At 29.9% G+C, this 144179-nt stretch overlaps 2 protein-coding genes across 4 annotated transcripts; both read left to right on the top strand.

Moving 5' to 3' along the window:
* Nucleotides 1–29509: 29509 nt before the first annotated feature.
* On the top strand, nt 29510–123061 carry LManII (Lysosomal alpha-mannosidase II). Of its 3 annotated transcripts, none has more exons than XM_075360557.1 (17): nt 29510–29737; nt 52046–52148; nt 55195–55276; nt 60808–60993; nt 64116–64324; nt 67805–67941; nt 79550–79683; nt 83618–83837; nt 91019–91209; nt 97387–97604; nt 103018–103235; nt 104304–104517; nt 107640–107757; nt 109781–110054; nt 110740–110976; nt 114811–114960; nt 122744–123061. In XM_075360557.1, the coding sequence occupies exons 1-17, from the start codon at nt 29624–29626 to the stop codon at nt 122966–122968; spliced, it is 3030 nt and encodes a 1009-aa protein (XP_075216672.1). In that variant the 5' UTR covers nt 29510–29623; the 3' UTR covers nt 122969–123061. The 3 variants fall into 3 exon arrangements, with proteins under 3 accessions (XP_075216672.1, XP_075216675.1, XP_075216674.1); XM_075360560.1 differs by lacking the exon at nt 79550–79683 and adding an exon at nt 77143–77276; XM_075360559.1 differs by lacking the exon at nt 79550–79683 and adding an exon at nt 74839–74972.
* A 10413-nt stretch (nt 123062–133474) lies between these two features.
* LOC142321990 (mitochondrial import inner membrane translocase subunit Tim13) lies at nt 133475–139577 on the top strand. Its single transcript, XM_075360556.1, has 3 exons — nt 133475–133673; nt 134833–134901; nt 139025–139577. Exons 1-3 carry the CDS (start codon nt 133572–133574, stop codon nt 139121–139123), a joined length of 270 nt encoding a protein of 89 aa, XP_075216671.1. The 5' UTR covers nt 133475–133571; the 3' UTR covers nt 139124–139577.
* The last annotated feature ends 4602 nt before the right edge of the window (nt 139578–144179 follow it).

The following is a 144179-nucleotide window of genomic DNA, read 5'->3' as shown; positions in this document are numbered from 1 at the left end:
ACATACAATTTCGTAAAAAATTATTTAGAGAATATTTATAAACTACACTAACAATTTTAAACACATTAGAATTATACTGCACTAAATATATTAGATTAAAATGCACAGATAATTTTAATGCATTAAATCTGTACTCTTTTATTTAACATTTCAGAATTTACCATTAGGTAGATTCTGATATATATAGGTATATAACTATTAAGTTATATACTCTGTTATAGAAAAACAATTATTTATTCATTTAAAAATAACTTCGTGTCAGTATACAAAAAATATATCTCATGTAGATATATGACGAGAGTATAGAAATATACTGTGCAACAATATTATTATTATGAATAATCATTATTATTAATATTTAAATATTATACAAATTGATAATTGAAAAATATCATTTAAATCATAAACCAATACTTAATTAGCCACACCTTCTTGCTTGCTTTCTTCATGAGTGCTAAAACAGAGAAAAAGTGTTTTACATGAATGTGCGCGAGCCAGGAAATTAAGTTCTCTTAATTATTTTATCATATAAACTATTAATTATTTTATTAGATTTTTTATTTCTATTAAAAAATAATAAATAAATGATCAGTGATTTTTTTTAATTGTATTTTATTTTTATTAACTTGCTGAAAAAATTAATAAATTTTCAATACATTCTGCACGAATTTAGGCTCAGGCTTCCGTATTAAATACTCTCACTCATTTCTTCTAAATTACCTACTGCAGTATCTGATTAAGCCAAATAAAAATCAGTCAGCTATAGAAGGTATGCTTCACATATTTACTGTAAAATTTCACGATCAAATTGGGTATCTTTGCCGTTCAGCTGATCAGCGTTTCGTTCATGCGGCAGGATCCACGATCAAATATAATTAAATGCTGATGTAACACGACACAAATTATTGACATTCGTTAACATTACACTGTTATCTTTTAAAATCAAAAAAAAATTGTAGCCAGAAGACTTTTTACCTTAATTTTTAATAAAACCTTTTTTTTACTTAAATAAATTCAAAACTGTTTAATTTTTTTACAGCTAATGAATAAGCTAATAATAGGTAATTGAAAATACTGGTGTAAAGTACGTTTAAGAACAGCAACGCTGAATAAAATGACTGAATTCAATTTATTTTTTATTGAGATTAATGTTACTGCCATAATTTTTGTTTGATATTCAGCAGTTCTATTTATTTCTTCTAATAATAACAAAGTTACAGAACTTATTTTTTTCAAAAAAATATGGTGTGAGACAAGAAAGTGTGTATTGAATAGAAGTTAATTGATCAATTCCGGGTCTTCCTTGAAATTAAGGCAGGCTAAAAAGGCATCATGGGCAAATTTGTTGTGTAAATATATGCTCCCGCTCTTTCAGTACAAAGATATTGGAATACGAGGGACGAAGAACAACGTGAAGTGTTACATAAGAGTATACTTCCTGGGCAAAGGATCCCTTCGTACCAGGCGCAGTGCTGCCATGGGTACTGAAGAGCCTAAATCAGAGAACCTGCTGATAAAGGTTATGACTATTTACGCCGACCTATAACAGTCAGTCAAATCTGGTGTATCCGCGACCGGAACTACAACGGAGGTCCTATCCATTTGAAGGGCTACTAATAATAATCTCGAAACCAGGATCCGCGAATGCAAGGGGAGAGGATAGTTTTAGGAAGGCCATCGCGGTGACCCTTAAAGATGCTACGGTTTCGCCCAGAATGAGGCTATCAGCCTTAAGGACTCGCAACCTCCAAATGGATAAGAAATTGCTCTGGGAGCACTCCGTAAACTAAAATAGTAAAACCGTGTTGGCGTGATCTCATCGAGAAAATTAACAGAGAGATCCAAGAGGCAAACCATACTAACTGATTGTTAAAAGGACATCAAAGGGCGTTGCATACCATCTGCTAGGTGCTGTTGAGATGATACAGATAGTGGACAATCTTTATCCTGAAGGAAATTAAAATAAAAAGTAAGAATGCTATTTTTACCACCGCTGATTATCACTATTGTCACCATTCGTGATAAAGTAGTTTAGTATTAAAATGAATTTTTCCTCTTCATATAATCAGTAACTTTTTTTGGGGGTTATTATATTTTTGGGGGTTATTAATAGTTTGGGGGTTATTCATATCTTAACAGAAATGGCTAAACAGAAAAAAAATTAATTCATTAAAACAGGTAAACGTAAAGCCTGTTTGTCCAGCTACTTCATTATAATTTTGTTTATAGGTTCTTGTGAAGAAATATATCTACCCTTGAAGAAAACCTTCTCCTTTATCTTTTAACATAATTCATTGAACTGTCTTGAAGATTAAAAAAATACACAACTAATTTTTTAAACAGAAAAATAAGTAATTTTTCTCACTATCTGTAATTTTAACTGTCATTTAAGCTTTCATAGATTAGAGGTTCCGAACAGTTTCACTGGATGCTGTATTGGTATTGCGGATTTTCCGCCGCTGATTCTCCTAGTTCAGAAGAGAAAAGAAATTGCGGAAGGCAGAACGAAAGAGGAGGCGAGGAGTTACCACTTAAACACGTAGCAGAAGAGGTGGGACCGGTCGCCAAAAGGTAGATAGACTCACCGTCTCATACCAAATGTTAGAGAGCGGGTGCTAAGACGGCATGGAGAGGTGAATTTCTGGACGACCCAGTGGCTTGCGGAACATGGGTCGTTTAGGGGTCTATTTCCAGGCGATAGGAAAGAGGCCCTCACAGGATTGTATCTACCGTGGACAGATTGACACGGTGAATCATACCTATTTTGAATGTAGTAGGTATGAAGATTGTAGGCCATTGGATGGGAATCTAAACGCCCTGAAAATGTAGTAAAAGCCATGTTGCAGATCGTGGGACGTGGAGTCGGTGTTGCGTGGAGTGAGTGTTACGTAGAAGGGTGTTCAAGAACAAGACCTTAGAGGAGCGATTCTCGCCGAGGATGGGAAAGGAATAATCCTTACATGGAGGAAGTGGGGGCTCTCTGATCGCCATTGGTAGATGAAGTGTGGGGGACTTCTGGATCTGTCTTTACCGGCAGGTGAGAATAGGAGGACTCGACTATAGGTGGCTGTAGATGAAGACGAATTGGTGTGTGATGGTGTGGCATCACAGATTGCTTGAGTATCAGCATCTGCCAGCCTGTGCATGAAGATGCGGCGGTGTAAAGTGGTGTGGCGACTCAAGTAGTTTTGTCAGCATCTTCCAGTATGTGCGATCAGGGCCGTAATATGTGTGGACGGCTGGGAAGGGATAGCTTGCATATGTGGGCGGGAGAGGCCCTCAGGTAGTTGTTGATTATATGTGTGAGACTTTCGACCCAATCCTCAAGAGACCGTGTGGTGAGCGGCGCGTCTCGAGTAATACCGCATAGGCGGGGTTGGGCCTGTCGGCTCTGGGAGAGGTTTTGTAGTGGGTCGCTGCTACGGCAGGAAACCCCACACACCCCGAAGTATTAGAGGTCTGTATTAATTAGCAGTTAATCGCACAATTGCAAAAATCGAGTATTAAGAAGTGAAAAATACTGAAAACTTATATTTTATTTTAAAAGAAACAAAAATTCTTAGAGGTTAAAACTTATACGTCTAAGAAATTTTAGTTTTGATTATTGAAATCTATCTATTGTATATCCTTTTAAAATTATCGTTTGGTTACGCTAAGTTTGATTTAATACTATTACTTTACTTAAAATATGATCCCAATCGTATGATATCTTTACTGTTTCGTTGTGATTTTGGCTTACTTGGTAACATTGAGTTTAATCAATAAATATTAATACTGACAAGGACTCCAGTAAGTAGCACAATTTAATCTGAAACATGTTTTAACTAAATTAAAGCAGCCTTTTCTTATTTTGTGTGCTTCGATTACATGATGATTAAACATATATTTTGTTATTAAAACCAACAACTATACTTTTAATTTATTATTGCGTCCCCATAATAATCTATTAGTCAGTTTAACGAAGATTAATTTAAAAATAAAACACAAAATTTAAATTAAAATAAAAACCACTCATAAAATTAAAAATATAATAAAATCTATACTGTAATGGTATGGTAAAAAACAATTTAGCATGGTTATAACATTTAAAAAAATAAATAAGCAGGTTGCCGTCAGGTTAATTACTCTACAACATGAATTAAATCATTGATAATTGAATAAAAAGTATGTAATTCTTAACAAAAAGATAAAATAATTAGATCAGAGTTCGTCCGAAATCAATAATAACGTGACGTAATTCTAAAAATAGTCTAAATACTATATTTTTCATGAATCTAGGCAGGTATTGTTTTTCCCTGAAAATTATTATAAAAAAGAGAGAATTAATATTTTAACAAATACCTCTACAGGGTGATAGAATAAAATTAACATTATTACTATTATTTATTAATTTAATTGGTTGTAGATGGATTAAAATAATTTCATTTAGATAACAATATTCAGCGTGACCCCAATCCATTATTTAACTGTACTGCGATATTTAAATACATTTACAGAACATTCAGATTTTCAAAAAAACAAAAACTAAAATTAAAATAAAATAAAAATCACTCAAACTTAAAAATGTAATAAAAACCAAAAACATAGTACTGTAGTAGTAGTAACTAAAAATATAATTATAATTATTATATAATAATATAATTGTTTTTTAATTGTTACTAACAATTTTTTAAAAAATAAGCAAAGAAAGCAATCATTTTAATTACTTTGTAACATGAATTAAATCAATTAAGTTAATTTAACGCCATATACAACCACATAATAATAACAATAATAATAATAATAATTTATTTATTTTTTTTTACAACAGAATAGCAAAACCTTGGTATATCACACAATATAGAAAAGTGATACAAATTATATTAATTAAATAATAATTTCAATTATAACAATAATGGTTTTTAAACAAAATCCATTATATGTAGCTAGCTGATTGTTAACCTTCTTAACAAAGCTGACAACAAAAATATCAGTTCACGCTTAAAAAAAGCGTGGACTGATAAAAAAGCGTGACTAAAAAAAGCGTGCAAGTTATCAATATCTCTAGCCAAAGAAAGAAAGACGCGATCTCTGACTCAAGCATAGGAGACAATCATTCCTTACACTTAATCTCAGCATTCTAAGCACAACGTTCGTAACATCAAACTCTATCTTGGCATTAAGAGCCTTATAAACAAATATGTCACCCTGCAGTGTCCTGTTTTTTTAGTCAGGATAAGCCCCAATACCTACAATGCTACTGGAAAATAACGTTATGTCAGTACACACCGTTTTATAATTTCAAACTATCGTGAACTATTCCGAAATTGATCTAAAGTTAGTTCAGTATAACCTTATGATTGACTCAACGTTAATAATATGACGGCGCACCCACAGCATCAATCCTAAGGTCCTCCTAGCTTTTGATACCATGGCATCTACAATCTGTGTGAACAATAATTTCTCGTCAAATTTTATGCCTAAATCAACTGTTCTGCCTTTACCCTCCTAACACTAGAATTGTCGATTTTATACGCATACTTGATAGCAATCGTTTTCCTTGTTACAGTCAGTAATCATGGAAGTTTTCTAAAGGTTCAAGGACAACCTGTTCCTTACCTATCATTCATGGACTCTGTTAATATCATTCTGTAATACCATCAAGCTTCCATAATTGTCAATTTTTTATTAAATTTTCAAGTCATTAGCACATACCAGGACTCTATAAAGAGTACTCTTAAATAAATCATTGACGAAACAAAATAAATAATGAAGGGCCCATAGATCCTTATGGCACGCCAGACATTGCCGTAAATATCTTAGACAGTCTACTAGCAACTCTTATCCTGAATGGTGTTCGATACAGATAACATATAATCCAATCAAGCATTGCTCCCTGTACACCATACATTGTCAGACATCAGATATGTACATATCGTTATTAAATCCAAGATGGCGACAAAAATTTTAAACACACTATAAAGTAGTAATTTTGTAACTATGTAGTAGATTCATACTTATTTTTACCTCCTATAATCCCTCACTTTTGAAATATGAAGCAGTTTCCATACTTTAGTGAGTGAGTGACTGGGTGAGTTGGTGTTTGTGTGTGTGTGTCTCTCTCGCTCTCGCTCTCTCTCTCGCTCTCTCTCTCTCTCTCTCTCTCTCTCTCTCTCTCTCTCTCTCTCTCTCTGTGTGTGTGTGTGTGTGTGTGCGTGTGTGTGTGTGCGTGTTGAAGACATGTTGGAAATATTTTTTATTTTTCTACTGCATATACTAAAGCAGAAACTCATTGACCTCGAGTTTTAAATTGTTGGATGTTTAACTATAAATAGAACTAATTTAATTCTCCTGTAATCGATTGTAGTTTGATAATACCAGTTGCCGTTTATTGTAAAAGGATGTAATTTATAACATTTTTTTAAAAATAGGTTGACCAAATATATTAGTGGAACAAATAAAATAATTACCGTTATATAACTTATATTCCTTATGTACAGTCGCCGCCAAGTCATGGTGAGCTTGGAGAGGCGATGATTACTACCAAACGTAAGTTGCATCATGTTTATGCTACTAAGAGATGCCCAATCATTGTATGCCAATGTTTCAGAAAACAATGGTACAGCAGTGACATGCGAGCTGATCATCTAAGCTCGCCGTTACGTGGCGGCTAATGCATACACACAATAAACATAGGTTAATAATAATGGTGTATATTTCTAAATAAATTTGAATAACAATACTCATTTCGTAGTGACTTAAGAGATCAAATAATCTTACTTTATTGTCGAATAATTAATTTATTAAACTTCCTAATTACAGATCATTTGTGAAAAAAAAGAAATTTTAAAGACAGCTTCACAGTACTTTTTGTTCTAATTTACATTACACCAGTATGAAAAGCGTAAAAACTTATTATTTTTTTTTTTTTTACTTCGCCTACGTTGGATGTTTTATACAACAGTTTTCCAGTAAACAGGAAATAACAGGTATATCAGTTAAGAATTATTGGTCTAATTTTAAAATTAGAAAACCGGTGTGTTCGTTTTGATAACTTAAGTAAATAAATTCTATATAATTCACTATTGAAAACAGTTACTAATAAGATCGATATGGTGTGATATTCGAAAATTAAGATCTGGTTAAATATTCTACGTCATTACGGGTGATAATCAGTAAAGTTCAAACAAAAATGATTGCAAAGTAGAGAATTAAAATTTTATTATTATAAACTTAATTAAAACATAAATGTATTTTGAGAATAGAGTAATTTGTACGATTGTAAGGTTAGGTAAAAAATTAATAAGAAAAAAGGAACGTTTCATTAAAATTGAAAATAATTTAAAAGAAAAAAATAAATGAAGTAACTTAGATTGGAGAAGAATTGGTTGAGAAATAATAAAAAACACGATATTTTAGAGTAATTATGAAGTTACTTATTAAGCTTCAAACCTCATTGTCAGAGTTACAGCATTATTATTATTGTTGTTGTTATTATTATTAATGTTTTTATTAATATGTCTTCGTAGCGGGATTACGAACATAGATACTTTGGTCATTAGTCTTTTCGCGAGGGAAAAAAAGAGAGAAAAACTTCCCCTTCCTGATAATAAAAACTAATAACTATTTAAAACACTTCTGAAAATAGAATACATTAGAATAAAAAACTAAAATAAATAAATAAACTAGCATGACATTTAAATACATTACTATAATTCATGCATAAAAGTAATGTAATTCTCCACTAAAAAATAAAGAATAAACTTTGCAACTTTTCTTAAAATACGCGTAGATAAAATAAGGTTAAATTTTAATTTATTTTCTTTTTTAATTAGTAATCAAGCTATTTTTCTCATGTGTTTCTTTCTTTTTGTTGATCTATACGGGACTATTAATATCATTGAATACATTTAAAAGAGGTAAGAGAAATTTGATGATAAAAAACGATAGTATTAAGAATAAAAAAATGATGAACAAAGGATAAGCCTATAAAGAAAAGAAAGAAAACGAACACTTCAACGGGAACGTATCGATAAAAACATTTTCAATTTTAATTTTGTTTATCCATCTAGTATTAATTTTTATCAATAATTATAAGCCACTAAATATATTTACTTCTAAGTATGTACAGACTTTTTTTGTTTAAGCTACTTAACCTAATTAACAGAGTAAACATGAATTGTTTTAATTAAAAACATTCATAAAAAAACCTTATCTTAGTGAAAAGTATAAAAAAAAAAATGTTAATGATATTGTTTTCCCAAAACATTATCATCTTATTGAAACAAATACCATTAATTCTATAAGGTATATTTAAATATTTACAATTGTGATTGTTGACATTTATCGATTAGGCCTGAAACTACTGGAAATAAAAAAGAAAAAAATTATGTCGGGTTAATCTCTTCTAATAAAAGTAGTTTTTACTTTTTTGAACTGTACGCACTTCACAGTCTTATCGGATCAAACCTCCTGTTGAGAAAGGTAAATACTAAAATGTTGAAAATATGAAATAACAATTTTCTATTCATTATATTACATTTGTGTATATGGTAATTTCTAGTGCACTAAAATAGACACCAACTTGAAAGTATTTATATTATTAGACAATTACATTATACGTTGCCAGTACAATCAAAATAACTGTTTGTACTCGTTTCTTCTAGACAACCAGTAGTTTTTTTTATAATCTCTTAATATATTATTTTTATTAAATCAAATACTGATATTAAAGGCTTGAAAAGTGAGCTTTTAAGTAAATTAATCCTAGATACTTCAAAGAAAATTAAGCATGATCTGGAAAATTAAGACTAACAATTAATCACAAAAATCCTAAAGTAGTAAATTACTGATAAAAAGTTTACTGTTTAGAATAAAGTCATCAAATACTAACATTGCTAATAAAGTTTGTACAAGGTATTTCAAAAACTTACATTTGAAAATTTTTATTACAATAAGGCTCGGTAATCTGAACTAATTAGAACTTATGCTTGTTTAGATTAAACTGGTTTTTCGTATTAAGGGGATTTATTTTATATGTCAAAATAAATAGAATTTTTATATATTACATTTAAAAACTACGTACTTACTTATTCTTATGAGTATTACAATTTTCAACTTAGCTATATCGTTGGCAATTATAACCTGACAACACAGTACATGTAATACTAGTAACTTCTTGAATTTATTTTTACAATACTTAATTATTTTACGATTTTAGGAAAACGTGAAACAAGTTAATGCTAACTACAAACAAAATGGCATTCACCGAGTTTCAAATCTTGGAGCAATGGGAAATGAAATATAATTTTTTTTAAATTATGACTGGAAGTTATAAAATGTATCCATACGAAAAATAGGATAAAAATGTGATCGTCCTAATAAAACAACAATATATGAATGTTTAGAAAAGAACAATATAAGTCAATTCTCGATAGGTAATAATTACTATGGTCACAAAAATTATACCGTAAGCGAAATTATTTCTATGATTGACGTCAGGCCAATTATTTCATGTATTGAAGAAATGGATCGCTTGAAATAACTCTGAAATACGAGGTCCAACATAAAAAGTGACGCTATGTTTATGAAGCGTTGGAGAAAAATTGAGGGTTAGTTTGGGCATTTTCACCCTTTGACATAAGTATTTGACTTGTCACATTAAAAAGAAATTATTTAATAATTAAGTACGGACTGTAACTAAAATTTATTTTATAGTGTAATGAGGTTCATTATGGCTATATGAATCAAAAGCCATAATTTAAATAGTAACAGCATTTTCATTTGTTTAATGAGAATATTAATTACATTCAAAAGAAGATTGGAGATTTTTTCTTGTGAGAATTGTTGAATTGGGTATACTGGATGATTACCATGCAGCTTCTGTTCACATATAAATTTATATTTAAATTTTTTTAAATTAAAGATATTTTAAAGTATTGATAAGCACACCAATTTGTTTCTCTTTCTTAGGGCACCTCGCATTAGATTTAAATTATATTTTAATTAGTGAATCTTTACGTAGAATATCTTGTTTTTGAATCAATTACTGTTTGATCAATTACTGTTTTTAACCAAGTAACTGAACATTTTTATGTCTGATTTTTGTTATTTTTAAAGGATTACTTTCTTAATATTCCTTCCTTGTCTTCTGGTAGGTTATTGCCACACATTAAGATTATTTCTTCCGTTTTTCTTTATTTTCTTTAGTTACGTGTCTCCTATTCCCTTTTACATTAGATACCTTCAAGGAGGTTGGGGGTAGAAATTCAGGTGAAAAGGAGAGCATGGAAACGTATTGTTATTGCTATTACTTTTTTTTGGTGTAACAGGCATCAACTGCTAGGTTATTAACCCTTTTCATAAACAAAAGAACGAAAACTTTCCTACTCTGATAAAAAAAAACTAGAAATTATTAATAAAAACATCCTTAAAAATAAATGAATTAGAAATTTTAAAATTACAAAACATACAAAAAAAATAAAACTATAAAAATAGTCGTACTGATTTATGACTTATCTCTTTTGTTTAACGCCTAGGTTTACCCTTGGCCATCATCTTTTACTTCTTTTTTCTTACGGCCTCTACCTCTGAATATAGGGTATCTGAAACGTTAGAGATGGAATATTATTTTATATTAATATCCTTTATTATTATTATTATTATTATTATTATTATTATTATTATTATTATTATTATTATTATTATTATTATTATTATTATTATTATTATTATTATTATTATTATTATTATTATTATTATTATTATTATTATTATTATTATCGTTGTTGTTACAGACTCAGGCATGTTTCTACACATTTTTAACGAGAAAAATTGGGATATAAAAGAGATAACAAGAAGAAAAATAGCAAATTCTTGACAAATCCAAAGAGAATTGAATGCGAAAGATATATCAAAAATCTTTCTGAAAAATTAAAGAAAAAAGATAAACGTAATAAACTTTTAGATATATATATATATATATATATATATATATATATATATATATAAATAAATAATATATAAATTTTTATTCTTATCTAAATGAAAAGATACGTTATATACATCACGTCAGCATAACATAAATTAAAAATATAAAAACAAATTAGAAGATAAAAAATAGATATTTGAAGTTAATATTAATTGTTTAAATACAAATATGAAGTAATGTTAAAGCAAATATATTAAATAAAAATAATGACTACAATATAATTGACAAGTTAGAAGTCACTATTAAAAATTATTTTGAGCTTATAATTATGTACACATTAAAAACGATTCAGATACGAGATATTTTTTACGATTTATATAAAGAGATAATTTTTTACGATTATAATTCACCATAAAGTGAGATTTTACCGACTTTTCGAAGAAAGGAACGGTGTTATTTTCGATCTCACGGTAGAAAAGTGGAATTTTCCTTATGTTTTGAGATATGAGGAGTACAAAAATACCATTCGCCTAAAATGCAATTTCCTTGTATATATATGTGTCTTTGAATAAAATTTGTGGCTCGAAAATCTCCAAAACTACTAGATCAATTTCATTGAAATTTATATACGCTGTAGTAGTCTATCTGAAATTGTATATGTGAATATTTGATGAAGATTGGTAAAATCGTTACACTCAATCTAAGGTCTAAGGTTAACATCAGACAACATAATCTCAATTTGAAGTCTGATTTTTTCATAAGGCTTATGCTGTGAGTCACAGTGGTAAGCGAGTTTAAACTTGATTGTGCGTAGGATCTACTAGTTGTTTTTAATTATTTCATCAAATTACAGTTATATTTTAATTTTCTTATAAACAGGTAATATATTTAAATATTAAATAAAATTTATACCTTTTTAGTTTAATAAGTAAATTTATGTTTTGCATATTTTTTGCGCAAAAAATTATATAAAATAAAATAACGGTCTTCTTACGCAGAACTGTGCAAGAACGTTTTTGTTTGTTTGTAGTTACTACCAAAAATTCATGAACAGAATAAAATAACTCGTGGAAGAAAATTTTTTAATTGCATTTTAAATAATTGGTGGGAAAATTTGTCAGATAGTTCGGCAATATATTAAAAATGGCAACGGAAGCATAACAAGACCCTTTCTCCTAAGTCGAAGAATTGTGTTGAGTTTTAAAAAAACAGTTCTGTTGTCTGGTTTGGTAAAAGTGAATATTGTTATTCTTAAGAATAAATGGCCTTTCTTTTTGAAAAGATTATAGTAACGGTTTAAGTACAACAATCTGGGTACACATCAATTCCAAAAAAAATGTTTATGATCTTAGTTAATTTTGTTTGTTTTCATAATACGATAAGATAATGCTCATAAGATAATTGACGTTGAAGATTTTTTTAACATGATATTAATCGTGAAAGTTAATTTTTTTATTTGTAGTATCGTACTCTTGTAGTTCAATAATTTAGCCTGAAATATTCAAATAATATTCATTTTAATTATTCGTAGTTCATGAAAATGATTAGAAAAACATAAAATTGAAAAATTATTTATATTCTTCTACTCAAAAAGCTTTAGCTCATACTAGACATATCTATTTGTAGAGTGTTTCTACATAATTTTTATCAAGATTATTTCATATCCTTGCAGTACTTATAGATGGATTTTCTTCTTATGGGCACCGTAAGTCGTATTGAAGAAGGAATAAAACTAAAAAATAAAATGTACTTAAAAACAAAATCGACGTCAAAGATTCATTCAAAGAGGTAAAAAAAAATATATTTTCCAATTATTTTTTTGAATTTGAGCTTTTTTTAAGTCTATGGCAAATTACAAAACCATTCACTATTTTTTTAATTTGGTATTACAAGGTACGATCAGAAAGTAAGTTACACCCCGTCTATGAAAAAACTCATTATTTTTTTGAATTTGAGCTTTTTTTAAGTCTATGGCAAATTACAAAACCATTCACTATTTTTTTAATTTTGTATTACAAGGTACGATCAGAAAGTAAGTTACACCCCCTCTATGAAACAAACTCATACCTTTAAGACAACATTTTTTTTAATAGAACAAAAAACTACGTATTTTTGTCTATTTTTCGCCATAATCACCAAGTTTTCTGAACACTTTTCATACCTTGTAACAAGTTTTTCAATTCCATTCTCATGAAAATTTCATCCAATTTCCTTCAACCATTTAAGGACCGCTTCCTTCAGTTCATCATCATTAGCGTAACGCTCCCAGGTGTCGCTTGAGAGAACCAAACAGGTGGTAGTCGCAGAGTGATAGGTCAGGGCTATAAGACGGATGAAACCACACTTCCCACTTGAATTTTTGCAGTAACTCATTTGTCTCATGAGATAAATGAGGAGTAGCGCTGTCGGGAAGAAAAACGACCCCTTCCAGGTCTTCGATCATTAATGGCTTTAGGCAAATTTGTTAAGTCTCGCAGTAAGATTCGGCATTGGTTGTTCTTCCTCAGGGCATAAATTCACTGTAAACAACACCCTCAGAATCGAGAAAGACTGTGAGCATAACCTTTCGAACATTTGGGGATGTTTTCCCTTTTTTTAGCTGCGGCGAATTTTTGTGTTTCCATTAATGTGATGCTCGTTTAGTCTCAGGAGTGTTGTGAAGCTCACAGCTCATCCCATGTCATGGTTCGTTTCAAAAACTGGTGGTCAGTCCTGGAATAACATTGAAGAAAAGAAAGAGTAGATGCAAAACGTTGATGTTTGTGATTGTCGGTCAACACGTGTGGCACCATCGTGCACACATCTTACGGTAACCAAGCTGATTGTGAGTAATCACAAACACACTACAATAACTGATGTTAAGTTCACTTGCAATCTCTCTATTTTAATAAGTCGGTTAATCAAGATCATTTCAATCACGCGTTCCGCGTTACCCGTCGTGTTTGCAGTTGAAGGAAGCCCAACACGCAGTTCGTCACCATTTTGCGATCATGGGACCTGACATTGCATTCTCACCGTGTACCTCAACAATTTGGAGATGAATTTCACAATTGTAACTTTTTCCATTTTTTTTTTTTTTAAATCGGACTACTGAAAGCACTTCTATGCTGGACGAAACCTCTAGAGGATACGCCATATTGACAACGACACATGTACTGAATGACTTACAGAATTGCTGCTGGGGGGGCGTTAACACAACCAGTGCTGCCACCGCAAGAAATTAATACATCCCTTTCAGTTCAAGACCACGGGAAGGATGTAACTTATTTTTTGATCCATCTCTCATAATTTCAAAATGCCGAAATTTAAAGAAGTTTTGAAAAATCATTACTTTTTTTCATTTGGATTGTATTTTTTTAAAAAAAGCTCGATTTGAAGTCGGTTTTTATGGCACATTTTCATCCCCTTGTAGCCATCTCTGGTTTAGAAAATCCTACAATCAAACATCAAAAGATTTCTTCTTAATCTTATTTCATGATCATTTTATGTAATACATTTTATGATGTTATCGTGGTTCAGTAAAGATTATATGTAATAGGTGATTTTTTGAAGTTATTGTTAATTTTAACACATTTTTTACATAACGCTTTTTGTTACGTAATTATTTTATAAATTTTTTTAATAATTTTTGAAAAGATAAATTACTCTGCAGGAAGAGTAATTGAAAAAAAAATCACTTGTTAGATTATTTCATAACAGAGATCGAATAAAAATTAATTATTTTCAATGTTATTGTATTTATATAAGATCGTAAGCGAAACAAAGTTTTAATATTTATTAATGTTGAAAAATCTTTTTTATTACAACAAACTTTATTATAATCTGTAACAAAAAAAATTTCGATTCCATTTTATAACGTTAAATAAAAAATGTATCGTTTAAATTAAAAAAGTATCTCTGATTCGTATATCATGATATAAGACATTTATATAATAGATAGTAAGAAAGTAATTTAATTGCTTGAAGTCGTAGTATTTGATTTGTGTTTTATTTAACTTTACTTTTTTAGATAAAGTATTTTTATAACCTCTATTTCCCACTCGTTGTCTTCTATTTCTTCTTTCCAGCAATTTTCCTCTTCAGTGATTTTTTTATAGGATATTTTCATTTCCTTTAAAATTTATGTCTATTATTCCTCCTTGTTTTGTTACTGTTAGGATAATGCTACCCTGGATCTCACACGCCTGCGCGTTTACACGCACACTGTGTATTTGTGTTTATGTATCTGAGACAGTTATATTCATGGTAGGAGAATAAACAAACCCATTAATACAATAAAATAAACACATTTTATTCTAAAAATTACAGAGTTTTAATTTTTTTTAATGGAAATCTTTTATCAAGGTAAAATAATATAAATTAAAATAGTTTGAAATAGATTTTCTTTTTAAATGTCAAAATTATACATTAAATACTCTTTCTACATATGTACATGATTGCGATTAATTTTTATCTTCATAAAAATAATTACATAAATAAGATTCCAATAAATTAATAATATTATTAAACACTTTTAGGGTTTCTTTTTATAATATAAACCAAATTATAAAAATGTTTAATTAGTTATTATTACGGTATGTAACAAATTTTAATGCAAAATACGATAATAATCAGGGAAAAGGCTTTTTGATAAAAAGGTTAACAAACAAATTTATAGATTTCATCAAAATATCATTGACCTGTACAATGAAACTTTAATAATATTCATAATAAAATTTAATAATAAAGAATATTATAATCTAAAAAAACGAAAGAATTATTCAAAAGAAACTTATTAAAAGAAAAGAAAATACAATATAAAAATTAAAGTAAAATCTGAAGACTCAAAAAATAAGAATTATGACTGGCAACATGTCTTGACAACAGCAGAACAATGAAACCTAATAACAAAGAGTCGAGGTATTGTCTTAAAAATCCGCAAGACTTTACTGAAACTAATTGAAAGGCGAATTGTGCTGAGATGAATGAATAAGTTACTACGTTAAATCATTACAAAAAAATGATGCAAAATATTAACGATTATAAAGAAGCAGTGTTGTATAAAAAATAACAGCGTTACAAATTTAAAAATATCTGAATTTTTTGGTTAAATTTTATCGTCTTCCTGCATCATTTATTATTTATTTTAAGTCCCCCAATTAAAACTCTGAGAATTTATCCTTTCTATTTCCATTTTAAGTTACAAAACTCCCTGAAATATTTATTTTTCATTCCATTATATAATATTTGAGGGTATGAAGTTAGTGTAGTTAGTTTTCTTTAAGCAGTCGGTCTAAGATTTTATTGCTGCAATAAACAGCTTCATTCCGTACATTGGAATTTCCTTCAGATGTTTTATATCTAAAATTATTATCATCAGTTTTCTTCTCTGAATTAAATTTCTTTTAACAAGGGGTATAAAATGCATTTTATCTTTATTTCTTGCACGTAGTTCGAACTGATGTAGATCAAAATATTTTCTTCATAAGTACACTCCACTAATACTTTTTAACGTCAAAGTGGCCAAAGACACCGTTTTTCCTAAGATATTTTCGTTTTAGCTAAATAAACGTTTTACCGTTAATTAACGAAGCGTTTATGATGAAGTTGTATAAAAGATGTTCGATATATTAGAACAGAAGAGATTAAATTTTATTTTGTTAAAACTATTTTAACATTACGTCACTGGTATGTAGATCTTTGACCTTAGCACATTACATGATACCTTGCATATCTATCATCTATCTTTGTGTACCAGCTTCTTGTTGTAAGAAATAATGAATGGATCGTATCCGTATCATTTATTATGAAAATTATAAAATATAAACGTTGAAGTACCTTAACTTGATTTACACAAATTTCTCTTATGCTTTTGGCTACAACAAAAAATTAATCTAAAGTTTTCATATTTTTGTAACTTTAACTTAATTATTTATTTATACTCAATCTAGAACTGTTGAAATTATTTTATCTCTTGGTTTAAATACAAACAAAACGCAGCGTTTTCTTAGAAATTACTAAGAAATGAATCATTTGTAAAGTCTTGTTTTTGTTGTTAATATTGTTGTTCTTCTTAGAATTCCTTCATTCCTAATAGACTACTATTACAATGTTGGGAAGAAAAGTTAACATATATTTTCTCATTTCTGCTTTCTTGTAGTCGTTATCTCGTACATAAAAACATTTCTATCACGAAGCATTGATGAAGTTCTTCTCTCTACTTACAATATCAGTTCCTTTTTCTCCTCTTTAATTTAACTTCGTAGTAATGTAGTTCATAAATTTAAATTTCATTTCATTAATTTTTCAGTTCACTTCATTCCAATTTCAAGAAAATTTTCAATTTTTCTATTTTTTTTTTTTTTTTTGTATCTCCCAAGTAATCAATTTTTTTTTTTAATTTTTCATTAATTCTTCTGAAGGTGTGATAATTACACCACTTTCTTTCTTTCTTTCTTTCTTTTTTCCTGTTTAGCCTCCGGTAACTACCGTTTAGATAATTCTTCAGAGGATGAATGAGGATGATATGTATGAGTGTAGATGAAGTGTAGTCTTATACATTCTCAGTTCGACCATTCCTGAGATGTGTGGTTAATTGAAATCCAACCACCAAAGAACACCGGTATCCACGATCTAGTATTCAAATCCATGTAAAAATAACTGGCTTTACTAGGACTTGAACGGTGTAACTCTCGACTTCCAAATCAGCTGATTTGGGAAGACGCGTTAACCACTAGACCAACCCGGTGGGATAATTACACCACTGGAATAACGCAATCGCACATTTTTTAACAGTATTATACTTAACTTTATTATAATTAAGATGCACATCAAGGACGTGAATTTAGGCGGGATGCATTAAGGTCATGCTCGAGGTTAATTTTTTATTTAAAGCATTTTATTAAATTTTGTCGAATTTTCTTGAATTTTACTGGTCCAGTTCTGCAAAAAAAAAAAACAATTTTTTACACTTCTTGAATTTATTACTTGTTACTAGAAATGTGTTACAGGAATATTGCTTCGGGAATATTCCTGGAAATAAAACCATTATTGGAAATATTCCCCAAAAAATAAATTTCCAGAAAAAATTGGGAATTTTTCTTTGGTAAATTTTAGCCTAGACGTGCATTGATGTTGATTTCAATAGAATTACTAAGCTACATTCGCATACCTAAGTCTTCCATTTATGATATTCAGTCGTACTAACCCACACATAAAGAATACGGCCCTGACCATCTAGCCCGTCTAAACAAATGAATGAAAAAGAATTACGTTGAAAATAGGGTAGAATTATTGTTTTGAGCCAGTAACCAATCCAGATAACATCCCGTTAGCTATACACGTAAATAAGTATTATTGCCAGAAGCTTCCATCTGGCAGTGTCAACCGCAACCTATTGTATCAGTGTAATACGGTACTGGTAATCAACGCTGTGACCGTGTACCCACACCGGTTCAGTCTTTCATTCGCTATTTCATATCCATTAGTAATGAATGATAAATTTTCATCAATAAATGAGATTCTCAAAAAAGGAACAGCACTCATCAAAACGCGATGTTAGTATCTTTGCCGGTTAGCGCTACTTTGTACCGTGAAAACTTGTATGTTTAACTACGTGCGCGATTGCTTCGTGTAAATCATTGTGTCTTTAAATCTGCGCTCAACTGTTCTTCCTTCACATTTTTTGAAGCTGGTTTAAAAGTTGAAATAAAAATAAACATTATGGGAGCACTTCAAAACCATAGTAAAGAACAAAAAGTGAGGTGTACGTATGTAGATAAAAACTATATATCATTATTAATGGTTGATTTTACCCAACGATGTTGGACAAAGCACAAATATAGTGAGAATTCCTAAATTTTTAATTGAAGTAATTGGCTGTCCGCCATAATTCACAAAGAATTCGGTTTAAATATAATCTTGTTAAAATAACTTTCTGAATAATCGTTAGAATTAGAGTGTAGTATAAACTTTCTTTATTAAAATAATCGCCAACGTTAAAATAGTTAATAAAATTATAATAGTTAATGTTTAAACATTGATCTGTTGATGTGTACCATTTGACTAATTTATTAAAACAAATCATATTTATATATATATACATTTTTCTCATCTGTCATATGGCGTTGCCTACATAAACAAACACAAATCTTCCAAACACTAGATATGATTAATTTATTACATATTCAACACCCTACATAAATTTGTATTTGCTTTTTTTTTCTTTCTAAAATCCAATTTTACATCAACAGCTTTTTTTATCTTTTGCCTTTTCAACTAGTTTTCAAGTTTTATTCTTATTTATTTAAGATTTCTATTTCTCTATTCACAGTTTTTTTTCTAATTTTCAGCTTTATTGCTTAGCATTGCCTTTTCATATCATGCCTTCTTTTATCATTTCCTCTTATCATTGTGTTACATCACAAAAAATTAACATATAAATAATTAGTTACAAAACCATCATTTACATACCTACTATCTGGCTTCTCACTGACCGTCTAGGTTCAATCTCATTATTTTCATTTCTAGTTTTATTTTCTTCAGACTCGCTACTTAAAAAATGACTTTTTACTTTGGTTTGATTCTTTTTTATTATTGTCTCTAAAATCAGTACACGATTTATTCTTTTCTAATACTTGAACATGTTTTGGATATTAATTTGTTGTTTACTAGAATTCGGTAGCCTAGTTTCCTAACAATATTTCTAATTTTCTTAATTGATCTGTTATCTCACAAAAACTCAACTTTCATACAATTTTAAAAGCTTGGTACTAGGTTTTTCACCGAAAAATATTTCATAAGGTGTTTTACGTTCAATAGTGCCGTAATTCAATCTGCTACTTTAATCACTTCTGGCCAATAAATATTAACTTTTTCTTCTGCCAACAAACGCCTAGTCATATCCATAATTGATCTGATGTATATTTCTGCTACACCATTTAACGCATAAAGTGGGCATGAAATCATGCGTATTCCGTTCTTTCTAACTAATATAAATTTCCATTCAAATATTCTTTACTATTACCACACATTAGATTTTTTATTCTTTTACCACTCAAATTTCCTAATATATTGACGTAATCTATGACACAATTATAAAGTTCAGACTTAGGTTTAATACTATAAACTTTTGTAAGTTTATTGTAATCATCTGTGAATGATCAAAGAAAGCTTTTAACATCGTCTACTGATGCATGATGCCTATTTAAATCAGTATGAACAATTTCTAAAATTACTTTGATTCGTTTTAAATTATTTTCAAAAGGTAATTTATGCACTTTAATTTTTATGTACATTGCACATTTCATATATTCTGATCCTCTTTCTTTTGGTACACCAATTATTAATTCATTTTTTCATAAAATAATAATTAAGTAATTAAGATTTATCAATGTACGATGCCATTTTCTTTTGAAGCCATTTAACTTTAGTTTGATTATTTATTAAACTTACATCTATTCTTTTAATCAGTTTATAAATCACATAACTCATGATACGATATAAATTACCTTCCTTAATAACGATAGCTATTAAATCTTTATTTTGATTATAAATTTTAGAAACATTGCCATGTGATACTATTTATTTTTCATTATTACTTTAAAATTGCTTATTAGATTTTATTTTGTTTCTTGTAATAAAAAGTATTAAACAAATCACTTCACTATTATTTTCATAGACTTTAAAATACTGCGTTTATTTTGTCTATTTTTGTAGCAGTTAACTTACTACTACCTCCTAAGTTTACATCGATTGTTTTTTCCAAAACAATATATTCATCCAAAAATATATCATCGTTTACAATATGATCAGTGCAACCATTATCGAATTTCCACCAGGGAATCCTGAATCCCTGAGAATCCACTCCGGGATTCCATCAGTGCGGCTGCGTGCATCGATGCTACGGTGGATTTATCTTGGTACGACTAAGATCGAAACTAAGAACATACTTCTGGCCGAGTGGCAGGAGGTCTGGTACACCTCACCTAATGGTGGGTGAACACGTAAATTAGTTCCAAGAATAGATGTTTGGGTGCAGAGAGGATTGGATGAGGTAGATTTCTATATCACGCAACTCCTTTCTGGGCATGGCGAGTTTGAAGCCTACCTGCGTCGATCTTCCGCTTGGCCTTCTGGCGCAAGCGGGCTTTGTGTAGGCCCAGCCAGGCCTGTTGCTCCAGCAGAGATGCTGCATCCACCGAGAAATCCCACATTGGGCCAGGGAACTTCTTCCTTCTTCTTCTTCTTCTTGGTCTTTGCCTGTTGGTGGTCCGAGAATGAATGATTTCACATTAGCGTTTTGTTGCTTATAAAGCTATTGGTGCGGGGGGAGTGTTGCGGACTCAGCTGGCTTTGTGGGAGAACGCATACGCAGTGGGTGTTGGAATTGCAAGCTCCCTCGAAATCTTGCTGGCTAGCGTCAAACTCTCCAATTGAAAACTCAGCATGCGGCAGCAATATATACGAATGTTCCGTGGACTATTAGCCTTTATGGGTGCCACACACTTTACATTCCGTACTTTTGCGGTCGCCTGCAAAATTCCGGGTTACTTGGTTCTTATATCAAGTTACAATTCAGCTTTCTAAAAATCACATTCAAATACAGAACATTGGAATAAATTGTTGTTTGGTTTTACCGACAAGTACTCAAACCACGTGATTCATGTTTGTATCACATTCTGAACTTTGTTACTCTCCTATTGCGGTAAACTTGATTTCACGTACTATTCCGATTAAAGCACCTCCTGTTTTTCCGGTATTCCTTCGTACAACATAACAAAAATTCTATTTGGTTTATCTACAGAGAATTTATCTAAGTATTTCTTATTACAGATACGTACGTTCTATGTCATTTTCGGGATATGACTGTTTCATAGGAGTATTGGCACATCAACTTTTTCAGTCAATTAAATTATTCTACAGAAACATGATAAACATTATTATTTAAAAGTATATAAATTATTTTTACCCAAATAATTCTGTTGTCTGAAGGTAATTGTAAATAATGCAAAAAATCTTTCCCGCATACAACAAAAAACTGTCGACAGTGTTTTGTTGAAGTATACTAATTACAGCAAGTGTACTTGAATTATCTACCTTTTTTCAACTAGAAAAAAATGAAATTTATCTTCCACCTAGGTTTCGATGTGCAGTCGAATACATTTAACACAACTATATAATTACCGACATTTCTACTTACTTTTGTATCATAAACTGCACGCAGTCTTTCTTGAAATTTTTTCTTTATGTAATCATGTGAGTTTTTATAAAAAACTAAACTGAAAAATTAAATTTTGAAATTAAACTGAAATAAACTCCTCCTCTGCTGGTGTCATACATACGTGATTTTGTATATATATATATATGTGTGTGTATGTGTGTGGGTGTGTGTGTGGGCGCGTATGTGTGCGTGTGTATGTATGATGTGTATGTGTGTGTGTTCACACACACACACCAGACCAACTGAGTGAGCGCGGCATGTGTGTTAAAGAAATATATAGTGAGTGCTGCGAGAAGAACATTGACTGGGTTTTGTTCCCATCTGCGCTTCCATCCCCTCAAACCACTACTTCAGACTTTTCTTTCGCTTAACCAAGTGATACACAGTCCTTGTTTTTTGTTTTTTATACAAGATGTTCAAATTGGAAAGAGTATTGTAATAAAATTTATAAACTAATTTTACGATGAACTAATCTCCAGGGCAATAAATGAACAATGAAATGTACGTTTAAAAAAATTAAAAGCAACAACCACAAGTATCAGAAGTTTAATAATAAAAATTTGAGATCTCCGGAAACTAAAAGAAAAGACCTAGGATATGTAATTAAGTAGAGATTAAATAGTTTCACGGTCATAATAAAAGAAGTTTTCGAAGAATTTAGAGCGTTCCGTACAAACTACTTTATTTCTTTTCCACTAGTATTGGCTGTGAGACTTTCTTCGATGTTATTAGGTGCATTCTAAACATCTTCTAATTCAATCTGAGAATGTCAATAAAGAAACAAAACTATCTAAAACATTACAAAGTTTTACGGATGTACGAAAGATCGTATTTTTGTTAACTTAAGAAAGTTTGTCACCAATATCTCCTCATCTTAAATAGGAAATTACTTATTGATTTACGGTACCACCTTCTTTTATATTAAATTTACAGCGTAATGCAGTAGCTCCGCGTCACTGCTTGGGTAGCAAAGACTTAAGTTCATGAACTGGTCCCCATTACAGTAATTAGTAGACTAAGTAATCCATCCTGCTTTGTTACAATCTAGATATATCTAATCAAACCACACTCTCTTTGGTTCTTTAACTTAAATAATTATTACAAAATAGCAATTATTTTAATACTACTATATATATAGTAGTATTAAAATAATTGTGTATATATATATATATATATATATATTGATTTATAAGATACCTATTTAATCCTGTAGATAAAAAAATTAAAAAGACTACTGTGTGTGTTATATACTTTTATGTATAAAGCTAGTTCATAAATCCTATAATTCTAATTTAGTTAAATATTTCAAACAGAAATCTTTGTTTTGACAGAACAACGATCTTGTAGATCAAAGTCAAAACCTTTTCATCAAATATGATAATTATTTTATCTTTGTGGAAAACATCCTTTAATGCACTAAAACAGGAATAAAATATTTAATGAAATTCTTTAATAGTAATAAGAATCCTTATAAATCTTAAAGACAGTGTTTCTCAATTTTTGAGGCGCACCCCCTACCTAGGGGGACGTGTTATTACTAAATGGGGGGCGCAAACATATAAACAAATAAAAATAAATTATTTTTAAAACAAAAATTATAAAGGAAAGCAAAACAAAATACATTATGACATAATAAATAATAAAATGCACATTTACACTGATATAATAGACTTATAGATAGGATTTTACTGCACAATGTATTTAATAATTAACTTATCAATACTAAATTAGAAACAAGTTTAATAATCATTAGTGACTCATTTCTTTGGAAGCCAGAGCTTTTTTGTGGATCATGAAATGTGTCCAGACACAATGTGAAGCTTTTTGTTTCGCAAGTGCTTGTATACTTTTGAATCTTCCAGACATTGAACGAGCACCATCGGTGTATATTCCGTGGCGATTTTTCCACTCTATGTTTACCTCGTTTATAAAATCATTTAAGATAGCAAATAATGCGAGTACTGTTGCTTTGAGTTCTATTGGTTTGCAGGAAAGTTTGATGTTTCACTATCATCAAATGCTCGCTTACTCCCACTTAAAAATTTATCCATGATTCTGTTTAAATCTACTGCCGCGAATATTTAATACCGTGAATTGCAATTAAGACGCAGTTATAACAAACACATTCACGATAGATTCGATAGCGATAGAAGGATCGATTCGACTGAGATTGCCAAGAATTGAAGGAGGTGTAGAATTTATACGCGTTTGCGCATAGATTCAAGAATGATCAAGACAAATCGGAACTTCTCGCGAAGCCGCGAGAATGTTAGATATGTGGACGTGAGACAGAGATCAGTAAAAAGGCATCAATTTTGGTTTTGTCAATGCAGCGAATCGGTGTTGCCAAACATGAATAAATTTACTTATTCTTGGTAATTTGTAAGGTTAGTAATTAAGGTCGTAGTGTAGCTTATCGTCAAAATACTCAAAATATATTATTATTATTGTAAACATTTTTATAGTATAAGAGGGGGACGCGATGAAAATTGGGTCGTAAATTCTGAAAAGTTGAGAAACGCTGTCTTACGATGTCTCATAAATATATGACATAAATATGATACATCATAAATATAAAACGATATAATCATGCAGTGATTATAAAGATAGTAATTTTTTATTGAAGTTACAAAAAGCTGTTGAATTTACAATTTTAACGTCATTCCATTTCAATTTAATGCGTTTTGTATTATATTTATTATTAATAAATAGGCTCTAGTTTGTCTACAACCTGTTTACTTCATCCGAGGCAGATAAAAAAAATCTTGCCTTTTTGCTCGCTTATTTTTGAAATAGGTTTTACATGTTCAGTTCTATGAAATAAAAGATTGAATAAGAATTAGAAAATTGAATTAAAATAAAATTTAATTTAATTTAATTGAATTGAATTTATATATAAAATTGAATAATTGAACAATAATCTGTTGTTTCGTACAGTTCTACAGTAAACGTCCTTTTTTCCTGACATGTAAACGTTTTATTTGTTGTTTAATCCCTAAAATGTACGTACAAATGATCTGCGATCAACAACGACTGTTGATACAGAAAATCAGTCAAAATAACAACCCAAAATAATCTGCTCACTAATCTAACTTAGTTAATTTATTCTCTTGTTTTCTAAGAGAAGAGATCTACGGTAAAATAAGACTAACTCTTAATTACTTTAATTAAGTTAAAGCTTTTCATAAAGTTAAAGCGTAAACTCATTAATTCTTTAATTATATCTTTAATATTTTACAATTTTAATTCACTGATCTTGGTTCTTTTTTTTTTCTCATGTATATTATTAATGAAATATTTAATGGTTTTCTGCTACCGCTTGCGGTCTAGGTTTCTTCAATTTTTTTTTTGCGTTCACTGCCAAATTATTTATTTTTTATCTAATTGCTGTAATTTATTCGATGATTATATTTCCTTTTGTATTTTGAGTTATTTCTATTTCTTTTTTTATATTATTGAATCTTTACCTGTATGTCTTTATGAAAGTTTTTTTAATTAGATAAGTAAATGCATAATATAGAATAATATCAAAATATAATGATATTTTTAAATATATATATATATTTCAATGAAAATAATAAACGAGAAACTGATACGAATATATATGTATCCCTAAAATACTGAAACATAGAAAGGCCTTCATCTCTGTGAAGCAAATTGGGATACCATTACGTTTTTCCAAAACGGACGTTTACGTAGAGAGATCAACATAAAGAAAGGTTATTGAAGCTGATTCGGTAGAAGCTAAAAGCGTCAATTAATAATTATTTAGCAGAATTAATTTACATCTTTGAATTTAACGGAAAATTACAGGTGTAGTTTCTGAGAAAATCTTACATCATTATTATTCTTCCTTAAAATTATGTCAACGACCATTTGGGGATTATATTTTGAAGGCAAAATAGTCCTTCTATCGGTTCTTGATGAAACTATTCAAAAGGAAGCGACAATGTAGAACCATATAATTCTTCGGATTGAAGAATTAGAATGTTAATATTTTTTTCAAGAATGATAAATTAGACTAATTCCAAAGAAAATGTGAAGGTTACGTTTACATATTTTGAATTTGTGATGTAAAGTGAAAAGATGAATAGAATTTTTGCTCAGGGAATCACAGCATTTTTAAGATAAAATCAAATAATGGAAACGCAACCTTAGGAGTAGTAATTACTAATAGCATAGAATAATGAGCTTTAATCTTTACACGTTAATCGTTCAAAATATTTTTTCACGAGGAAAAATAATTTTTTTGTGTTTTAGAAGATATTAAGAGCCCCATAGCCGTCAAATAAGTTTATCATATTGTGTAGTCTACCAGTGTTTCTTCCACATCTTTTTTTTTCCTGTTTATCCTCCGGAAATCACCGTCAGGTACTATTTCAGAAGATGAATGAGGATGATATGTATGAGTGTAAGTGAAGTGTACTCTTGTACAGTGTCAGGTCGACCGTTTCTGAGATTTGTGGTTAATTGAAACCCAACCATCAAAGAACACAAATATCCACGATCCAGTATTCAAATCCGTTTAAAAGTAACTAGCTGCTTTTAGTAGAATTTTAAAGTTGGAACTCTCGACTTCGAAATCAGCTGATTTGCGAAGAAGCGTTTACCACTAGATCAACCCGGTGGGTTGTTTCTTCCTCACCTGCCACAAAATTCGTTTACCATTAAGAATTAAGAAATTATTAAGAAATAATAATAAATAATAAATAATAAATAATAAATAATAAATAATAAATAATAAATAATAAATAATAAATAATAAATAATAAATAATAAATAATAAATAATAAATAATAAATAATAAATAATAAATAATAAATAATAAATAATAAATAATAAATAATAAATAATAAATAATAAATAATAATTATTAAGAAATTATTCGTTTACCATTAAGAAATTCGTTTAAACCATTAAGAACTCTAACAAATTCTAATCTTATTATTTATAAATACACGGTGACACAAATAAACGGGAACTTTTTAAACGCGTAGTGGCAGCCATGTACAGTTAACAGCACTGCTTTTTGTAGAAGCAACCTTGCCACGCAACCCACCCAGTTGGTCTAGTGGTGAACGCGTTTCCCAAAATCAGCTGATTTGGAAGTCGAGATTTCCAGCGTTCAAGTCCTAGTAAAGTCAGTTATTTTACACGGATTTGAATACTATATCGTGGATACACCGGTGTTCTTTGGTGGTTGGGTTTCAATTAACCACACATCTCAGGAATGGTCGAACTGATACTGTGCAAGACTTCACTTCATTTACACTCATACATAACATCCTTATTCATCCTCTGAAGTATTATCTGAAATGTAATTACCGGAGGCTAAACAGGAAAAAGTAAAAGAACCTTGCCACTCGGTCATCATGGAGCAGTGGAACAGTCAACAGTTTGCTTTCACCATAAAAATGTTTTGCAAAACCAACAACAGTTTGGAAGGTACACAGAGGGAGTTCAAAAGTTCCCGTTTTTATTTTGCCATTCACAGTGAAGTATTCAATTTGGTTTAATTTAGGTTCGACACCTGTCTCTTTAATTTAAGTAAATTAAAGCAGTTTTGACACCTCTTTTTAGTTTAATTTTTTTTTACACCTCTTTCAAATGAAAAACTTAATTACTACAGTACAAAGCTCATTATCATAATTTTTCTAATACTTACAGTTTATCATTTTTTGATGAGAAATACAACATTAAACAAACTTCCCAAGATATAAAGTAGATCCGCACTTCTAGATGTAGAACACGTGACACCACAGGAATTATTCTAGCTCCTTTGCTCTTTTTATTATTTAATAATGCTTTTCCTTAAGATTTCATTCTCGCTCTATCTACAAATAATCATTAATATAATCCGAAAATAATTATTTAATAAAAATAGAAATTCTACGTAAGCAGTTCAATAAACAATTCACTGGGTAAATTGCAACTAACTTTAAATATCGATAAAACCATTGCACAGTGATTTTTTTATAAAAGTAACATTGGTAATTGGATGGATGGTGTTCAAAATAATGATAATAGAGCATTTTTGTTACCCAAAGTGTAAAATTTCTGGTTGTTTTGATAAATGAGAATTCTCAACAGACGTTAGTATTGACTTCACTGGAACGAATCAAAACCCTATTATTTCACTTCAGAGCGTCTAAGCGAAACATTATACTGATCTTCAGTACTAAATATTTGTTGTCTACAAAGGCTATATTTTCACCTGAAATATATCATATCTTGGGCACCTTCCCGAAGTCAGAATGAGTTTTTTCAAGTTACAAAAATGGGCCATCTCATCATTGTTTACACCCTTTAATATGAATCATGCAAACCGATATTAATTAAATAAAATATTCTTATTTATGCATGTGTTTATTTATATTCACGTATAAATGTGCTTGCTACCTTTGAAAAAAAACGATGAACGAAAAAGATTCTTAATACGCTTCTGTGATAAAATAAGATTATATTTTATTTATTTATAATTTAACATCAATTCTGTGACGCTCCTCTGATTAACGTTTTACCATGATTTTCCACAATTTTTGGTGGTAGTTTCGCTACTTTTATCCATAGAGTAGCCTAACCATTTATTCCTGATTAAAATGATCAATAAAATACAGAATAATACTACTACAGTTATGTGCATCCGAATAAAATATTTATTTACCTAATTTCAACCGTTAAAAAATTGTTATAAAACTTTATTCAAAAAGAATCTTGTGTAAATAGGGTAAGATAACAGAATGATAATTAAGAACTCCAGTTTCTTAATGAAAATTAAGAAAGGATGTGAAAAAACCACTACTTCTTGTAGCGTGTAGTTTCGAAGATTACTTATTTAAATTCATCTACATACAATAAAAAGTTATTAGCTATTAATATCTATATGAATTTTATTAGTTCAATATTAAGGTAAAGCAGGAGATTCTTTAGTTGCCTTATTTGTTCATTTAACAAAAAGAATAATACTAATATATGTATTCTCTATCTGCCTACCATTAAAATATTTATTGTCGTTGACAATTAGTTTAATTTATTTGTTATATAACTTAACACTAAATTTGATTCTCAAGCGTGAACATTTGATCTAATTTATTTGTTATATAACTTAATATTAAATATGTTTTTTAGGTATGAACATTTGTGTAATTAAATGAGATGGTGTAACGAATAATCTTTTATTGGTATAATAAATATTCTTTATCGTTTTCTTTTTAATATCATATGGTCCATTACGTTAATTTATTTTAACATCATTATATGAATAGTTTTTAATTAATTAAACTACATGGAAAAATAATAAATTTAAGAAAACCGTTACATAAAAATAAAAAGGGATGTTAGGTTTTATGAGGTTGGTAGCAATTGCGGCAATACAATAAACGAGTTGAAAATATGATTACGCTCTGTAACGCTGTCCAGTCTATTACTAGCAAGTAGTTGATTATCTTGAGAGAGTTAAACAGCATTGAACCGTCAACACAGTGTTATTTACAGTTTTTAAGAAGAACAACGCGATGAGAAAAATATTTTTATTTATATTCTTATTTTGCCTTTATTCTGGAGTTGCAAATACTCCAATTTCGCCTGATACAGTTACTGATGAAACGGTTATTAGTTGTGGATATGAGGTATGTTATAAGTATATGTACGGAGAATTGTTTTAATTTAAATAGTTTATTATTCCAGTTCTATTTTATGATTTACAACATTTAATTTTCTTTAATTAATTATTTAATTTTGTGAGAATGGATGACTTAATTTTAGCAAAGCGTTAATTTCCTATCTTTTCATACTTTATAACTGGTTTTGTTGTACCTTTTTCCTTATTTTTTGTTATTTTGTTTTTCTTTCCACATTAATCAAATTAGAGAGATCCTGTGACCCATTATTTAAGGAATTGTGTTGAACTATTTTAATTTCAGAGTGTAATCTTTAGTTGACGCATTTTTTTAGTAATCATAAAAAAAAGGATTAGAATTGAACTTAAAAATTACATTCAAATTGTTAATCAATCAATTATGTAGCTTACAGTTTGCTCCCGAAATTTATATATAAGACATTATCGTATTTACACTGAAATTCCGGGAACATAACCTTGATGTCATTAAGGTTATGAAATCGTTATTTAACAATTTACACGAGTGATACTACTCGTATGCGTTGTATTTATATTAGTCACGCTGTCATCTCTACTGAATTTAAAACTTATTAAATTAATATTAATAATAAAAAATAAAGGATGATTTTACTTTAATCTCTACTATCTTTTCAGTTCACCTACACAATTTAATTTTATTATTGGAAAATATTTTTCAAGAAATTGGAGAAAACCAAAATAAAGATACCCTTTACTGATAACTTATATATTTATCTTAAATAGAGTGAATTGATTTTACGTCAAACAAATAATAATACTTCTACAAGTAAAAATAACGAGTAATAATAAAAATAATTCTAAAAAAATGTAATTAATAATTCTAAAAGTACGGCCTATTTCCAAATAACTAATCTTTTCACATAACCCTTATCAAGTTTGGAATTTTTTTTTACCAATAGGTTTTCGGTTAGCCAATTTTCTAATTAATATCAATTTCTGTAAACAATGGTTGTTTTAAAACTTATGTAAATTGATAATTTTATTAAGATGAATAAAAAAATGTGTATAGTAATTAAAGTATAAACAAATTATCATTACGTCTTAAATGGATTGATATTTATTAATAAAAATAGAATTAAATATTGCGCGCCACTGAGTGTGACGTGCCGTAATAACAGCAGACGCCTTGTTTATGCTGTTATGTGGTCGTTGTAGAAGAGTTCTTTCTCTAGTAATTTTAAAAGAATTGTTTTGTTTTTCTTTTTATTAATAAATAGCATTTGTTATAGTAATGGTTACTTTTATTTACTATAGGATGATTTTCTAATTCATCCTATCAAAACAGTTGTGTAGCAAAATTACTACTATTTTAATTTTTTTTATTTAAGTAGATAATCCTGAGTGAAAAGTTGTGCTTAAAAAAATGGTGACTGATAACCGGTAATCCATTAATCAAAAAACGCAAAATTTAGGCATGGGCAATAATAAAATAAAATTTTTTTGACAGTCACGTTAGTGAGCCAATTATTAATTTCTTTGCAGGGCATAATTTGGTTGGTTAAAAGTAATAAAAACAAGATTGTTTTATTTAATTTTTATGAAGAATTTTAATAATGAAATGAAATTGTTTCGGTTAACAGAAAATTAATGGAGGGGGGGAATAAATTTAGATCACATCGATATTTTACCACCATTATGAATTAAAGCCAGTTACTAAGCTTCAAAAGATGTAATTGATATAGTAACTTTTATAGTAATATAATTTATGGAAATAGTATAACTTATCGTATAATTGTTTTTATAATTTTATTTATTTACTACTATTTCAAATAAAAATTTTTAACGACGAGATTTTTTTACGTTAAAATGATGAAAATAAATATCGTATCAATGTCATTTTAATTATTTTTCTGAGAAGGATATTTACTTTTCGTCAGAAGCGTTTACCGGAGCAACTTACATTGGATCTCTTTTTTTATAAAAGTAAATTATTCAATTTTTTTTCCTTTTATTGTGATATTCTGAAAAATAGTTCTTATTAAAACTATCAATCAGTGAAAATAAATACATAAATGCCACTCAATATTATCAGTAAATAATATAAGTTTGTTTGTCAAACAGCTTATTCAATGTATCCTCTGTCAGATATTTGCAGAATTATATTAACCTCTGCAAGATAACACTTTCAACAGTAATAACATTATGTAACAAAAAATATTGGCACAAGTTTTAAAACTATTCTCGAAATAGACGTTACTTATCGGGCCAGGTTTTACAATTGGTGGGTTTGCCATGGTGTTGTATATTCATCTCAATGAAACCTGTAGTAGTAAAGAATTATAATTTTCAGTATGACCCTACTCTGAGCCCTATCCCAGGAAACTGAATTCATGACCATACAACTGGGTTGTACGACCAGCCAATGATCCATGAGGATGACCGAGTAGACTTTCTAGCTGATGTTATCCCCTTTTACCTTTTTATTTTTCTTTGGAACCACCGTAAAGTATTATTGCAGAGGATGAATGCGAATGATATGTATGAATGTCAATGAAGTGTAGTGTTGTACAATTCTCAGGTCGACCATTCTTGAGATGTATGGTTAATTCAAAGTCAACTGCCAACTAACACGGTATCCACGATCTAGTATTCAAATCCGTATAAAACTGACTCCTTTTGCTAGGATTTGAACCTTAGGATTCTCGACTTCGAAATCAGCTGATTTGCGATGACGAGTTCACCACTAGAAATCAACACTAAAATATGGCGGGTTTGATGTTAAGCCCTGAGTGAAGTCAAACGTCCACTGTTTCAATTATTTGCAGTGATTTAAGCCTAACTCAATCGCGTAGTAGATCATATAATTCTGGCAGCAAGGCGTGGTTTCATTCAACATGCATTCATCCTTTGCCTTGCACTTCCATAGGTCAAATTTTGGGTTCTCACACTGTGTTGGGGGTAATCACTGGCTGACTGTCAGATACTTACGATTCTCTTCTACGCAGTGAGTTGCTTAGAAACTAAACTAAAATGAGGTAGTACATTTCCCAAAAGCTGTGGTAAGCTCAAACCGGGCCCCGCCCCGACGAAAATCCATTGCTTTTAACAGTCCTTCAACGATATGAAGATGCTGGCTGGAATGAATGTTTTATGAAGATTGATTTGGTGTAGCACTGAAAAATCAATAAAGCTGATTTAGTGATTGGCATAACTCTTATGCTGAACAGTTATAGCTCGTCGGGCATTCTTACCTTCCCCAGTAAGCCGGTTAAGGGATACTTTTACTGTTAAGTATGGTAAAGCCACTTTTGGTTATACTTTGTGTTTGACCTTAGGCCTCTTACAGTTATTACGCTTTATTATATATTTATGGTTTAATGATTTACAGTCATACATTAACAGAGAAATAATATTAAAATAATGGTAAGTTCTTCTGTCTGAATTTGTTGGTCACTTTTGCAGTCGATAGGATATATATTAAAATGTATATGTGACTTAATTTTTGTATGTGAACATCCTGACGGAAATCTCATCAGTACTGTGTAAATCGACAATATGCTATAATTTCATTTTAGTATAATCTTATGTATTTGTAATACTGTAATGTTGGTTCTGTTTTCTTCAGAGATAATTATTAAATACAGTTTTTTAAATTATCATACAAATACTTTAAAATATCAATGAACTCAATAAATATCGTAAAATAAGTAATGCTATTATAAATTCTCGCTGTAATAATTTTTTTAACGAGAATTTACGAAAAAATAAAAACATTATTCCACAAATGAAAATAATTCATTTGATTTTTAATTTTATTAACCTGTACATAGTAGTTTAATGTTTCCATACATTATAACAATTAACAAAAATAATATAATAAAAGTAGTTTTGTAAAATAAATAAGAAAATACATGCTTGTACCCTTAACCTTTGGTCGGTCAATAACACTCTTCGTTAAATATTCTAACAAGTGAATAAATACAATTTCTTTTGATCTGTTCTGAAGAAAATGAATAAATATTAATGAATAAAGAAACAGATACTGTAACATACAACACTTCAATAATTAAGTATGATTCTTCATTTTAAAATAAAGCTACCTGTAAAAAAATATTCTATGGTTAAATTTAAAAGTACTCCTCTCATCGAGCATACAAAAGTATTAATCCCAAAATTTCTTTCTACCATCAAACTATGCACTGATACTTAACAATAACAAAGCAAGATATATTCACGTATATTTACTATTTTCGTAATCAGTTATAATTTGAAATTATTTTAACCTGTCAGAACTTCAAATGTAAATCAGTAGAAGGTATTAAAGTTGATCGACCCATTACACAAGCTTGCGATGGTTGTGTTTTTTTTTTTAGTTTTTAATAAGTTGTTCTTATGTATTTTTTAGTGCTGAATTGGAAAATAACCCTCATTTTTTCCATCACCACGTCAGGATTTTTTGCAAATCGAAAATTTAAAAATTTGTAAAAAGTTGAAAAATTGCGAAAATGTGTTAATAAAATAGATATAAAACGGTTTTGTTTCTAAATAAATTAATGTAACATGTTCACTTTTTGGCTTATATTATGCATTCTTATAGCTAAACAATTGAGTGGTTTGAAGACGTGGGCGGGGGTTATTGACCCTTAATTTCTAATGAAAATTGCCACAAATTAAGCCTAATTTCTATTATAATGCATTTTTAAATTAATTTATTTTTATGCCATCCAAGCGTAAAGCGGATGACATATTTGGATAGACGATCCTTTATTTGTTCTTCAAATTGAAATCGTGAACACCAGTCGAACAATGAAACAATTATTATATGTGATTTCGTGGCTCTCTCCATACCATTGGAACTCCAAATCTGAACGCTTTTTGTTCACCACATTCAGTTGTTTGACCATAGTCTATGTCCTTTAACACATGTGTAGCAAACGTAGTGGTGTGTCCAATTTTGTTTTCTATCTTCACTCCGAATACGTGAGGTACACTTTTCATACGAAACTTGTTAATATTTGTTATGTTCCACTTCTAGCCGTCGGATGCTGCTATCTAGTGGGTACTAGAACTCACCGGCAAGCTAGGATCATACGATAGTCCTACGTATGAATACCGCGAGGAGCAGTTTTGATAGTCTAGGTGACCTTCATTCGAAGTTAGAATCCCGTACAGTACGGTCATATTTTTCGTTTCAGTCCGGATGGACGCTTAGGCTTAGTGTTACTTGATAATGTTCAAGTATATATATTAGTTGTAATTCTTGATAACTTTCAAGTAAATTTATATGTAAAAAGAAATTAAACACAACGATTCATCAAGAACAACAAAGCGTTGTTTTATTTTATCATCATCACCTAAAGACAAAAATACAGTTCACTGTAAAATCGCTCTAAAATCTACCGAATTTGTCCATTTCATGACATGTGACATGTTATGTCTTGTCATAACCTGTCGGCCAGCTCTCCCACCTTCATTCATTTTAAACCCAAACACACACCCGCCCCCCTCTTCAGACCACCAACTGCTTAGCTATAAGAATGCATAGTATAAACCAAAACGTGAATATATTATATTAATCTACTAGCTGACTCGACAGTGCTTCGCCATTGCTAGATTTGAGTACGTATATATAGATTAAATAAACACAAATGAGTTTGATAAAACATTAAAAAACTGAATATTCGGAATTTACAAAATTTATCCTTTCACTTTATCCCTTTTCACCCTTTTCCCTTTTTCTCCATCTCCATATTCCTCTATTTCCCCCTTTTCCCTATTTCCTTTCTCCTTGGTATTTTTCCCATTTTTCATTTTCCCTTCCCCCTTTTTTCTTATTTTTTATTTTTCCTTTTCCCTTCCTCCTTTTCCCCTATTTCCCTCTTCATTTTTTCGTTTTCCTTTCCCCCTATTTTCCTTTCCCATTTTTCATTTTCCCTTCCCTCTTTTCCCTTTTTTATTTTTCCGTGTTTACTTGTTCTTTTTTTCGCTTTGTCCTTTTTTCCCGCGCGAAAATCGGTCCATATATATATATATAATATAAAAGAAAGTCTGTTTGTACATATATTTTTTTTTTGTTTCGTAAATATCTCGACACCGGCGCCATCTAGCGGTCCATTTTTTACAGAGGTATTTCTTTCTATGTAAGTAACACATATTCTGAGTATGAGCCAAATACAACCATGAATACCGCAGTATATAATTTTTCGAAATATCTCGACCCTTAGCGCTACCTAGCGGGTCCAAACTAATTCTGAAACTTTTGCGGGTGTGCGCACAACAATTCTTCAGTTTCATCGCAATCGGAGAATGGTGCAGGAACGCATTTTTTTTACGGGGCAAACAAACAAATATTCAATTATATATATATATATATATATATATATATATATACGAGGTGCGACAATAAAGTAATGAGACTGATTGTTCTTTGCAAGATGTGGCAACCCTGCAGCTTGCGTAGGCACACCATCTTTGACCTTGGTCTATAAGCTACTTCTAGTCCAAGCGGCACATTGATGCAACTGCTCAGTCGTGAGTTGTGCTGTAATAAGTGAACACGTGTTTGTGTCTCTCGTTATAGAAATGAAACCGCAAAATATTGCGCAACGGTATGCCATTTCTTTTTACGTTAAATTGGATGAAAACGCGACGACAACTTATGGTAAGCTTCAGAAGGCTTTTGGAGAGGAGGTTATGTCAAGAGCTCAAGTTTTTCGGTGGCATAAAATTTTTAGTGAAGGCAGAACGAATGTTGAAGATGAAGACCGCAGTGGACGACCATCAACCTCACGGACAGATGTCAACTTGACCAGGGTGCGTGAAATCGTACGATCTGATAGAAGATTATCCGTGAAAATGATTGCAGAAGAACTCAACATCAATCGAGAAACGGTTCGTCTAATATTAACTTAAGATCTTGGTATGATTTGTGCAAAAATGGTCCCCGAAAATCTCACACAACATCAGCGAGAAACAAGGAAAAATGTGGCAGCCGATCTGTTCGGGCAAACGGAAATCAATCCAGATTTGTTGAGCCGTGTTATCACTGGTGATGAAGGTTGGTTTTTTCAATATACGATCCAGAGACAAAACGCCAAAGTTCGCAATGGTGCTCAAAGGGATCACCCAGACCAAAAAAAGCTCGCATGTCAAAGTCAAAAGTGAAATGCATGCTTGTGTGCTTCTTCGATTCCAAGGGAATTGTTCATAAAGAGTGGGTGCCTCCTGGGCAAACAGTTAACCAATATTTCTACAAAGAAATTTTAGAAAGACTTCGTAAACGAGTTCTTCGTGTCCGTGCCAACATTGGTGATAATTGGATTCTGCATCACGATAATGCGCCATCCCATACTGCTCTGTCAGTACAGTAATTTTTAACCCCAAAACAAATGTCATTACTACCACAGCCACCTTATTCACCAGATATCGCTCCGTGCAACTTTTTTCTATTTCCAAGAGTCAAAATGGCGGTCAAGGGACACCATTTTCAAACAACACAAGATGTCCAAAAAGCTGTGACGAAGGTCTTGGAGGATATTACAGAAGATGAGTTCCAGAAATGTTACCATCAATGGCAGAAGCGCTGGAATAAGTGTGTGCGATCAGAGGGGAACTACTTTGAAGGAGACAGCACTAAACATGACTAAAACGGTGAGCAACATTTTTTTTCACATCAGTCTCATTACTTTATTGTCGCACCTCGTATATATGTATACATATAAATAAGATATGTATAAAAATGAATGATTGTTTGTTTGTTTGCCCCGTATGCGTCCTACACCATTCAACCGATTGCGATGAAACTTTGGTGAGTTGCTGTGCGCCCGCCCGCAAAAGTTTCTGAATTAGTTTGAACCCACTAGGTGGCGTTGGGATCGAGATATTTCGAAAAATTGTATTTATGGTCGGATTTGGCTCATATTCAGAATATATATTAGTTAGTGAAAAAGGTTTTTGCAAAAACTATATCTGCTAGATGGCGCCCGTGTCCAGATGTTTACGAAATAAATATGCAAACAGACTTTCTTCTTCTATATATATTTAAAAGGCAATGTTCGAATGTGTGTCCGCTAAAGACTAAAAAACTACTAGATCGATTTACGCGCGGGGTTTTGCAAAATGGTCCGCGTTGTCCGGAGAAGGTTTAAATCCAGGATCTGACCAGTAGAAAGAAAGTTAGGGGTATTTTGAACCGACTACTGTGTTGAGAGAGTAGTTTGAAATAAATCTCATAGATAGTACTGTTTTGACAATTGGTTTTATGTACGTTCTGACTTTTAAAGTGAAAGGTTAAATTTTGTGAAGTTTCGTAATGTTTTGTAAGTTTCTTAGTGTTCAGTATTAATTGTGACGATTTTTCAGCCATATCTCTTTCCGGTAAAACGTTATTTTCAAGGGACTACTGTGTTTAGGAAGTGGTTTGAATTAAATCCGATGCCAGTTGAATTAATTTTCATTCTGCCTTTTATAAAGTGACATGTTAAATTTTGTGAAATTCCGTAATGTTCAGTTTTTAATGTTTTAACAAACTTTCAATTGTGTGTTCATTTAATCTCCATATATATATATATATATATATACACTGAGTGTATAATATACACTCAGTAATATGCACTCAAATCTAGCTATATCTAGCAGATCTATAAACTAGCATCTATATATATCTAGCATGAATAATACTTATTTAAGTCTAAGGGATAAAGATTAAAGACTAAAACTATGAAATACCAGTTACAAACAACTACTTTTATTTTATCTTTGAATTGCCATGGTTTATTTATTAGAATTAATTACTATTATCATTTTTAAATAACTAGCGATAACTATACTTTTAATCAGTCTATAAGCAAATTTTTAATAGAAACTTGAATCACGCGTTGCATTTGTATTTGTTGACATCTTCTTCATCCAGGGGTATCCCCTTTGTAAGGCCATGTGGACTTTTTTCCATAACTTTTTGTATAGTGTGTTTGAATAAGAACCGCCTTGGTGCCATGACTTGGTTACATGTATTTATTCTGTCTATTAACCTTGCTGGCTCATATTAGGTAGTAAATAAAATACACTGTTCACACAAGAACAGAAAAACTGTTACTATCTCTGTATACTTTTAAAGATTTTTTGATCAGTTTCGGCAGTTTAATTATCTACCATTAATCATTAACTCTAATCTAAAATCTACAATTATTTAATCTTCTTTTAATATAGTCAAAGAATCTTTAACATGATCACCATCGTTCTTGTTTTTGTATTTTCTGATGTAGTTGTATAAGTTTTAGAAGCACTGAAAGAATTGACACTCAGGTAGTTGGTCAAAATTAAGAAAGCTATTAAGAAAATTTAAATTTATAGACAAGTCTTGAGTGAACTGTACAGAAGTGCTGTAATTTATGATGGTATATAAATGCTGTATGATGGTATTTAAAAAAATGGTTTTTCTTTTATGTTATTTATAGATGTCATGATATTTTTATGAACAAACAAACAACTGATGTAAGATTTCTTGAATATTTCTAATAAGCCTGAACCATCACAAAACCATTTTGTCTTGTGATAATTGTTACAATTACATTAAGAAATCCTTTGATAACATTTATTACAACAGGACGACTTTCAGTGTATTATAATTGCCAATAACAGCAAATGATATAGCATTAAGAAACTGTTTATGTTCATTAAACTGTAACTGGATCTTTTTGGTAATTAATTCTATTACATCTGGTCCAAACAGTTTAAATTGATTGATGTAATCACTCAGACTGTGGTTTTTAAACCAATCAAAATATTAAGCTAATAGTTTTATTAATAATTTCAGTTCGTTTGTTGATGATGGTTTGTTTATTTATCCTGCTTATGCTACCGACAAATCTATTTGAGTACTAACATTAAAAATGTTGTACAAATGATTAATATATAAATCCAACCTGATGTTTCTACTGCATTATTTTTGTAATTCAACTTATGTTTTTCATTCCTATTATTATCAGCCGTACTATTATAATTCTCCCAAAGAGATTCCGTATAATTAATTTCACAAGTTTTTTTTTTTTTTATTATGAATAACACAATAATTTTTTTTTGTTATTAATTAAATATGATCTATCTACTCAATTTAAATATGATTATGTCAAATTAGGTGACCAATTCCCATCTCTGATAACTAATGATGCATTTGGATTTTTATTTTTACTGGTATTTGAAATAAAATGACCATTTTCTTTTAGATCAAAATAATTTTGTGTCTTTTATAATCAACTTCATGTATATTATTGACAGTTCCAAAATCATAACCTTTATTTATTACTATCAATTTCTTTTGAGTATTACACTTACCCGATTAATAGATGGACAAATAATTTTTATAAATTTAAATATATTATCTTGTATATTTTTATTGGTATTATTAACAACTGCTTTGTTTGTTCTAACTTCATCCATTTTTCATCTAATAGTGTGTTATTTGTTTCAAAATAAAGGATTGGTTTTGGAGCTGTTGTTTTAATGTTTAACTCATTTAAACTCCTATTTGGGATTGATTTAATGTTCAATATTTTTCCTGAAAATCATTAAACTGCAATTCAAGCTGTATTTGAACAATGTCATTTCTTCAAACACATTATCTATTTCAAATTGTAAATCTTAGATTTATGTAAACATCTACTTTACCTTTTCATAGTCATTTGAAATAGTTTCAATAAACTATTATAAATCTCTGTTGAATACTGAAAATAACCTGACAAAGATCTTTTAGTTTAAACCAAATCTGTTTAAAGGTGCCGTTAGTCCTCTAAACATTGCTTAAAGTTTTTGTCTGAAACAATTTTTGATATGACCAACCCTTTCAGCAAGGGATGACCAAAATGTTGCTGGAATTGTAAGAAGATGGGGCTTGTCATAAACTAAACATGTGAAACCTTTTTTCACATGCAACCATTGTCATATTGAGTAAATTTGAAGTTTTTCTTAACATTAAGGTGGAAATATTTTTTATCCCATACTTAACACTGGTTAAATCTACCTCCGCCTTCTGGCTTGGCAAAAGGGATTTTTTTTTTATAATCTTCTAAAAATGCTTACTCTGAATCCGAAATCAAAATCAAAATCTGAGATAAAAAGTGTTCACACACATACACATATTGAATTCAATAACGAACTGTTCGTTGAAAATTATAAATTAAGGCTAATTATTAACTAAGTTTAAAAATAGATGAAAAATACAAATTTGGGATATTAGATTTTGTCCTAAACCGAAATTTATAAGTCGATGCAAGTGAGACAAACTGTTAAAAATATGACTGCGACTGATGGAGAGTGAAATTGGCTTAGATTTTCTTTTCTTAAGATTACTTCTGTATTTAACTGGTCTCTTTATCTCATTAACTGGTTACTTATATTTTTCAAATACAGTTGTTCAGTACTGAACACCACCATGGTTAATAAATCCAGAACATATGTACGGATTTTGGATAAAATGTGTTTCAGTTCTTTGTGTAGTAATCAAAGTAGGGTCAAATATAGATTTTTATCTAATATATAATCATTATTTTTTGCGTATTAAGTTGAATTTATTGTTAATATCTTGTGAGTGTCATCCAAAAGAAACTTGAAGTGTTGTCAGAAAAGCTTGATTTCGGTACTTAGGATAGTTATTAGAGTGGAATCCTTGACACTAAATGTAGGACTTGTTACTTAATGTTTCCATAGTAATGGAACTTATAACTAATTCTGTTCAGGATTCTTTATGACCTTTGATATTGAAATTTTTTAACAAATAAGCTTCATCACTAGTCACTTGTAGTCATCAATATCCCTACTGCATCTTACTCATGTCTTTCCATTTAGTTTTACATATTTGTCAGGTTTATTCATTGCATAGAAACATTATGACGAGAGAGAACATTAAAATATATCCCAAAATTCATTATTAAAATTTCAAATTGATGTAAGGATTTCCAGTCATTGAACGAAACCAAAAGTTATCATTACATGCACAGGGACATTAATTGTAGAAAATTACAAAAGAATATTAAAACTACATAACATATCTAACAAAGAAAATTACTGATATTTTACCACTTAATTACTTTTTTTATTTTGCTACGGCATGATTTAGTTACTCCTATGGATTTAATATCCTAATTTAAATTTTTTAAATTCATTTTCCCTTCACTTTATAATCCTGTTTTTATTTAACAAAGTCATAGTACTGTTGGGATTTGTCAATTTTCCATTGCCAACCATCTTTAGAGCATTACAGTAATTAGCAGTTTACTGCAGCCAGTTTCCCCACGTTAGGTAAATAAATTTCTATTTTATTAACTGGCAATTAAAGTTTTCTCAAAACTTGTAAAACAAGTTTTATTCTATTAACCGTTTACTTTAAAAAAAAAAAAGTATGTTGCTATTCATCTTTGTACTGCTGATCACGTAAATTACTTGCCTGCTATAACACAAAAATGTTTACAATGAAGTTGCTGTTTACTACATTTTGTACTTAGAGTAATAATAATAATAATAATAATAATAATAATAATATATCATATAAAATGATTTATAATTCATTCATTGAATGATTTGAATCAAAGTATTTATTCTTTACAAGAATTTATTATATAAGTTGCTGTATTCCCAACAGGCTTCATCAAGAAGAGCATCTAGCTGTTGAACGCCACTAAATTCCTCCAACTTAATCCCACGAAAATGAAGAAAAATAGGCATAAAAAAGAAAATATCTTCTATTATTATCATAGAATCAATTAATACTAAAAATATTACTAATGAAAATAATAGCGCTTGTTTAAACTCCCTTAGTTGAAAGATTACAATGCAAGTTTCTTAACAACAGATAACAGCTTCTTAAAATAGATAATTGTTTAATTTAAGGTGTTTGAATTAAACTACTGTAGATTCATCAATTTAAATTATGATAAGCAATAATAGTAATGAAAAAATGATTATATACGAATAAGTAAACAAAAAAAAATTAAAAGAAAGAGAATATATTATGTAATAAGTTGGACTATTGTACCCAGATAAGTCTGTTCTATTTGAAGTCTCTTTTTATGATTATGTTTGTAATTTACACACACTATTGCTGTTGGCTTGGGTCAGCTCTAGTTGTTTATTACATTCCACAAAAGCACTTCTTTCAATTGATTACATAAAAAGTAAAAACCATTACCTGCTATTAAATTGTGTATTTTAATGTATAAAAATATTTTGGGAAAATGAGCTTCTAAATTGTAAATAAGTCTTTATATGTACTTGAATTAATAATATATTACTAGAGATGCCTATTCAGATACAAGGGAAACTGTAGACCTCCCAAACTGCAAAACGCTTTGCATATTTTACACTTTTATTCTCCGACAGCAAGAGTGGGTGTGCGTAAATCTAATCTATGAAAATTAATTTATACAAAAAAACTACATCAAATTTTAAAATAAACTAATTAATACTATAACATAAATGTTTATTAAGAAAGATTTAATATTAATATTACTATGTTCATAAACAATAGGGCCATTACAATTATCCTCTGCCCTATACATTTATTAATAATATTTTTGTATCATTTGTCCTTTACTGGCAAGATTAATTTTAGATAAACAACAATAATAATAATAAATTCAGGCACTTATTTGTCAAAGTTGTCTCAAATATAATAAACAACTCTAAATTTATTATTTAAACAACAATAATGTATTTATTACAAAAAAAATCAAACCAAGAAGAACTGCAATTGAATTAAGAATATTGTTAAATATTCTGAATGAAAAGTGGTGTCACGTGCATGTAAATTGTGGATGGTCTGAAAAAATTAAAAGAAATAACTTACTTGGTAAGTTTGGAATATGATTGCTGAGAAGAATAGAAAAAGTTAAATGAATGACCAAAATAAGAAAGTATTGACAGGAATTGGGGAAAAGTAGAACACGAAAAAAGTGATAAGGAATAAAAAATTTAAATGAAAAGGGTAGCATTACAAAACATAATTTTAAAGGGTATTGAAAAACCAAAAATTTTTACATTGAAAAACTTCAGGTTACAACTCTAACCAAAATGGGCGGCCATTTATGGTTTTTCACAGCTAGTTTCAGAAATGGTCCACAGTACTTCTTAAGTCATATATCTACAGTTAAACACTAAAAAGGATTAATATAGAAAATGTACTTACCATATAGAGTTTGATTACTTTGTTTATCTATTCAAAATGGAAATTAAACTTCAGAACCCAAAATCTTGTGATTTTGGTTCCTGAAGACTGTTTCATTGGTTAAAGACGTATGGTTTAAAGTGTTCCAATAATACGTTCATTGAAATCAATATAACTGAGTTTTTGATCTTTAAATGAGTACGCAGCATCGTAAAACTCCTGTTACGAACAAAAACTTCTAAGTATAATGACCAGATAATTTTAACTTGCTCTTTTATTATTTTGGTACTAAAATACTTTAAAAACTTGTACCTTAGGAAAAATAATGTTTAATGTTATTATGGAATAAGGTTTAGTAAGAATCAAAAGATTGCTTTAAAAGTAAGGGGTTAAGTAAGATCTTCAGTTTATCATTTTCAATTTGTGATTACTTAATTTCCAAAGTTTAGTTTTAATTGAAAAACTTCCTTAATGCTTAATATGTAATCGCTTTATAAACCTTTACCTGGTGCAACAACCCTTCTTCATGCTGACGCAAAGACTTATTAGGGTAAGTGTAATTTCCGCAATTATCAGGCCACCGATCAAAAATGAATCTATCTTTCAATAAGGTTCACACAATATTAGATAATTATTCTGCAGATTTTGTTTTAATAAACAGAATTTTCAAAGGTTTTAGAGTAGTTAGATTTTTTGGAGCTGTAATTTTATGTTTTAGTAAATCCCATCCAACATTAGATAATATATTATTGAAAATTTGGGTAGATTTATCTTAAAATTCGTGATATGAAATTTGTTTTCAAGTTATCTTCTATGTCACAAATCTTTCTCTTAAAAAACTTTACTCTAAAAAATTTAATAATATTATTTTAATTTTTACGGAATATTACAGAATTTTTTTCACCTTTAGTTACAAGTCGGCCATGTTATTTCAGTTTTAAAAGAAATATAAAGGACTTCGATAATTTTATAGCTTGTTTGTTTTTATATTGCGTTGAACTTTTCCATAGTTCAGTAAATATAAAAATTTGCTTAAGGCATTCCATTCATTTATACTCGTATATTGAATACGTATGTGTACTGAAAACAGTAAATCAATTTTATAGATTGGTTTTTTTATGTCGGTGAGAAACAAAAAAATCGTTTTTTAAATGATGATTACATTTTTAGGTCAATACAATTACTACATTGTGTTACATGCATTTTTTTTTTTTTTGTAATATATTTCCTAACGAAGTTATCTTCACAATATATGATAAATGTTATTTTATCTTTATTTTTTAACTAAATTATGTGTTTCTGTAAATTATACATAATGAAAGATAAGGAAAGGGAGAGAGAAAGAGTGAGAGAGAGAGAGAGAGAGAGAGAAAAACTTTCTTTTGTAATTCTGTTGAAATGTTCCTGATCTTTCCTTTTCTAGAATTTTTTTTAAATTTTTATTTGATTAAAATTCGTATTTTAAATTGTTTCATTTTTGAATCGCTTAATTCTTTAAACCCATAAAATTATTAGGTACTATTATTCTTAAAGTAGAGTTGAATTTTTAAGTAATAAAGTTATTAAAATATTCCCGTATTTTTTTCCATAAAATATACATTTTTCTAAATTAAGCTATTTAAAAATTAGGCTGCGCCTAACAAATAAACGCGAAGTTTGTTACAACAGAATATAAAAAAACTAGAACTCGTTGGAAAATAAAAGGAAATGATGATAAGAGTAAATAATACGTAAGTTTCACTAGAATATTTTTCTTGGAAAATATTGCTTCACCTTAACGTAACAAGTCCCTTGGCGTTTTAGTTTCAACCGTCAGTCTCTGACATATCTAACTTCAAAGATGAAAAAAAATGTAATTAGGTAAAGCAGAATGTACTGGCAATGCGGTTTTATGTAGTGCAAAAAGTACAGATTAATTTTTTTAATTTTTGAATAAAATAATTGCTGTACCATTTATAGCTGTTGGGACTATTGCGCATAGTGACAACAGTCACTGTCCGACGTATAATAGTTGAACAATAGAGCAAGACTTTGGCCTTTCTTATATCTGCGTATATACAAATCTGTTGCGGATGGAATTATCACAAATATTACCATATGCGGATTGTCAATGTATACAATTGTCGCATGACCATTTACTATCCTCCGGCCACTATGTCTTCCTTTTCCGTGCTCTGTGCAAAGTTAAGCGTTTTATATAATATTTATATATAAAATCGAAAACTCTTTTAAAATCAACTCTTATTTGTGTTTAAAAGCCGCCATTGATCTGTAGAACTATCCCAAGTTTCAGAATTGCAGTATAGCCTTCTACCAGTTCTCATTAGCAGGAATTAATACTCTATTTTCTTGTGTTTATGGAACATTACCAATTCCTTTATTTTAAAAATAAAAACTTATTCTCAATGTTCTTTTCTTTTATGTAGATTTCATGAATTTTTTTATTCATTATTGACAAATTATTTTCAAATTAAAATTTGACAAATTTTTACAAATTATCTAACTAAATATATGAGGAAATAATTTTTTACGTATCAAAATTAATTTATCCATTAAGCGATTACAGATGATATTTTCCTTTTTTTATATTTTGAAAGTATATTATTTTTACGAATGTAAGTACCAAATTTTATTCATTCACGATTAAATCCACTAATGTTTACTCTTATTGTTAAAATCTTATCTTATTGTACGGGGGTTTTGGTTTTTAATAGATTTGGTAGTGGGGGGTTACTGGTGTTTTTTGTCATTTGTGGTTTGTCGTGATAAAAACCTACATCTGGGACAAAACGTCGTGGTTTTCTGCTTTTGTTTTTGTTTTTTTGTTTCTTTGGTTGTTGACCTAATGAGTTGCATTAGAAAATTTTCTATTAATTTGGATAATTTTTTTTAGTTTTTTTTTATATTTGTCTAACCAAGGAATAGAGTTTAGTTATTATTTTATACATATATGTATATATATTTTTTTCGGGAATAAACGGAATCTAATTCTGTTTTTAAATTAACGTTCTTTTAAAAATAAAATAATCAAAATATCGTGTAGACATAATTTTACCGAACATTCAAAATTTTGAAATTCTCCGCTCCATTAAGCAGATTTTGTTTTTAAAAATCAGTTGGTCGTGTCATGCACAACTTTCATGTAAAATTTGACGAGAAAAATTGTAGTGAAATCCGTTTTTTAATAACAAGTTTTTGAGATATCAGCACAGCAACCAAAATTGTAAAAATCTTAAATTGCACGAAAATTAAATGAAAACGTAATGTAAGAAATTTTTATTAAATTTCTTCTTTAGATTACATTGAATAATGTACTTTTATAACAGTTACTGTTATAAAAGTATAACAGTAACAGTTACTGTTATAAATCAAAGATAATAAGTTTTAAATTTTTTGTATGAATTTAGTTAGTTCATCAAATGATGTAACTATTCTAATAACGATTCCTTCATCCAGTTCAACACTAATTTATTTATATTTTGGTCAATTTTACTACAAGTTAATTATTTTAACTAGTATTCAAAGGATCTGACACAAATAATGGAGATAAAATTATGATTAACACAATTTTTCAATAGAAAATTTTTTTTTAATTTTTCAAAATTTTATTTAAATATATTGTGGAATGTACAGAATTGTCCTATTCATCTTTTAAGAATTTTTTTTAAGTTGTTTAAAGTTAGTTAAACTAAGTTAATTAGTTAATTAAAATAGAACAGATAATAAACATTTTTACAAACTGGGGTCAGAGAACTAAATTTTAGTGAAACATTGTTTATTTTCCCCTCAGTAATTTTATATAACGATAATAATGGAATAAAAACTGTGTCCAGCTACAAGAGTTCCTTTCAACAATCTGAAATGAAAGAAAAATTAATATATAATTAAAAAGAAGGACATAAAGATTTAAAATATTCATAAAGAGTTACGAGAAATAAATTTTACACAAAAATACAGTTTTTAAACAAATATGTTTTAATTTGAGAACTAAAATATTATTAAACAAAAAATAAAAAAAAGAGCAATTCAACACCCTCCACACATTTTTTGTTTAAACTGATATTAGTTTGTAATACAAATCCAATTAAACTTCAGATTTATTAAACTTAATTTTTTTTTACAATATTAGGTTCAAACACAGATAAAATATCTTCTCCAACATTTTATTTGAATTGATTTTTCACAAAACTAAATATTCATCATTTTACACTGTGACAATAAATTTCAAAATTCATCATTAAATTTTTGTTGCTTAAATGGTTTTTTGATTTTTATTTAAGAGAACAATGATTGAGATAAAATTTTGAAAATAAATGAAGGTTTTAAAATATTTTTTGTAGTGATAGATTAATTCTATGTCCCCAACTAATAGGATATCAATTTAAAATATTACTTAACTGAATTTTTTATTCTACTTTGTCTTTTTCTGAAGTCTCACAGTGCAAAAGGTAATTTAATTGGTAATTTTTTTTTATTCTAAAGAACATATATTAAAAAAAGTTCTATTAAATAAAATATCAAATGTACACAATAGCAGAAGGATCTCAAAAAATAATATGATCTGGCATCAGAATAATAGAGTTACGTGACATTTTACTGAACGTATTAGATACATTGTTTTTTTTTTAATTGTAACAACAAATAAAACTTGTGTAATTATGAATACATAATTATAATTATGAATATATACAAGTTCTATTGCCCACAGTATAGAAATAAACTCTGTGCGACAATTCTTCACAGTAAAAATGTCTCTCATAATTATGTTTGTGACAATTACAAACACATATCTGGTTTGAGCATTCACAAATATGAGAGAGGATTAAACATGTTCTAACATTCAGTTTCATAAAATATAGTATTTCCTTAAAAGTGTATTATTATACAAATATAAGATAACTAATGAAAAATGAAAACTCCATAAATAGAGACTCAAATATAAACTATATAAGCCTACTAAGAAACACTGGAGCCTACTAGACAATTATTGTGGAATTTTTATTGTGCAAAAAATTATCACTATTCAATAACAGAGCTGATTGTAACACTACAAACTGTAAATTATTTACATACAGATGAAATATACAAGTATGCTAAAGATGCAGTTATGTAACAAAAAACTGAAAATATTTTATTATCTAGAAATAAAGCCAGACTGATGTCAAATGCTTAAATAAATAATCACTTATGCTGGATGAAAACTTTTTCTGAAAAATTCCAAGGAAGTTTTAGGCTAGAGAATTTATTTCATTAATACATATATATCAATATTTAAGAAGCTCATTAGCAAGATTACATTCAGGCAAATAATAAGGATAATAGATCAAACAGGAGATCCCCTACAAGAACGTCAAGGATATCCTTTTCACAAGAAAGAGTAGTAACGATAAACTGGAGATCCTTGTAAAAAGTAGAAGTAGTGTCACAGAGTCTCCATGAGACCATCACAAAAAAGATTGAGGGAGCGAACGTGATCTCTGAAGGAAGTCCGACAAGTAGTCCTTCCTCCATATGAAGGACCTAAACCAAGACGTCTCGTAATGTAGGGGAGAGCATCAAGATGGCCCTCATGGACCTCTGTGACGATCTCATTTCTCAGACAACAGACTTTCGGAATTCTCAGAAGGTGACCATGGATATTGCTCACAAGCTCCACGTCATGAACAGGATCCGTATCAGGTGTCATTGCCGTTTTGCCAGATAGAAGAGGAAAGGAAGTGCTTCCAATGCTGGAAGTCGGGCCACCATACTTCTAAGAACAAGGGACCCAACAGCTCAATCATTGCGAGGCCCGTAACAAAAAGTGTATGGACAAAGATGTGTCTGTGAATCTACCAGCCACATTACTGTAGTAAAGAGTGCTCCCATGGAAAATGAGGATTTTACAATTGAACAGGAGCCTAAGATATACAACTTGGTCTTAAAGATCACTAGGCGGAAAATCAGCGACTTCATACTGTGCAGCCGAGCCAAATAAAGCATTGCCCGCCGACAGCCTGCGATGTTTACAGCAATGCCATCGTGATTGATGACCCAGATGCCATGCCGATGATTCACTCCGGCAACGACTCAGGCCATGCTTGGCTAAACATCAACTGCTATACTGTCTTCAAACCATCCATTTGACGCGTTTGAACAATGTTTTGACAGTTTAGTAGAGAAGACCCACAGACAGTCAGCTATGCTGTGTTATACCCTTCCCAAAATCCTTTGAGAAGATTTACCAAAAAAATTGGTCGGCGTCTTCCAATCCTTGACAAGGCTACTCTTACGAGTTGTATGGAGGTTTTCCCAAACATGCGGCGGCAAGATTTGCGAAGAAGTAGCTGCCGTTGATATCCCACTTGTCACCACAGAAGAACAAGTGGTAGCCAGCAAGAAAATCAAATCCGGAAAGAGCTCTGAACTGGACGACGTGCCCGGAGAGGTAATCAAACTTGTTGATAAACTCGTTCCGAGATGGGTGATTGATGTCTTTAACCACATTATCACCTTGGGAATGGATTTCGGAATCCTGGAAGACCGTGCAGCTTGTGCTCCTCGGAAAGCAGGAGAGGTTTCTGAAAAACTGGCCAACACTACGCGCTAATTCTCACGGACGGTAATTTCTTAAGAACGTTATATCTTAACGGACGGTGGTCATCACTGAGGACCACCGTTCTTGAAACCAGATCGGACTCGAGACGTACGCGTTTGATTGAAGTTAAAAATAACTTCAATGTGTACCATGGGTGAATATATTTGGGACAGTGAAAAAAACGTTGCGTCAGTCCATATCTGAGGAGGACTATCCATTGTTACCTAAAGTTGACGGGTAGTTCCGCAGAGGGAAAAGTACGAATCAGGACGATGTGCGGTGACCACAGATTTCAATATTATTCCCAGATTTGTAGAACATTGCTTAGGACAAAGTCTTGCCCTTTGTGCTTCTTGAAGCGGCAAACCTAACCCTGGTTTGATGACAACATGGCTCTGGTCGTATCAGCCAAGTCGAAGCGGGTGATCATGGACACTGGGAACAAGGCAGGAAATAGAATTTTCTTGTGCCTGCAGGATATCAGGCTGCAACTTTCACCCAGAGAAAACTAAAGTAGTTGTGGTCTCACGCAGGCAGGAGCTTACTCCGATTGCCTCTGGAGTCAGAGTCACAGTCATTCATCCTTTTCATGCAGTGAAGTGTCTAGGAGTGTAATTAGAAAAATCACCACGTTCCTGAGGCATTTGATGGAAATCTCTCAGAAGGCCAATAAGCAGCAATCAGATCATTATCTGATTGCTGTTATTTGTTGGTCATCACCAACAACAGACATCCTCGCCTATCAAAGAGAGTTTTGTCACAGTTGGTGCTCTGGAAATGTTGTGCAAAGCACCAGCCAAGACTATCATGCTGGAAAAGGAGACTGCCCAGGCAATTCAAAATGAGATACACAGGTTTGTTTCCTTTCAGGTATACTGAGACTACAGCACCATTTCAAACAATGCAGCTAGTGGCCGGATTTGTACCCCTGGATCATTTGGAAGTAGGAAGTGATGAACCAGGGGCTAAGTAAGGTGAAGATTGGGGCATTTCTTCTTCGTAGGTGGTAGGAGAAATGAGATCAAAAGGTTGACAAAAGGTAATGGATCTATAGAATGATCCTGGACCTCCAGAAATGGCTGGATTCCACATGTGGGAAGCTAAGGTTCAAGTTGACCCAAGACCTGTGCTTCAAAACATGCCTGTGTGCAGTGGCATTGAGACCCTCCCCTAGAGTGCGATTATTACGGAAAGGAAAACATTACACAGCACACATGTTAGAATGTACAGGGAATCAAGCCTGAGAATTTGTCATACTAACCTCAAAATCACAACGACTATGCTGCAGAATAAATGGGTATTGTATGCAGTGTCGACAATATTTGTGTAAATTATCCTCACAAAGATGGTTGAGGGAGTGTAAAGATGAATTTTCCTTGGAGCTGTGTGAATTTTCCTTGAAGCTGTCTGTAAAGCAGGTCCTTCCCAAAGGTAGTAAAACAAAAAAAGAGACAATAAGGATTAATGGATTGTATAAACTTGTTTACATAATTCTCTATCTTATTAGGCAGATTAAACTGTTCGACATGCTTAGGTATATTATTTTATTAAGACTGGAAATGCGTTATGTTTGAATATCATGATATTTTTTCTTCCTTGTGTTTCAGACATGTCCTCCAACAAAACCAGGTATGTTAAATGTACATTTAGTTCCGCATACTCATGATGATGTTGGATGGCTAAAAACTGTTGACCAATATTATTACGGATGTAAGTAAAAATAAAACAACACTTTAAATTATATTTTACAATTTATTTATGTGTATTTATAAGTCTTTTACAAAGAAAATTTCAAATACTGAATAATTTTGGATAATAAATATATTACCACTTATAGATAAGAACGATGTGAATATAAAATATTTGCCTCTAATACGTATTCTTCTACACACAGTTATAAGCTGCATCAAAACATCACTGAAGCTTCATCATACGTTATTTTTCATAGGGTTGAGAATGAAACAATGTTTATTAAATTTAAAAATTAAATAACACTATAAACACAAAATTAAATGATATTTAAATATGTTTGTAGTACCCTTGGATATTTGTGATTCTATAACAAATATATGTGTTACAAATTCAAAGAAAAAAATAATAATACTAATAAAATAAAAACTATGTGTAAAAATCCAATAAAAGTATGCAAATGAAAAAATTTAAAGGCAGAGATAAAATAAATAAAAATAATAAAATGATTATAAAGTAGTAAAATTAAAAAATAAAATCTTTAAAAGCAAAAAAATTCAAATTGCTAAATGTTTGGTATCAGGGAAATTTATCGTATCAACATTATTTAACATTGTAATAATCCTTTGTCTAGTTTTTATTTTCACAAATGAGTAATTCACCTGTAATTTTGCAGTTTGTGTATTAAAATATCATTCAGAGTTTTTGTCAAGTGTGACAAATAGATACATAGCCTGGCCAAGATTGTTACATATTTGTCTGGTGTTAGATAGATTTTTGATTTTGTTTGGATTGGATTTTTTATTGTTTTTAAGTGTAAATTTTTATTATTTTATTTTTAAGTATATCGGTGAAATTATTTTTATTTTAACTAAATTGGAGTAAATGAAATGAGAATGAAAAGATGAGCTTAAAAAAATGATGATTCAAAATATTATTCAATAAATAAAACTGGAAGAAATGATGTAGGAAATATTGTAAACAAAGAAGTAGCAAAGAAATTGTGTTTTAGAAAATTTCTAAAAAGGATAATGACTAATGATGAATAATTATTGTCAGGATAAGAGTAAACCCAAAGGATTTGCTTTTAATGCAAGTATGCATGTAAGCTAGTCAATATGAAGATGATCAGGTTAAAATAATGTATAATAAGGAAATTATGGGAGAGAAAGGTAAATATTTTTTTATAGAATAGTAATAGAGAAATGGAATGCTTAGATATCATAAGGAGAGGTGAACAAGTAGATTGAATTTACTGACTGGGTCTACGGAATGAAATATGAGAAAGCTTATTGAGTTTGCAAGGAAAATAAGATTTTTTTAACAAATACTAGCTTTAAAAGTCATAAAAGAAGAATGTACATATTTAAATCACCAGGAAATGATAACAGAAATCAAAATGATTTCATAATTTTAGAAGGAAGATTCACAAATGTGTCAAAAGTGAAAAATGGCACAGGAGTTCAGGAACCAACCCAAACAGCAATTGTACATTTCTAATAGCAGAAATATAAACCCACCGGGTTGGTCTAGTTATCAACGCGTCTTCCCAGATCAGCTGATTTGGAAGTCGAGAGTTCCAGCGTTCAAGTCCTAGTAAAGTCAGTTATTTTTACACAGATTTGAATACTAGATCACATGGAGGAACTTCCAGTCTCATAAAACCTTATGATCGCCCCATAAAAAAATCATGTTAAAATGGAATAGGGTAAAGTAGAAGTAATCCTAAAATTGAAAGTTATTCAAGCAATAAAAGAATCAGAAATTAAAAAGCTGTAGAAGTTGATCAGCTGCTGGTAACAGAAATTATTAAATGTCTTAATGAAGAAGATTACTTGAGACTATGAAACTTTGTAACAAAATCTCTAATTGTGGGATGTGGCCAAAAAATTTAGTTTAAAACAATAATGATTCCAATTTCCAAAAAGTATGGTGCATTAAATCATCAAAATTACAGGACAATTACTTTCTTCTCTCTCCAACAAAGGCTCTTCTATGAATATTGAACAGAAGATCAAGTAAGAAATGTAGGAAATGGGTACAGAAGAACAATATGGAAATGACAAGGAGAGGGTCACGGGAGGATTTGGACTAATAAAACCTATTGGTTTATATATCTTACCAGAAAGAGGTAAAGAAGTAAGTACATGATTTATAGATATGGAAAAATATTAAACTGTATCAAATGCGGTAAACGAATGGAAATATATAGAGGCCTTAGAGTAGACTGGAAAGATTGAAGATTAAAGATTAATTAAAAAATTCCATCTGGATCGGAAAAGGATTGAAGATAAACAGATTTGGCCAAATTGTACAGTTTAATCTAGAAAAAGAGTACACAAAGGTACTGTCACTAACTTTCTTTAACACATGCAAATTTCATAACAAACATATATCATTGAAGTGATCTACAAGATATAATGCATGATTGATTATATTATGATTTGAATTAATTATTCATTTACTTAAAATAAAAACTAATTTTTAAATGGAAACTGGATTAAAATGAAATTTAAAATATTTTGCTTGGTAACATGTTATTCATTGAATGTTCTCATATTCTTTTCCTTATAAGAAGTTGGATAATGTTAATCTTATTATTGCCAACATCCACAACACAGTGGATGTTCCACAGTGGAACCTTCAACCTGAAGGTTTCAGGCATGACAGTCTCATCAAAAAGAATTGCAGTAGTTATAAATATGGGGGAGCGTGGGTCATTCTGTAATTTGTAAATAAATAAATATAAATATTGATGATTTGAAGAGTATGGAATTTTAATCTTCTTTGTTGTCCTGTGCCTCTTGGAAGTCTAACATTTACTTTAAGAAAAGAAAAAATTGGTAGTTAGAAGAAAAATTGAAGTTTTAATTCTAATTTAATTTAGAGTATAATTATTTTTAACATTTGGTACTCTTTTTTTTATCAAGACTCTTTACAAGGCAAGATGACTTATAGATTCTAAAATTGAGTGTAATACATTTGTATATTCTGCATACACTAATTTTTTTGTGTACATTTGATTTAAATGTTTCATATGTATTAATGTTTATAATAATTTTTTTAGCAAGATCAACGATTGCAAAAGCTGGAGTTCAGTACATACTGGATTCAGTAGTTGAAGAACTTCTTCAGGATGAATCAAGAAGGTAAAAAGTTAACAAAATTAAATTATATGAATTTCTAGATTATTAAAAATGTTTAATTGTATTAAATTCAGAACAAAATCAATTGTTACATAACTTTTAAACCTGCATGTACTATTTAATTATGTTTAAAGTTATAATAAGCTTTAAAAACCAGTTTTTGAAAGACATATTTCTAATTACATGTATTTATGCACTATGCTGCTTTTGAATAATTGATGTTTGAATTTAGTTAATAATTGGCTATTGTAATTTTCCTACTGCATTGTGTTATAAGAGTTCATATTCATTCAAAAAAGTTATGTTTTATTTTGGCCTACTTCCTTATTTGATCAACTCATAAATACAGAATTTGTACATGATTGTAATTTTTATTATTAACCACACAGTTTGTAATTATGCACCAACTGAATAAAAATATGTTTATTATGGGCACAAGGACAAGTCTTATGAATAGCCAAATATATATTTGCAATATCTTTCTAAAATGGATATAAATCCCTCAAATACAAACTAAAATCACTCTGTGCTACATTTTCTATACCTGTCAAACACATAATAACTAATATTGTATATTATTATACTATTTGCTATTAATTATTTCCAATGTAATTTGTTACACTTTATGCTACACAGAGTTGGCTTGGCTTTGATGGATCAATTCCCTGGCCACAATCCCCTGACATTACACCAGTAATCTTTCTTTCTGAGGGTTTGTCAAAGACAGGATGTACGCAATGAAGGTTGTCAACATCAGTGAAATAAAAGAAACAATCAAAAGTGTAATTAATGGAATAATTCTAGATATTCTTCTAAATGTGGAACGTGAAATTGAGTATTGTCTAGACATTTTATACACCACAAAAGATGCTCATGTGGAACTAGTTTGAACTGTTATAAATAAAACTGTCTGAAATGCTCTGTTTAACAATAAAAAATGTTTGTATGAGCATTGTTTTGTTATTTTTTATTAACATCTAAAATAAACTACATAGTTTATGATCACCTGTATTTTTTTAATTCCTTCTTCAGCAATAAAAAATGAATATTATTATGTGTATTTACATTTTTATTACATAATGATGCGATATTTATATAACAATATAAAATATAATATAAAAATAATATATAATATAATATATAATATATATAATATATAATATATAATATAATATAATATAAAAATAATTTTATATAACAATTCCATATGATAATTTTATATTCAAGGTATTAATAAATTATTCTCATTGATAATCATATATTGACATATTCAGAAACATATTTGTCATTACAATAATTATTTATTTTTTTGTCTGTTTATTTTCAACTGAAACACTTTACTCAATTAATTAAGCTACCAAATTTCAGCTAGATTGCTTTTAACATGACATCTGGTTTTCTTGATAACATGCCATCTATTATTAGAGATTACATTACATCTGTTATTGGTTATTGTAATCTCTAATAACCAAACATAATTAATCTTAAGAGAAGTTGAATTGAAAGTGCTCCAGTAACAACACTTCTTTGTTGCTCAGTGCAAATAAATTTAGGAAAATCGTCCAGCACAAAAATAAAATTTAGTAATGTATGTGCTCCAAAAGAAATAAATTCAAAACAGTTCACTTTATCAATTAGATTTGAATTCCAGTGATGAAGAAGGCATGGAATAAAAGAACAGGAAAAAGAAATCATGGAAAAACTGAAGCCTCTTTTCATAAACTTTTTTTAACAACAATGAAATTTAAAAAAAAGTATTGAAGTATTGCGAACAACCAATATTCATTCAAGCTAGAAATAAAAACCAAATGAAATTGATGCCCAAATTCATAAAACATACTTCCATATCATTAAACTTTAGAGCCGTAATATTAGTTTCATACTTATCATATAACAGTTGCTTTAGGGCAGTTCTGAAAAGCATGTATTTCAGAATAGAGAGAAAGAGCCACGTGGTACTATACATAGCTTCCTTGTCTTATATTCACTATATAAGACCAGGAATTTCAAAAAATCCATCAAATAAGTTTAATGTTGATCTTTCAACAAAAATAAATACAGACATATTGATAATTCAGTACTTACTTCATGCTCAAATTTATTTAGAATGCCCTCATTAAAAAGGTGCTATTCAATGCCAAAGATGTCTTTCTCGTTCAAACATATTATGCCTTTCACATTTTTGAATAGTGTCAGAATTTGAGGTAACTTGTTTATTGCCAAAGATGTTGTAGTCATTCAAATGCATAGTGTAGGCATCCTTTTCGCTGCTTGAAGTGTATAAAAAAAACTGCCAATGGCCCAAAAAAGGAAAGAAGTACTTTAGCCAAGTGCATTTTGTGCAGTAAGTCCCACCCAAATAACTACAAAGTGTCCTGTACTACGGATTTTCTCTCCAAGTAGAACCAAACTGAATTTTTCTCAGAATAGTCAAATTCAACCAATCCAATACACCCATAAACAATCCATTATTTTTCTAAAGAACTCAAGACCTGTTACCTACATACAAGTTACCTCAAATTCTGACACCATTCATCTCCTGGATAAACAAGATTTCAGTCCATTTCTAGCCAAAATAAATCCTGAAGTTTAACTTCTTCACCAGTAAGTGATTTTATCATTTCTTCACTTTTCAACTGATTCAAATTCTTATAATCAATCTATCCAGAATTTATCCTATTACAATTTTTAGAAAATCAAGCAAAACTGTCTGAAAAAGATATCAGAGGCATGCTAAATAACATGTCCGATAAGCTGAGCTAGAATAATGGTTTGAAATCTATGAATAGGTTTGTGGAATGCTAACAGTCTGGCTCAATGTGACTAAGAAGTTAAAATATTTATTACACTACAAAAGTTGGACATATTACTTATTTCAGAAATACATATGAATATTTTTGAAATGGTAGGTTATATGGTATATCAGACAAGTTCCACCAATGGCCACACATTTGGAGGTTAAGCAATAATAAAAAACTCTATAGCTCATCACCAGTAGTTACCAATGCATCAATGATAAACTGGTTTGGTTCTTCACAAGTATTGGCTGATTATTTTCCTCTTAGATTCAAACTAACTGAGGATGATTTCAAAAATTTCTTCAACACTTTAAACAGTAGGTTTTTAGTAGTAGCTGATTTAAGTGTAAAAAGACAATGTAGGTATCTCACCTAACTACTCCAAGAGACATTGTAGTCATCTAGTAGCATGTAGCATGGGGTATTCATCTGACTAGCCCATGCTTTTGAAAATCATGGATGAAAACAATTTTTTTTAAATTTCGTTAAGTATTTTTTAAATAGAGATGCCTATCAAAAATTGATTTTAGAGTGATCTGGACCTATGGATCCAATTACGGAAAACATAGTAAAATCCAAAATAAGTATATTATATAACATTTTCAACCCAAAGTTTTGTGCACCACCTCAAACTCACCTTAGTACATTATAAATATCATAATACTTGAGACCTACTGTCACAGAAATCTCAAAATTTATTTCCTTATGTCACTCAAGACTCAACACTAACGAAATTTCCTGATAACATGTTATAAATTTGATATGCTATAATTTTTTTCCTTATAAATACTTATCAAAGCCATTATCGACTGACTGTCTGATATACTTCACATCTACATTTCTCGGTGAATTTAGGAGTTGAACGTTTTCTATGAAATTGAACTTTATTTTAAATACAGATGCCTATTAAGAAGGGATTTTAGAAACTCAATATCTTTGTAATTGTTATGCAGGGCCTAAGAAGAAATACATTTTCTTAGAAGTGGTATGAAATGGAAACTTGAAATTAACTTCAGAAGCTACTCATGGAGTGTAAAGAACATTAGATAAGATTTTTTTTGCAATGATGAAGTAGTCTTGATCTTTTTAAACTGGTTTTTAATTTTTTTTAAATTCATTGTTTGATAACCAAAGATTGTATGTTTACAATACTATGAAATTATTCATTTTCTCTAATTATGAATTTTTCTCCTTTATTTTATCTACTTTCAAATAATAACCTAAATGAACCAAACCATTATCTAAATAATGAATTTCCTTAAGGACCTTCATCTGAATACAAGGTAAGGTAAAGAGAGGAAATGACAGAGGAGAATATATAAAGAGTTTGGTCAGAGCTATTTTATAAATGCTTACTCCTGCTTAAATCAATGTTGCAAATAGTAAATTAGTCACAATTTATAGATATATCTTTTACTGTTCCATTGTAGCCACATGTCAAAAAACAGTATCAAAAAAGTATTTGATTGAAAGAGATGAAAGTAATGTGCTTATGCCGGATTAGTGTGTTACGTGTTTATAAATAATTTTGAAGTAGATTATTATAGTATATACGAGGGTGTCCAGAAAGTAACTTTTGAAATGAAAAACCAACCAAACAAAAAAATAAATTTTATTATATACATTTGAAAGGGACAATCTTAAATAATAGTAGTTTGGATTAGTATAAAAACATAGCTTAAAACATTTGGCTACTAGTTTTTTCTGAAAATTATTTTAAAATATTTAAACCTACCAACGTTGCCATAATTGCATAGTTCACTTTCAACATTTATTTATTTTACAAGTTCTGTTGTAACAACATCAAAGCTAGTCAGGAATGGTTAGTTAGAGTTTATTTTGTGGTGCATGGTCATTGAATGATGAAGCTGATACAAATTATCAATCAGTAATTGATCAGTTTATTTGGGGATTTCGGTATGACTAAATAAAACATTATATTACTTTTTTTTTTAAATAACAGGTAGTATTGTAGTTTTTATTACTATTTTAATTCTTTGAAAAATTTATTTTTTCTTTTGTTATTAAATCTTGCATACGATGCACAAGCTATTCAATTCCTTCTGTGTAGAAATCTGCCACCTTCGATTTTTGGCACCCATCTTGCACAAAACTTGTGATAACTTAGCTTCCCTGATAGTTTCATGCAGTAAACTTCGTTAAATTTATAAGAAATGAAGCGAGAGTTCTGTAATCGTAATGCAGCGATTTCCGCAAATTTTATTGTTGATTTTGATAAGTCAGTTAATCAGTCACAAGGCTAGGCCGACCACTGCGATCCTCATCATGAACACTGGTACAGCCATTTTTAAACTGAATCACTGCCTCACTCCACCTTCAGTCATTATTCCATCTCCGTACACCTCACAAAGTTGTAGATGAATTTCAATTGTTTGAGGTTTTTTGTCAGTAAACCAAATCACTCAATGCACCTCACAACTCACAGGATTTTCTATTGAAGCATACATTTCAATAATTCACAGTAAACAAAACAGAAAAATCACAGTCCACACGCTACAACAGCTGGATGCATACTGAGTATAGAAACAGTTTAACACCAAGATGGCGACCTCATCCATATCCACGCTAGGCAGAAACATAAGTTACTTTCTGGACCACCCTCGTACTTACAATAGATTATAGAAGAACATTGGTAATAGGTGTAGGTCTGCATCTACTTATAAGATTACAAATTTTTCTTTGTTATATTTATTACTAACTTTATCTTATTTTCAGGTTTATTTATGTGGAGACAGCATATTTTTGGAAGTGGTGGAAAGAACAAAGTGACTTTCAAAAGCATAAAATTCGAAAGTTAGTCAGGAATGGTCAGTTAGAGTTCATTGGTGGTGCATGGTCAATGAATGATGAAGCTGATACAAATTATCAATCAGTAATTGATCAGTTTACTTGGGGATTTCGGTATGACTAAATGAAATATATTACTTTCTTCTTTTTTTTTTATTTTAAATAGGTAGTGTTGTAGTTTCTATTATTCTTTTAATTCTTTGAAAAATTTATTTTTAGTTACTAAATCTTGCCAAGTGTAGATGTGCAATGTTATATCATTTAATTTACAAAAAAAAATCTGCTTTCTAATATATTAAATATACATAACTGTCAAGTAACTATTCCTAATATACAAGTAGTTTTGAGTACTATAAAAACTATTTGGCTAGCAGTTTTTTCTGAAAATTATTTAAATAAAAATATCTAAACCTATCAATGTTGCCATAATTGCATAGTTCACTTTCAACATTTATTTATTTTACAACTTCTGTTAAAGGAATCCAAACTTTAGGACATTAAAACAAAAATTTCTCACATAATTATTTTTTACTCCTATCTCCTCCAAAGTATGATCCTAGTGACAATGCACTTTACCTAATATTTTCTCATTATTCAAATAAGTCTTATTTTGGAGGGCCATTCACTCTTTCTTATCACATTTTCACAAGGCTAGAAAAATCATGCATGCACAGTAAAGTTTGCAAACCCATTGATTAAACCCTGCCTCTCTAGTACGGATGCTTCCTAAAAGAAAAAAGCAAGGTTAAATACCTTACTAACAGACCTTATGCTAAATACATAAATTGCAGTCACAATAGTCCAAAGTATATTTAGCTGCAAATTTATGAAATATCGAATAAAAAATCATACTTTACAAATAGACAAAACAGTATGAACAGATTCTTTGCAGACATCATAAATATAACTATTTTATTACAAAATAAAAAATTCTTTATTTTCTGTACTGTGAAAAAAAAAATTTATATTATGTTGCATTAATATTCATTCTTAATATGTCAATATATTAAGTCCTTTATTCCTTTTGAAATAAATTTTTTTAATCACAAGAACACTTTCTGTTTCAAGAATAACTTGACTACTTACATAACATCATTAGGTATCTCTTACGTTCTATGTAACTTTTGTAATTTTCTGAAATTTTAATTGATCCAAATTACCTTTTTCCTGGTGCTGTTTTTCTTTCTTCTGTACTAATTCTTCATTACTAATAAACATATTTTCATTAAATCATAAATATTATTATTATCAGTTTATATCTATTATCTTTAATGTTTTTCTTTTTCATAGAAGTTTAGAAATTCCTGTTTCAAAAATTTTATCAGTTGAGTTACCAATCTGGTTAATCAGTTGGCTTGCCATAAAAGTTTTCATAAATTATTATTTTACTTACATGTAACATTTTTTTTGTCATCCCTTGTTGTTAAACTGAGAGTGATATCTAAAACAACCACTAAAAACAAAAAACCAAACAAGATAATTTATTAACAAATAGAAGTCTTATTATAAACATTTGCATATTATTTTCATGAAGGCTGTATTTGAACTATTTTTTATTTTAATGTTTTTTAATGTCAAATTTGTGAGAAACGTTAACCATTAATGAGTATATCATTATTTTTAGAAATATTTATTTTCCGACTAAGGGCAGTGGGATACTCAAATACTTTGATATTTTTTTAGAAACTCAGATGATTTTTTGAAATCATGCTTAAAAAGTTTTCATAAAGATTGCTTTTTTAAACTAAGATATTTTCTTATTTTACATCTGTTATACAAAATCACTGTGAGATTCTGTAGTGATATTTTATCACCTCATGATGCTTAAAAAGTGTATCATGAAGCATACCTAAAAGGGTATCTACACCTATAAGCTGTACCTAAAAAGATTTCATGAAGTGTAATCTCTTTCGTAGTCTCATTTAAATAGTTATTTAAGAAATTATGTAATTTATTTCATCACATAAATACATCTACTAATGTCTGTAGTAGATGTGAATTTTAATATGTATATTTATTTTAAAGCATATTTTCATGTTTGTGTTCTCTTATCATTCATCATCAGTTCAGTTATATGATTAAATCCTACTAAATGTTTATTATCTATTGTTTTTAATGAAAAATTTAGTTAACTCATATGAAAAATACAAGAATAAATAAAATTAATCATAAATCATATCAATTTGCTGATTTTACATTCTGTGACAACTCATACTGAAAAAATATTTAATAAATTAACTGGTAAGATAATTGTAACGTTTTTTAAATGTGATTAAATGTTAATCTTTTATTTTAATTTTACTTTATTGTGTTAATCTTATCTTCTTTTATAAAATAGTAAAATGTTATTTGTTTTCTTATGTGAAGTGTCTTTTAGTTATGTCTATATTAACAGATATAAACTTAAAATGTAATTATAATTTTTTAATATAAATTTTAATGTAAACTTTTTGCTAAAGCAAATCATCAGTATTTACAATATGTCAATACTCAGCCATTCCAGAAATGGATCTAGCTTAGACTAGTACTTGCCTCATTCCATACATAATTTACCTTCAAGTTCATTGATTTCATTTAGTAAAGTTTTCAAAACAAACTTTTAAACAGAATTATAATTAAATCTCTTTATGTTAATAGCATTTTAATACACTAACACCGTGAAATAAATCCTTTTTAAATAAGCATATTTGTCTTTCAAAATGTAATAAGGTAATGAAAAAGTTACAATAAACACATGCAATCATTTAGTTTGACCATTGTTTTAGAAAAGATCTACATTTTAACTGAAAACAAAACCTTTCTCTAAAAAATAATATCTTTCCAGCTTTTCACACTCTCATTACTAAAATTTATCAGTGTGAACATGAATGGTCCCAAATGACACTTAATGCTTGCCTGAGCCTCCAAGCTCAACAACAAACTACCTGATAGAATAATGGGCAGACATGACAGATTGCATTGCTGAATGAGAATTAATTAAAACATCATTTTGAAGAATTTTGCAGGTGGAGTGATATTCCAGAAATTAAAAAAAGAATTTTAATTAGCTTATACAAAATTATTGTTTGATGTTTGTATTACTGTTTTTTGAAATAAACTTACTTTTAAGTTTGAATTGTTAAAAAAATATTAGGATTGGCTTCCTGTGAATTCAAATTATTCACAGTAATATTTCCTGTAATTACTATCATTTTTAAGTTAATCTGGCTGCAATATAATGATGGTCTTTTTTTCAGGAAACTGAATGATTCTTTTGGTCGTTGCGGTAGACCCAGAATTGGCTGGCAAATTGATCCATTTGGTCATTCAAGAGAAACTGCCTCAATAATGGCTCGACTTGGATTTGATGGATTATTTCTTGGTCGTATTGATTATCAAGACAAACAAAATCGTTTTACACAAAAAAGAACTGAAATGCTTTGGCAAGGAAGTCCTCATAACTTAGGTGATTTTATATGGAATAGTTAAATATTAGGGGATGTTTATATTATTAAGTTACCTTTACTTAATCTGACCTTCCTAAGAACATTTTTTCTCTAGATAAAAAAAAAAAAAAAAAACAATTTATTAATTAATAATTAATAATTAAAAAACATAATAAATTAATATGTAATTTTCATTTTAAGATTACAGTAATTTAATAAACATTACACAATTTACAGAGTTTATTTTAATATTTTTAACTTTTAATGTGCAATTTAATTCAATCATCACTGAGGAGCGGTATTCCGCAAAAGAACTTTCATGACAAAATTAAGGTAAGATAGGTCTTGAATTAATATTCTATACTAGGTGCTTTATATTATAGAATTAAAAATACAATTTTGACAGTAGAGGAATAATGTAAATCTTAATAACATTATTTCAGTAAAATATCTATTATTGTTTTTCATATAGCATATAAATATCAGGAGAGAAATCTCCCCCTGTGCTTCACATTGAAGCCAGGCCTTCTGACGGGCTGAAATCTTAGACTTCAAGGGTCATAGGAAAGGCCACATATGCTGAGCTTTTTCAGGTAGTTAAGTCCGGTGTGGCCAACGCTGGTTTTTCAGCTTAGATATTGTCTATACACAAAGCGTCTTGAAAGAACCTGGAGATCAGAAATCAAGAGGGAAAGAGGAAACAGACAACTGCAGAAAAGCTACCTCGGCTGCTCTAAAGGACATTACGTCGGCGTTGAGGATCAGTGACCTCCAGATAGACGCGGATCTGTAATCTGCAGTTTACATGACGTATAGTTGATGATTCAGAACTGACCTGTAGGCCGTGCTTAATGCTCGACCAGAGGGATTTCAACTTGTGACCATCAAAGGGGGATAAGAGGTCACACGAGTTTGGCTATATCAATTTGACGTCTGCCTTTGTCACAGTGCTTGTCCAGAAGGAGAGAATTAAGGTTGGCCAGGACAGTTTCCAAGGGTACAGCTGAGGTTCTGGTGCGTTAGATGCCCATTGACTTGCTTATTATTGTGAGAAAAAGACTGGGAAGTGGACAGATCACCCAAAGACTGGTACCATGAGGCTTTGCAGGTCAGGGCAGCCCACATTGAAGAATGGCAGTGATGCTGGAATGACGCAGGAAAAGGACACTGTACTCACCAACTAATCAGTGATGTAACCAAATGGATGTCTTGGAGACATGGTGACATGAACTATGATCTGAGCAATTTGTTTGTTATCTGGGCAGAGAAGGGGTTCAGGGCATACTTATTCAGATTTGGACTGGACCACTTAAATATCTGCCCCAGTTGCAAGGACGTCGAGGAAACTGCATACCGTGTATTTTTTGAATGTCTGAAATTCATCTCAGAGAGGAACACATGGTGACCAAGCTGAAAATAGTCAGATTCATGCCTGAGGATCTCAAAAAAATAATGTTCACTTCGGTCGAGAGCTAGCAAGCAGTCGAACTGGCAGATGGGCAGTATATGCACAGCCTCTTTCCAGAGTCGCCTCATGGATCTCCTCAAACTGGCATGTGACTCAGTTCATTTCAGGACAGGCTGATTTGATTTAGTTTGATTGACTTGGGACAGTGTTCTCAATGATTATCTGATGATGCATATCATGTGCTGTACATCTGCACAAAATATGAGTTTAGGCGTGTAGAGGATGTCAGAAGAGAGCTTGAAAGTACTGATTTGGGTCTGAATCTGCAGACTAACTGGACTTAGAGATGAGTGGTGCATTGTTGTAAGATTTTTAAGGTTTTTGGCACTCAAAGGACTGCAGAAGGTGTTAATTGTAGAATAGTAGCCTGGGTGGCTAGGAACATTTGGGTGCTTTTCCACCAGAGTAGGTACATTCAGTAATTGTATTCAGTTGTTTTTTTTTTGTTTGTAGTGCTTGGTAATTTTGGTTGCTTTAGCATAGAAGATCACAATTGTGATGTTGCAAACAGTTTTTGAGGTATGAGCTTAATGTTTTGTTATAGCTCAATTTGTAAATTTTTATTGGTTATCAGTTTTTTGATTTTGTTTGTGAGTTTGAAAAATATCTTTTGTTTGTTGATGGGTTTTAACACCAATGGACTTGGACTTTAATACCAACGTCTTTCGAAGCATTTACATCAATGCCATCTTAATACAGTCTGTACTGATGACTGAAGTATGTAATTAGGTATTGAGGGTCTAGAAGATGATCTTCGCTAACGTCCATTATGGCTATGAACAGATGGGGTATTGTGACAACCGGGATCATCACAAGGTGGGTGTCTTTCCCTGTAGGGTCAGGATGGGCCATTGTTGTAATTTTGAAATTATGAGCCCAAATAGATGCTAGGAAAGGAAGAGAGTCAGTGATACCTTGATGCTAAGTGATGCCAAGTGTCCATAATAGGATTCCCAACCTCAGTATAAAAAAAGCATACAATAATTAAATAATAACATCAATAATAAAAAAACAAAACTAAAAAATGTTTCTCCTTCAGTGAGTTCTGTTTTACTAATCTACGTAAATGGTTAATTTATTATTATCAATACAATAAAAATTTTGTACATGTTTGTATATGTATTTATACATATATTCCTAAGAAACATATCATAATCGGTACAGCAGCTTCCAGAAGGAAGAAAGAGAGAAAATGAAGAAGAAGAATCTAGAAGAAATGTCAAGGGATTTTTTTCTAGAAAGGACTTATACAAAAGCATAGAAGATGTGAACAATACAAATTATTATGCTTGAATGATCAAGAGGATTAGTCGGCTACTGGTAATGCAGGTCAAGAGGTATAAATACTGGCAGGGACCAGTGGAGGACAAGTTTAAGATCTGTTCAGTGTGCAGTAAAAGTGATTACAGAGTGCCGAGTAGTGTTTGACAAATGAGTGAAGAGTGCGTCATGAGTATTCAATTTTAGACAGTGGTTGAAAAGAGTAGCTGTTTGGTGAGTTATTTGTGGGCAGGAGTGAAAGCGACATTACTCTCTTCATTTATAAAGTGTAAGGCAATTCTTTTATAAAAAATAAAAGTGATACTTGCATTGAGTGAATCGTTGATTTTTCTATTGTTATCTTACTGTTAATTCAATAATAATTTCTATTAGTTATTTTAAGGTTTTTAGTAATTTGGCATTTATTATTTAATTATTATTAAATTAATTTTGTATTTAATTTGAATTGCTATTTTGTATAATTTACTTAAGAATAATAAATTGTATTTATAAGAAATTCTTTTATGTGCTATCTCTCAATATCCTTTTTTAACTGAAATACACAACATTATCATTAGCTTATCAATTAGTGTAGTCATTAGCATATTAGCTTCTACATGAGCTAATCTGGTTTTATTGTAAAAAGGCTTCTTGTAAAAGGTTTTGTCATCTTTTCATGTATGGTTTCATCCACCTCATCTTACTTAATAAAATGTATATGTAGCATGTTCAGGATTATAATAATAAAAATAAAGCATTTTTATCATTACAGGATTGTCTGCTGATATATTCACAGGTATTTTATACAACACATACAGCCCTCCACCAGGTTTCTGTTTTGATATCCTATGTGATGATGAACCAATTATTGATGATAAGAATTCTTTTGCTTATAACCTTGACTCCAGGGTAAGTAAATGCATAAAACATTTTTTCGCAAAGCTATTTTCTTAATTTTAATATTACATTTAATTAAAATATTATATCATAAGTCGGTATGAAATTTGTTGTTTTGTTTTAAATATATTATCATACTAATTTGTTTTTCAAGCTTATCAGTTATTATTTATTTCATTTTTAATACATTTACTCTTCAGTTGTTGAATAGTATTTATAATTAGGAAAATATTTTATTTTTAATTTACTAAACATTAATTAAGTTTATATTTATGTATGTTTTCTTTGCTGTCTTGATTTATTTCTTTAATTATTATTAATATGTATTTCATATTTCATTGAAAATTATATTCTTTTTTATAAAAGTGCTGAAAATTTGTGAACAAAATTTTCTAATTTTAAAATATTATTTTTCTCTTATTTTCAGTATCTACTGAACTAATATTTATTAACTTATTTTAACAAAAAAGTATAAAAAAATAACTAAAATACATTGCCAAAATATAAAAATGAACCAATTATGTTTACTACATTAACAGATTTTTTTTTTAACAGAGCAATATCAAATTTATTTATTTATTAATTTCCTTCTTTCTAAAAGAAGGAAATGAATTAATTTAATTTTAACATAAAAAAATAGACTTTTTAAAAATATTTGTTCAGAATTTATTGATAAATAATAGTATCAGTGATAGATAAAAACAGAATAGTAAAATAAATCAGTAAAAAAAAAAAAAAAACAGGGATTTTTGAAACTTTCACTACAAATATTATTCTACTCACATCAATATTTGTTAACATTATTTTTCCGAATCAGTGACTAATACTGTAATCTGATTTTTACTAATGATGTTTCCAATAAAATTTTAACAATTTGTTTTACAACTTATTTATATTTAAACATATTATGATAAAGTATCTTCAAATTGGAAAGAAGAATTAATTCAGTTTAATTTTACATTACGTCAACGTAGATTTCTTTAAAGATAGTTTCACCAGCTTATAAACAATTCTCATCAAGTATAGTAATTAAAATCAACAAAAAAATGACAGAAATTTCTTCCAAATTCATAAATGGAAGATTTTTGATTCAATCAAATAGTTTTTACATATAACTCATGTACCTTTCAAGATACCAATGAGATGTAATATTTGATATGTTTTGCCCATGATGGTTAATAATGAAAACTATTTAGCACTACCAACGTTTTAGACAAAAAAAATCGAACCAAATTAATTAAATTGCAGAATTATTAAAACATAGGTCTTAATTCTTTAAGCATTCATGTATGTGGTCATTTTCAGTGATTGGTGTGTTTGTTCTCTTCCTACAGCTCACAAAACATATCAGGATATTATTTTTCAGTGTTTTGTGGATTTCAAAAAAAAAATACTAATAAAAAATACTGATAATACAAATAATACTATTTCAGTAAAAATACTAATACTAATTAATATTAGTTAGTTAATGAATATTAGTTCAGAAATGTGTTCACTAATACTAATAAATACAGAAAAATTTTTCTTTTGTCTTCAGACATTTGACTGATTTGATGCAGTTCTCCAAGATTCCCTATCTAGTGCTAGTCGTTTCATTTCGGTATACCCCCTACAACCTACATCCCTAACAATTTGTTTTACATATTCCAAACGTTGCATGCCTGCACGATTTTTTCCTTCTACCTGTCCCTCCACTATTAAAGCGACTATTCCAGGATGCCTTAATATGTGGCCTATAAGTCTGTCTCTTCTTTTAGCTATATTTTTCCAAATGCTTCTTTCTTCATCTATTGCCGTAACACCTCTTGATTTGTCACTTTATCCACCCATCTGATTTTTAACATTCTCCTATAGCACCACATTTTTAAAGTTTCTAATCTTTTCTTTTCAGGTACTCCAATTGTTCAAGTTTCACTTCCATATAAAGCAACGCTCCAAACATATACTTTCAACAATCTTTTCCTGACATTTAAGTTAATTTTTGATGTAAACAAATTATATTTCTGACTGAAGGCTCATTTTGCTTGTACTATTCAGCATTTTATATCGCTCCTGCTTTGTCCATCTTTAGTAATTCTACTTCCCAATTAACAAAATTCCTCTACTTCCATAATCTTTTCTCCTCCTATTTTCACATTCAGTGGTCCATCTTTGTTATTTCTACTACATTTCATTACTTTCGTTTTGTTCTTATTTATTTTCATGCAGTAGTTCTTGCGTAGGACTTCTTCCATGCCATTCATTGTTTCTTCTAAATCCCTTTTACTCTCAGCTAAAATTACTATATCATCAGCAAATCGTATCATTTTTATCTTTTCACCTACTACTGTTACTCCGAATCTAAATTGTTCTTTAATATCATTAGCTGCTAGTTCTATGTAAACATTAAAAAGTAATGGGGATAGGGAACATCCTTGTCGGACTCTCTTTCTTATTACGCCTTCTTTCTTATGTTCTTCAATTATTACTGTTGTTGTTTTGTTCCTGTAAATGTTAGCAATTTTTATCTCTCTATTTGAACCTTTTTTTGTATTTCTCTGTATTTGAACCAATTTTTTTTAAATGCTGAACATTTTATTCCAGTCTACGTTATCAAATGCCTTTTCTAGGTCTATAAATGCCAAGTATGTTGGTTTGTTTTTCTTTAATCTTCCTTCTACTATTAATCTGAGGCCTAAAATTGCTTCCCTTGTCCAGAAAAATAAAATAAATATAAATAAATAAATAAAATAGACTTAAATAAAATAAAATATACAGAAAAATAAAAGACAGAATACTATCACTAAATATCAAACCCAAAATTCCTTGGAATTTTTAAACTGAACTGTTACCAGTGCATAATATTCTATGTAATTCAAATGGAACACTACTTTAAACAAAGTTACAAAAAATGTAACACTTGAAAGCCTTCCAAAGCACCATGAGTAAAAAATCTGCCAACTATCTCATATCTGCAAATCAAAAATTTACCAACATTTCAACAACCTTCTTATTCTGTATTGAAAAAAGGATTCACCTTAAGCATATTTAAACATTTTATAATATACTAACACACTGTAGTAATGTACTAAATGAACAGACAACATACCTTTAATAGTTAAAAAAAAAATAAAATGTAAAAAATATAATAACCATATCTTGTTTACATTTCTTTCAAGCTCAGAAGGAAAAATCTCCTGCGATAATGTCAGTGAGAGCAGGGTGAATAGTGCCAGTAACAGCACCTTGAATCACTCAATATAGACCCAAAAATAACTGAAAGCGCCTTGACATAAGATTTAGAAACCCTGTATTCAATTTAATACAGTTTAGAAGCAAAATATGTTTACTGTAATCATAGCATATTACAAATAAATTCTTTGTATAGAATAAAGTATATCCTTTTTTGGAAAACTCTGTTATAAAGAGGACAAAAATTGAATATTTTAAATTTATATAAACTTTTTAGGTGCATTTTACAAAAGTTTGAACCCACTTTATTTACCTAAACCTTAAATATTACATTATATTATTTTCCTTTTTTAAGCCACTTTATTTACCTAAGCCATAAATATTAGATTATATTGTTTTCATTTTTTTACTGATCTTCAGTAAATCTATTGCTTCTTCCATGTAAAAATTAAAAATTGAAAATAAACGTAGTCTTTCATCTTTTCTTACAATATACAAATAAAAGCTACACTTTCTGTTCTTTTTATGACCAGTTATTTATGAAAACGTAGTAAATATGCATATCAGTAAATGTTTAGAGTTATAATATTATGTATTTATTCTGAAAACTAGACTATACCCAATTTTTATTAATTTGTCTATTTTCTTTGAACCTTTGCATACTTAGAACAAAAAAGAGTGCACAAAACATCTCTCATGCAAAATGTAATTACCAACAGACAAAATGCCCCTGTAATTTATAAATTAAATTGTTTTAGCTTAATAATTTTCTACATAGGATTATAAAAAATAGAGCCAACATTTATCAACCAACTTAATATCCAACTCTACCACCATTACCAATATTCTAAGTAATCTATGGATGCACAATAAATAACTATATATTAATATTAATTAATATACAAATGCACAACAGTATACTAAAGGAACAGATAGTATTTAAATCTGATATGCTTTTAAAACACATTCCTAATGTGTTTTTGCTGACAAAAAAATACCAGTAATATTCTGGTTGATGATAAAGGTAAAATAGTGACACTATTCACTGATGATATCTTAACTAAATAGTTAATGAATTAGGTTAAAAAAAATAAGTTGAAATAATCTGTTTAGATAGTCATTAAAGAACAATAGCTTTATTATTGTAAGGATACTTAGTACAAAGTTACCTTACTTACTCAAAATATTCAGTTACCTGAAGTTACTGACTTTATAAAGAATAAAAAAAGCTTATAATTACTGCAAAAAAGCTTCTAATTATTATAAACTTTAATACATAAGATTAAGAAGTTGATATAAAAGAAGCTAATATGTAAATTATGTTGGTAATTTCTAATTAGTAATTAAGAAAAAAAATGCAATTCAGACTACTTAATGTTAACTAAGTACTTGTTTGTATACTTGATGTCACTTAATTTTAAATTTAATCTGAAGTAATGTCACAGAATTTTATGTAATCATAAAATTCACAATATGTTAATATGATTAAATGATTGTGATGTAAATAATTAAGTTACAAAACCTATAAAAGAATAATGGGGTTTAAGGTATGAATTAAACAAAAATATTTATAGTTACATCTATATATACAAAAAATGAATGTTTGTCTGTATGTATGTCTCTTATGCCTTCCTAAACCGTTAATCCAATTGTGATGAAACTTTGGTGAGTTGTGCATACGCCGACGAAGGTTTTTGAATTAGTTTGGACTCGCCAGATAGCGCTGGGTCGAGATATTTTGAAAAATTGTATTTATTGTCCGATTTGGATCATATTCAGAACATATATATTAGTTACGTGAAAAGAAATATTTTGGAGAAATATGGACCCGCTAGGTGGCGCTGGGGTTGAGATATTTTTTCCTGTTTTTTTACCACCGGGACCACCGTTTGGTATTGCTTCAGAAAATGAGATGAATGATAGATAATCTTTTTGACGGGGTGAGTTATTTAGAAAAAATTAATCGTATAATAAATGTCTAAGGAAGTCGATATTGACATAGACAACTATTGATATAGATGATATCGAGAGATATAGATTGTTAAATAACTGTCTAAATAGGAGTAGTAGCGTCTCGGTCTTTCATCCGGGGGTCCTGGGTTCGAATCCCGTCAGGCATGGCATTTTCACATGCAACAAAAATTGTCATTCCTCTCATCCTCTGAAGTAATACTTAACGATGGTCCTGGAGGTAAAAAAAAAGTGAAGCAAGCCTTTACTGGTTAAACATCCCTGATCACAACGGGAAACGCAAGTAACCATATAGAGCGGGCGAAGCCGCGACAGGTCTACTAGTTATTTATAAAATTCAACATCTCAAGTAATTTTGTTTTATAATCAATAAATTTGTGCACATTTCATTCTTCAGAAAATGCCCAATTGAAATTCAATTCTAGTCCACACAATGTAACATACCTTCTGTTATGATTGAAATTATTTCCATAATTCTTTCCTTTCAATGATTTAGATCTAAAGTATCCCCACAAAAAAAATTGCAGTGGTTAGATCTGGGCTTCTTGGAGACAAGAATATAGTGCCTTCTCAGTTTATCCACCTATCTGTAAATTTTTCATTCAAAGTTTTGCTAATAAATCAATTAAAGTCCACGGGTGCACCATCTTTTTGGAAATAAATTCATTTTTGATTTCATTTGATTGAGGAAAGCGACAGCCATTTAACACATCAAGATGAATATTTTCATTGTCTTTTCAGCCAAGAAAAAAGGCCCAGTTGTAAAATTTAACATTAAACCACACCATACATTAACTTTAGGGTTGTTGCATGCTTTCTTAAAAATTACATTTCAGTTTTCAGATCCCCATATTAGTGAGTTGTATCTATTAACACATCCGTAAAAATTACCCATTTAAAAATGATTCATTATCACCAGTTTTGTTTAATATTTCAATAACAACTGAAAATATTTTCTGTATGAGATCATTTTACTTCTTGTAGTAGTTGAACTTTGTATACATACATGTTACTATGACATATTTTTACCTTTTACATGGTCTTTGACATTGCCTTTTACATAGAATATTATGAATGGTTATTTTTGGAATTTGTAACTCAAGGCTTTGACAATAAATGAAGTTATTAGAACCTCTGGTTGCAGGTTTCTAATTCATTAAACCCTTTCTTCTGATATTTATGAACTGAGCAAATTCTGTTTGAGAACATTTTCTCTTTCTTTGAACTAATTGAAGTAGCATCGTATGTTCTTTTTATGTAACAGCTCCTTTTAATATGTAAGTCAAAGTATTCGTTGAACTAAATTACTAACTTCCATTCAACATGTCATAAAGCACACTGCTTTTACTTGAATAGAAATCACAGTAAACAAAAAAACATACCTCAGCAACAAAAAACAGTGCAGTGGTTAAAATAGTGGCTAGATATACTTTTCAGGTGAAGGCTTTCAGTCCTACCAATATCATTTTTCAAAATATTCCTCATGTCTTGATCTATCAAGTAAAACCCCTGTTTTTTTTATGATAACCCTGTATTGTATGCTTGCAATAAATAGAAAAATAGAGTTGATTATCATTTACAAAATATACACCCCAAATCTCTTTGCAGATGGCAGTAATCCACTGATCATAATCCTTCTTTCCCCACTCACTTTTGATATGAATCAAAAGTGAATAATAAACTGATCACATAATTTTTTTCTAAATAACGCGAATGATTAGGTTTTAATTATGAATAGGAGTTTTATAAATCAAATTAACATTGCAGGTTAATGATTTTCTTCAATATATGAAAAATCAAAGCAAGTTTTATTCCAGTAACCAAATTATTGTAACTATGGGAGAAGATTTTCAGTACCAACAAGCTGGTGTATGGTATAAAAATATGGATAAGTTAATAAGGTATCAGTAATAAGCACGAGTTATGTAGCCTCAAATTTCATTAAATTCCATCTTTAAAAATTCAACTACTCAAATTTAATTTCATATGCATGATATTCTAATATATATATATATATATATATATATATATATATATATATATAAATTTCTTGATACAGAAATGTGTTTTCTTTATTGCTTTATTTTTACTTACATGCTAGTTGTTTCTTCATCTCAAAGATTCTTATAATTCCAAAAAAATAAGTCCATTTTTTACAGCATGCTGTCTTTTTTCTTTAAAAATACATTTTTTTTAAATTTAATTATGTTGTTATGGTCATTATTAACACATCTAACAACAAGCTTGTATTTTTCAATTTAGAATGGGGCATTAGTGTTCTATGTTTGGGTTACAGTATCAAATTGTCTGACGTTCTCCTTTTAGTATGGAAACTATTAAAACTGGTTTCTACCAGTCACTATTAATCAATCTTTACTTTAAATCTTTATGTATTTTAGGATGGGGCTTGCTGAAATTTGTCAAAGCAGAATGATTAGTTTTTAAAAAGATGTTTTCTGTCTTGCATGTGTCTGTGTAGCATATTATGATTTTCAGTCTTCAGTATCAATAATTTTAATATGTTTTCACCAAACTTTTGTTGTTATTAATACACATGAGGAATTTTTTATGTTTTTTTTTTTTGTGACCAGTGCTATTTCCTTTTCTTCAATTATTTCAGCATGTTAGTGCCATATTATATTGACCTTTCTTACACTTATTATTTATTACTAAATAGATGCAAGAATCTCAACTTTTAAGTACTTTAAAAAGGAAATTATTTTAAATAAAATAAATAATTTAATTATAAACAAATGATTTAGTTTTATGCATTGAATAATAAAAGAGTAAATAGAAATTATTTAGGTAAAGAAAAATTGGAATTGACACTATTTTGAACCTCGATGTTCATTTACATAAATCAAGGATTATATTACAAAGAAACAACAGCTGTCAAACAGGGTTGATATTATTTGTTAATACTTTTAAGTTAAATCAATTGCTTCACAAATTTGAGTCATCAAATTCACTTATTCATTTTTATGATTTATTAATAAAAATAAAAAAGCGTTAGCTTTTGTGGGACTCGAATGCAATTCCAGTTCACTGGAAAGATTTTACAATTTAACCAATTTTTCAAATAATTTGGATAATTATGAAAGCATTTGTGTTATATTCTTACAATCTATTGTTAAACTGTCCATACTTGCCATTCATAAACATCCATTCATACAAATGTTTAAGATTTAATTTTTAAAGGTGTAACATATTATCACTATTTTAGGTGTTAACATTATTCACTTTGTTAGAAAACTTAATAAAAATGTGTCAGAACAACTCAACCTAAACTAGCTTTCTGGTTTCCTGTACATATTCTGGAATGAGTATAAGTGGAATAAGTGATATTTATTCCATTTATATTTACTGCAATATTTGATTTCCTCTGACTAGATCCTTGCTTTTCTATGAAATTTCCTTTCAGTTCCTACAATTTAGCTTCTTATTTTATTCACCTTGTAAACCTAGGATGAAGGATTTCTTAGCAGCCCTTTTTGTAACAGAAGCCATTTGCAGCCATTCTCTTCCTTCCAATAGATAAAGGATTGTTTTGATTTGGTTTCATTTTTACCGAACATTTGTAACTAAGATTCCAGTTGATAAGATCCTGGTCGAAAAATGGTCTGATTCCTAGATACAACTTGTGTTCTAATTTTCTTGTATTTATCCTAAAGTAATAATTCTGAAAGTTATTTTTCAATGGTCGGTGCAATAGTTTGAATTTCAGAATGTTTACTCATTGTAATAAAAAGATGTTACACTACAATCTGTCACTGTGATAGAATAAATAAATAATTAATTAATAATATTCTCTCTGAGAGATTTGTGTATGCTACTACACATCTGTATATGTGAATGAGAGAATACAAGGATAGCTGACTAATATAACTGAAATAAAAATTTCAACATAGTAGTAGTGTCTGTGAAAATATTATACACAATAGTATTTACAATTCATTAGTGTGTAATAATCTATCATATACAAAGAAATAGATAAATAAAAATGTATTACTTTTAAATATTGCAAGCTAAATAGAATATATTTTTTATTTCAATTATGTAATTAAATTGCAGGTATCTAAATTTCTAGAATATATACATCAGCAAAAGATAAGCTATACAACTAATCATTTAATTGTGACGATGGGAGATGATTTTAATTACCAAAATGCAAATGTATGGTTTAAAAATATGGATAAATTAATAAGGTACCGCTAATATTTCATCAACTGTTTTAAGAATAAAACTAGATTTGACTGATCAAGCATTTCAATTGGGTTGTTGTTAATCAACCCAATGTTCTTTCTTTAATGTGTTCTTTCTTTAATCGTACATCATCATAATCATTTTAATGTTTGAAGCTTTGCAGATAACATCTTTTGCTTGAATGGAATGTGCAACAGATTTATTAATTACAATATCTTACCTATTTTTGTTATCATTAGAATTCTTTTTTCTGTTCATTCACTTTGTCTTAAAAAAAAATTATTTTTTTATAGATTTTGAAAATTTCAACAGTAGTGGAAAAATTAATTTGAATATGAGTATATTAATTATTAATAGTTACAGCTCTTGCTGCTCCACAGCTTTATTATTAAAAAGTAATGTTATATATTTTTTTAAAAATCAGCTAAAAACCTATTTCATTTATAACACATCTTACCCCAATCCCCTTATTTTTTTATTTCCTTTCCTAACACAAGTAAAATGCAAGCTCAAAACCTATTCCAGTCTGTCCAGACTTTTTACTGAATTGAACACGCTGATGTTTTTTTTATTTTGCTCAGAATGGCATACAGATATGTCATCAAGTATCAGTAGACCTTGGAAGTGATTTTCCTGTAGTAATAATCTTGGAAGATCTTCAGTTAAGTAATAAATGAGGATCTGTTGAGGAATTTTCAGAGGAGACTTAAATTTGGGGTTTAATGAGTCTTGTTGATATATATTTGGTCATTCTGAGCAGAATAAAAAAAAATCAGCTCGATCCTTACAGTAGAATGCCCACACAGAGTGAAATTAGGTTTTCAGCCCAATTTTTTTTAATATTTAAAGATAGTTAGGCAACATACAAATTCAATATAATAATCTTAATACTGATCATACTGTATTTACAGTATATTCACATTTATTTACTATATTCACTGTTTTATAAGTTCATTCATTCATTTTGGCATGGGTTGGATTAGTTTTTATTACGCAATCAAGGTTACTATGTATTTTCTTTTTATTGGCTACAAGTGTTATATTGGTTAGTATCTCTGTTACCGAGCTAATTAAATACTTTTAATTTATATTTTCTAAAGAACATTACTTTGACTGGAAATTAAAGTAAATGGTCTTTATTCAAAGTGACAATTCATTATATTATGATTGTTCTTAAAAAAAGAAACACACTTTTATTCCAAGAAAGACTACATGGATAACAATCACTGTCTTCCAATATTAAAAAGCCACTTTTCTTACATTTGACCCATTAAAATTATTCTTCATGATGATCAGTGTTAAATATGATTTTTGTTTTTTGTTTGGTTTGCATGTCCTTCTTCCAGTTCTCATTAATCTATTTTAAACTATCCTGATATGATCATTCACACCATTGATCTCTAAGGCATGTTGCAGATTTACAGCTAACAGTCTTAAATTTATTTTTCTTATTTTTAAGAGTTTTTAATTTTTCTATTCTTTTAATACATTTAAAATTGTAGTTTCATCCTTCAAAATATCTTTAACAAGTTATCACTTCACCTGTCCTTTTATTATGCCATTCTTTATCCTTTCTTCTACCTCTTTTTAGTGTCCCTGAAATTTTCCTCTTAAATTTTATATTAACAACCTGAACAGTACTCATAATCTTTCCTCGTTTGACTCCTGCTATAAGGTTAATATTTAGGTAAGTACTACACATTGCTTTCTTGCAATACAGTGAAACTTCTTTAACCCAATTGTTTTTTTTCTGGAAGAAGCAACTTTATTTCTACCCTTTTTGTACTTGCTTCCTTTTCTTATTGTCCTTTCTTTAAGAAAATTTCCTGAACATGAAACTAACAAACTTGCCTACCTCTTACAGCAGTTTTCCATTCAGCTTTGGTCTCCTTATAGTTGCCTCATATTTCTCAAGATCCATCATTTTATAAAACTATATAAAACTTCCATAAATTAAATAATAATTGTATTAATTTAACTAGTCAAATTCTTCAATAATACACTTTCACTTTGTAATAGTATTATGTCTGCTTTTATCCAGAAAGTTATGATTTTAAATTTAGCTCAGGAGTAATATTTTTGATATGATCCAATATTTCCATATGATATTCCCATCACATAAGATAAGCTTAAAGATTATGTGATTAATTATACACTTATAAAAGGATGAGTATCAGAATGTAGGTTTTTATAATTAGAACCTAGCTTGATCTTTTTTTCTTAAAATTGTATGACAACATATTCCTAAATTATTTCTTGTTTTATTTTAAATTAGGTAACTCAGTTTCTAGCATTTGTAGAACTTCAATCTCATAGTTACATATCCAAAAATGTTTTAATTACAATGGGAGGAGATTTCACTTATCAGGATGCTAATATCTGGTACAAAAATATGGATAAAATGATAAGGTATCTTACTGTGTTATTGTATTATTCATTTATTACCACGTTTGTATTAACTATATTGCTTCTTTGTCCATACATTTTATATATATATATATATATTTAAAATATGATATTGCATGAAGAAAAAGGAATCAGGATATATTCTACTTATGAAAATAAATTAAAAAATTCTTATAAACATATCCAGAAATTATTTATTTTAATGTATTGCCTAGCAAGACATATCACTCAGTTTAAAATAAAGGCTTTACAGAAATCCTTAGGACATAAAATAAGGCCTAAGTTATCACTTAAAAATTTTTTTGAGCTAAAGAATTTCATTTCATTATAGTATATTTAACCATGAGAACAAAAATCAGGGAAAACATTTTCTCTACACTTTCCTAAAAAAACAAAGAATTTCTGGACCTATTTATGATTTTTTTTTTCTTCAGTAGAACATATACCAAAATTATTTCCATTTTTTTGCAACACTCTGCATACAAAAATATACAACAGAGTTCTCATCAGGAAATAGATATGCTTCAAGAGTATATACAAATTAAAATAAAGAAAAAAATATATATAAAAAAATGTCAAAAAGTTTTTTTTTCTATATAAACATGCTGCTGAAAATATTTTTTCCAAATTTCTGTTGTAAATAGAAACTTTTTGAATCAATGTTTATGTAAATATGCAAATTTAGTACAAATGCATGAAATAATTTGTAAAAAAAAATCTCAACATTCATAAGGATATACTATACACATTTGAAACTAAAAAATAACAAAATATTTTTTTTTTAAAGTTATTTACAAAGAATATATACAAACATAAAAAATTGAAAAATAGGTGATTTTACAGAAAATCAGTAGTTTAATCGCACAAAAGTAAACAATATTTCAGCACATCCTCACCATATTGAAGCTTAGAATACTATAAATGAAGGTTTAAATTGAATAAATGGCAATAATGAATTAACAAATGAATTTAACATCAAAAAATGTGTGAAAATAAGGAATGTTTTTAATATAAGGAATATAAATAAAATTATAGATTGCTAAACAGAAAAACACAGAAAACAACCCTATAATAAAAATCCTAATAATAAAAAAAAATACTTATTATAACAAAAATACTGCCAGATTATTAAAAAAACCAATTATCCATTAATAAAGTAGAACATCAAGAAAACAATAAAAGATTGCATAAAATGCTCAATAACAAGAAATACAATGACAATTACATTTGTGTGAAGCATGTGTACATCAAGTAAAAGATAATGAAAAGGTTTCACTGAATTTCACACAGTTATGATTAGCTGAAAAAGTTTAAAACACTATTTCAAGAACCATTTAAGTTTCTTTAAATTGTTTTAAAATAGCATTCATTGTCCCTAGTCCAACACCAAACTCAGAAGCCATTTGTTGTATTATGCTGGTATCTCAAAAAGAGGAACAATTTTTAAATACTTTCTTGCAGTTATATCCATTATTATACAATTATATACAAGACACAGAATAAAAAATATCAAAATATGATTCCGTAATAAAAATTAAAGAAACTTTCACAAAACACTATTTATAACTTGAAAATTGCCAGATAACAAAAGAATAATAATCTCAAATTACAAACACAACTTAAAGAATGGATGTGGTCAATCAGTGTAATCACAACATAGAAATAAACTAAAAATTTCCTGTGTTCGAATAAATTTGCACACTATTGTATGCATGATTAAAAATGTTATACTCAGATCGCTAATTAATGAATCACAGTTTAATTTATCATTTATATAAGCTTCTTGAAATTACAATTATAACATTCTTTTTATAAACAATATGAGTAGTTCAGTTACTGTAAGTAAGTAAACCCTTAACTGAGGAGCATGATTTATTGGTTTATAGTTGAGTTAGGTACTTCTGTATTCCACACAGTTCTAGGTATGGGTGAGAGACCTTTAACTTCTAATTTCTCTGGAAAATCAGTTTTTGTCAAAATATTTATATATGTAAAATTGTCAATACAAAATCATTGATTAGTAAAATAAGCTTCTAAGTCTTTTTAATTTTATTGCTTTGGATGGGCACTTATTTGGAATCCTGAGCTGTTGCTTAGGGGAACTGTTTTTTTTTTTGTGCCAAATAAACAAAAAAATCTATATGTCTATCTACAAGGCCACCTTTCGCACCACTTTCCTTTGTTCCTTATCTTTGATCCTTCTTCTTCAGTTTGGGTTCTGTAAGTCGGACCCTTGGTAGGTTCATGCTGATTACATATGAACCAGCAGATCCAGTGCATACTAAGTAATTTATTGGATATGAATTACAGTGATAGTGTACTGTACTATTGAATTTTCTGAGTGCTTAACATTCAGTTTTCTAGCTACTTAATAATCATAAATACGAGTACAAGTGTATTTCAGGAACGCTGGATTTCTAATCTCTTCTAAAATTCAAATGTCACAATGAAAAAAAGATTATAAGTTTAAATTTAAACTAAGTTACAATATTCTAATGAGGAAGAAAGTAAAGTAAAGATCAGATCCTTTCAGCTCTCCATTAAATACTTTATTTTTGTTACATGACATCTACAAAATCAGTTCATTTGTTTTTACACAAGATAAACTGTGCGTTGGTATAGAAAAAAATTCGAAATCCAAGCCAAGAAATTCAGCCGGGAATCTTTGGTGCATCAGTCAGTACTTTATCAATGTCACCAATATTTTGAGAAAAAACCTGCGTGCCCATTCAAATACCAATTTAATTGACATGTCTATTTTAATAACGGCATAATTGAACTTTTCATTAGACATGCCTTACATGTTGCTTGATATGACTTGTCTTTTTTTTCTCTAAGAACAATTTTTTATGTTCATTTATAAAAATTCAAATATTGTTTCATTACTTGATCATTAAATGTGCACCCTTGCTGCATCCCACTGTGATTATAATAATACAGACAAACAACAGAATTTATATGCCCCTAGCCCTCTGGTACTGTATCAAGTCACATGCCATCCAATTCACTTTGATATCAAGAATCAGGCTCCTTCAAACATTTAAGATTCAGATAATCAGACACGCATAGGTGTCTGAGTACCATAGCCTTAAGGCAGTCAAAGGTTTTTTTAAATGGTGAGAAGGGTGGCCTTATAGATAGTTGGTAGTCTGATTCTCAGTCACTGGTACTACCAAACCTGACAAGACCTCATTTTGCAGTCCCATTCCAGTATTGAGGTTTAAAATTGCTGATTGAAAGTTCACATAACAAACTTGAGAACATTTGAATGCTTAATCATAAATCCCCAGATTCACAACTTTTTACAGAGTTACTGGTTAATTTTCAAGAAATAAGAATAATCACCACTACTGCACTTTATCTAATGTTCAATTAAAAGCCAGTTGTGTTGGAATATACCTGTAACAGGCATATGATATCTGATTTCATGTTATGCAGTATCTGATTTCTGCCTTGTCTTCACAAGACACAGATTGATATATCTTCTCAATTGTTTCTGGTATTGTGCATGTTCACTGATTTTCTTAATATTTGTCATCTTCGGCAGGTTATTCTTTGAAGTATCTAAAACCACTCAAATGTTATTTTATGAGAAAACCTATTCACAAAAAATTTAGTAGTGATGTATGAGTCTCTGGTCCAATTTTGTTGAGTTTAAGCAAAGTTTGAATGATTCATACTTTTTAGCATCAGCATTTTTGGTGGTAGGAGATGACAAAGTCATGGTGTAAAGAAAAGTCAAACTTTAGAATAGATACATTTACAAAGCCATCGTTTTATAGGCTGGATCATAATCAGTACACTCGCAGCACCTAGCAAATAAAAACCTGCACAGGATCTTGTCAATCATTTGAATTCTTGGAAATATTAATTGATACTTTTAAATTAATAAGTAATTTTAATATATATTTCACATTTACTTTTTTACTAATTTCAGAGCAATTAATGAAATGCAGATTAATGGTTCAAATGTAAACTTATTGTATTCTACACCATCTTGCTACCTGAAAGCTCTATTTGAAAGTAATGTTACACTTTCAGTTAAATCAGATGATTTCTTACCTTATGCATCAGATCCTCACAGTTATTGGACCGGTTATTTTACTTCAAGGCCTACAATAAAATACTTTGAAAGGAAAGGAAACAATTTTCTTCAGGTACTATATTATTACAGTTAAAACATTTATTTTTCACTTATTTAAATTATTGTCTTGTACTGATAAACGATGGACTCCATTGTCTTAATACAATTGGTAGGAATATTAAAAAGGAGCGGAAGAAGGTGTTCATAAATTTGTTCTAAAAATAACCCATTAATGAATATTATAATAATGAAATTATATTAAAATATTTTTTTTTCTTTGCTTGATGATATCGCCACATAAGTTTGAAGATTGTGTATGGATATGGAAATGTCATTTTGTAACATATGAAAAATACCATGCATGACCAGAATCCAGACTCAGGACCTCCAAATGAAAGGCCGAGATGCTACCACTCTGTCGTGGAGATCAGCTGTAAATCAAAAGATATTTAACCTGGTATTGCTGGCTAGGCCATAAGTTACGCCGTTACTAGCTGTTGAGCACTCCACTCACTGTTTGGCTTTTTCTCTTCCATAGTTAGATTATTGTCAATTTTACGCAAGCAAGTATTTTTTTATTGTTAATTATTACTAATTAATGATATAAAATTAATTTTCTGTTATATACTATTTAATAATAACTATTATTTACTTATGTAAATGACGTACTTTGTTCGGGTTGTTTTTGGAGATTTTAGATACGCTTATCACATATTTGCGTAACGCACATAATTTATTCTTACACTTACTTTATTTATTATACAAACAAAACTAACATATAAGTTTCCAGTTTGAAAATTAAAAGATAATAGTCAACATTTTATAAATAATAAGAAAATTTGTTTTTATACTACCAATAACAAAACAAATCAATGAATGATTTCTGTTACATTTAAAAAAATATATATCCCATATAGCTAAAATAGTCCAATTATTATGGAGTAATATTTTCACTAATCATCGCTTTCGGTATCTTAATACCTTCTTTTTATTGCATTTTTTACAGATTATAACTGTATATTTCCTACAAATAGCAGAATGACATTTTACACACCTAACTTTGTTTTCCTGTTTTAGTTTATGCTCTTATTGTCTTATAAGAGCATAAGCTTGCATAAAAACATAATAAAATATTGAACCAATAAATATACACTTGAAAATAGTGAATTTTTCCGTAACACAATCACTAGCTACTGAGCGCTGCACTCACCGATGTGATACTGAACAAACAAATTCTGAAAACATCAATAAAAAATACTATAATATAAGAAGTAATGATGACTTAATGTATCTCTAAACATCCAGTACAAAAGGTACATAGTCAGTTGTACTTCTAAGAACTGTAAGACAAAAACTATATCAAAAAAAGCATGTAGGGTGAGCACAGCGCTCTCCAGCCAGCAACAGCAGTTTAAGTAGTTATCTAAAGATATTCTTGCAGTTTCTTAAAGTAATGAATTTTACAATGATATCTTCATTGTAAAAGGTAGTTAACTATTTCTCTTTAAATTAGTTACTGAAAAAGTGTATTAAAAGAAAAGTGAGATATTGTAACAAGTAATAAAATCAAAATTATAATTTTTACAAAAGTAAACTTAAGAAATAAGAATTCTGTATTTGAATTGTATCAAAACATTTCATTATATTTTACATTCATTAGTTTATTTATGTGATCCCATGACTAATTAGAAGAAAAGATTTAATTATCATCAAGGCTATATTATACAGGTACTCCCACAAAAAAATATCTCTGCTTTCCAATCTAAAAATTATATTGATGTATTTCTGATTAAACTGGTTTTATCTAAACAGGTTTTATTTTATTCCTGGTCTTAGTGACGTACACAGAATTTTGTTAAGGAGGGGGGTTGGTCATTTTTTAAATTGTTTACAATTGACATCGGTATTTTAAATGTGTGTTTTTTTTTTATATCATTGTTATTATATCATGTTAAGACGGTATATTTATTTTTCATTTTTTAATATTACACATTTATCTTAATAAAATCTTCTATAATGTATTTTTTCACAGCCTTAAGCTAGAATTTTTTTTAACAAATTTTAACATCTATTTCATTTTGTATATAAAAATGATTGTGCTAGTGCCACATGCCATTATTACACTTAGGCTACACAATAATCATATATTTTAGTCAATGGTTATTTGTATACGACAGGTAAGACACTTTATATAACATATAAAAACCATGGAAGCAATCAGATATAATGAAATAAATTTAATTAAACACTGCATGTCAATATGGAACTCACTGAGGTTGAAGAATGAAACTGACACTGATGAATTCACATTCTATGAAGAAATTTGAATAAAGAAAGCAGTTGTCTCAAACATTGAAATTAGTACTCTACTATAGTGTATTATTGTTTTGAAAAATTGTTTAAAAAGAGTACTGGTAATTAAATTAATATATTTATAATGTACATAGCCTACTGTATATTAACTTACCACATTCAGAAATTTCAGCATTCACAATACAATGTCCAAACGACTTTTTTTTTTATTAGTTCGTTTAACACATCTTCTGCAGTTGGAATATAGTTTCTATGTACATTGAGGAGTGCTAATCCATTCAAACATGTATTTCCAGTGGAACTACGCAAATATGTTTTTAGACGGTGTAATGGTTGAGAAACATCGTTCATTTGTACATGTGGACACTGGGAATGCAGCTAGTATTTCTAACAAAGTGAATATATTTGGCATTATGTTGGGATTACACATAGTTAACCCATCTACGACCGTTTTTGGTTGGTCTCCCTTCTCAAGACCTGCAGTTTTTCTGTACCATAATTTTAATTCATTATTAAGCTCTTCCTGGCAACCGCTTCTTATGTCACTGGCATAGAATTCTGTGAGCAAAGTGAAAGCAGAAACTTGAGACGGCAGGGGCAGAAGGTAAAAAGCACTGAAAGCTTTTCAATATTTCTCTGCGTTTCAAGAAACACGAATCTAATTGGGACATGAAGGTATCCAGAAATGGAATAAAAGTAGAAACATGAAAGTAAAATTCTGGCATCGCTGTTGATAAGTCCAAGTTTTCACGGTTTTTTGCTTATGCTGCCATGAGAGGGACTTGAATGGAGGACCCCCAACCTATTCAAGACTGTAGAAGCACAAATGAAGATTTTAGAAAATTCTTCATCAACATTTTTTCATATACATTTCACTTCAATGTTAATATCTTCAGCAAGGTTTACTGCTTCCATGAGATCAATAGTTGAATTCTGCAGGAATTTACGTAATGGGAGACTTAAAGAAAACAGCCTCGGAATACAAACGTGATATCACAAATTGACAGTCAGTCAAAGCACATAAAAGTGAATTTGCTTGTGAGGACAAGTCTTTGTCATTCCTTTCTTGATATGCTTTGAAGGGTTGCAATAATAGGGTCATGCAATTTCACTACTGCGGCCACAGAATTATACCTTTCCAACCAACGTGTTGGGCAAAGTTGAACGAGTTTTTCACAGCGTGAAGTTGTAGTTTTCGTTTCACTTATCACTGATTTTAAAACATGTTGCCTTTTAGGGGTATTAAGAAATTTGTACAGACTCAATTTTGTACCCATACAGTTTCTAATGGCAGGTACTTTACAAGCACTTGGAGATGTTGAGGCTGTATGGTGAGCAATGGACATACAAAGCTGACAGTATTATTTCCTTTACATATGCCTAGACTCCATTTACTTTTCCTGACATGGACATAGCTCTGTCATACCCTTGACCAAGAATCTTATTTATGTTTACATTTAATGAATGCAGCTTGTCCAATATCGCCGTTGCGTTTCCTTTTCCAAATGGTACAAATTGTAGAAAGTTTTCCTTCACTGTGAAATTTTCTCTATCAACATAACGAACACTCGGTGATAATTGTACTAAGCCTGATGTTTCTGATGTCTCATTGGCGAGAATAGAAGCAACTGGAGGCATAGTTCTTTCACGAGATTTCGAACAATCAGGAGATTGCACACTTCAATTATTTCATTCTGTATTCTAGGATTGGTATACTGTGCATTTCCAACACTGCACATCAACATATTTTTTAATACAGTATGTCATACTTTGAAAGCAAAGACATGCCCTGAAATTGCCATCATTTTCTTATGGTTCTTGGTCGACCTTGACTTCTATTCCTCCCAAATCCCTGTGGCCTCGTAGAGCGATACATTGCTTCCCGCAAAACAAAATACTCTCAATAATAAGAATAAGTTTTTTCCTGTTCTCCAGTTTCTTTGGAGTTGTTGCAGTATCTTTTAGCACATCTATAAACTTTTTCTTCCCACATGAAATTTCAGTCAAAGTACCTCCAAACTTTTTTTGTGATAAAGACACTTCTCCTGTTCTGAAAATTGTTCAACGGCATCCTTCCAGTCATTAAATTTCTCACTACAAAGTTGACCTAAAGGTCTCTTGCCAGATCCAACATCATTTCTTGGAGCAAAAAGTACACAAAATTGACAAAAACTCCCTCCCTTAAATTCGGAATATGCAAGCCATTTCCAGCAGTAAAGCCATTTAAACTGAAATTGCAGATTTTTCATTACTTTTGCTGGAAAAACAAACCCTGGATTTGGTTCCCAAACATTGTCCAAGACATCCAGTTTTATTTCATTGAACAAGTCTTTTCCTACGTAAACACCAATATCATAATCATGTGGTTTACTGGAACTTGAAGATGTAGTTTCTGAAACTAAAACAATACACTTTCACTTCTAAATGATTCAGCGAGCACGTCAACATTATTGAGTTATCTCTATGTACATTTAATATCAGCCGAGTTTTCACAGGAGGGTGTGAAACTAGTTTTGGGAAGAACGTTTGCGACAGCATCGTCCCATAGCGAAGAAATATTTGTGAAATTTTCACTAACGTTACAAGAATAACTATCAGCAATTTTTTGCTAAAAATTGAACTTTGAGCTTGCTTTGACATATTAAAGAACACGGAACGACAATGTGAAGTTTCTATTTAAAAATATGAACTGTGAAATGCACAAAATGTTAAACAAATGTTCCACAACAAAATCTGAACTTAGATTAACAATTGAATACTGTTCAACAATGTACAATATTTCATATATGCACTGCTGCCACTGCAGAGCTGTCTCGACAATATGTTTCACAACAGCTAAGTTTATATGGTGACAGCCTTATATTTTGTTACAAAGTCGGTATTATTATCGTTCCTTCTTAATAAGCGGGCTTTGATGGTCTTTCATCTCTTTCAGCAGACAAGGAGGGGTGTACGCTTTGACACCCAACGCGCCAGTGAGAGCACTGCCGCCTTCTCAGAATGCTGAATGACAGCACGTTGTGTCGCATGTTGAGTGATGTACTGTACGTGCTGCAGCTCCAAGTGCGAGGATTAAATTATTGAAGAAGGAAGAGCGAAGGATTGGATCTTACGTCAATAGATTTTGTTACTCTGATAGTGAGAAATTAGAGGAGAGAATACGATAATTTTAAACAGATACTCAAATATATATGTGTAAAATTATAGTATGTTTATTTTATATAAGCCTAATAATAAAAAGTATTTAAACCTTGATGGAGGGGGGGTTCAAACCCATTAACCCCCATTGCGTACGCCCCTGGCTGGTCTGAAGCTATGAAATAAAAACTTTGGCCCTATTCATTATTTATTTAGAGTAAACTATGCACATATCTTTATATATATGAAACAAATAAAAGGTTTTACTTACTGGTTAATTTAGTATAACAATGTGAAGAATAAGATTTTGACTGCATTGTTATTCATTTAAATTGGAAAAGCGTGAAATGCAATACTTATAACTCACATTAGAAAAATTTTTATAATTTAATTATTAAAATAGAACTACACTCATAGAGCCAGTTGGATATGATTTTGCCTCCAGTAAGGGAATGAGACAATACATAAAATTACTAACCAATCACAATGTAAAGGTGATGTGATTCCTTACTATAGGAATGGAATAAACTCTTTGAAAAGATAAGGTAATTAGTGGAAAAATGACAGTATAAATTAATTTATTATTAAATGAAATAAACTATAATAGTATGTTTATTCATTCTTAACTAAATATATTGTCATGTAATATTCAGTCCTACAAGTGAATTTTATCTGATATAAAATGTATATGTCTTGTTGAATTATCTATTATCATTTAGTTATGGTACCAGACATGTTTCTAATCAGATAAGGCATAGATGTATTGTAGAAATATTATTGAAATTACCTACTAAAATGTGGAGTTGAAGTGTGGGAGTACAAGAATTTTATTTTAAAACTAATATGACTCAATCTATAAAGAATTAGAAACTATAAAAAACTTCTCTGCTCCTTCCATACTCTGGCTACATTTATACAGTTGCCTCTCAATATGGTTTCCCTGTTAATGCTGGTACTAGAGTACATTGGAAAAAACTTTAGGATTAACTGAAGAAATTGGTCTCTTAAATGGTGAAAAGAAAATTTAAGTTGCTTCAGACATTCAGACACAACAAATATAAGTTCTCCAACTCCCAAACTATAATTCAGGCCACTTCTTCTAATACTTATACAGTTTCATTGGTAGTGCTGTTTGGTCTCTATGTCACTACTATCTCCAGCTGAACATGATATTGATGGAAATAATAGAATTATTTGTTTAGCTACAGCTGGAACAGAGGTGCATTCCTGACAAGGTGGAAACAAATATTGAACATATTGGAAATACATAAAATCATGTAATTATTATATAGTAATAGCTAAGCTGATAAAAAGGACAGAGTTAGCAGCATAAAGACAATTGTATAAGGTAATACTGAATTAAAGTGGTAAGTAATCTGATTCATGACTAAAGTTAACAAGACACAAAACCTTTGATAAACTGCTGCATGTCTTGCACTCTTAGACAATAGATCAAATTTTAAAGACTTGAAAAAAGAGAGAAATTACAACACAAGTTATGTTAAACTTTAATAAAAAATTTTATAAAACTGTCAGTGAACCAAAGTGCATGTGTAACATATAAAATTCAATTCCATTTAAAAATAACTTGGTTTCAGTTGTATTTAAACCTGTGTTTTGTAGCTTGTCAAAATCTGATCATTCACAATGATTACCACTCGCTCATCTAGCAGGTTTCTGATTTCATTTCTTACAAATTTAATTATTTTTTTAAATAATTCACCTAGTAATGCAGTAGTTACATATTGATTATTGTTAATTACTAATTAATTAATCATTTTCAGTAATTTTTTTTTTAATTAGGTAAGTAAGCAGTTGTGTGCAATGACAAATATTGAAAATGTTAAACTAAATTCACTGAAAAGCGCTATGGGAGTAATGCAACATCATGATGCTATCACTGGAACTGAGAAGCAACAAGTTGCTTTTGATTATGCACGTTTACTTGATAATGCAATTTCTGAAACTGAAATTGTTACTGGTACTGCACTAAGGTAAAATAATTTCATTTGTTGTATTTTTTATATGTATTTTTTATCATTTGTTAAGAGAAATGAGTAGGAAATAATTTCCACCTTACAGTAGTAATACATTGATCCGAATGTAGATAAATTATGTGTTAACCAAACTTGCTTTTTTAAGCAACGAGTAATTACAATTTGAAACTAATACTCTTGAAGTTGGTACTTCCACTGTGTTTTAAAAGAAAATCAAGGAATAGTACTGGCACTGAGAAAATAACACTAGCAAAGATTAAGAAAGCTAATATGGAAATGAAGAGGAAATCCAACTTGTTGCAATGATATCTGAGTGGAAGGGATTAAAGCAGTTAGATGAAATGTATACTGTTTAACAGAGTACTGAAGGCTTCATGGAAAGAAAATGTTATGCCAGAGGAGAGAAGAAAAGTGTTATTGTACCATTTTTAAAAAAAACATGATAATGGAAGTGCAGAAGTGTGATGCTTATTTAACAATCTGTAAAAGAATTGGGGAAAGTGTTAAAAGACAGAATCAGGAACAGTTGACAAAGTGAAAAGAACAAATTGACAAAGAACCATATCATTTTTGAAAATATAAATCCACAACTTCATTTTTGTTATAAGAATCCTGATAGGAAATTGATTAGTATTTAGTGGTCCTATTTCTGAGTATACAGAAAATATATGATAGCATTCCAAGAAAATTACTTGGAGACTTTAAAAATAAATTATGGAATAAAAGGTAATATAAATGGCCAAGCCATTCTACTAAAAGTATAAGTTCAGTAAAAATTGAAGTGAGTTTCTTAGAATATTTTGATATTATAAATGGCTTGTGTCAATATTATCACTTCTTTTGTTTGCATTTGTGATGGGTGAAATTTTAAAAGAATAGAAAGCAAGATTAGGGAGAGAGGAGAAAAGTAAAACACGGTTTTTTTTAATTATATTGTTGTATGGAAGAAAGTAAAAATGAATTCAAAGAATTCTTGATGTTTGGGATGAAAGGATTTGCAATCTGATGTTTAAAAGAGAGTAAAAAAAGCAAGAAATTGGTGACAACCCAAAAAGAAAGAATAAAATGGAAGGATAAAACTATAAGACAAAGCTGTTGAATAGGCAAAAATTTCTGAATATTTAGGTAGAGAGCTGACAGGATCGGAAGGGTGGTGAAGTGATGGGAAGGAAGTAAGAAATTTATATCAGAGTTTATGAGGACACTTATGTAATAAAGAAATGTATTAACAACTTACAAAAGATATTCTTCATACCAATTCTAATATACAAGCGCTTGAGTTCCAAAAAGACAAAATATAAATTACAAGCTACAAAAATTAAATTTCTTAGAAACATTTTAAGCAAGACGAAGAGGGATCATATAAGAAATGTAAGTTGTCGTAATTATAAAAAAGTGTTGGATGGAGAGGTTAGAAAGAGAAGTCACAGATATTTTGGAGAAAAGAAAGAACAACACTGAAAAAGTTTGAATAGGAAGAGAAACAGGAAAACACCAAGGAAAGAAGAAGAAAAAATAAAAAAATTATAAAAATAATTGATCACATTCTTTTTATGAGATAATTTCTATACATATTTTAGGAAGTTTTCTCTTTATTTTGCAATATTTTTAACATAGTCCATAATATTTGTAAACTTTGAAGAAATAACTGTTGCTTTTATTGAATACTTTTTTTATGATCTATTACCTGCAAACTTTCTGAGTGGTTTATAAGAGTTATTGTACTATTTCAATTTTAAGTTGATGCTGAATAGGCACCCATTAGGAAATGGGTGCCTACCTAATAATTATTTTTACTTAAAACTAGCCTGTATTATGCAAAGTGAAAAAAAAAATCATATTTTTTTAAAAGGTTATTGAGGTAACTAATTTCTCCCATCATTAGAAAATCTTGTTTTTGCATTTTTTATGTTAACTTTACTAAAAGACTACTTTCACTTAACATTCAATAAATAATTATATGAAAATATATCTATGAATCAGTGGTTCATGTTGTTCATTAAAATCAAACAATGATCCAAAGTTGCAATAATGCTAATAAACACACTTTTTAGCACATGAAAGTTTTGTCATGTTCTTCATGTAACTTTTTATGCTGAATTCAAAACTTTTTCCACCCTCACAGTTTTTGTGATAAAATTTTTGCTGAATTCGGTTCTTGGCTTTCTTCAGCATTGTGATAAGAAACATTATCTAAAATAACGACACTGTTTACTGGCAAGTTAGGCATTAATTTTTCTCTTCTCTACTTTAAAAACATGTTGCAGTTCATATGAGAATGATAATCACCTGAGAAATATTTAACGTTCCATTCTGGCAAGCAGTTGGGAATGAATCCCATTTCACCACTGACATGCATTATTATCCTTTCTCCTTTTTAAACTGGCACAGCAAAACACTCAGACACATTTGAAGGTTGCCATCATTTCTGTTGGCAATGAGAACTTAAAATAAAAATTTCATCGTCTTAGATGATTGGTTTTCCTTCAACTCGATATTCTTCAACTTTATTCAAATACACAAACCATTTATACTGAATATCATGTTTTTCAATAGTAATTGCCCTGTTATTTCTGATTCTCTTTCATTTTAATTCCATGATTTATAAAAGTGTCCGTAAGCTACTCTTTTGCCTATTAAATACGCCATCACTTTTCAGTTTTGTAGTAAGTTTCCTTAGAGGAGGCTAGCAGCCCTCGGTTAAGTAAAATTTTAGCACTTTATGTCGTATAACATTCCATTCAAAACTGTTCATGTTTATAATTTCCTTTTTGTGTTTTATTCCTTTGATAGGAGAACTGAATTTTTTTCCGAAGCTATTTCATTTTATAAACTGTTCTTTTTGAGACTCCTGTGGCACACGCAACATGTTCTACAACTTTTTTGGGGCACTAACAAACATTCCAATTGCACCTTCTCCTGTCATGTAATTAAAAATATTGTGTATAATTATTTCCCTTGGCAATGAATGTCTTTTCCACATAAATTAGAGATAATATGCAAAATAAGAAAATCAATTCACTATCATAAGAATAGAGTCTACAAAAATTTACTAATTTAATGTGAATAAATTACTTTTAAAATTTCACTTCAGACTTCAACTACTTTCAAGAATTGTAATTCAAAGAACACTGTAATCAGACAATAACCTTACTCTTTGGGCATACACAATTAACTAGACAAGATTTAATACATGCTGAGTCTGTGATGGCTGGTACTATACTGACCAACCATGTTAGAAAAATTCATTAAATAAGAGTAACAAAAAAGTGAGAATTTATTTAGAGATTTAAATTTTAAAGTGGAATCTTGGTCTTAACATAACTGTCTGCCAAAAATGATATGATTCATGTTATTGTTTGTAATAATTTAATTTATAATATAAAAAAAAAATATATATATATTTATATATCATATGCAACTGCAAATACAGTATAAATTAGAACAGAATCATTTACAAAAACAAGTTAGTTTCTGAATGAATCAGGAACGGTTTGTATAAATAGAGATTTAATGTTTCATTTGAATGTTTAGAATGACGCATCGTTCGGTTATTATTTACACAAACTTGAATAAAAAGATTTTTCTTATGTATGACTCATTGCCTAGGCTAACGTACGATTGTTTGCCACTTCCAGAACAAAGGGTGAAAAGCATAGCATAAACAGTAGACATCAATCTTATGCTTGTTTGGCTTTGATATTATATACAGTAATAAAATTATAAATAAATATACTTTGGCCTAAACACTAATCAGTAACAACCAATTAGTCTGCATAATATTTCATAACATATCTATATCAGTATTTAATAAAAAAATATATTATTAATTTAATAATATATAAACTGAGGATTAAATAAGTAACTAATAAATATAAGACGTGAATTTGTTCATTGATTGGAATAAACAATAGTCATTCTGTATACATACTGTCTTTAATCAAATAGTATTATAAGCCCGTGCTCATCAGGCAGCAAGATATACAGCTATGCTGTTCATCAGATCTGTGCCAGTTTAGCTTGGACAAGAATTGTTGGACTATATGTTGTAATTTAAAAGCTATTGCGTTATTAATAGGTTTATAGCACAGCTAACTAAATTTTTGTTGCTCTTTGTGTAAATGGGTTAGCAGGGCTACATAATTCATTACATCAAGAAGGAATAGCCAAACCATGATTCCCTTACACTTTGATAGAAACATGTTATACATCTCTCACTAGTTAATTCAGAAATGATTCTTCTACCTCCATTCCATATAAAATCAGGGTTTTTCAAAAACTTTGTTATGGCGATGGATAAAATAAATGGTGCTGGATTTCAATACATGAAAAACGTTTCCCTAATGTTAGTGACACTAAAATTAAGGAAGAAATTTTTGTGGGTCTCCAAATTAGAACTATACTTTGATTAAAGTTGGACAATTTAAAGAACTGTAAGCCAAGTTGAAAAGTTAACATGGAGGTCATTTGAAAGTGACATTTTTGGAAATCATAAATCCCCAGACTTCTTTGACATTATGGGTGAATAATTACAGTCATACAAACATATTGGGTGTAATATGTCCCTAAAAATTCATTTCTACGATTTAGCCAAGAAATTACTTGGAATTCTTTCTGAATAATCTCAACATCGTCAGTGACAAATATGAACCAGCAGATTTCAGTTATTATTTTTAATAATTTAATTTATAATATAAAAAATATATATATATATATTTATATATCATCTGCAACTGCAAATACTGGAAACCAGATACCAGTGACAGTAGAGTACAAGGATACTCTCCACTTTAGACCCTAATAGAGATATTCCAGATGCCAGACATAAAAGGAAGGAACAGACACTACATTTTAGATAAGATAAATAGTACCCTGCCTGCAAGTAAATTCTTACATTGCTTTCAAAGTTTACCTGCATTTCAGTGGTGGGTGGTGGAAAAAACTTATCTACATATTTGAATTCAGTGTGAAAATTTATATCAGGATCACATATTTTGTTCCTTGCCCAAAAAAAAAAAGTTATTTTGTTCTTCAGTGTAATTTATGTTTTGACAAAAGATGAGAATATTTTGACAAAAATGGACTAAAATGTTCTGTTAACTGTAAAAATAAATGCATTCTAAGTTGTGTTTCAAGAGGGTATTGTAACAATCAAAAGCATTAAAGAATTTAGTGGGTTTTTTAATTGGTAAAAGTTTGAATTTTATTGATTTTTTTTTTAGTATTATTTCTTTCAACAAATTATGATCCCTTGATAAATCATTTTATAGTTCTGAAATATTTTGATGTATTTATTTAAGCTTTGCATGAAAAACTGAGCTGATGTCATAAAGATATTTCCTTAACAGTGTCTTATCATAAAGGATTAGTGTCTCAGCAGCTAAAAACAAGAATGATGACAAAAAACATCAAAAAAATAAATAAATACATATTACTGACTGATTTCTCAGAAAATTATTCTTTTACAATTGAACAGGAAGTACTAAGTTACCGCAGCCTAAACAGCAAGAGGCTTTATCCATTTCTTTATTTTTTTTTTACAATAAAGATCATTTAAAACTAGAAATCTATGAAAGAGACTGTTTTATTACACTTTCTAGTTTCCACAGCTAGCCAGCAGGCTGGTCTAGTGGTTAACTCATAATCACAAATCAGCTGGTTTTAAAGTCGAGAGTTCTAAGGTTCAAATCCTAGTAAAGGGAAATGCTTTGATATGGATTTGAATACTAGATCGTGGATAACGGTGTTCTTTGTTGGTTGGGTTTTAATTAACCACACATCTCAGGAACAGTCGGTCTGAGATTGTACAAGACTCTATGCTTCATGTACATCTATACATATCATCCTCATTCATCCTCTGAATTAATAAACTTACAGTGGTTACAGAGGCTAAACAGAAAAAGAAAAGTTTCTACAGGTTTCTAGAAATAACATACAGTATAAAATAGCATCAGTTCACACATCTCAGCAACACTTGATTGCAGATAAATAAATATTATTCTCATCAATGAATAATAGTGTACATCACATCAGGAATGGATACTTACAGCTGATAGTTTCGTTGATTTCACAACAAAATACATGAAACTGCATTATCATTAAATCTCTTCTCAGAATTGTTCAAAAAGAAAAAATAATTTTCAGATACTAATAGAATTTTTTCTGTTGTTACAGGAAATTAATTGAAAAACAGCAAGAAGCTCCAAAGGTGACAAAACAAACATTTGCTATAGAAACCTGCCCATTACTAAACATAAGCCAGTGTGAAATAACGGATACTTATGATTCATTTGTAGTAACACTGTATAATCCTCTAAGTTATCCTGTAACTAAGAATGTAAGAATTCCTGTACCTGGGTCTAAACCAAATTACATAATTTTGTGCCCTATGGGTAAGTTTTTCGTTTCTTTTGTAATAATCATCTTTCCACAAAAATAATTTACTTTTTATATGTAGATCAGTGTGTCTGTATGCTTTTATACTGATGTTTGCTTTACAAATCACTAATTTGAATGATTCTACTTATTTATTTATTTATTTATTTTTTTTATGGTTTTAGGTGTAGATTTATATATGAGTACAAAAAATATTACTGTATTTTTTTTTTTGTAAAGTTATTTTAATTCTGTGAATAAATCACAGACTGCAAGAGATTGATTGCTATGTGGTTCTTACACTGAAATTTTACTATTTCGTACAATGAAATTATGTTTAGAAAATAGATTGCATTATATTTAGCATAATTTAATTAGATTAATTTTGTATAAAGATATTAAATTCAGTTGGGTTAACTATTCTCAGTGTACCAATAGTTTAATAGAGATTTTATAAACTATAGTTTTATAGGCAAGTAATATATTTTTAAAGGTAAGTTACTACAGTTTTATTTATATGCTTCAAAATTGTTAGTTTATCAGTGTTGTTTTTTTATTTGTTTTTATTTTTTACTGTACAGTCTTGGATATTTTTCTTGTAGTTTTGGAGATTAACAAGAATTCTTTTTTCATGTAAATCTTGGTAATCTTGTATTATTTTTTTTTGTCTTCAGTCATTTGACTGGTTTGATGCAGTTCTCCAAGAGTCCCTATCTAGTCCTAGTTGTTTCATTTTGGTATACCTCCTACATCCTAGATCCCTAACAATTTGTTATACATATTCCAAACGTTGTCTGCCTACACAATTTTTTCCTTCTACCTGTTCCTCCAATATTAAAGTGACTATTTTAGGATGCCTTAATATATGGCCCATAAGTCTGTCTCTTCTTGTAACTATATTTTTCAAAATGCTTCTTTCTTCATCAATTTGCCACAACATCTTTTCATTTGTCACTTTATCCACCCATCTGATTTCTAACATTCTCCTATAGCACCACATTTTAAAAGTTTCTAATCCTTTCTTCTCAGGTACTCTGATCATCCAGGTTTCACTTCCATATAAAGATACGATCCAAAAATATTCTTTCAAAAATGTTTTCCTGACTTTTAAATTAATTTTTGATGTAAACAAATTATATTTCTGACTGAAAGCTCGTTTCACCTGTGCTATTCAGCATTTTATATCGCTTCTGCTTCATCCATCTTTAGTAATTCTACTTCCCAAATAACAAAATTCTTCTATCTCCACAATCTTTTCTTTTCCTATTTTAAATTCAGTGGTCAATCTTTATTATTTTTACTACATTTCATTACTTTCTTTTTGTTCTTGTTTATTTTCATGTGGTAGTTCTTGTGTAGGACTTCATCCATGCCATTCATTGTTTCTTCTAATTCTTTTTTATTCTCAGCTAGAATTACTATATCAGTAGTAAATCGTATCATCTTTATCTTTTTACTTTGTACTGTTACTTTGGATCTAAATTGCTCTTTAACATCATTAACTGCTAGTCTACGTAAATTTTAAAAAGTAACAGGGATTGGGAACATCCTTGTGGAACTCCCTTTTTATTACAGCTTCTGTCTTATGTTCTTCAATTATTACTTTTGCTGTTTGGTTCCTATAAATGTTAGCAACTGTTCTTCTATCTCTGTATTTGAACCCTAATTTTTTTAAAATGCTGAACATTTTATTCCAATCTACATTATCAAATGCCTTTTCTAGGTCTTTAAAAGCCAAGTATGTTGGTTTGTTTTTCTTTAATCTTCCTTCTACTATTAATCTAAGCGCTAAAATTGCTTCCCTTGTCCCTATACTTTTCCTGCAACCAAATTGGTTTTCTCCTAACACTTCTTCCACTACTCTCAATTATTCTGTACAGAGTTCTAGTTAAGATTTTTGATGTATGACTATTTAAGCTAATTGTTCTGTATTCTTCACATTTATCTGCTCCTGCTTTCTTTGGTATCATGACTATAACACTCTTTTTAAGTCAGACAGAACTTTCCCATTTTTGTAAATATTACACACGTAATATTTACGTGTATACGTATTTACGTATAATCTATTAATCGCTTTCTCACCTGCACTACGCCGTAATTCTACAGATATTTCATATATTCCAGGAAGCTTTCTGCCATTCAAATCTTTTAATGCTCTCTTAAATTAAGATTTCAGTATTGCTTCTCCCCTTTCATCCTCTTCGACTTCCTCTTCTTCCTCTATAACACCATTTTCTAATTCATTTCCTCCATATAACTCTTCAATATATTCCACCCATCTATCAACCTTTCCTTTCATATTATAAATCGGTGCACCATCTTTGTTTAACACATTATCAGATTTTAATTTATGTACCACAAAATTTTCCTTAAGTTTCCTGTATTCTCCATCTAGTTTACCAATGTTCATTTCTCTTTCCACTTCTGAACACTTTTCTTTAATCCAACTTTCTTTCACTAATTTGCACATCCTGTTTGTACTGTTTCTTAATTGTCAATTTCATTTTTCCATGTGTATATTCTTCTATTATGATTTTTAAACTGGGTGTTGGCAGTTACTAAATTATTCTTCGTACAAAACTCTATAAGTCTGTCCCCTCTTTCACTCCTTTTCCCCAGCCCATATTCACCCACAATATTTCCTTTCTTTACCTTTTCTAATGCTCGCATTCCAATCTCCAACTATTATTAAATTTTCATCCCCCTTTTATATGTTTCTTTGTATACAAACTCTACCTCATCATTATCATCATGCGTACTTGTAGGCATATAGTTGTTAACAGTCGTTGTCACCTTGGGTTTTGATTTTATCTTTATTACAGTGATTCTGTCGATATGCATTTTGAAATACTTTACTCTCTTCCCTATCTTCTTGTTCGCTATGAAACATACTCCTGCCTGCCCTTTATTTGAAGCTGTGCTAATTATTATAAAATCACCTGACCAAAAGTTGTTTTCCTCTTCCCACTGAACCTCACTAATTCCTACTCCATCTACATTTAATCTATTCATTTCCCTCTTTAAATTTTTTAACCTACCAACCTTTTTTAGACTTTTAACATTCCATTCTCCGACTCATAAAATGTTAATTTTTTTAATTTTCTGATGACCCCTTCCTTAGTTGTCCCCCACCTGGAGATCCGAACGAGGGACTAGTTCAAATATTTAACGTGGGACTTCCAGAATATTTTACCAAGGAAGGTGCCTCCATCTTTGTTATATGAAAATGCAGAGATTTACATTTTCTTGGAAAAAAGCAGCTGTAGTTTTCCATTGCTTTCAGCTGCGCAGTACTCAGAAGATTGAATGATGTTGATATGGTCGTTTAAGTCCTCCTGACCTACGCCCTTAACACTGAAAGAGCTGCTGCCCTCTTTTAGGAACCATTCTGGCTCTCAATAGATACCTCTCTGATATGGTTGCACCTTCTGTCCAGCTACTCTGTATCACTAAGCACTCAAGCCCCTCAGTATCTCATGATTCATAGAGGAAGTACCTTGTGTTATAGTTATTTTATGTCTTTTAGCACTATGTATTTTCTGATTTGTTTTTTTATCTTTTCTATATTCTATATAGCAAGTTGCCTATAAGTATGAGTAGTTAGTGATTCAGTACTATATATTTTATTACTTTTTTTCAGTATAATTGTTATTAAACCAAAGTTTGCACATTAAGCAATGCAACATTCACAAAAATTATATTTTAATGCTAAATTAAGATGTCTAAATGTTGTTTAGATTTGAAGACAATTATTTAAGTTCTTGAGAATATTTTACATTAATTTTAAAAGTTAACTTATTTTCTTTTAGGTTTGGCGAGTGATTAATAATAATGCCATTAATTCTACTTATGAGGAAATCCATATGATCAGTTTCAAAAAGTTGCTTTTAAAAAATAGTTCAATATATTTTTATTTTTAATTATATTAAAAATTTGTTATCACATTTCATTATGTGATCAAAGAACAAAAAGGTTTTGCAGAAAATCTAAGTAATTCCAAATAAAAACAAAAACGTATTAACAAGGTGATAATAAAAAATAACAAGAATATTTTTACTATGACTTTACTATGACCTTTTCAACTGAGGTTGTGTTTTTCTCGTGTCATGGTAACTCTGTCTAATGAATATCAATAGTTTCAGCTGTAGTAGAAGCATAATTCAAATTTGACAGCCAAGTACGTAGGCCATACTTATTACAGATGGTATTTTATTTTGTTTGAAAATTATAGAACAAAGGATTTGCATTAAATTTTTAACTAATTCTTTTGTTACAAAAAGCTTGCAGAGTCCAGTTTGATTGAACGTTAAGGTTTGCCTTACTGTTTTTTCGGCTTACAATGGCATTATTCATTATGAATATTTGTGTGTGTGTGTGTGTGTGTGTGTGTGTGTGTGTGTGTGTGTGTGTGTGTGTGTGTGTGTGTGTGTGTGTGCGTGTGTGTGTGTGTGTGTTTGTGTGCGTGTGTGTGTGTGCGTGTGCGTGTGCGTGTGTGTGTGTGTGTGTGTGTGTGTGTGTGTGTGTGTGTGTGTGTGTAGGGAGGGGTATAAAGGTTGTATGGTCAACAAACTACTACTTACTAGTTTTGGACCATTTATATGAGCCAATCTGGAAAAAATGACCCCAGTGTAATAAACAATTCTTGAGTTTGCATCACCTATTAATGCATGATTATTTTGGAAAAAACAACATCATATTGATGTTAGCCTCCAAATTACACGTACATTGTGCTTGTGACTTTTTCTTATTCCCACTGATTAAGAAAACATTAAAAGAAAAACAGTTTGCAACGATAGGTAAAATAAAGAAAAAATAGCTAAGCAAACTTAAGGCTATATCAAAAATGCTTTCCATAAATGTTTTGAGGATTGGAAGAAAATGCACTGGCATAAGTGTTGCTGATTGATTCCATTGAAGGGGGCAATATCAGTATAGAACAATAAATAAATTCTGTTTACAAAAATTAAAATTCTTGTTATTTTTTTTATCATACCTCTTATATATATATATATATATATATATATATGTATATGAAATATTTACAGTACATGAGTCAGGTTTCTAAAACCAAAATTTACTTTAGAAGTTGAAATTAATGCTAATTAAATTAAAATATAATTTAGGATTTAGAAATGATTTTCAGTAGGATTTTTTTTCTATTTCAGTTAAATTTGTAAGAATATAATGTGCCTGTAACATTTTATTTCTTTGTACTTACTACTAATTTATTTACTTTAATGTGCCTACAAATATATATATATATATGCACATTTATACAAATATTACATTATTATCTATGTTATGGCTGAACTAATCAGTTTACAGACCCTGTAATCATGGTAATTTTTTTATAAATGTGTTTATTTATGAAATAAACTGAGAATAAGCATACAAATTTGATATTGTATATGAATTTAATTCTGTCAACAGGAAAAGAACAAGTTTCCCAGGTAGTTCCTGTACCTGAGGCTGTACAAAATATACCAGGAAGATTTAGTGAAGCACAGTTTGAGCTTGTATTTAGGGCAAATAACTTACCTCCTCTTGGATTTCGTTCGTATTATATTTATGTATCTAATAATGTTTCTATGAATAGATCTTACATGTCTCATTCATTAGAAGAAAAAAAAATAAAAATTGGAAACCCGGTAAGACTTATTCTTTAAATTATGTATTTCTTATTGTTATCTGTGTGTATTTTAATACAGCGATTGATTACGAGTGAAGTATGTGGTACAATATAGACAATGGTTGATGACTCCAAAAATGGAACGTTCAGCTACTGATATGGAACAGTGACCTTGGTTACTTCTTACCCAAATCTTTGCCAGTAAGATAAAAATGTTGTGTTTGGATTTAGTATTTTGTTTTTTTTTTTAATATTTTTATGTTTTTATCACTACAGAATATAAACAGGATTTCAATTCCTTTTAGTTTCAATTTTTTGTGGCTCAAGAAGAGCTAAATTAACTTTAATAAAACTTACAGATATGCCTTCATCTTGGTTAAGATTAAAAAAGTGATTATGACATCTGTCTATTGTTTAATATCTACAAGTGATAGATTATCATATGATAAAAAAAATTATTTACTCTTTAATTTTAACATAGAAATATTTCCTGAAAAATAAATTTATAGAATCTAAAGAATACTTTTTTTACCCTCTTAAAAGAACTGTTTTTCTCAGAATTTTTGGGTGCAACCAAGCAATAATAATAATCATTTCAAAGAATTTTTCAAAAGAAGTGTGGTATTTCCATAGTACCAAAGTACAAAGTATGATATTTCTATTGTGTTCTTATTTATTCTCATGCGCTTCTAAATGGTGATCTACAGCTTATTGCAGTACAACTTATATAGCTCTTACTGTGAAGCTTCGTTTTTAAATTATGTTGAGCCGACCTTATAGAATAAGTACAAACAAGTTAAAATATAAAATTAAATAAATAAAATACAAAAAATAAAAAATTCTGAAATTTCCGATGGTTTTTTTTTAATACGAATACAAGTAATCTCATTAGATGTTATTTCATATGTCAGAATATACTTAATCTCACTCTCACTATACTTAATATACTTAATCTCACATTGTGACATAAAAGTTATTTTATTGTTTTCACATTATTGTGATGCAATATTATCATTTTTATTGAAAACATTGGTAATGTTATTAATTTTTTATTCAAACTATAATTACATGTATACTTTCTTTTCAGAATCGTTTAAGTTTTATGGTTAATAACGATGAAAATACTTTAATTCTCACTATAAATAAGACAACTCAGTTTCATTTAAACCAGAATTTTTACTACTATAAAGGAGCTGTTGGAAATAATGAAATTTTTGCTAATCGTTCTTCAGGGGCATATATTTTTAGACCAAATGGCTCAGAACCAGTTGGAAGTGCAGTTAAAATGACAACATATAAAGGTGGACTACTGTTCAATAATTTTTAATTTTTAATTTTATTTAATCATGATTAATCACAGATTAAGATTAAATGTTTTATTGAAATAAGTAAAAAGTGGTACATGAAAAAAGATGAATTAAAAGAATGTGTTTATATTTTTAATAACATACATCTTTTCTTCTGCACTGAATAATTATTTACTCTGTGGTTACGGTTATAAATGTCCTGCTACATAGAGGAAAATGTTCAGTAAAAGCACAGAGAGATTTATTTATGCAACTCAATGGAATCTATAAGTTTAATTTAGCATTAGAATACATAATTGCTGATCTCTATGACATGAATGGTAGCATCTCTGCCTTTCACCCAGCAGATTCTAGGTTTTAATTCTAGTCAGGTTTGGCATTTTTTCATGTACTAAAAAATCCATCTCTCATTAGTAGATGCAACTGAATGGTTAGCCTGTAGTGCTTGAAAAAGGAAATAAATGATAATATTCATATAGTTTCTATACCTGGAAGGTTTTGCTGTTCAAATTTAATCTTCAGATTCTTAGAACTCACCTGCTCTGAAATTCCTAAGTTTAAAAATATAAAAATTATGGTTAAACATTTTTTTTTGTACAGGACCTATTACAACGAAAAATAAATACTTTACTCAGATTATACAATAATTATTTATTTTAGATTATTTTGGGAATATACATTTGCTATTCTATGAATAACAAAAAAGATGTTCCTTGGAAGGATTAAGGGAAACTATGATCAGAGGAGCTTTACTTTGTATAAAATTATACAAAGTCTTTTAGATTTTTAGATAATTTATTTAATTGAAACTTTTTTTTGGAGTCGGGTTAAGTTCTGCCAGCCACTGTCTGCCCGAACAGAAGGTAGTTTTGGGCACTCACTAACTAAAACTCCTCCCTATTAATACGCATCCCCTTATATCTGCCTTTTAGCAGATGGTTGAAACATAAAAGGGCCTTATCGCACATGCATTTGAAAATACACCACTTTACACTGGTTTGCATTTGCATGACAAGCTTCAATCACCTAAAGACTGAAATCTCCATTAAACCCTTAAAAAATACTCTTTAACTAGTATTTGAACATATATTATTTTGTAGATACATATAACTTTCCTGGAGTTAGTTTCTAGAAAAATTTACATTTAATGTTTAAAGTAGCATCTGGGTAATTATTACTTAAGTTAATCCTGTTTTTAAGTTAATTTTAACTTTTTACCTTTTTTTTGAAGAAAAATATGGCACCACTTTTAGTCGAACAGTGTGATTGGGGAGCTGTAATTAAATTTCCTTCATATTTTGAGGTATGAGGAGTATGAAAATATCATTCACTTAAAATGTAATTTCTTATGTAAAAGTAATCACATATATATATATATATATATATATATATATATATATATATATATGTGTGTGTGTGCTCAAGAGTTTTTTTAAAGATAACAATAAACTGGTTAATGGACTGTAATGTGAAATATAGTTACAGTTATGTATGTGTATATATATAAATATATATCTGTTACTCAGGTCCGCTATATCAGTCTTGTAACAATATCTTATATACATTAAATGTTATTTATGTATTTGATATGCAGATTTTTTTAACAAACATTACATGTATTATTTTACATGTATTATCCATCCCGTCAGCTCTCTCTATGCTTGCCTGACTGTCTAGCCAGGGAGCTCCGCCCCAGGACCTCCGATGCATTTGTTATCCTTAAGATTGTGAAAATATTAGCTATTACTCAGATATTCATTAAATAAAAAAAAAATGAATCATTTTACTTCATTGTATTTCTGTTGCCATGGTGACAGAAATATAATGGTGTAAAAGGATTAGTTCTTGTTTCTTTGATTAATATCGTAACCTCCAATGTGGCAAGGCTTCACTTTATGATTTAAAACCTACCCTAGAATGACATGAATTTATCCTGAAAATTTGAAAGCAATCTGCTGGTTCTTGAGTGATGTTGCAAACAGACAGACCCAAACTTTCACATTTATATATAACATATGCATGATGATTCAGTAAGATAACAAACTTTCAGGATGTTCTATACTGATGAAAAAAGAATAGAAAGTTAATACGAACAGGTTTGAAAAAGCTTCGTTAGAAAGTCTTGCCTGGTGAAAGACCGCCCTGATTTCTTGATATTTGCCACTTCTGTAAAATTAAGCCTGATTGTAATTCTTCGGACTCAAATTCAAGGCTAAATGTAGTGGTTTTCTATGAAATTTGACCTGCCAAATTGAAGAAACTAGGTCCCAGAACTGTATTTTTAGTAATTTTTGAGAAATCCTGGATAAAATCCAAAAGATTTGGGTTGAAAAACACACTATTTAATGTTTGGTGAAAAATAATTTTGTTAATTGGTAATAAACAAAAAGTTTCAAACAAAACTTAATTTGATTCTGAGTAAAATGATTCTAATAAAATTCACAGAATTAAATAAAAATGTACGAATTTTGAAATTTATTAAAAACATAACATATGTTTTTAATTTTAGTTAAAATGTGGCGCATTTTAACTAAGTATTAAATGAAGCAATATTTTCACTATTACTAATAAAATAACTAAATGTTTGTAGTTATTACTACAAAAGCTTTTACAAGATTTCTCTTTAAATCACTCTTAAGATGATAAAAATGGAAAAATTAGTTTTATGTTTCTAATTTATTATTTGAAAATGTTAAACAGAAGTATCATGCAATAGAAGAACCTTCAGATGGTCATTAGTACATTCTTGTTACAAATCAAATTTATAATTAAATTTGTAAATTTGAACAAAATGTTTTCTTCAACCCTTAAACACAAATGGTACAAAAGAAGAACTTAAAAATTCAGTATTCAACAACTACATAGTAGTTGTTTACATCATTTCACAAAATCTCATGGATTATTTTTACTACAAAGAGTGGAAAAGTTACTTAATGTAAGTTAACTTACCCTCTTTGTTATTTTATTCAATTCAAATGCTGGATTATGGTACCTTTAGGCATTTAAAGGTTTTAATTACAATAATGGGATAAGTGATTACAATACCCAATAAATAGATTATTTAACTTAAATAGATTTCTTGCTGGCACTAACACTTTTCATTTTTATTAATCTAGGTCCGCTCGTGGATGAAATACATCAGACATTTTCTGACTGGGTTACTCAGATAATTCGTGTGTATAAAAATGAAGGTCATGTTGAATTCAACTGGATAATTGGTCCAATACCAATAGGGTAATTTATTTTAATTAGGTTCAAACTATTTTATCATAGGAAGCAAACATTAAGAACATAAAGAAAATGAAAACAGAATATGTTTTTTGATTTCCACAAAATTTATTTATTCTAAAAAATAGAATAATCTAGATATACTGTATGTAACATTTGAGAAAGTTACTGTGAACCAAAATGGCTGTCATTTTTTAAATAAATTTTGTGAAAAACAAAAACATATTTTGTTTTTTTTTGTTATGATGTATTATCATCAAGTATGGGTTTAATCCATCATTTAAACATGAAGACATTACAGGCTACTATTTTTGGAAACAGCAGAATGTTCCAGTTAGGATGGTATAAGATACACAACAGCCGTAACTCTATGTCTTTAAAAATGCAGATGGTATTCAGCTTGGCTGGTAATTGTAGCCAGGGAATGACTGTATAATTATCATTACTCTTAGAGAAAATAGCTCAAAATGGTGCCATCTATACTTCAGATGTAGTACTATATTCATAAGAACGAGTGGAACATAAAGTATTCCATGTGTAAAGTATAAATCTTAAATAATTTGTGTTTCCTTTCTGTGGGCAACAACCTTAAATATTGCCTCAAATCATTATGAGAGAGTTGTGTCTATGTATATTGCATATAAGTAATTATATCTTAATGTGATTCAAACACACAGACACATATATATATATATATATATATAACATGAGAGTGTAAGTCAATTATTATCTGCAATGAATTTACATTTGCTTCTTTGTTGGTAGCACTGCCATTTTCAAACACAGATTCTATGCGTTGTTTCTGACGTAACACTCCTATATAGATTTGAAGTTTGAAAGTCAGTACTATTTTAACAATCATGACTGCTCCATATTTTGTTTGTACCAAAGAAGAGCAGCATTTAATAATCAGATCTCTTGTGATCTAAAGGTGTACAAGAAAAATTAAAAAATCAATTATATTATTAATTTGGAAAATTTATGATAGCAGTTTTTATGGTTTTACAAGGCCCAGTACTGTAACATTATAAAGAAATCCTTTGGCCAATATCAGTTTAAAGAAACAGAGCTGAGATGTCCTAATAATCATTATTGTAATCTATCAGTTACAGTTTAAAAAGTCTACTTTTTAATGATAGTGACAAATATGGTTGAGGATCATAGTATATGTCTAGAACTACTTGAGTGAAATTATTCATTCTATTCCTTTCCTTAATGTTATGATTTGTACATTAAAACCCAAGTGCTGTTTGTGTACTTTTTTAAAAATCATAAAAATCAAACTTATTTAGGGAATATTTAGTTCATAACAGCATTTCTCATTAAAAATACTTAGAAAATTTATAAGTAAAGAGTGTTTTGATATTTTTGTAATTAATTAATTAATTTAATTCTACCCGTTTTATTTTTATAATTTTATTTCTTCTTGTGTTTCTTCTATATTTAAAAGAACATTTTTTTTTGTTCTCTGTATGTAAACAGTAACTCACAATATTTAGTAAAAAATTTATTTATTTTTTAGTGAAAAATAATGAAGTCTTTAAAAGTGACGAGTTCATCTTGTTGCAAAAATCAATGCCTGCAATTTCTTAAGATTTTTAAGTAGCATTTAAATAATGAATTAAAAATATTAAATTAAAAAAGGACTGAGAAATTACTGAAACAGATTGTCAAAATCTAAGGAAATAAATTACATAATAATAGACACTACTTTAAAATGTTTACCTTAAGTAATACAATAAAACAAATTGAAAATAATCACTGGACATTCAAATGGTAGAGAGATGGTAACAAAAGGATCCCAACAAAGTGACTCTTAACATAACTGAGTGAAATTTATAGTAGTAGTAGTAGTAGTAGTAGTAGTAGTAGTAGTAGTAGTAGTAGTAGTAGTATACAATCACCAATAAAATCTTTCCAATTTTGATTACTAGTTCACAAATAATAGTATTATTTCACATTAGGTGTGTTAACTATACAATTAACTAGGCCATATTTTAACTATAATTGATTTAAATGTTTGTTTCAGTGATGGCATTGGAAAAGAAATAATTTCTCGTTATACAACTACAACTGTAAATTCTAAACATGTTTTCTATACTGATTCAAATGGTCGAGAAATGATGGAACGTATTAGAAATTACCGTCCAACATGGGGTTTAGTATTAGAAGAACCTATTGCTGGAAACTATTATCCAGTTACTAGTAAAATTACAATAAAAGATGATTTAATTCAATTATCTGTGTTAACTGATCGTGCTCAAGGAGGAAGCAGCCTAATTGATGGTCAGATTGAATTAATGGTAGGATGCACACACCAGTTTATTATTGTGTAATTATAACATCTAATAAAGAAATTTTAAAAATTGTAATACATATAAGAAAAAAATAATATGAGTATTAGAACTAAAAATTAAGTATAATAAGGTTTTAAAGGGTTTAAGGATTAATAAAGGTTTAAAGCATAAGAATAAAAAGCATAATTTACTGTTTCAATGATAAATACAGTGAGACAATGAGTAATTTTAGATACGGTATCTTTTAGATGGAGCCATATGAGGATTAATTCTGTTTTATTCCCTGCCAAATTAGTGGCCTGTTCTAAACAGCAAGCAACATAGTACATTGGAAACATGATCCATTATCATTCATCATCAAACATAGTTTATAATAACATCTAAAAGTTACTTAGATTTGTTTTATTTACTTCAGTACTCCAAAGTAAAATGAATTCAGCTATTTTACAACTAATTGCTGCCATATTGCTACTTTTTGCAATAACCTTGTTTGTTTATTGTCAGATTTTTAAAACTAAGGTGTCATTTTGTTTGTGTGAGGTGTATCACTACAGTAAAACTGAAAATGAAACAACTTGTAAAAACAAAAGGTATGTTGTTTTTATAACATAACATCTTGTTGTTTCAACAGGTATGATATACTAAGATATATTACAGTTTTATGTAATACTTCTAATTATTATTTTTGTAGATTCATAGAAGACTTCTTCATGATGATGCATTTGGTGTTGGTGAAGCTTTAAATGAGACAGCTTTTGGTAAAGGTTTAGTCGTTAGAGGTACTCATTATTTAACTGCTGGAAGTGTAAAGAATCAGAATGCATATGAAAGATTACTTGCTCAACAAAAGCTTCTAGATATTTGGACATTCTTTACTCCAACACCATCAATTTCATTTGATGAATATAAAAACACATACAATATGGAAGTAAGTTGCTATTTTTATTATTATTGTTATTATTATCATAATACATCTTATCACTGTATTTGAACAGGTAAATGATTAGTAAAGTTAAAACGTATTATCATGCATGTTAAAGTTTTAAACTTATATACATTACAGTTCAAAAATATTCATATAACTTTTTCACACTGTTTCACTATGTTTTCATTTGCATATGATTTTTAATCAAGATAAATATTTTATAAATTACACTAAAAGTAGAAACTCATGTGTAACAAGTAGACAATTCAGGTGAACTTTATAAGTGAATAAGAGAAGCAAATCAGTATCATTCTAAACCAGATTGTTTTGAGCTTTACAGCAGTGTCTTTTTTTCTCATTGCAGAAATAGTATCAATAAATTGTAATATACTCTTTATGAATTTTATACTACACTTCTCACATTCTGTGCTTCACCCAAATATATTTCTTGAATGATTTTGCTTAGACACCAACTATGGTTCCCTTGAGATACCATACAAGAAGTGCAAGACATAACCTTTTGATGGTAGGACCACTTCACACTTCAGAATCCACTCCAAAACAGTGAAGATATTTTTAAGAAAAATGAATTGTTTCAAAATATTGCCTAATTAGATTATCATTTTAAATTATTCCTTAATTTAATTTTCATCTGAAAATTGCAACAAATAATTATCTAATACAGAACAATTAATAGAATACTAATATACATTTAATGTTTGTATTTTTTTTTTTTTACTAAAAAATAGAACTTAAGAAAATTTTCTTTACTGTCATTAAAAAAAATCTGTCAAAAAATATTGATTTTTTGCAGCTTTGTACAACATAACTCAGAACTTAGGTAGATTTTCATATATGCTGCAAACACATTTTTCAAGAAACTAAGAAAAATTAGTCAATTACATCTAAAATTAAATTTTAATAATTTTATGAGCATGAATATACTTTGGACTTAGTGCTCCATATGGCCATGATAAAAAGTCCCTCCAAGTAAACATATCAGCATCATCTAGATCACTTCTGTTTTGTTTTTCTACATAAATTATTAATTAAAAATCATCTTCACTAAAAATATTTGGAATCAACCACATCATTTAATATTCTTCTACTCTGGTCAAGAATTTTGGAAGAATTTGGCTCGCTGTTTTAGGTTATGTAATACAGTGCAGCACAAAAAAAAATACATAAAATTTTAAAAAATGCATATAAATTACCACTTATATGCAAATAAAAATACTTTTTGAGTCTACTTATAGAAAGTAAGTTTTTAAAGCAAACCTTGTAGGTAATTCTAAACTTTTAGCTGCAGTGCATAACAGAGTTATTCAATAATTGAAAAATACTTTATACAGTTGTTCTAATAGTAACAATACACCTATATAAATACAAATATATATTGAGGAATTGAATTTCATGCAATGTGAGTAATGTTTTTTTGTAAAGGTTGGTAGTCCTGCTGAATGTAGGTTTTCCTCTAGCCAGTCAAGCTGATGATCTTGAGATGATAAGATCTGTCTGGTTTTTGTTGTTCATTGTGTGTTTTTTGCCTTTGAACAATTGAGACCATGTCTTTCCTTATGCATTCTGAATGGTGTTAATTTTAGAATAGTGAATATTTCATGTTGAATATGCCTTCCGTTAGCATGGTGAGTACACACAGACAGTGAAAGACTAGTTTTCTGTTATATTTCCAGGTACACTAGTTTCTAATTGATGTAGTGTAAAAGCCCTAATTGAGAAATTTAGGGATCAGTAAAGGACTATGAATGTAGTGGTAAAACATAAAGAAAAACAATAATATATGTATATCAGCTGCTATGCAACATAGCCAAACAAGTCTGTGAGAAAGTTAGTCCATCAGAAAAACATCAGTGTTGCAACTGCACCAAGGCAGTTTATAAGAAACTCAGTCTCATTCCATATAAAATGAAAGCAGTTCAAAAGTTATTAGCTAAGTTATTGGAAATTGAATTCAATACTTTGAATGAGTATTTTCAACATTTTCTAGTAGATAATTCAGATGATATTTTAGACTGCTTTCTATAGTGATGAGGTGTGGTCTTATTTATCAGGAAATTTGCACTCACAGAATTTTCATTTATAGTCTGCTAACAACCTACATGTCTTACATCGAATTCTTCTACGTGATATAGAAGACTGGGGTATGGATTGCAATATCCAAGAGAAGAATATTCAACCAATATTCTTTGCAGAAACAATAAATTCAGCTCGTTACTGTGAAATCAATCACTAGTTCATTGGAGAGCTATCCGAGGTGAAATTAATAATGCTTGGGATTCATCAAGACGGCGCAACCATGCATACAGCCAGGCAGTTAATGAAGTTAAATAAAATGTTATGCAGTTAATGAAATAATTTTTTCAGTGTAGAATCATTAATAAAGGGCTTGTAGCCCTTTGTTTTCTGAATTTAAGCCCACTGAATTTTTATTTAAGAGGGTTATGCAAAAAGTAAAGTTTATCAAAGAAACCTCCACAGCCTCCAAGAAATTCAAATTGCTGTTAGTGATTTCACCATGAACATTCCATATGACTAACTTGTGAGAATTTTCAAGAATAAATACTTATAGACATGATAGACATGTCTGAATGTACACTGGAACCATTTCTAAAACTACTGTAAGTTAAGTCGATGTTATGTATTATTGTACTAGTGATTGACAGGTGTATGCACTAGTACACCTTTAGAATGCACTGTACAAATCTTCACTATCAATATTGTGGTAAAAAGAGCAGTCTTGATGACTTCAACAAAATTATCTGAACATGTGTAATTTTTTTTTCATTTATAACCCACCTTTAAGCATATTTATTAAAGAAGCCTACTAATTAGTATATTTATATCACAAACCACTATCAACAAACTGGAAAGTAGAATTTACATAATGTTCATTCACTGTCATAATTTTATTCATCTTTGTATGATCTGCGTGTTGTATTTCTTATATAACATATATATGTATAAGAAAAATAACAAAATAAAGTCTTTATACATAATATTTTGTTCTTCGTATTTTCTACATTGTCTGTAGGAGACATTATTCACATTCAAGATTAGTCATCCAACAAAAGAGATGTGTTAGTTCCAAAAATAATGTAGCAATTCACAAGGATAACAAGCATCTCATTATAGAGTTATTCGGGAAAATCCAGATGAAATGGTTTCTAATTATCTTCTTCATTGAGCCACATATTCTATTCATTGAGAATACCAAGCTCATTAAATGTAGCTGGCATTTGTCTTTGAAATGATGTCTACTTTTTGCTCTCCAAATGGACTGCCAGTATAGTGATTGTCATTACTTCCAAAGAAAATAACTTCAAATAGTGTTTCACAATGATGTTTTACATGCAGCATAACTATAACAATGGTTGAAAGTCATGTACATCAATAAATTAATGATTTTCTTTCTTTTGTAAACTATGCAGATACAATACTCAGTTAAGAAACGTTTATTAGGTACAATTTTTTTTATTTATTAAATTGTTGTAATGATTTCCAGTTAAATTTACTTGGTAGAAATTACGTATAACTGTAACTAACTGCCTTTTAATTTTTGATGAATTACAAAATGATAAGATTTGTAAATTGTGAACATATTTTCAGATTCTGGGAATACTGAAAACATTATTTATTAAAGGATAAATAAAGATAATATATAAAAATATTTTATATTTATCTCGTAATCTTTTAACTGCTTCTAAGAATTTCCTTCAATGCAATTTTATCTGTAGGGAAGAATGTTTTAGGAATAAAACAATAAAAGTTCTGTTGGAACCATATGAATTTAGTTAATTTTGTGTTTATTTTTTCTAGTATTCAGGACTGAGAGAAGCACTGCCACAAAACGTACATATTTTAACTCTTGAACCCTGGAGAACAGGGAGTATTTTAATTAGACTCGAACATATTTTTGAAGTAAATGAAGATCCTGTTCTCTCAAACCCTGCAACAGTTGATCTCAGTGTAAGTTATTTTGTTATGATAAGTTAATACAGAAGTTTACAAATATTTAAATGTTTATTATTATGTCTAATGTAAATATTAAGCAGGTAAAAAAATGTGTTAGTTCATCAAGAAATTATCTCATCTATATAGTGATTAATTAGGGAACTTGAATATCTCTAAGAAAGACAGTTGTATTGCAGTAGATAGATTAGCTGGTCAGGACTCACTTCGCAGGCCCTTCCTGTCTAGCCAAGGTAGAAGAGTCCGCTGGATCCTCACTGTGTTCATTATTTTCATACTTGCGAGAATAATACTGATAAATAACAATTAAAGCCAGATCAATTTTTTAAAAAGTCATCATTGTATTATAATTTCTTCAGAGAAACAATTTGGTCATCAAAGAACTTGAAACATTGAGTGATATGAAGTATGCGGGTTTCAGAGTAGACTTATCCTAAAAATAGTAGTTATAGCTGATTACTCATCCTTCATAGGGTAAAAAAGTATTTTGTATGGTCCTTAGCATTATCCAACAAACACCATGAGGAGGTGACTGTAGTTAGTTTCCCATTTTTTGGATATTTTTTATCTTCTTCAGTCAATAACTGTAACCAGTCGCAGCATGTCAAGTTGCACACACAGTAGCAATGACAGCGGCTGTCTTGGTTGACAGCCACCAACATCTATATCATCATACCTTTAAAGCTATTTTTTTCGATCAGGAAGAGATATCAAAAGAGGCAGCGAATTTGATTTGTCCAATGATTTGGCCATAGTAAGTTGAATATCAGCAAAGAACATAATCTGGTTATCACATCAACTAAAATGGCTGCCATCTTGAAACGGTGAAACATTTCATAATGGCAGTAGTTCTGTTTTCCTTTCAAGTATGAAACCTGTGTTCATGCAAAATTTCAGCTCAATCGGTTGAGTAGTTTTTGTTTGAAAGAGTAGCAGACTCACATACACAACTAGATTCGTTTCTTAGCTTCTGAACAATATTAGGGCTTATTTTAATTTTGATGTTTATAAAAAAGGCCACATTTTAACTCAATATATATACATGGTATACATATATACATATATATACCATGAGAATCTGAAATACAATACTTTAAATGGTCAAACACTCCATGAATGATAAATTCAAAGATCTTTGCCAACAATTAATTATAGATATTGGTCTATAATTTGAGGTATCATTAATGTCACCTGATTTATGCATGGGAGTAATTCTAGCTAGTTTCCATTTAGTAAGAGATTTGTTCTGCTTCAATAACAGATTAAAAAATAGTGTAAGAATGGCAAAGAATAAATTCTATAATTAAATAAGATGGAATATTATTGGGTCCACAAGATCTTTTGCGTTTAAGTAGTTTGGGAGCCTTATTTACTCCTCTCAAATCTAATGTACTTCACCTCAAAAGTATCCACAGTGTAACATCCATTCAAAGAACTGACATCATCATTCTCAGTGTTATCTCAACGAAACAGAACACAAGGATAGTGGGAGTTTGTTTTCTCCCTACTAACTACAGAACCTGGAGAAATGTCCCTTGCTTGAAAGACAGAAATGTCTTTCTGTTTTATCTGGCAGGTTATCATCTATTTTGTGGCGGTTATAAATTTTATTTGTTTTATTTTATTTATGGCCGGATTTTGTATTTGCATTCCGATCCCGTAGACCAATGAGAAACAATTAACTGGGGCTGATATGGGAATACTAAACGTGTATGTACTTTGTACTTCCGGCAATATTCCCCTTCAGTCCGTCCGGTCAAACAGGAATTTGCCTTCTGTGGGGACCCTAGTGTTTGGATATACGTGTGTCCAGGAAGAGTTTGGGGGAATTGCTGGACACCGTCATTGTGCTGGTTAACCTGAGACGGACATAAAAAGGAGGAATGTTTAGTATTGCAAGAAAGATATAACAGATCTCATTAAGGACAATATGACAAACTTCTCATGTTTTAACCTACCTACTTATTAAATTTTTATTTTTTTTATTTATTTTTTTTTGTGTGAAGCGCGGCAAAATTGCTCTAATTGTTCCAAAATTTGAAAGTTAACAATTTATTTAATTCATCATTTTGAATAATACTACTAGTAGTAGTTAACACTGGTCAGGTAAAATATACTTCCGTTAGTATTAGTGTCTACTAAATTAGGTTGGGATCAACATAATACCAAGTCAATGGATATGGTATAAAAGGTTTAAAAGATATTTTATTTTATTTATTAACTGAAAACTTCCACTAACTTGACCGTAGACAATGAAAAGGGTGCGGCCAGGTAGCAGCATCTTATCTATTCCTGTTGAGGACACCTTCGAAACGTAATACAACAAAACCATGTGTTCAATTATTATTAAGCACTCATCAGGACATTAGATTTTATCTATATATACTATTGTAGGATATTATAATGGAGTAGATTAAATTAATAATGGCGCATGTATTTATTTTACATTTAAATTTAATAAAATACAACATAACTAAATGTTTAATTATTTGTTAAGTACTAGTAAAGGGTGTTATATTATATTTTATAATTTAGTAGTATTTATGATACTGAAATGGAGTAAATAAAATTAATTTAATTTTGGTAAAAAAAAAAAACCATATGTCTATATATTTATGAACTGTAACAACTTTAAGCTCAATATGAGACTTTACACCCACATCTCTTTTTAATGACCTTGCAATAAAGGCCCGCAATCATTTGTGGGAGTTCCCTGTTGGCTCACCCGATGTAGAGACTCCTAGCCTGGTTTATCATACACAAATCTTCGTCCCACCATTTCACAGTGGTTCATCTAACTAGGCGCGAGGCCTTTTCTTCACACCTTGCGGTGTAGGGTCCTCTCGGCAGATGTCCCTGAGATGGCTGTGCTCGAATACGGCCGCTATCCCGAACAGTCAGCGCGCCTGTGCTACGCCCATTTTCGATACGGTTTTAATGTTCGCGTCGTAGCGAAGTGTGGCGTTTCTGACAAACCACGGCGCTCCGAAAATCGTCCCCGGCGCCACGTTTTGGATGGCCTCCAGCTTTTTCTGGAACGTAGAGCACAACAGAGCCCCCACCATGCCGGGTAGGCGTAAAAGAGAGCTCTGGTCTCTTTTCATAAACAGAGATTTGCGTTGTATAAAGTCTTTCTCAGTGCTATTTTTGAGCTGATGGTCGAGTGTGTGCCCTTCCAGTTTCACAATCTTGCTGTATGAGAACTGTCACAACTGTTTTGCAGCCTTATTGTTAAGATGATTCATACCGTTTTCACGAGGATTCGTAGGATTTGGCGCAGGATTTGATCGAGCGCTCGTCTCATCGCGGCGAAAAGAGTGGCAACGACTCCTCGTCGCAAGTCCCTGTTAGAAGCAAAGGGACCTTTACCCTTAGCTCTGCTCGCACTCTTTTAGGGCGGGGGCGGTAAGCTGTAACTGTGTGTTGATCTTTGATCCAGTAGCGGCGAAGTGGTGCAAAGAGTGACAGGAGAATACAGGAGATCTCCAGCTGCCCGTGGCTCGCTGCGGGTAGTTGTCACGATTGTGGGCTTGTGCCTAATATCTCTAAATAGAAGGAATACAGCAAGCATTTTGTTCGTATACTGTTAGGTCAGGGTATCTCCATCTCTGACCATGACAGATGTTAGTGACTGGAAAGGTCTTAAAATCAGAAACATTAAAGAGGCAGGCAAAGGATTAGTTGTGGTAGCGGATGATACGGAGACCATTCAGGCAATTAGAGATTTCACAGTGGTTAATCGATTGAATGTGAAAATAGACCCGAAGAGAACGCGTAGGCCCCGTATTATAGTCTATGATATTGACCGTAACTTGACCGACGAAGATGTCTTGCCCCTCATTAGGGAGCAGAAAACTGATTTGGATGAAGCCGCCTTCTGTCGGGACTGCAATTTTGTCTTTAAAACGGGTAGGCATGATACCTAGAAATATCACGTTGTCTTTGAGGTAAATTCTGGTCTCTTTCAAAAATTTACGTCTGCAGGCAGACTATTTATCGATTTTGGGTTCTTCCGAGTAAAAGGGTACGTGGATATCCAGAGATGTTTCGAGTGCTGTAGATATGGTCACAGGGCTAAATTTTGTAAGTTTGCCTTGGTGTGTGCCCATTGTGGCGAGGAGGGCCACAAGCGTGACGATTGTTCGCATAGGTCCGAGGCTCCGGTCTGTGCTAACTGTGAAGAAGTTGCACAAGAATCATGAGCATCCAGTTTTTAGTAGGGAGTGTGTCTGTTACGTAAGGGCCGTTGCGCTGTACTTGAATTCCTTAGATGGTTAGGTTCGGTCAACTAACTGCCCAGAGTGCTTATGTAGTCCAGGTTGAGTTATGTGAGATTGTAGAGAGACGGAGCCTCGATGTTGTCTTTCTACAGCACCCATATGTAATTAGGGGTGATTTGCCAGGTTTTCATAGCTGAAAAAGTTTTTGTGTAGGGCATACCTGTATTTCTGCTATTCTATGCAGGAAGACGCTTGATAGTGTCTTTATACGGCAGGTTTCTGACGCGCATCATGTTGTGGTCAGACTTGCCATTCGCGGACAAAACCTTACAGTTGTTAGTTCATATTTCCAATACAGGGATCCCACTGAGGAACCGTAGCGAGATGGGATAAGATCCTTCGTATTGTGAGTAATGTCCAATCTTTATTGGTGCCGATGTTACGTCGTTTTATTGGTGACGTCGTTTTTCTGGCACAGTGGGATCACTGATAATGGCGGTGGCCTAATTGACAGTTTCATCAGCACAATTTTGAGGTTTAATGTTGCAGACCAGTTTGCCACTTACGTCAGTACGGTTAATGGACGAAGGGCCTTTTCAGGTACAAATATTGACATCACCAATGGTAGGGAAATCCATGGCAGGGTCCTTGACTGGTCTGTGGTCGACGACTGTTCTAGCGATCATCGGTTGATATTATTTTAAATAGCGGATGAGTTGCGCGGTGGCCATGAGGGACACCTTCCCGTTTATCGGGGGCGCATCCTGCATGGGAGGGCGAACTGACCGAAATTCTCCACTTTGTTGAAGTCCAGACTGGAGATTTTTTTTCTTCTGACCTTGACGGCCTGCCATTAAATGTCCTGACAGAAAGTTTTATTTCTGCGGTGGCGGCGGCTGAAGCCGCCATTCCTAGAGGCACTGACCGGAAACCGGTATCTGGTTGTTGGTCTTGGAATCTGACAGCAATGAAGCAGTCTGTAAACCGACTCAGAAGGGCTGCACAACGAGAGGGTGATCACGATCGGGTTGCGGCCCTAACTGCAGATTACCGCAGAGCGAGGGCTAGGTACTTTCACATCATTAGGTCCTCCATCCTCTTACATCCTCTTCACAGCATTAGGTCCTCTTTCAATTCCTAGCGCTCCTTCATTAGGAGAAAAGGAATAGAGGCCCTTGGGGCGTTATATATAAAGCCCTTGGACATAAGCGCAGGAAAGATGTCCTCTTCTCAGCCTTGTCAACCCACGAAGGTGTGGTAATCGATAAGGACCGTGTCCTTAATATTTTGCTGAATGATTTACTCCTGGATGACAGTATGGTGGGTGAGGTTTCATACCACCGGCGTCCCAGGCGGGAACCCACCGGGTTGGTCTAGTGGTGAACGCGTCTTCCCAAATCAGCTGATTTGGAAGCCGAGAGTTCCAGCGTTCAAGTCCTAGTAAAGCCAGTTATTTTTACATGGATTTGAATGCTAGATCGTGGATACCGGTGTTCTTTGGTGGTTGGGTTTCAATTAACCACACATCTCAGGATTGGTCGAACTGAGAATGTACAAGACTACACTTCATTTACACTCATACATATCATCCTCATTCATCCTCTGAAGTATTATCTAAACGGTAGTTACTGGAGGCTAAACAGGAAAAAGAAAGAAGGCGTGCCAGGCGGGAAGTTTCGAGACCGACTAACAATCTTCTGAGATCACTGAGGCGGAAGTGCGACACGTGATCTTAGTATGGCACGGCACAAGACCCCCGGATATGATTCACAGTGAAGCTCCTCGTCCGAGCGCTTCCGGTAGTCCTTGGTCCTCTATCTAGAATATATAATAGGTTGCTCTTCGCCGGCCATTTTCCGGCGTGTTGAAGCGTGGAGACTTGGTGTTGTTCAAAGGTGGCGACAAAGATCCTACTGTTACATCTTCTTACCACCCACTAACGCTCTTTCCCGTGATTGGCAAGGTTTTTGAGTAGGTCCTATATTTGCGTATTAATGTTAGATTGGGCACTAATCATTTGCTAATGGACAACCAGTATGGTTTCCGACCGGGCAAGAACACTGAGGATGCCATACTAAAGGTGGTGGATATAGTTTCCTCTAGTCCTTGTAAATGTTTATTAGGGATCTTACTGGACATATCCGGGGCATTTAACAACTTATGGTGGCCCTCTGCCCTGTTTCATATGCAGACGTAAGTGTACACGAAATGAATTAGAAGTGCGCTCAAGTTATTTCAGCCATCGGACCGTTTCCCTGTGTGACAGCGGCTCGGAGGTTCGTAAGAGCTTAACTTAAGGATGCTCTCAGGACAGTGTTCTGAGTCCCCTTCTTTGGATCTTAGCATTCGATTCGATGTTGCGTTTAAGGTTACCGTGTGGTTGTCGTGTCGGCGCTTATGCTGACGAGTGTCGGCGCTGCTACTGATTGAAGGGGATTCACGTAACGATGTAGAATTCCGAATGCTCGTGCTTGTGAGACACTCCGACTGTGGAGTCTCCAACCAACATAAGATGATTTTCAGCCCAGAGAAAACCACAATGATGTTGCTTAAGGGCCGATTGGCTGCTACCCGACGAATCCGGGTCCGGATGGCTGGTCTCCCCGTTCGGTACGTTACGACTCAAAAATACCTGGGTATTATCCTTTATGAGAATTTTCGGTTCAAGGAACATCTACAGTATGTAGCAAAAAAGGCCGCTGATGCTTTTTATTGAATCCGTAAAGTCATTCATCCCGATTAGGGGTTGAATTACCGAACTATGCGTATCCTTTACAAAGGTGTCAGCGAAGTTATTATGCTGTATATTGCGCCTGTCTGGGCTCACCGCATGGCTTTTAGGTATTGCGCCCAACATTTTAGCCTAGCGACTCTTCTTGCTGGCTGTTATAGGCGGTTATAGAACATTCTTGCGGGAGACAGTCTGTGTTATAGCCGGAGTGAAACCAATAGATATCTTGGCTAATGAGCGTAAGGGTAGGACTGCTTACACATATTTAAATTTTGTCTCAAAGTGTAATTTTTCCCCTGAGATTTCCAGCTGTCTGGCCGGAGCGTGTCACTTGCATGTGAATAGCACGGCCACGGACTTTTCCCCGTTGACCCTGATTCTCCACTTATTAAGCTACGGCTCCATTAAATCCACCTACCGTTGGAGTCTCTCGACCGCGTAATCCATATTTCAGGATGTATAGTAATATGCCGTATTATCGGCGTATAAAGCGGTGTTGACGCCTTCCGACAACGGCATATCTTTTGTATATACAGTGTACAGTATCAGCGAAAGTACTGCCCCCTGGGCAACCCCATCGGTTATCGCCCTGGCAGTTGATAAGGATCCCCCAGCGCGTAATGCGAACTGTCCCAGAAGGTAAGACCTTATTAGCTTCGTTATTGTTGTGATTCTTTACTGAATTAGAAATAGTATGCACATGACAGAGGAAAGCAACTTAGGGAGCTAAGTTTTTCTTATATCACTTATTTTTTTTCATACATTTTACAATTAAAATATTTCTTTATTAAAAAGTATTTACTATTTACTTTTATTTCTTTTTTTTCAGAAATTGTTTTTCCCATTCAATATTACATCGCTCCGAGAAACAAATTTAGGAGCTAATTTGTATGTAGATGAATTGAAGAGAATGCAGTGGAAATCAGAATCAAATTCTGTTTATGAAACAAGAAATAATGACTTTCCAGGGCTATTTTATTCTTTACCAAGCATAAGTTCAATTACTTTGCAGCCCATGCAGATTAGAACATTTATTATTGAGGTTCAATATTGATTTAATATATCATTTTAAAACAAATTTTGAGTTGATTTTCTCTTATTTAATGTAGAAAAATAATTAAATTTATAATAAATATTTGTACATAGTAGAGAATTTTTTCATTTATTTAGATATTCATATTTTTATATTTTTTAAATCATATTTTTAAATTCTATAGTTATGTTTTATTAATGCTGTTTCTAGGTCATCTGCATGTGCCCAAACACACATACAAGCATGCATGCTCACACACACACACACACACACACACACACACACACACACACGCGCGCGCGCGCACACACACACACACGCGCGCGCGCGCACACACACACACGCGCGCGCGCACACACACACACACACAGAGAGAGAGAGAGAGAGAGAGAGAGAGAGAGAGAGAGAGAGAGAGAGAGAGAGAGAGAGAGAGAGAGAGAGAGAGAGAGAGAGAGATTATATAAATGAGTATGTGTAATTAGTACAAATTAATTACCTGTTGGACATCTACAGTAATAAAAATAAGATCTCTAAGAGTAAAAAGTCTTGTGAAGTAGATAAAGTATCATTTTTGGTCGTAAATACTTAGGTAACAAATACAGTAGATCGGTTAGTAACTATAAATATATCACTTATGGTTGTGAAGTAATCATCCAACAATTAAAAATAGTCACTATTAAAACTTAATAAATCATTATGATAAAGTAGTTTTCACATATTTTACTAGAAAAATTAGAGACTTCTAGTTTGCTTTCAACTTTCTAAAAAGTATTTGAAAGAATGATAGCATTCTGCTGGTGACACTCTCATCTGTTTACAAATGATATATTAACAATTACATAAGTTAATTATTATTAACAACTATCACAGCTGGTAGAAAATATGTAGAATAATGTGTAGAAGTAAAGCTAGACAGAAGGAGAGTAAGAAAATAGTATATCAGTTTTCTGAAGAATTAGTTGGAGTATTAGTTATTGTTATATATCGAATGTATACTTTTTCTTCCTCTACTAGCAATTGGGCAGAAACGTTTTTCAAATGAAAAGGATTCATCAATTTGTAGTTTTAAATAATTGTTCCAATCTCTCTTTTATGATAGTAAGGCATATGTAAATCACCTGAGGTACTAGTAACATTAGCCAGAGTGTTTTCTCTGAGAATAATAATGTTTACTTAATCTTTGTAGTGACTCCACTGGACTCAGCATGCTGTTGCATTACAATATTAATTGGCTAAGTGTAGAAAAATATGGGAAGCCAGTTCAGATATTCAGAGAATATCCTGAAATATTTCTTCTTATTTCAAGGATATCTTTATCTTTGAGATAACAACAAGGTAATTTATAATCTGCATCCTTATGTAATAATTTAGAAGATGAGTAAACAAAATTTTTCTACTCCCTGATTCCTAATATTGTTTAGAGATTTAATTTTTCCTAGTTTTATTAGTTAAATATTTTCAAGCATTATGATCTAGCAGAATCATAATAATTTAAATTTTTTTGTTTCAACTTACCTGCCATAACAATATTGTTGAAGAAACTGTTGCCAACATTCCTGTTCCATCCAGTCTACTAACAACCATTGTCACCACTGTGTTGCACCAAGTTTATTTTACTGTTTTTTTATTTAAAATTATCTTCAATGTTAATTTTCTTTTGTTCTAGATTAATAAGTGTGCTTATACAGCAATTTATTAAAACTGTTTATAAATTATTGAAATTAATCAGTAATTAATAATTCAATTCTAATAATTGTAATTCACATGGGTACTCCAAGGAATTTCTATTAGCTTACACATATACCTCACAGTAGTATTTATTTCATGTCCCATAGATCCAGTGAAGTACAAATTTCACACTCCAAGAGCATTCCTAGATCATTTGGAATCCTAGGATGTCCTTAGAGTATGGTATTTGTACTTCATAGGACATCCAAGTGTCATGAAATGGATTCTACTAGGAAGTGTGAATGTAGATGATTACTTATTAGAGGTTCCTGGAAGTATGTCAGGTGAATTATGAGGGCTATTCAGAAAGTAATTTCCAGTCCTCAATATTGCGCAAAGGAGTGGGGGTAGCAATTCTGTCTTTGCACAGTTGAAAAGACCGGTTCAGTGTAGTCCTAGTAGTCTTATTGGAAGTATGGCTTGCTTGTTTGTTTCTGTAAAACTTGGGTTTGGAATGGTTGTTGCTGTCATAGAAAATACCACTGACTGTAAAGTATGTACCAGCATCCATTTCCGTCACACAAAAAGCTTGTCAGCTGCTGAAATTCATCGTGAATGAACTTTCTGCTTGATATGGTGGGAATATCATGAGTGACAGTGCATTAAGACAGTATTGCCATATGTTTTGAGAAGATTGAACACATATTCATGACAATGAAAGAAGTGGTCAATCCTCAATTGTCACAGATGAATGAACTTATTGCAAATGTCAATGTGAAAATTTGAGAAAATCATTGATTCACAATAACAGAATAAGCAAAATTTTTTCCTCACATATTGCAAGACGTTAAAGAAATTGAAAAGGGCCATACAAAACAAATGACACAGCATGCTAAGTTCAGGCATCATATTTCTTCATGACAACGCTTGTTCGCATACTGCAGTACACACACTACTTCAAATCAACAGTTTCAATTGGGAGTTGTTTGATCATCTTCTTTATAGCCCTAGAATGGCTCCCAATGATTATAAATTTTTCCTGAAAATGAAGAAATAGTTAGCAACACAGCATTTTGAAAATGATGAGTTGAAAAACAGTGTTATTACTTGGCTTAATTCACAGGTGGCTGAGCTTTATGACAAGGTTATTCATAAACCTTTTTACTGTTTATGGGCAAGAGATCTTGATTTTTGCCAATTTTTGACAAACACTATAAGCAGATGACACTATATAACACTATAAGCAGATGACACACAATATTGGTTCAAATTAAGCTAATATAAATGCATTGTTGAAAGGTACTTGATTTATAACCAAGTATCTTAATTTGGATGGCAATTATGTAGAAAAGTAGCTATGAGATATATATATATATATATATATATATATATATATATATATGAAATAAATTGTTTTTTTATCAATTGGTGTTTTTTTTTTAATAATGAATTGGAAATTGCTTTCCAAATAGTCCTCATACAATTATTAAATAGGAATCATTTATTAATGATTTATTTCAATAACTTACAACTTCAATGAACTGTAGCTTATTTATGCAACATTTGCTGTCTTATAAACTACAATTATCAAACTCCAAGAATATCCCATGTGATATTCTGTACGTATGTAGGTAAAATGACATTTATATAAGTAAAGCCCTTACAATCATGGGAACATTCCTGGACATTTTGTATATCCAAACAGGACAGAAATCAGCTAACTAAAGGTGTTTTTGTGCTGCATGGGCAAGAGATCTTGATTTTTGCCAATTTTTGGCAAACACTATAAGCAGATGACACTATATAACACTACAAGCAGATGACACACAATATTGGTTCAAGTTAAGCTAATATAAATGCATTGTTGAAAGGTACTTTAATTGATTTATAGCCATTTGTTCAATACATTATTCAGTTTAAATTAATAATAACATAACAGATTAATTATAACATATGCTACCAAAAATATTTTAATAATGATAGATGATTTTAATCATCTATCATTATTAAAATATTCATCAGGATCCTCATTCTCATCAGGAACAAATATGAAATCACCTGACTATAAGCTAGCTTGCTAATCATTAGTGAATGATCTGTAAGAACAATTACAGTCCTTCTTTATTTATTTATAAAAAAACTATTTAATTGCAGGCAGCCTTACAATCATGCAAAACTCTCACTACAGTCATCAGGGAATGGTGTTAAAAAAGTTAAGATACATTAAGTTATAAGTTGTATTTTGACTTTATTTATGAAGTGTGGTCATATTAAAGTGACTCTCAGTGCGTAACTATTGTGATTTGTAATTTCAATATAAAAATATTTTCTCTCTATTGAGTGGAAATAGTATATATATATATCTCAATAGAGAGAAAAAAAAAAAATATATATATATATATAAATGTTTTACTTCTCTTAAACCAAGTAATTTAATACTTGTATAGATATTGTTTTCTAAAAATGTTTTTTTTTTTTTTAATTACATTTTCCTTTTTGTATTGTCATCAGTCACTTTTAAATGCCAGCATCATACATTGACTCACCAAAAATTAACTGTAGCACTGATCTTCAGGTTCTGATATCTGAATAAATATTTAGTGTAATCAAGCCTGAGGATCAATAATTTCAAAACAGATCATTAGATTCTTGTTTGAAATACTTTTTTAGCCTGTTAAAATTTTTTTTTTAAATTGTTGCCTTTAAAAATATCCTTTAAAGTGAAAATTAATTATACTGACAAATTTTGCAACAGAATTTTTTCAAATATTAAAGAGTTGTTTCATAGTATCGAGATAATATCCGCCTTTTATGGAATCTGAACTTACGATGCAATTAGCATTATGAGATGCAATTAAATATTTATTATCAAATCATACCTTTAATAATTCTAGAGCAATAATATAATTTTCTTTAGTTATTTGGTAGATCTTAACCTCGAATTAAAACAAAAGAAAAGAAACTAAGTCAATAAATGTGCAATAAGAATGGTGCCCACTCTAACACATTACCTCTAAATACAGGTATGTTGATTTGTTGTAATTGTGTTTGTTTAAATATTTCTTTATTATATGAGTTTTGTATTATTAGTATCATTTATTAAATGTTGTAATTTGTGTTCTGTAATAGCCAAGTCTTGTTCGACTTGTTCACTATCTAAAAATAAATCATCATCATCAAATTGCATCTCAATTTTTGATTGAATGATCTGTCTTGCAAATCAAGAAGATTCCTTAACTGAACTTGTAAGTCAATTCTATCATCTTGTGGATCAAATTATCAGTAAAGTTGCGAATTCTTGTTATAGAGGCCTTTACTGAACCTTTTTGTTTTATTAATTGTTCCAATTCCAAAATGGTAGTAAATAACTTAAATTAATAATGTGAAATGTTAGCAAAGTAAATTAAATGTGAAATGAATGAAGGGTATTACATAAATAATGAAACAATATAAATTAAATGAAATAATAAATTAAGAAGGATGTTACATAATTGATATTGTAGATCTAGATACTCTGAGTTCCTTTATGCAGTAGATTGTTGAATATGAACATTCTTGAATGATGTTTCTTCAAATTTGAGTAATTACCTTAACCAAGGTGGATATTATCTCAACATTTTTTTTGGTCCTCTGACCGCGGCTATATACATATATATATATATATATATATATATATATATATATATATATATAATATCTACATTTTTGAAGAACTTATCATTTAATCTACCAGAACTGCAGATAAAACCTATATGTATTTACTGCTGGTTCAAATAATAAATAAATGTAGACATTATCACTTCGTAATTAGAAAGGATCCTTTAATATTTGAATGAATAATACAAGATTATGTATAAGTTTATATAAAAATGCCTTTTAATGATTTCATAAATGACATATTGTTAAGAATATATATAATGTTATATTTTGTAAGTTTGAACCTTTAAGTCCATGAAGATTGATAAAAGAAGGCTGGAAGAAGACTGACTGATTGTAGTGTGGAGCCAGCTTATATAATATAAATGGAGCCAAGTGAATCGTCAGAAGCTGTGTAAATGGTATGGAGTTGCATCTGAACACGTAGTCTTTTAAATAGATATTCTAAATTTCAAATATCTATCTTTTATATCTTTCTATTTTTTATTAATTTGATAAAGCCTTGCTAAATTTATAACTACATGTCCTACAAACATCTGACACAATTTAATCAATTCATTATCAGTTTAGTGCAACAAGTATTAAGACAAAATTATAATGAAAAGTTTTTAAAAAATAATATTTTTCCTTATTATGTATGGATAGTTACAGGTAAGCAGATGCAATGTTTTCAGATTCTCCAAAGTGAAAAACCAATTAGCAATAGTATGTGTACAGTTCACAGTGTACCTGTTGTTGTAAATGTCAAAATCAGAAAGAAGAATCTTCCTTTGGTTTATAATTTTTAATTAATATTTGATGCATTTTAATACATGTAGTAAACTTTTGGTCTTTATTATAATTAATTTGGTATTTTAATAAGACCACATTAATTATGATAATAAGATTAAAAATTTTGGTCTAACTAAAAATTGTCTCATAAAATTCCAGTATAATTTTAAAATTTGATGATTGTAACTAACTTCCTGATAAAGCATTATTTAGAAAAATTTAACTTTTGTTTTGTAAATTTTTTTCTTTTTATTTAATTCAACAAATATTATACACTTAATGAGTGCAAAATCATACACACTCCTGTGCAGTATTATCATATAACTTACAGTACAATTTATTTCATGTTCTGACTTCACTGTTGATCATAACAGGTGATTCCATTAGCTTATTTATAATTTATATAAATCCCATTTAAATGAATAAAGTTGTTTGTATCATATTAACTCATCAAAAAGTAGTGAATGTATAATATGTATTCACTACTCTTATGGGAGAATATAAGTACAATTGTACTACAATACTTAATTGTCTGCAGTACACAATTAAACAAATGATAAAACTATACAACAATTAAAATAAGTTTTTTCAAAAGTTTAAACAAAATTAATTTAAAAATGTTTAATATTTTTTGGTAATGAAATAATACTTGTCAAATTTAATTTATTTTATCAATATTTATCGTTGTTTAAATGACACAAATAATTACTATATGAATTTCTTAGTTAATTATTATATGTTATTTTAAAAACTCTTAACAAATTAATACTGCAATTCAATTTCATTTCTTTTAAACACAGATTATTGAAAGCTACACAATTGCATCTGTTAAAGAATATAAAAACAAAATTTACATTACATTCAAGTCTATGAGATTAATAGTGTTTTACTTAATAACTAGATTTCTTTTATAATTGATAAAAATACTTAATAAAGTTGTAATAATAATGAATAAATATTTTATCAACCAAAATTAAAAAAGAAATTTAAAAAAAGACATTTGAAATAACCTCATTGATAAATATAATAATTGTTTCCTAACATACAATTCATGATTTTAATCTGTTTTATGATGCTGAAAACTAATTTGATCAAAATCTTTCTATCACCCACCAATTTTGAAAAAATTTTTAATTTTAATTAAAGAATTTTTTTCATTTTTCAATGTATAGTTAGCACTTTAAGCTCCTATATTGTATTTTGTTAGCACATTTTTTATTGTTTAACTTTGTTAACATAATTTGTAAGCTATAAATAAACAGTACTAAACAAAGAATTAAATCATATCATACTCACATATTATGACATCCATAGCTAATACTGGAGAGTGAACCTTCATGGAAAAGATAAATCATGTGTGTGCAGGTCAAAACATGTAGCTGAAAACACAGCTGTGTTGTTTCTATTAAGCACTAGATTTAGGAATGAATTAATTTTGTTCAGTCTTAATGCTATCTTAAGTTTGTTAATAGTGCAGTGTCATAATGCCTCAAAATTGTATAAATGACATGGATGGCTTTTGTTATGTGTGTGGTGAGTTTATCATAAAAACAAATAGAAAGAACATTACACATTCAATTAAAAAGCATATAATTTGTACTTTCAGTGTTAAAATTGGTGACCAGGAAATAACATGGGCTCCTCATACAGTATGCACTAATTGTTCTGTATACTTAAGAGGATGGCTGAACGTTACACGGAAGGCTTTGTCATTTGGTGTACCAAATGGCAAATTTGGCATGAACCAAAGTATCATGTAACCGATTGTTACTTTTGTTTAACAAGTGTGTCTGGAATTTCTAAAAAATCTAAACATGCTGTAAAATATTCTTCGTTGCAATCAGGCCTGTACCTCACAGTGAAATTATTCCAGTTCCTGAGCCAGCTGTGAATGTGTTTCGAAAGCAGCGATGAAGTAATCAGGCAGTACTGAAGAAGACAACAATGATTTTGATTTTGAATTATCTTCCAATAGCATACAAACTTGAGAGTGTGTGTGTGTGTATATGTATGTGCATATATTTTAATATTGGATACTATTGATTATTTAGGTTAAAATACAATTCTTTAATATAAGTAATAAGCAATTAAGTTAGAATACAGTTGCCACCAGAATTTCTCAAATGTAGGACTCATATACGCTACTAACATAATTGCGTAATTACAATTATATGAGTATAATTATGTGAGATATAATAACAACCACTCATACAATTGCAATTAATTAAATAGAAACCATTAACTTTTTAATCAGCATACAACACATAAAAATACCATCTAACTCAACAGAAGTATTATTTGACATAACAAATTGGTTACTAATATCACAATAATAGAAATAATCTCTATTCTTCACCATCATGTGGTGTTCTGTTGGCAGGTCCATGGCACCACTGTTGTATCCATCTGTTCCTGTTCCATGATTTTCTTTTCATCTCATATCTCAGAAAAAGTAACCTTAATGATCATCATATGATCAAAATAAAATTAATTTACATTCCAAATTGAATGTTATACACAAAGTTACAACCTTCCTTGGAGCTTTGTAATCTCAGTGTATCCATGACCCTAGTAGAAATCTTCTTGCAACAACAGGCGATTTCAGTACTTATGGCCCTGAAAAGGGTGGCTTAGGAAGTCAGGTTCTGAGATAGACAGAAAAAGTAGCTGAAGCACGATAGCATCCAACATAATGGTTTGTTATTGAAAAGAGAGGTTTGGTCTGTGAGTTCCTGAGGTTTGACTGAATCAGTAATTGGGTTAGCCCACATGTTTAAGGCTAAAAGTAGTTCTTAAAAGAACCATATGCTTGTCGTTGTAGATTGAGTTCGGAAGCCTGTTCAATATGATCAGTTATGTGACTCTAAAAGAATCATTTTGCATACCAGTAGGTAGCAAAATTGTAGAATTTAATAGTTTAGTAGGCCTAGGATTCATTGATTGAACTCTAGGACTCTTTGGTGATGGCACACTGGCCTGGTTGAACAAAACACAGTGATAAAGGGCAACTTAATTTATGAAGTACAGACTTGTATCCTTTGCTGATGGTTGGATCTTCATCTAGTGAGTTGTACGTAATGAATGATGGTTTTTCATGGGATATGAATGGTAAGACTAATTCGCTCCAGCTAAAAATTTTACTGAATTTCTAAAAGCTATAATCCGACATATAGATATGCTTGTTTTAATCTGTTTGTGATGCAGCCCCAGCTCCCTTTTACATGGTGCAATTTTGGGCCCTAGCCTTACTTAATACACACTCTAAGAAGTATGAAACAGCTATGCAGACCTCAGGCTCAATATTATGAACACTCATGCACCCTGAAGATCATACAGAAAACATTACATAATACTCTGTATAATAAAATAAAATACCTACATAATAATTTTTCGTTGAAAATAACAGCACAATCATACAAAAATAATAATTTCATCACTCCAGTAAACGAAGATGGAAAGAGGCACATAAGAACCCTTCATAACGATGTAGAATCAACCATCTACCTACCTCATAGATAAAAATGACATTTTTATCAATGTGACAACCTTAATATTCTACATTAACTAAATATTCTATGTTGCCCTTCAGTTTCCGAAGATTGTTAGGATTATAACAAGAGTTTAGAAAATACACTGTACTTAATAAATTTTGTTGGTTGATGAGAAAAAGTAAATTGATAGTTTTATATAATTTTCATTTTCAAGTGTCATGGACAAAATTAAAAAAAAAAAGTTTAGTTCCTCAAACTCGCTACCATGTATTCTTACAAGGTAAAACAATAGCCAGAATTTAATTTACTACCACACTAGAATATCAAAGGGGAATAGTGCTCTCATGATAAAATCTTTTGGTCAAGATACTCATAACTGTTGATGCATTTTGTCGGTGTTCAAGAGAGCAACAGTTCTGATTTCCCAATTTTTGATTATAGCAATGTGCTTGATTATCCTTCCTTTGCTAGGCACATCTTGCATTAATTTGCTTAATTACTTAATCTAGTTGCTCATTCACTAATATAGGAATTACAGACGCATCTGCAGCACTCTTGAGTGTGACAAAGTTTTCGTAAAAACATTTAACCATTCAAATTGCTGTTAGTGTACTTGAGCACACTTTATCGCCAATTTCATCAGTTTTATTTCACGATTAATAACATAATTACAGAGTCTATTTTTGTTTCGATTTATATTATCATTTCAATAGCGTATTATATTAATGTTAAATTTACTTGTACTCGTTTCTTAATGCAAATATTTTTAATATAATAAAATACTGACTTGTTATAGTAGCTATATGAAATCGATGAATCTATTTATTTTACTTTACAATTATTTTTTGGGGCTCAATAAAAATAAGATTTGAAACTACTTTCATTTTCAATTAAAATATAAATCAGCTGTAGAAAAAAATCATTGCTTTAATGATCTAAAAGACTAAGGTCAATATCCTTGTTAGAAGTGAGGTTAGATTCTTGTCGGTTGTTTTTCTTGTAGTTTGAAATTAGTTGTTTAAAAGAAAAAAATAAAAATGGATTCGTTACAAACTGGTGGAACTTCAATAAAACGCGATGAACTGATGGATCAAGTTAAAGAACAAATTGCTATAGCAAATGCTCAAGAAATATTAACGGTTAGATTATTTTATTAACCTCAAATTTGCATGTGCTGTGTAATTTCGCTGGAAGTATTGTAATCTTGAAGTAAAGGTTGTTGAGAATTAGTGAAACTTAGTATTTTATTAAGGTTATTTGTTAGAATTCCCTTTAAAATCTTTTTCATTTCTTAAGATATAAGGCCAAGTCATTAATGTAGTTCCTATAAGTTAACTTTAGGCAGTTTTTAAAAATTTTTGTATTAAAATACAAAATGAAAAGTAATGCTTTATAGAGCCTAATAGTAATTTTTTCTATTATACTCTTCATTTTTTAAAAGCAGACACATTACATAACATCCTTAAATTTAATTACCATCCATTATTTAGCTGTTGCTTTAGCATGGTTTATATGTTACATTTTTAACATTAATAATAATGTAGAGTGCAGATCAGATTTGTCTTGTAACAATTTTCTGTTGTATGTTTGAAGAAGATTCTGGCATCAGAGTTGAGGTGTGCAATGTTAATTTGACTCTCCATCCTTATGAAGGTAAAAATTCTGTAGTTCCATCCTGCTCAATTTGCTTGCATTTATATTTTATGCTTCATCTGTTACTTATTATTTTCTGGGTTGGAAAGTTAATTGATGTATTTAAAATAAAAGAAGCTGAATTTTTTCCATTTTATCTTGAAGGTTAAAGAAATTGTTTATATACATATTTATTTTTTTTCTGAAGATATGTTTGTTTATTAATGGAATATGTTAATTGTAAATTAAAAAAATTAAACTAAAGGTAATGTAAACATTACATTAAAACTACCACAAATTGTGAAAGTTTTAATCTATATACACTTCGCTTTACACTTCATCTCTGAAAAATGGAATGTGGTGAGGTATATCTTTTATTTCATCCTTTAACCTACTCTAAAATAGGTTAATTCCAAATTTCATTGAGTATTCTGATTGTTTGATATTCTTATCTTATTTTTGCTATTATCAAAATTGTAATTGTTAATATGTAGTTATAAACTTGGATATTGCATATCCCCTTGTTAAATTATAATTTATTTTATTGAAGTTTAATCACTTATTCCTTGATCGATAAATTAACTATATTTAATCGTAATATATTTGCTTCAAATAATATAATGTTAGTTATAATTTTATAATTCATTTGTTTGAATTTTTTTTTAGAAAATGACAGAAAAATGTTTTAAAAAATGTATTGATAAACCAGGAACATCATTAGGAAATTCTGAACAGGTAAAGAATGCAACTTGAATTAGACTAGATTAATTATATGATGTTAAGTGAAGAATAACGAACTTTTCAGGAATTCATGCAAGCAAGCAAGAAAAATTTTGAGTATACTTAGAACTTCTATGTTAAAATTATGCATTGCATTAAAATACTTTGCTTCTTTATGCTATCATATAGCTTTTTATAATATTCTGTCACTGCTGCAAATCTATGGGTGCTGAAATTTTATTACTGGCTTTGTAATGAGTTTTCTTAAGTTGTAATGTATCTGGTTAAAGAGGGAGTACTTAAAATTAAATTTTAAACAGTTTCATACTACTGCAACTTGAAATTGAATTTCAATTTTTATTTTAAGTGTACAAATGTAATATAATATACAAACAAAAGTTGACATTATATCCCAAAAACTGGATTAACTCTACAGTTTTAAGATAGTAGACGTATTTAAATGAAGCTATTTCAGCTGTATATGTAGATTTATTGTTTAATAATGTTAGTATTTTTTTACTTTTAATTTATAAATTTATTATGCCAGTCCACTAACCAAAATTCATGTTTAAAAGAAGAAAACGTTATAAATTTCTATTAGTTACAATTGCTTTTTCATGTAAGTAAGATTATATTATTTAAAATTTTTATGAAACTGATTATTATGTGAAACTCAGGTCTTTAGTATATTATTCAACAAAATTTACAAATTTTTCTCTTTTTTTTTTCTTTTTAATTGACTTTCATTGAGTACTTAAGTATTTTGTGAAGATGTCTCTTTTGTGTAGTTCTACTTTTTGCAACAAATAAAGTCAATGAATCTCTGCTCAAGTGTTATTTTCATATGGATAATAAATCAAGGTTGCTTAAATTGGTCTATTTAAAAGACAATTTAATTTGTTCATAAATTGGTTTTGAAGCTGAAAAAAATTTGAAGGTGTTCCCATTTATGATTAGTTTTACCAGTAGTTTTTATTTTTTATTTCAGTAGTATAAATTATTTATGTTAATTGATATAAAATTTTGTAAAAAGTAATAATTTAGATTTATGTCCAATTTTTCTATTTTAAACTATATTTTGCTTTTAAACATACAATATTTACTTAAGTAAAAACTTTGGCATGTTTTCAATAACAGTTATGATTAAAGTTTATTAAGAAATATTAATACATTCCATTGTGATTTCGTGTTTTGGAGGTTAATATTTCTTAGATAGTAAAGAATTCCTCGTATGTGTATTTATGCATCTGTACACATATGAATGTAAAGTGTTACAATCATTAAATCCCATAGAATAAAAAATCTCAAGAATAAATCCCATGGCAGCTTTACTAAGAAGAATAAGCAGTGTAAGTGGTTTTTCTTTCCCTTCTTCACAGAGCTGAATGTACTGTTGCAAATCAGCATGCCAAGCCATCCAAGTGTGGTAATCTTATTTTGATCTAAAAGTGATACCTTTACTTTGTTCATATTTGGGACTTTGGATTTCCATTTGAGTTTGATCTTTATTATGTACATCAATATGGCATCAGAGTTTCTGACAAATAAAGCCAGTCACTTTGTAAACTATATATTCAAACTGAAATAAAATAAATAGAAAGTAACTGAATTACTTAAGATTTGTAGAAAAGTATCAGCAGAACAGTAAAAGTTACAGAAAAATTATTGTATCTTTCATTAACAAACCCATTTAAAACTTATCACAACCACAAAAAAAAACAATTTCATTGTAAAAGTTAGTGAATTTCCTTAAGGTAAAAAATTTTGAAATCAAAAGAATATTGAATAATACAAACCCGTGAAAAACAAAGTGAAGGTATCCTTCAGAAAACAATCAGTTTGTTCAGTCTCCAAAAAATTAATATTTTTTAAATTACAAAGGTTCACTTGTCACAAAACTGTTTCAGTTAACATAGACATTTTAAATTTGAAAATATTGTTTCTCTAAATAGATGTTGTTCTTAACAATTGATTTTTTTTTCATGTTTTTTTCTAAACCAGTTTGCTATATTTTGAAACAGCCCTGAAACGTATAAAAAGTTTATCGAGAAAATGTTGAAAATTTTATTTTCTATATTTAATTAATCATATTTTATTTTATTTCTTTTTAATACATATTCTGTTATATTTTTTGTATGAATAATTAATTAAAAAGTTTTTCATAATAACTTTTTTATACATCCTAGAAATTTCTGAACCCTGAAGCTTGCACACCTGATAGAATATACACGGAAAAATGGAAATTTCAATTTTTCTTGTTGAGAATTTGTAAAATTCAGTAAAACATGTGATTGTAACCTGCACCATCTGACTATAGATAAAAATATATTTTTTTTATTAAGCCATGTAAAACTTGCTGTCAGAGAAAAATAAAAATGGCATAATTCATTTTGCATAATGTTAAATATTAAAAACATGTAAACATCTCGATTAATGAATATTTAATAGCTTTTAAAAAGCTGTGAAAACAGTTTTTATATAAATAAAAATGCTTACCAAAGGGTATTACTGGTTATTATGTTTGTTTTTTTAGTGAACAAAAAGTCACAACATATCAAAAGAAGCTATACCATTTCTAAGTTCAAATAACTATTACCAATTAGTTATTTTCTTTTTTTTTCACTCTTGTTTTTTGACTGAGATTCACTTGACTCCCAGGCGGAAGTCGATATACCATGTTGCTATATATTTACTTATTTATTCTCAAAACAGCAGGCAACCCAATTACAGTTACTTTTGTGTTCGCTGAATTCTGTAGTGTAAGAAAAATGCCAACTTTGATCAAGGTTTGAATCCAGAATCTTTTGGCTGAAAGACAAATGCTGCTACTACTCTATTTTAGAGGTTGACAGATAACAAAAAATTTCCAAAACTTTTTAGTTTAATTTCTTGAAAAAAAAAAGTTTGTTTTTTTTATCTTAGTTAATAGTGTTAATATCTACTATTTAACTAATATTTTAGCACATATGAACATAATATTATATTAGTAGTAGTTAGTTATGTATAATATGGAAAGAATTAGTAATTTCCAATTATGCTATATCCAAGTTGTAATTACATTATTTACAAATAAATAAACAAGCTCAAATGTTGTAAAATAATATTTTACAAAACTCGTTATTAATTTATAGAAGAATTAAATTGAAAGATAAAAGTTTATTACTATCTTTTATCCTTTTTGTCTTTGGAATTTATTTATTTGCAATTGATAGTTAAAAATATAAATAACTTACATAGAATGAAAAATATAAGATCATTGACCTTCCTGCTGCTCCATGATATATGTGTATATATCATATATCCATGATATATGTGTATATATATATATTTTTTTTCACATTATAGCAATCATTTTTTTCCTGGTATGTTTTACAGAGTTAAAAGAAAAAGGGTATTTTTACCCTTCTGCTTCATTTAATTATAGTTTAGTTGAATCTATACTATAAAAAACCTGTTAACAATTCACATCATCTGCGATTAATGTGGGCTACTTGAACTAACATAGCACATATAAATAATTCTGAGCAAACAAAATTTAATAAATTTCATAAATTTATTTATGATTTAGCACTGCAAATTGCAATGGAATTATGAGTATGGTGTAAAAATTGATGCAATTAAATAATGAATTTCTGGCCTACATTTGTATAATATATCTTAAGTTTGTTAGTTAATCTGAGAATGATATTAAGATGTAATATTCAATTCATCTCATTTTTAACTCTTAAATTAATACTTAGTTTCTTATATATTATTGGTTTTTGTTTTTTTAATTTTTTTGCAGCAAAAGTTTTTTCTAAAGCTCTCTTGTAAGTATTTTTTCACATAATGGAAGTCTTTACTAAATAAAAATGACATGTCTAACATAGACAATTTGAAGAATTTTTTTTTTAATTTTGTCATTATTGCTTAATATTTAGTTATGATTTGTTGCCTGACATAATTCTGGTATTTAAAGTATTTTCATCTAAAAATTTTAAAATAGATTTGAAATTTTAGACTAAAAAATATATGTATTCTGACACTCTAGGGATTCTTAGCTCACACTTAGAGCTACGTAACATTTTTCTGTTAATTTTATTATAACAGTTAATTTATTGAACTAAAACTGATAGTTTGTTCTGTGTTTTTTTTTCAGAAATGTATTGCCATGTGCATGGATCGTTATATGGATTCGTGGAATGTTGTGTCAAAAGCTTATACAAACAGATTGCAGAGAGAGAGACATAGGATGTGAAATTGTTGTTTATATTGTATGACTGTTAGGTGAAACTGTTATCCATTTAAAAGAAAGATATGCTGCCAGTTTCTTTGTAGAGTACGAGTGTTGCTGTACCTCTTTAGTAATAAGTGTTACCAAAGTACAGTGATTATTATTGTATCTTAAATATTGTTTAATGTACTAGTAAACATTTAATACAGGATTTCTATTGTTATTTTAATTACTGATAACATCTTTTTGAGAATGTCGTTGGTTACGTCAAAATGAAATATGTTTATATAATTAATGTGTACTTTCCTAAGTTAATACATATGTATCAAAATTTGTTAAAATTTAGGTTATTTTATAATAAAAAATGTTATTTATGGGTATAGTTAACATCATTATTATTGTTATATTGCAATAGAAAATCTAGTACACAGATAGGTTAGCTAAAAATTAATTAAATTAAAATTTTTTTTTTTTGTTACATTGATTATTTTTGTTTCAAATAACATTTCACTTATCCAGTTCCTTCTTTATAATTTTTTGCATAGTAACTTGTTTATTTTTCCATAAAGGAAGTTCACTGAAATATGGTATAGAATTCTGTAAGCAAACATGGATTCAGTATACTTTTGTTCCTCTTCTGAAAAATTTAAATTTTTTGACACATTCAAACGTACAACAATCACAAAGTGCTTTAGTACACAGAAATGTGTTTGGATCGTGTATCTTCATGTAGCTTTTTAAAAATCTTGACTTCAACAACCGAGTTTTTATAAAGTTTACTACATTCACTATATATTCTAAGACCAGGTTCAATGTAGGACTCAGTTATTGATTATCTTCATAGAGAGGAAGTTAGTTAGTGTGAGAGTCATTCAGTAATTAAAATATGTATAGTAAAAAAAAAAAATCCAAATAAAAAGTATGATATTTTCAGAATCAAAACCCATGACATAAATGATCCTGCCATCATTTGTAAATTGCTGATTTATAACTATTTTAATATATTGACCAAAATATTAGTTAATATATAGTTAATAATTAAACTAAAAGTTTAGGTGCTTGATGAACAATATTTTAAAGATTTCTGGTTGTAAAGATTGTAAAACTATGTCACATTTACTAAAAAATCGCAAGTAATATGGTAAAAGTCATATAAGTTGTGGTTTACAATCATTTTGATGAGTGTTATTTTAGAAGTTTGTTGAAAGTTCAAAAGTGGTCGTATAATTGTAATCTAGGGTTGACCAATTAAGATTTGAATTTCAGCTGTAGAATTTCACATTGATGAATTTACTTAAGCATACAGGAGAGTTAAATTCAAATAGATTATTTATAAAAGCATTGACTCATTCAAGCAAACTGAATTATTAAAATATGAGAAAACTTGGGTTTCAGGATAATTTACATACTCATAAAGTAATCAGAAGCAACTGATGAGAAGATAGATGCAGTATTTAGACCAAAAACTTATTTCTATTTCTGTTTATTAAATTAAACAATAGAATTATATTTAACAGTATTTTAATATCGTATGCACCTAAATTATTATTTTTATCTACAGGTAAAAAATAATTACAATTATTATATACAATTTTTTAAATATTAACTATTGCCAAAAACTTGCTTTCAAATTTCAAATTACATAGAAATTATTCTTCCAGTAGGTCTTTTCAGAATTATTTATGTAGTTCTTTCAGCAATGGAGTGCCACCGTTAACATCACTAATGAGGAAGCTATATAATCAACTCCAAAAAGAAATCTTGTAAGCATTTAAAATTTCCATTCTTTCTGTAAATTATAGAACTTTTACTTACATATGAAACCTATTGTCACTCTAGACAGTTTTAATTACTGAAATTGATTTCAAAATATGTGCTTCATGTAAGTTAGTTGTAAACTTACATGAAAGTTAACCAAAAATGTTTTTTCATTAAGGGTTATGTTATATTTAAATAAAAAACTAGTGAAAAGAACAAAGAATTGATCAACACAAAGAAGATTTTTCACTAATACTGGCTTGCGCACATGTAAAAAATCACACAGTTAACGCGATATTTTTTACTACCTAATTTTGGTTTCAAAATCATGGTTTTGTAGACATTGTTGGTATTATTTAATATTTTAAAAACTTCAAATCATCGAGACCTTAATATGTATTAAAAAAAGATTATTTACATCTGAAACATGTTTTTTCAGAAGATTGTTTTAATACCATCAATGAGGAGCTAAAATCAATCACTCTTATGGTGCAGGTTAGATTGTGCAATAATTGACATCAGACTGGTTTGATTCTGTCCAATTGATTGCTTTAGATGCAGTAGGTTTTTTGAACTGGATGTGAAATATGTAATCAAAAAATGAATATATATATATTGTCTCACCATTCTGTGCATGCATTACATATAACCACGTAATGGCCTTCACTTTGGTGTTTAGGTGTTATTTAAATAAGGTTTAAAATCAGTTTTTTTTCTTAAGCTGAAATGTACTGTTATTTTTTATATTACAAATTACAAATTATTACTATAATATGTAAAACTTTTAGGTATAATATTGGTTTCTTGTTTGTAATTAATATTTCTCGTGTTCACGGCTTGACCAGAATATTAAGAGAGTAACAAATATAAATGTTTATATAAATACAGTTTATTACTTTAAGAACATATGAAATAAATAATAATGATGACAATAATAATAGTGGATAAACTACATACAAAATACTATTTATAATATGGACCAGATTTGTTTAAAAGTAATTATAATGACCGCTAATATTTACACCTAATTTTGCATTAACAAGATAAGGTTAGACAAATCTAAAGTTTGTTCAATTCCATTCTCTGCACATACTTTTGCTGTTTATAAAAAAATCCGTTTCGGCTTGCCAGAAGGCGTAAGTAGATTTCACTGGTACTAAGTAGGGAATAAAAGAGATTTCCACCTTAAATTTAAGAAAAACTTCAAATTTACTCAATATGACAATGGTTGCATGTGAAAAAAGTTTCACATGTTTAGCATATGGCAAGCCACATCTTACAATTAAAGCAACATTTTGGTCATCCCATGCTGTAAGAGATGATCATATCAAAAATTATTTCAGACAAATTTTTAGGTAATGTTTAGAGGATTAACAATCACTTTAAACTCATTAAATCCTATGCCTATTAAGGGAGGTATGATTTTTTTTGTCTTTGAAACTCCCTGGGCCAATTGTTGGTGATATCAAAAAAAATTTATTTAGATAAGCTGTAGGTGCTTATCCAAAGAATAGTAGGAACTTTTAACAAATTCAATATTTTACTTAATAAGAAAGTTATAGCAATATTTTGTTTTTTCGAAAACACCTCCCTCCAATTTCCATTCCCATGGTTCAATTTTGCCCATTAACGAACTCGACCAAAATTTTGGGTCGTTATATATGCATCAATTTGAAAGTGATTGGTGGAAAATTATGGCAGTTATCGATTCCACAAGAAAATGAAATATATATATAACATTTTGAACTGGGTGGTTTTGGGGTCTGGAGGATCTGAAAAGCTAAGAAATGTCGAAATTTTCCGGAATTCGAATCATGGTACCCATTACAGTAGGTAGTTCTGTTATAAAAACTATCCTTCACTTATGAATAAATTTAATACTGTCACTTTCACTATTGTCTCCCAGTAACTCGCCGAACAACTTCCTGCATTCACTCTCTGTCCACTTTGGAATGCTTATAATGTACACTTCATTTGTTGCTACACAGTGGCTGATAACGCCATTTCACAATTGCAGCACTTGTTTAATACTGACTCTGTCCCACTAGTTTGAGCAGTATTTATATACCCTGGCCTGTAGAACCGCCTCATTCCTTTGGCTAAAGCATGAGAATTTCGTTTACACTTTTACATTTTCCTACTTTGGTTCGGTAACACTTCTCATCAACAACAGCTGTTGTTGGTGTGCCTATTGTTAGTACTGTAAAAAACAGCTTGTTAAATGGAGCTGTTTGTCTGAGAAAAGGATCTGTTTTAATTCCTTTCTGGAACTTAATGGAACTGTTTTAGTTCCATTATTAACAGTGATATTTATTATACTGATCAAAGAATAATTTCAATTATAAATATGTTTTGTGTTTTATAATTTATTACATTAATCTCTGAAGTTTATTGAATATTGTAAATTTTTTTTAGCCCAACTAAAATGACCTGCAATGACTAAAGTGACCAGCAGTTTGAAGTAGGAAAGTTTTCTAATTGAGAAACATATTTAGTACAAGACAAATATTTTAGAATTTACTGTGAACTAGATGACACAAATTGGCCATATGACTTCTAGGTATGTAGCTTAAGTCTCTTCACATCTTATTACTGCATACACCATTGCATTGACCTGCAAATGACTAAAAGCAGTGAGAACTATAATTTTTATTGTTTATATTCACTGCACCCAAAGAAACTCCACAAGCAGCTGACACATTCACATTTCATATACTTTTTTCACTAAAATCTTAAAACCATTATTTTATGATTTTTCATATTAAAATAATTACTATTATCACTCTTGCAACCCCTCAAAGCATTTTAGTTTAGTTCTGAGGGAATATTTAAAGATTCATTAAAATACCCTGAACCATTGATTCTACTCAGTGAAACAGATGGTTTTACAGATGTAAAAAAGGACTGTAAAATGTGTATTTAGTAAGATCAGATCTGCTTTATTAGTTGGTTATTAAGGTGATTATGTTATGAATATGTAATGTCGATAATTGAATAAATAAGAGGTAGTTATCATGTTGTTAAAATGTTAGCTTAGAACTGTTAGAAGTAGAGAATAATTTTGTATCAGTCAAATTATGATGACAAGAAAAAAAAATTGTTTTGTATTAGAACATTAATTAAAAAAAAGTTATTGTCTATCACAAGATTGCTTTGTATATTAAACTCTCCAAATAGATGTTGTATTTGGATGTAGTGAGTAAAGGTGATGTACACACACTATTTGCTTATGTCTGTCATGAAAAGCCCTATGCTCCAGCATTTATGACCAAGCAGAAATAGTTACAAAAGTTCTGCTGGGTGCGTCTAGTATTTGCATTGA

This window comes from Lycorma delicatula, chromosome 3 (genome assembly GCF_047948215.1).
Source record: "Lycorma delicatula isolate Av1 chromosome 3, ASM4794821v1, whole genome shotgun sequence".
Classification (NCBI taxonomy): Eukaryota; Metazoa; Arthropoda; class Insecta; order Hemiptera; family Fulgoridae; genus Lycorma; species Lycorma delicatula.
This window is presented reverse-complemented; position numbering and strand designations above follow the sequence as displayed.

Bases quoted from the DNA above. Each gene is read 5' to 3' on its own strand.
- LManII (XM_075360557.1), top strand. From the start codon at position 29,624: ATGAGAAAAATATTTTTATTTATATTCTTATTTTGCCTTTATTCTGGA. The intron at 55,277-60,807 runs GTAAAAAGTTAA...TCTTATTTTCAG, and splicing joins CTTCAGGATGAATCAAGAAG to GTTTATTTATGTGGAGACAG. The intron at 110,977-114,810 runs GTAAGTTGCTAT...TATTTTTTCTAG, and splicing joins AAAACACATACAATATGGAA to TATTCAGGACTGAGAGAAGC.
- LOC142321990 (XM_075360556.1), top strand. From the start codon at position 133,572: ATGGATTCGTTACAAACTGGTGGAACTTCAATAAAACGCGATGAACTG. The intron at 133,674-134,832 runs GTTAGATTATTT...ATTTTTTTTTAG, and splicing joins ATGCTCAAGAAATATTAACG to AAAATGACAGAAAAATGTTT. The intron at 134,902-139,024 runs GTAAAGAATGCA...TTTTTTTTTCAG, and splicing joins CATTAGGAAATTCTGAACAG to AAATGTATTGCCATGTGCAT.